General features: G+C 44.5%; 2 protein-coding genes and 1 long non-coding RNA gene across 10 annotated transcripts; 1 reads left to right on the forward strand and 2 right to left on the reverse strand.

The window, feature by feature from the left end:
- Positions 1–12,443: 12,443 nt before the first annotated feature.
- Positions 12,444–72,427, reverse strand: LOC118017896. Of its 8 annotated transcripts, none has more exons than XR_004681269.1 (11): positions 72,205–72,427; positions 49,275–49,812; positions 48,133–48,468; positions 47,824–48,020; positions 47,269–47,326; positions 46,796–46,948; positions 45,924–46,045; positions 42,137–42,387; positions 35,387–35,495; positions 32,404–33,943; positions 12,444–13,752 (listed from the first exon to the last, which is right to left on the reverse strand). It is a non-coding gene; the product is annotated as an uncharacterized LOC118017896 (long non-coding RNA). The 8 variants fall into 8 exon arrangements; XR_004681270.1 differs by lacking the exon at positions 12,444–13,752 and adding an exon at positions 24,431–24,993; XR_004681274.1 differs by lacking the exon at positions 12,444–13,752 and having other exon boundaries at positions 32,124–32,582; positions 33,631–33,943.
- Positions 72,428–96,974: 24,547 nt separating this feature from the next.
- SEC61B (SEC61 translocon subunit beta) lies at positions 96,975–103,567 on the reverse strand. Its single transcript, XM_035016216.1, has 4 exons — positions 103,457–103,567; positions 103,161–103,258; positions 100,489–100,590; positions 96,975–97,253 (listed from the first exon to the last, which is right to left on the reverse strand). The coding sequence occupies exons 1-4, from the start codon at positions 103,457–103,459 to the stop codon at positions 97,166–97,168; spliced, it is 291 nt and encodes a 96-aa protein (XP_034872107.1). The 5' UTR covers positions 103,460–103,567; the 3' UTR covers positions 96,975–97,165.
- A 304-nt stretch (positions 103,568–103,871) lies between these two features.
- ALG2 (ALG2 alpha-1,3/1,6-mannosyltransferase) lies at positions 103,872–109,295 on the forward strand. Its single transcript, XM_035016215.1, has 2 exons — positions 103,872–104,261; positions 106,844–109,295. Exons 1-2 carry the CDS (start codon positions 103,878–103,880, stop codon positions 107,744–107,746), a joined length of 1,287 nt encoding a protein of 428 aa, XP_034872106.1. The 5' UTR covers positions 103,872–103,877; the 3' UTR covers positions 107,747–109,295.
- Positions 109,296–144,179: the final 34,884 nt, after the last annotated feature.

Here is a 144,179-nt window from a genome sequence, read left to right on the forward strand (position 1 = left end):
GAGGTGAGACCTACTGCGCCCTCTAGAGGCCATCCTTTTTGTTTCTCTCCAGTTAGTCCAGTGCGCTCAATGACCAGACCCACCAGAGGCGTAATGTCCCCAGCTAGAGAGAAAATCATGAATTATCAGAAAAGCCCTAGTAGTATCTTGGCAGTGCTATATCTCTAATCCTTTCCACTATTCCCATGTCCCACTCGTTCCTTCATGAGCCCACTGAGATGGGAGTTCACACTCCCAAGGGCTTTACAAATGCCTCTTTCATGCTGCCCCGCATTCTCTACACTAGGATGAAAAGTTGTGTTCTCTCATATTCACAAGGCTAACAAGCTGAAGACTACATAATGGACATCCAAGAGCAACAAGCCGTGACTGCACAAGAAACACCGGCATTTGCCACCACGCTGTCAAGTTATTGTAGTGTAAACCCTCCCATTTTCATCAGTACCCCATTTGCCACAGAGAAAAAAAATTCTCAAATTCTCAAATATGTCAGAAGCTCCCTTTGCATCTTCTTTTTTTTAGTATGCTTTTTAAAAATCAAGTTTTTTATTTTAATTCCAGTATAGTTAACATACAATGTTATATTTGTTTCAGGTGTACAATATAGTGATTCAACAATTCTGTACATGACTCGGTGCTTATCATGATAAGCATACTCTTAATCCCCACCTCTATTTCCCCTATTTCCCCACACACCTCCCCTCTGGTAGACATCAGTTTGTTCCCTGTAGTTAAAAGTCTGTTTCTTGGTTTGTCTCTCTTTTTTTTTTTCCTTTGCTCATATGTTTTGTTTCTTAAATTCCACATATGAGTGAAATCATATGGTATTTGCCTTTCTCTGACTGACTTATTTCACTTAGCATAATACTCTCTAGCTCCACCCATGTTGTTGCAAATGGCAAGATTTCATTCTTTTTTATGGCTGAGTAATATTCCCTTGAGTATATATACACCACATCTTCTTTATCCATTCATCTATTGATGGACACTTGGGCTGCTTCCATAACTTGGTTACTGTAAATAATGCTACAATAAACATAGGAATGCACATGCACCTTCTTTCCTCTTATTCCGCTTGATCCCAGCAGTAGGCACCATGGGAGCTGAAGGAGCTGGGACGGAACCTGGGTCTCCTCTTCCATAGCTACAGATGGCATCTTCTACTGCAGCTACTTCCCCCCAGCGGGTCCATCCAATACTAGCTCTCTAATGTGTTCCACTTCTCTAATGTTCCAAAGGGTCAACAAGACAAATTGCTACACCAAGACTCACTTGCAGCATCTAGAAAATACAGACAAATCCCAAAGCCAAATGCCAACCACATATGCCAGTTTCCAGGAGATAAAGACCTGGAGTTAAGTGGAATTTAAAAACTCCTCCCTAGAGCCCACTTCTAGGGATTGAGGAGCATCTAAATGGCCACAATTAGCTCCATCTTATCTCCATTTCTGGGGCAGCCCTATTCTCCCTATGGGGGAAGGGTGTCACGTGCCATATGTATTTTTTTAAAAAAGATCCCAGGGTATTTTGGGAGGGGGAGGAAGTCATTTTCTTAATGGGACCAGAGAGTTACTTAAACTGCATCAAGTCTAGATATTAGGCTGAGGTGTAAATGTGAAGTCATATTGATCCTAAGATATGCTTGTGATTCCTACATTCTGTGGGTATGGGACTATTATTGTGTACTTACAGATACTATTGACTAAAGCGGCCTTACATCCAGATTCACTGAACAAAGTCCTAGTTTATGCCTGTTGTCCTGACTTCCTGTCTGCTTTAGCATTTATCCAGAATGTTTGTATGTTCTTTTTATTTTTGTGGGAGTTACTTCATTCTCTGGTGCACGTTGTATAAACCTGCCTGGTGAACTTGGTTATACAAAGTGGCTAAGCATATTTCTAGATGGAAGTTAGAACAGGTGAGATTCGGTGGCCTAAGTATCAGGTAACCATGAGGAAAATAGGCTGAGCTGCCCATTCATTGACTTTAAGTCTAAACATAAGAGAAGAGGCAAGAATTGGAGAAGAGACCTCATGAAGAGTCGAGCAAGACTTTTCTCTTTTTTTTTTATTAAAGGTTTTATTTGTTTATTTGCCAGAGAGAGTGCAGGAGAGAGAGCAAGAGTACAAGCAGGTAGAGGGGCAGGCAGAGGGAGAAGCAGGCTCCCTGCTGAGCAAGGAGCCCAATGTGGGACTCGATCCCAGAACCCTGGGATCATGACCTGAGCCAAAAGCAGATGCTTAACCATCTGAGCCACCCAGGCATCTCATGAGCAAGACTTTTCTGATACTCTCAATTTTTGTGGCCCAAGGCCACATCCCTGAGTCAAAAAATAGATCAGAATATGGGGATATGTTGGCTACAGATTCCAACTTCTAAGGAGGAAAGCTAAAGCACCTCCCACATACTCTACCCATAAGCAGGAGTTTTCTGACATGGGTGATAGGCAGTGCTCTGCTGGGGTGCGAAGATAATGACGGTAAAGGATTTTAAACACTTGCCAATTCCAGTCATCTAATATAACTGCTTAGGGCATCATGTTGAGAAAAATTTTAGGTTTGGCAAGAATGAGGGCCATCATTGATTTGGGATGTTGGCCATACTTCAGGAGCTGAGAGTATTTCTACTCATCTCAGTACTTTGCCATTTCTGTGCTAACAAGATGAGCTTTCAATAGGAGGAAGAAAGAATTTTAAAAATTCTTCTTTCCTCATGGCATACCCTAGTGGATCCATTTTCCTTTTTGGAATGATTATGTCTATTACTCTAGTTGGCTAAGAAGGACTCCCCTAGCTTATGAAACTGCTCTCTTCTACCATTACTCTCGTAAGGATGGGAGGGTGGGAGATTGAAGGTTATTGCACTGGATCTTAGGAAAACACTCTATTTCCCTTTATGTTTTTCTCTTGGGTGTGTCCTTCCTTGGTTCTGCTCATGGCAATAATAGCTCTCAGAATGAGCTAGGATGTTTTCTCAAGTAGGCCTTAGTCCATCCAGGAGCACAGAGTTGGTCCTTAGGATCCAGACCTGGTCTAGCCTTTCTCCCCAAGGTGGAAGACTCAGTACCATAGCTTTCTCTATAGTTATAAACAGTTTTCCCCTGACTAGCTTTGTCCATGTGTACATTGCCCATGGAGCTAGCAGAACTGGTGTCAGACAAGACAGGTGGCCAATCAAGGACTCATGGATTTGAAATCTCAGCAAAACCTTCTGCCATCTTATCACTACTACCAATAATACACATTTTCCTGGAGATGTAAGGATTAAAGATAATGTATATAAGTACCTACAACTCAACTAGCTCTTACATAGTTAGCTATTACCATTATTATTATAATAATGACTAATGTCACTTGAAGACCAAATTTTTCTTCATCTGATTTTATTTTTGGCCAAAGTAATATGCACTGTGGTGATCGGTAATTCTCTTGAGAAAATATCTGGACAACAGCAGGCAGTGAATATCTCTTCCAAAGACCCATTAGTAAGAAATTCAGCACAAATTCGATCCTATACCTTATTGTTCAAATAAATAGTTTCAAACATAATGGAAAGTTTTATGTCAGTCACCTTGCTTCCTAGGATTTGTACTTTGAGAGGTTTTCATTATTTCTTTCTTTAAAAATATTCTAGAGGTCCAGGGTAGCTTCCCCACAAAATACTTGCTCTTCAGTGGGCTGGATGTGAGATATTCACAGACTCCACATGTGGTATATTCAACCATCTGGGAAACCTTGAGGCCCTCCAGCAAGTTGTCTTCAAGATGGCTAGAAGCTGAGCAGGGGTTATGTGTCCTAGCTCCTTCTACGAAAGTAGTCATCTTGCCATTACAATAGGACAGTGTGGATGAGAGAGCTTTTGAGAAGGAAGGGGTTTACATGATTAAGAACAACTGTACATATGGGATTTGTAGATATGGGTCAGTTAGGTTTATAAGCTGCCTCTTGGTAAGAAAGTAAAAAGGCCATGTGATGACCATGGATGCTTTCAAGATATGCCAATAAAGATGTTGAAGACCCTATTCTCTATGGAAAACTTTGGTAGACAAGAAATCTGGGGGTGCTGGCGAGGTCCTGAACTCTATAAATAAGTGTTGGGTCAAAGATGTTAAAGGGTTTCTACTTTTATAAGAAGGGGAGGAACTCAAAAGTGGAAGGCCCAAAGTCATCGACGACGTCAGGAGATGGGGCCAATGAGGGATCAGGCAGCCAGGAAAGGAGTCTGCGGCTGTGTGGTGTGAGCCTAATGATGCACTCTGTGAATTAAAAGGATAATTTATGTGAACCAAAGGGTGTACAATGTCAATGTTCACCTTCTCAGAAATCATCAGTTTGAGAGATGATATGAAAATGGGATTTGGCTAGGAGAACCAGGTATACCCCAAATTCTGTCTAAATTCCCAATCTCTTTCTTCCTCATAAGGAGTCCAAAAGAGACATATATGCTCAGAAGTACCAAAATAAGACATTATTACCTAAGTCTTTATTACTAAAATCTGTTAGAGAATTCTAATAAGCCAAACTAGACCATGTAAAGGTATTCCTTTTCCTAATCAGGACAAGCCTTATGAATAGTTAATGTTTCACTGTATCCAGAGAACTATCCCAACCAGGGTAGATGTACCTGGGGTTGCTGGAATTTGTGTCAGGCTTGGCTGTCCCTGTCAGGATTCTTCCTACTCTAGGTTCGCCCAGCATCCTGCTCTGCCGTTGTTCACTAAGGGCAAGGGATGTTTTCAGGACAGACTAAAGACCACAGAGGAGAAGGTAGAGGGAGGAATATTTCAGCTGACTGAAGAGGAACTTTCTTTTTTTTTTTTTTTAAGATTTTATTTATTTATTTGACACAGAGAAAGAGATAGTGGGAGCAGGAACACAAGCAGGGCGAGTGGGAGAGGGAGAAGCAGTCTTCCCGCTCCAGCAGGGAGCCTGATGCAGGGCTCAATCCCAGGACCCTGGGATCATGACCTGAGCAGAAGGCAGATGCTTAATGACTGAACCACCCAGGCACCCCTGAAGAGGAACTTTCTAATGGTCAAGCTCTCCATGACAGGAAGTCTACCTCTGAAGCTTGTCAGCTCTCTGTCTCTGGAGGGGAACTAGCCAAGAACAGTCAACTTTTAGTGGAAATGCTGTAGAGGAGTTTACAGTCTCAAAAGAAGATAACTCTGTTAGGTCCCTTTCCATCTTTAGAATTATGGTTTTGAGTCACTTCACCACTCCAGGCTCCAATCTTTACAGATCTTTAAAATGACTCCTGAGGTCCTTTCCTGCTCTGTGATAATGATAGACCCTTAATAATGTTGCCACATATTTTGGTGCATTGTAAATGAAAAGAACAGAATGAATAAAAATATGACAAACAAAAGCTAAGGGAGTTCATCATCACTAGACCAGTCTTATAAGATGAACTAAAGGGAATTCTTCAAGGTAAAATGAAAGGACACTAACAATATATGAATGCCTTTTTTAATATTTGTTACCAGTAAAGGTAAATATATAAACAAAGTCAGAATTCTCTAATATTGTAATGGAGATACATAAATCACTTTCAAACTTTCAAACCACAATGTAAACATATTAAAAATAACTATAACTACAATAATTTGTTATTAGAGACACAATGTAAATAAGATGTAAATTGTAACACCAAGAACCTAAGATGTGAGGGAAACAGAGAAGTAACTGAAGTAACTGAAGACCAAGAGAAATAAAAGTATAGTTTTGTATGCAATCGAAGGTAAGTTGTTATTAACTCAAAACAGGATGTTACAACTATAAGATATTTTATGTAAGTCTCATGGTAACCACAAAGGAGAAATTTATAGTAGATACATTAAAGATTAAGAGAAAGAAATCAGAGGAAACCACCACAAAAAAATCCTCAAATCACAGAGGAAAACAGCAAGAGAGGAAGAAAGAAACTATAAAACAGTCAGAAAACAATGAAGAAAATGGCAGTAGGAAGTCCATACCTATCAATAATTATTTTAGCTTAAACGGACTTATTCTCCAATCAGAAGACACAGAATGGCTGAATGAATAAAAAACCAGATCCAACAATATGTTGCCTATAAGAAACTCACTTTAGCTTTAAGGACACACATAGGCTGAAAGTGAAGGAATAGAAAAGATATTCCAGCCAATGGCAACCAAAAGAGAGCAGGGGTGGCTATTGATACTCAATATCAAACAAAATAGACTTGAAGTCAGAAATGATCACAAGAGACCAAAAAAAGTCATTATATAATGACAAAGGGGTGAATTCATCAGGAAGGTAAAAGAATTTAAAAAGCACCTAAATATATAAAGCACATATTGACAGAACTGAAGATTTATAGCTGTAAACAACTGCATTAAGAAAAAAGAAAGATCTCAAATAAAAAGCCTAACTTTACACACCAAAGGAACTGGGAAAAAAAAAAATCAAACCCAAAGTTGGTAGAAGTAAGGAAATAATGCAGATTAGAACAAAAATAAGAGAAATAGAGAATAGAAAAGGTCAATGAAACTAAGAGTTTGTTTTTTGAAAAGACAAACAAAATCAACAAACCCTTAGCTATACTAACCAAGAAAAAGAAAGATGACTCAGATAAATAGAATTATAAATGACAGAGGAGATGATACAACAGATATCACAAAAATACAAAATATCGTAAGAGACCAGTATGAGCAATTATACATCAACAAATTAGATAATCTAGAAGAAATGTTTAAATTCCTAGAAACATACAACTTACCAAGACTGAATCATGAAGAAATAGAAAATCTGAACAGGTGATTATCAAGTAAAGAGACTGAATAAGTAAGCAAAACATTCTAACTAAAAAAAAAAAAAAAAAGCAGCCCAGGACCACACAGTTTCACTGGTGAATTCTACCAAACATTTAAAGAAGAATTAATGCCAATCCTCTTCAAACTCTTCCAAAATTGAAGAGGAGAGAACACTTTAAAACTCTTATTTCGAGGCCAGCATCACTCTGACATCAAAGCCATATAAGAGCTCTGCAAGAAAAGAACAGCAGACCAATATCCTGGATGAACACGATGCAAAAATTCTCAAAAAATTCTAGCAAACTGAATTCAACAGCACATTAAAAGAATCATGATCAAATAGAATTAATTCTTGGGATGCAAGGATAGTTCAACATACACACAACAATAAATGTGATACACCACATTAACAGAATAATGAATAAAATTCATATGATCATCTCAAAAGATGCATAAAAAGAATTTGACAAAATTCATCATCATTTTGTGATTAAAAACTTTCAACAAGTTAGGTCTAGAAGTAATGTACCTCAACATAACAAAAGCCATATATGAAAACATATGAAAAGCCATAGCTAACATCATACTCCAATTGTGAAAACTGAAAGCTTTTCTTCTAGGATCAGGAACAAGACAAGGGTGCCCATTGTCACCACATCTATTCAACATAGTACTAGAAGTTCTAGCCAGAGCAATTAAACAAAAGTAAATAAAAGGCATCCAAATCAGAAAGGAAGAAATAAAATCATCTGGTTGCAAATGACATGATCTTACATATAGGAAACCCTAAAGACTCCACCAAAAAATAGTTCAAGTTAATAAAAAAAATCAGTAAAGTTGCAGGACTCAAAAGCAATATACAAAAATCAGTTTCATTTCTATACACTAACAATGAACTATCTGAAAAAGAAATAAAGAAAACTATCCCATTTACAATAGCATCAAAAACAATAAAATACTTATGAATAAACTTAACCAAGAAAGTGAAAGATCTATACGCTGAAAACTGTAAGACAATTATGGGGAAAAAAAAGTCAAAAAGACACAAACAAATGGAAAGATATCCCACGCTCATGGATTGGGAGAATTAATATTGTTAAAATGTCTATACTACCCAAAGTGATCTATAGATTCAAAGCAAAGCCTATAAATATTTCAATGGCATTTTTCATAGAAACAGAAGAAACAATCCTAAAATTCATGTGGAACCACAGAAGACCCAAAATAGCCAAAATAATCTTGAGAAAGAAGAATAAAACCAGAGGCATCACACTTTCTGATTTTAATTTTATTACAAAGCTACAGTAATCAAAGTAGTATGGTACTGACATAAAAGCAGACACACACCAACGGGACAGAATCAGGAGCCCTGAAATAAACCCATGCAATATGGCTCACAATATTTGACAAGAGCACCAAAAATACACAATAGGGAAAGAATACTCTCTTCTGTGAATGCTATTGGTAAAATTGGATATTCACATGCAAAAGAATGAAATTGGACCCCTTTCTTACATCATTCACAAAAATTAACTCAAAATGGATTAAAGACTTAAATGTAAGACACCATGAAACTCTTAGAAAAAAAAACGAATGGGAAAAATTCCTTGACAATGGTCTTGGCAATGATTTTTTAAGATACAATCCCAAAAGCACAAACAAGAAAAGCAAGAGTAAACAAGTGAGACTACATGAAACTAAAAAGCTTCTGCACAGCACTGGAAAAATCAACAGAATGAAAGGGCAACCCCACAGAATGGGACAAAAGATTTGTAAACCCAATTTCTGATATATTTAATATCCAAAATATATAAGGAATTCATACAAGTCAATAGCAAAAAAAACAAATAATCCTGTTTTTTAATGGGCAAAGGAACTGAAGGGATATTTCTCCAAGAAGACATCCAAATGCCCAACAGGTACGTGAAAGATGCTCAATATCACTAACATCAGAGAAATGAAAATCAAAACCACAATGAGATATCACCTAAGACCTGTTAGAATGGCTATTATCAAAGAGAACAAGAGATAATAAGTGTAAGCAAGAATGGGGAGAACAGAGAACCCTTATACACTATTGGTGCTTATGTGAACTGGAACAGCCCCTATGGGAAACAGTATGGAGGTTCCTGTAGAAATTAAAAATAGAACTGTCATGAGCCAGTAATCCCACTTCTGGGAATATATATAAAATAAATAAAAACCACTATCTCAAAGAGATTATCTACACTCTCATGTTCATCACAGCATCATTTACAATAGCCAAGATGTGGAAACAACCTAAGTGTCTATGAGCAGATGAATGGATAAAGAAGATGTGAGATATACACATACACACACATATAGATAGAGATAGATAATGTACATATAGAGATTTTTAGGTCTATAGATGAACATATATACATATACATCTCTGTATGTATGTATATAGATAGATGTATATATGGTATATATAGATGTATGTGTATCTTTGTGGTATCTATGGTATCTATGTATATATCTGCACATATAATGGAATACTATTCAATCATCAAAAAAAGGAAATCCTACCATTTGTGACAACGTGGATGATACTTGAGGGCATTATGCTAAGTGAAATAAGTCAGACAGAGAAAGATAAATACTGTATGACCTCACTTATATGTGGAATCTAAAAAAGTTGAACTCATAGAATCAGAAAGTAGAATGGTAATTACCAGGGGCTGGGGGGTGGGGGAAATGGGGAGATATTGGTCAACAGGTACAAACTCTCAGTTATAAGATAAATAAGTTCTGAAGACCTAATGTACAGCGTGGTGTCTAGAGGTAACAACACTGTATTGCATACTTGAAATTTACTGAGAATTAAATTTGGGGAGTACTAAATGTTCTCACCACACACACACACACACACACACACACACAAATGGTAACTACCCAAGATGATGGATGTGTTAACTAACTTTATTGTGGTAATCATTTTACAACATATACATATATCAAATTTCTAAAAAGCATGACACATTTACTATTCAGCTGATATTCCACTTTAAGGAAAACCACTGAGTTTGCTGGTGAAAGGAAAGTATAGGAAAAAAGTGAAATGCCAGACCTGCATTGTAAGTATTGGAGATAAATATGAAGTCATTAATATTTTAAAAAATAAACATATGTGTATCTGCATATATCACTCATTCTGCCTAAAAAAATGTTTCATCAGTTCATGCCTTTCCCTTCAGAAATTGTGCCTTCACATAATATATAATCCAGTTTCCCAACCAGCTTTATGAGATGCCAAATATTTAATGACACCCCACCTAGAAACAATAAATACATTTGAGTCAGTCTTAGACTCCTGGGGAAAGAGATGCTGAAAATTTGATGAAAGGGATTAATAAATTATAACCAGGCTATTAAGATGTGAATCACTAAAGACTCCTGACACTCTTTTCCTTTCTCTAATTAGAATTAGAAAACAAACAGACTCACCTCCCTGTGCTCAGAATTCCACTCCCTCCTTTCTGAGGTCACTTGGTTGATCTAGTTCATGGACTTTCATTTAGACTTTAAGATGGCTTTAACCCAGGGACAGTAAGGCTCTCACAGTTGCGAGTCAATGCGCTGGTTCTCTAAACCAGATGCTGCGACCATATTGGTGAGACGCCAATCACACAGCTGGGAAGAGGGAAGACCCAATTTGTGGGCTGTGGGGTATCTTCCCAATCAAGGTGCTCCTGCTGATGGATTTCAGAGCCTGCTTCAAGCTGTCATAGATCCAAGCTTTCTGGAAGGAATCTTAGAGATTATCTCATCCCACTCTTTTTTTGTGTGAGCAGAAACTTAACAAAAGTTTGAAAGCTCTCTCTCAAAGGAGAGGGAGCAAGTTGCCCGAGGTCATGCAACCTTTGATGGAAACTTCACGCAAGAACCTGGTCTCTTGCCCCCTGGACAGTTGCTGTTCTTTCCACATCTATTTCTACACCTGCTGCGGGGGCCCAAATCCAACAGCTCTGTGCTTCCATATCTGATCACTAGACCAGCTGCTTATAATACCAGCATTAGAGGAGAGGTACAGGTGTCAGGTGTCAGAGGACAATCCCAGCACCCCACAGCCCCTGTGAAACATCCACGGCTCCACCCTCCGAATACCTGATGTGGAGCTCTGACATCATACTCAGTCGGTGTGGGTGCAGAAACTCTCTTACTCACCTTTGTATCGAGAGCCTGGAACAATGCCAGACAGAGGAGTTCTCAGGGGAAAAATGGTTTAAATTAATGAATCATGAGGGTTTATCTAATTTTAGAACTTTTTTCTCTCTCTTTCTCTCTCTCTCTTTTGAGTACACAATAACTCATTGCCAAGTGGTTAAAAAACGAATTTTCCTCCAATATTTTATGGATGCTGCTTCCAGATAATCTTTCAACAAACATTTAATCAGGTTTACTATGTAACTAGGGGCTAGGTAAAGAGAAATAAAACAGCTCCTGTCCTCAGGAGCTCACAGTCTATAAGGAAGACAGATGTCCAGATGGTTGTAATCTGGGTTGAAGGTACACCATGAGAGAGGTGTGTCATAGGAGGGACACGAAGACCAGAGGCAGGGGCAGAGGTGAGAGCCAAGCTGAGTGTTGAAGAATAAGTCAGTTGAAGAAATAACAAGAAAGGGAGTTTCAGACCGAAGGAATGTGTGCAAAACCATGGGATGAGATGGCATGGCCAAAGACAGAGAAAGAATGAAATTGGCAAATTTTAAGATGTTCTACAGTGAAATTTAAATCTGTCTTTCTCTGCTTATTTGCTCTTCTGTAAGAGGCCATTGTTGACTAGGGGAAGAAGTGTTGGATTTGGAACAGGAATAACTGAAAAATCATGATTGCATTTAAACTTACAGAGTGTTATACCGTGTGTGGCAGGCTCAGTTACACAGATAAGAATGATGGAGGAATTATTACAGATGGTGAAACTGATGCTCCATGAGTATCAATACTAGTGTGACTGTTTTGCTTCTCAGTCCTATTTGTGGAGACCCAGAGAAGCTTCCCTGCCATTTGTCACAGCTCAGTTTACTCTGCATCCCACAAAAGACTGTGACTCATGGAAGATAAGGACCTATTGAATTCATCTCAGTGTCCCCAGCACCCACTGGGCAAATAGCCTCCCAAGGGTAACTGTTCTGAATCCCAGAGAAGACTCAAGACTCTGCCACTTCCTGGGGCCAGGTACGGCCTGCATTAGAAGCTGGTGAAAAATAGGATCCTCGCCTTGCCGGCTCATCACAAAGGTCGAGTGAGGCAGGGTAGCCTTCTTGCTCATAGTAGGCACGCAATAACCACTGTCCTCCTGTGCATGGGAGAGGCGCAATATAGTCTCCACATATACTTTTCCTTCCATGCTTGCCTTTCTGATCCTCCGGAAAAGAAAAGGATGGTCAAAACCCTGCATACCCTAGAAATAAGTCAAGTAAACTAATATTGAAAAGTGTCTGTTGGATTGGAAACGGGGCCTTTTTTTTTTTTTTACCTTAGTAAGATCCATTTCACTCCAAAGATTGGACAACAAGTTGCAACACATTGAGATGTGAACTCGGTGCAGCTCATACTTCCCCTCTCTCCTCTCTGCTACTATGTCCACATCAAATCTCCAAACTCAAATATCAGTCAGTGGTTTCCAGGCAAGGATGCCAGGCAGAACTCCTATCTCCCAAGTCCCAACCACCACCAGGCCAGAAATAAGAATCACTTAAGAATGTTAATTGAATGCTATAATTACAGTCTATGCATAAATAGGCATTTTGCGCTGATGTTGTACACTGCCAAGAAAATATTTACTTGGCTAACTCAAGTCCACGACCAAGTCTATTTTTTTCACAACAGAAATAATACTTTAATTTGGCATCACCAGACACACCAGAGTGAATAATCTTGGCTATTTCCAACATAATCAAGATGTCTTTTATGCTTTTCCCTCTTATTAGTCATATGTCTTCTTTCTTTGCAGGATCTATATGTAAGTTATCTGTGGGTTCTTTTGCGTTCCTTTCTGACTTTTCTTGAGATCAGCTGTTTATTGGAGTTTCCTTTGGGGAAGGGCTCAGGGAAGTGAGCTGGGGAGGTCTGAAACTTTGGTTTGGGTTTCTTGTCTCAAAACCCCACTTCATCAAATCTATGGTTTTCTTTGCATTTGGATGCTTCTTTCCCTTCGGATTTTTGGCCCATGCCGTTCACAGCAAAGCCCTGTAAGTCATAGGCTCTCTGGCAAATAGCAAATGTGGTCTCCTCAGTCTCTTTCCCCCACACCTCACATCGGCCATTTGCCCCGCACCAGCACTCGGTCTCGGACAGTGGATTCGATGGAGCCTGTGATTTCTGCCTTCAGCACTGATTTTGCAGTCGGTCTCAGGGAAGCAGATGGTCCTCTACAGGGACATTCATTCCTATTAATCTGGTGACCCACCCAGCCCAGGCCTCGCCATTCTAATCAAAAGTTCCTTTCAGGCTGGGAACCCTCACATTTAGGAAGTCTTTTTCTTGGTCAAGCCCTGACGTGGTCACCAATCCTCTCTTATTTTCCTCTAGATTTCACAGTATTTGGTAGAAATGCTTCACAATTTGTGGCTTTTTCCTTGTTTTATATAAAATGACGGACTTTTTCTCCCCCTCCTTATTTTTTTTTCTCACTTATTTTCAGTGGGTGTCTAGGAAGGGAGGGGAATTAAGAATGCTAAAGGTGCTGCCACCTTTAACCAAAATATTCCTGAAGGTCTTTTTAAACCCAAATCCCGTCATTGAGTTCCTACCCTTCTGGATCATGCATCCTGCAAATTGCTTCAAAGACTGTTGTGGAGGAAGATGAGGAATGCATATGTAAATTTTAAAATGTCACTTTCTTCCACTTACCCCTCTCTAAACTTTGATGCCTGTTCATCTCTTTGGAAGCATCTTCATTTTTTACTTTCTTTTCTGTCATTTCTCTCAGCCAAACTGGAAACTCTTCAGTTCTCTGAAAGAGGTCAAAGAGATACTCTCCTCATTCCCTCTAGTCAGGAGAGCAAAATGGCCCTCTTCAGAGACCTAATTAGTTCTCTTCCTTCATGGCCAAGCCGTGTGGCCTGGATCTCTAAACAAACCTCCAGAGCGACACGGTTCCCCCCTCGAAACTCTTGCAACCGCTGCCATGGAAACCAGTCTTGATTGAAAGGGCTTCTGGGAGAACCGCTCTGGGGCACCCCCACACCACACCCCTTCTGAGCAGATCTGCTATATATTACAGAGGTGAACCCCAAGTCAGCCGAAGAGCCCCCTCACTCCTTCCACCCACATCCCCTGTGGGGCCGCTGAACAGCAGAAGCATGGCAGAAGCAGCCTGCTCACCAGAGTTCCCACCTGCTTCCTGCACCTGTTTCCCTGGAGTCCTGATCCAAGGGGAAAGAAAAGATGATTCAACCTTGCCTGTATGTTTATCGGGCTGGTAGAACATCATTCAATATGGAAAATCATGCAAGTAGAGTCCCAAAGAAATGGATCACTGGATTGACAATTCCCCTGGATTCATTGTGTTCATAGCTGGGAAATAAGGTACCCCAAAAAGATACTTTCAGGATCCTTCCAGAGCAATAGGAGCGAGGATGAAATCCTGACCTCTCACTGGTGTGAACAAAACAGCATTGTAGGAGCCTAGATCCAAGAGCAATAGCTTCTACTAAGACCGCCATTAAGTGTATTCAAGAATCTCTATTCACAGCAACAGTGAGGGGCACCATTTACACCTGGTCTCAATTAATCACACAAGGGATTACTAGAAAGATGGTGAGGATCCTGGAAGAAAATGGAAGGGACCATAGGAGTATTTTTAGAGTGATTATGCTGTTGATGATTACTTCTTAAGTCAAAATGTTTTAGTGTTTGGCTTTGAATAAATCTTCCAAGAAGGTGGAAATTGAGAGGTAAGGGCTGACCTTGAACTTATGTCTTAAAGCACTTTGAGGTTAGAAACCAGCCTCTCCAGAGGTGCTTCTGAGTATGAGAATGGAGCCTGTGTCCTTCCCAGGCCAACACACCCTCTTCCTATGGTCAGCGTTGGCATGGGAGTGGCAGCCACACAAATGGAAATACCCAAATGGATCACAGCCGTTCTGGTTTTGTCACCGTGACTGCGAATATGACCAAATAGAACTTCCCAACTCTATCAAAGATCGCAGGACTTTTGAACGAGAAAGATCTTACAGATTCTGACCTCTGCATTTCAAAAAGACAGTAGGTAAAGTGCTTTGCTCAGTTTACTTTTTTGAACTATGTAAGGATGAGCAGTCAGTATTACAACCAAGAAATTTCCTCCCTGATGTTTTCATAACCCTCTCTAATACTGAAAACACAAAGGGAAAAATAATACAGAAATGTAGCCCCAAGGTAGATGCCTGCAGTCTGAAGGGAGTGTTCTAAGAGACTCCAGCTTGAGTGAAGAAGGCACGGAGGACTGGGCACCAACGTGGGAAAGTGCCAGGGAAAAGCAGGGATGATCCACTCACTAGGGATGCAAGGAAGTTATTTATTCTGCACATTAAATCAGATCTGGTTCATGGCCCCTTCCACCAAAAGCAGAAAGTCCAAGATCTTATCCTCATGGCACCCTCCCCTCCCCTAGATTGTATGAAAACTCCAAGGACTTATACATTTAGATACTCTTGTTGAATAGGGAAGACCCCCCCCCCCCCGCCCCGCCGCCGGGCTCTCTTTCATGGACCCTGGAATTAATCTCCCACCATCTGTCCAGGTGCAACCATCCATGTAGTGTTCCCTACCATCCATCCATTCAGTGTCCCCCACCTCCATCCAGTGAGCCCCCATCCATCCAGTGTCCCCCACCATCTACCTACTGTCCCCCACCATCCACTCAGTGTCCCTCACCATCCATCCAGTGTTCCCCACCATCCATACCAGGTATCCTACCATCTGTCTAGCACTGCTATTTCCTGCAGATAAGTCTTACTTTTCTGTGTCCTGCAGGCCAAAATGGCCCTTCAAAAGGAGGTCATGATGGTTCAGACATCCACCCAGGTAGTGAAAGGTCGTGAAATCTGCACCCTCCTTCTGAGGAATCCACCAGGGGTCAGGCTACTTACCTCTTCAACACCACTAAACTTTGGGGATAGTCCACTCTTTTCTCCCATAGGTGTTTGTGACTTCATCAAAAAAGGCCCAGACCTCAGAAAAAGCCCAGCCCAGGTGAAACCATGTTATTTATGTAGGTGTTTAGGGGTTTTTTGGTTGTTGCTTTTTTTAACTGGGCATTTTACACAGTGCTTGGTATATGTCAGGCATTATTCATACGCTGTTCAAGTCTCACAATTCTTTGTAGTAGATAGAGATTCTAAGCAACTTACCCAAGGTCACTCCAGCTGGAGCTGAGAATCTGAGATTCTGATTCAAATAGGATTCCCCAATGTACAGATCTGAAATAGCACATTCTGGCTCACTGTTGCTAACTTTTGTGAACCCCAGAATCATAGAGCCGGAAAGGTGATCTTCATCAAGACCTCCTGCTAACATTTCAGTCCCCTCCAATAGAGCAGAGAAGTGGAAGCTCTCATCATTGGAAGGTCTTCTGCAGCACAGATAAAAATCTACCTTCCCTCAGTTTCTCACAAGTCTCCTGGCTGTAGCCTCCGGGGCCACACACAGCCAACCCAATCCCTTCTTCCTCTTGATAGCATTTCAGAGCTCCAACAGAAGCTCTCCTGTCTTCTTTCTTTTACAGCCTAGTCACCCCCAGATTCTTCAACTCTTTCATCTATGGCTGATTTCAACCCTTGCCTTTTATTTCTGGTGTGCAGCTGGGTCACGAGGGAGTTATGAAAGAAGTATCAACTATCGTTAGTGACATTACTGGGCATTTGTATTGATCCTCAACCTACTCTTTGGTAGACTCTACCAGGTGCCAGAAACATTTGAACACAACTCATAGGTGATTTAGGAAATCCTTGAAAAACCCACCTACTGGGTAACAAGATGTTTACCTGTAATTACCTCAGAGCAAAAGTTAAGCACTTTGGAATATTGAAGACATTTTAAAAGATTATTTTCAAAATTTGCAAGAGGGGAAAATACGAGAACATCTGTTCTTTAAAATCACTATAAAATATTCATGTACAAATAACTTAAAAATACAGAGTAGCAAATCTATTTGGAGTTATTTGGGTATGTGAGTTCAGAAAGTCTCTGCTGGGAAGAGAGAATTTTCCCTAAGAGTTCCTTCCTAAATCTTTTTATCTTACAATTTTCTTTATAATACTACACCTTTCCTCAGGGATTATTGCCATGATATTTAAATAGGGTTTTTTTTTTTTATAATAAGGGTTTTTAAAAATAGATCTTTCTTGGCAAGTGAGAGAAGTTCTTTTGGAACTGTTCTAGTCTCTGAGATAAACATTATGTAAAGGAGTGTTTATGCCGTGAACCCAGAGATTCACCTGAAGCACCATAATGCTGTCTACAGAGCAGCTTGACATCTATGAAATTCGTTCTAGCATCGAATGTAGGAAGGCCCTCGGGAGGCCCCTGGTTCTTGGACATTTTTCATCATTTCTAATGCCTGTGTTACTCTCCATTTAAGGACTCTTGTTAGAGTTTGCTAATCTTGACATAATCTTGGTGACTTTTTGGTAAGGTCAGAACAGAATTCTCTTAGATACTAACGGCTCTCCAGCCCTTTTTTATGTGCAATTCTATTTGACAGTGTTTCTGGATTTTACTGAAAGTCGAACTATGGAGCTGACTCGCTTTATAAAATTTGTGATGCCCAAATAAGATTGCCAGATTTAGAAAAAAAATGCTCAGTTAAATGTAAATTTCATATAAGCAACAAATTTTTTTGTTAAAATACTATAATTTATTGTAGAAAATTTAATAAACATTGAGAAATTAAAAGAATAAATTTGAAATGATTTGTAATCCCATTATCAAGTGATAACTGTTGTTAGAACTTTAATGTATATTATTCCAGTCTTGTTATTATGTATATAGGCATGTTTTTATAAAAATAAAATCACGTTGCATGTAATCTGCTAGTTTACATAACAATATATCATGAATATATTATGTCCGTAAGTGTTAAGAACACGGTTTAAAAGGAATACACTTAAGCAACAAATTTTTAGTAAGTATGTCCCAAACACTATATTTCACCTGGCATCCCTATGCCCAAACTCAGTGTCAAAGGGCCTATGTTAATTTTCTCTAATGAACTGTAGAAATATTTCCATTGTGTGACAGAATAAAAACTGCATCTATTTTTTTAATCTTTATTAAAGACATAACAAATCCTTTCTTGAAAAAAAAAAGCGGGGAGCATGTGCCAATTGAGGCATATGGCTAGTCTCACCCAATGTATGTGCTTTGCACGGAGTTAGAATCTGGGCCTCTACTCATTTGTTAAGAGCTGATAATTGGGGGAAACTACAAATGAGCTGAAAACAAAACAAAACAAAAAAGATGAAGTGGAAGGAAATGCTCTCAGCAGCCGAAGGATGGCGAAGAGGTCAGAGATTTTGTGTCTTACCACCATTTCCCCCACATCTAGCACTGTGTCCAATACACAACAAATACTTGCATAATAACATATAGATGAATGAATGAATGTCATGCTCAAAGGCTCTTTCTCAAGCCACTGCTACAAGATACCCGGAGACCTCTCAGATCTCAGAATTGTATTAGTCTCTAAAATAAAAGACTAAGCTTTAAAATGTGTGGCTGTGTGAGTGAATGAATTTTGACAAGAAACAAGTTTATCTTCCCTAAATGAGACTCTGCTTCTTACCTGAGATGAAATAGATAAAATAGACTGAAGTTTGAATGAGAAGCCATATAACTGTTTCCAGTAGAAGGAACACTACTTATGATGAAATAGTTTCAGAACCAATGACCACCACTGCCACCACCGTGACCATAATTCCCCATTGAAGAAGGACACTCCATGCTGAAATGTTGATGTGCACGGTAGAAGGCCAGGGATCAGTGATTCTTAATGGAACAAATGGAACAAAGTGGAGGGGGATAGGATGGGATGAGATGGAATGGGACAGACAGGATAGAACTGGGACACCTGTATTGAATAATGATAAAAATGTCAAATGCCAAGATTTTATTTATGTTCAGACGACATCTTAAAGGCATTGTGTGTCTTCCTTCTCCCGAACAGAAGAATTTTCTAAGAAAGGGTGACCGGTATTTTTGAGTAATCTACTAAAGTACTGATCAGAAATTTTGCTTCAAGTAACTGGGCATCAGGGTGGATGCTATGTAAGTAGCTAAATGGAGATTCATGTAACTTTCTTGTGCAAAGCCTGTGAAGCCAAAGATGTTTTAAGTTTTAATCACTTCAGCTGAGCATGCACCAAAGTTGGTCTCTCTCCTACTATTCTATGGTCCTTGAATTTGTGATCACTCAGAGAATTTGACCTATACCTCATCAATTTCATGAGCGAAAACACTAGCCAGAAAAATGCAAGTAACCAATATACATCTCTTTCTGCAAGAGGGAGATTATTTCCATATAAAAGAACTATAATCCTTTTTTCCATGATTCAGATAGATAAAGGTTTTATTTTTATCATATAAATGCACATTTTCATAGACTTTTATTGTTGTTTTGTTTATCCCAATTCATTTTGCAACTTCATCAAAAAAATTCAATGTGGATATTTTGTTTTCCGAAGTTGATTGAAGCAAATATGGACAGTGAATGGTCTCCAATTCTATATATTAAATTCTAAGGATGCATTTTCTGTGCTGTGCTGGGCAGAAAACAGCTATTATGGAAAGTCATTTAAAGAAGCAAACAAGCTTTTGTAATCTGTTCTTCAGCAATACACGTATAGTTGCCTTCATAAAATGAGCCTCTGCTTTTACTGGATTTGAAATTTTATTTGAAAATGAGAAATACAAATTTTTACTTAAAGGAGTATGCTGAACAGGTCAATCTGATCAACATAAAGAACTGAATTGTATTTGCTTGGGAATGTATTACCATCCATCCTTATCCAAAAATGTGCATGAGGTAATATAACCCAAAACACATGTGCAAGTGTAATTAAAAATACTGAGAAGGCACAACCTTGTAGATATTTGAAGTCAACTGATATGTTCTCCTGAGGTTTTGGGTTGTGTTGGTTTTGAGTTTTTTGTTTGTTTGTTTGTTTATTTTGCTAGAACACACAGCTTTTTCAACCATACCCCACACATTGTGGTGTCAGCACCTGTTATGGACTGAATGTTTGTGTCCCACGAAAATTCATATGTTAAAACCCTAACCTCTAACGTGATGGTATTTGGAGGTGTGGTCTAGGAGGTAATTAGGTCATGAGAGTGGAGGCTCATGAATGGGATTACTACCATAATAAAAGAGACCCCCTTCTGCTATGTGAGAAGACAGCCATCTACGAAGCAGGAAACTGGTCCTCACAAGACACCAAATCTGCCAGAATGTTGATCTTGGACTTCCCAGCTTCCGGAACTATGAGAAATAAATATCTGTTGTTTAAGCCACCCAGTCAATGGTACTTTTGTTATAGCAGCCTGAACAGAGTAATATAGTACCCATCTATTCTTTGTCTGTACCTGAACATACTCAGGATTATAAATGGTGCACTTAAAGTGTGAACCCAAAATCTGGCCACAAAGCAACAAAACATCAGTAGATCATTTTCCTTGTTCTGGACACCATACTCCTCACTGTCACCTTTTTATGTTGCCTTGTTGACATTCCAAAATAGCTATTTAAAAGATATATTTTATATTTTATTTTATCATTGCTTATTATAGAATGAAAATGAAAGTTAACATGCCAACACATTTTAAAGCACTTTAATGTGCTTTGCTTTTCCCCACATCCTTGTACATCAGATTTGTCCGTTTCAACCGGGGGGCCATTGCCTTGAGGAGAATAAGGATTGTTAAAGCTGGAAGGCGAACAGAAAAGATGTTAGTTTAACCTTTAACTTCCAAATTAGGATCTAACAACTGTGAGAATCAGGAATATCATTTTCAAAAACAAAGTTTTGGGTGGAGAAGAAAAATGTATGGGTTCAAAAGAGCCAAAACTTAGAGGGCTCAGTTTTTTGTTGTTGTCGTTGTTGTTTTTAGAGGTTTTAGTTTTTAGTGTCCACCATGAGCAGGTAGAATGCAGGATGTGAGTAAGAATAGGAAGTAACACGGCCTTTCGGGCAGCTCTGAGTCCCCCACTGGAGCTCAGGGAAACATGGTCCTTTCCTCCAATGGACATGCAGGCATGAAGAACTGGAAGGGGCAGTGAACTGCTTCCTCCAGTCTTCTTTGCCTGAACACACCACCTTCACATCTACTCTACTGTAGTGGACCCGTGGGGCTCAAAATACCTACAGGGCCATTTTCTCCCAGAGTCCCTGACAACAACTGGAGCACCCTTCCCCACCCCACTGTTCTGGGGTTACAGACTTATCTAGGCTCTCTGTCAGCCCTGATCTGTAATTAAATAATATTAATTAACTAATTTAAGTATGTGTACATTTTTTAAATGCACAAAGCACAAGCGTACAGTTGGATGGATTTTCACATCTACACAGGTCAGGAAATGGACCATGACTAGCACCCCAGAACCCCTCCTTGGGCCCCTCCTAATCATTAATGCCTCTTTCCCAAAGGTAACCACTATTCTGTTTTCTATCACCATAGATTAGTTTTGCCTGTTTTTGAACTTTATACAATATGCATTCTTTTGCATCTGGTTTCTTTCACTCAATATTATGCATGTTTTATTCATCTCTGTTGTCACCCATAGCTATAGTTTATTCATTTTCATTGTTGAAGAGTGTTCCAGTGAATCAATGTCACAAATTCTCTATTTTGTTGTTGTTGTTCAACTGATGATGGATATTTGAATGGTTTACGGGTTTTGACTACTACAATGTTGCTGTGAACATTCCTGATCGTGTTTTCCGATGCCCACATGAACACATTTTTGTTGGATTTTTTTTTTTTTTTTAAGATTTTATTTATTTGACAGAGAGAGACATAGCGAGAGAGGGAACACAAGCAGGGGGAGTGGGAGAGGGAGAAGCAGGCTTCCCGCAGAGCAGAGAGCCCGATGCGGGGCTCGATCCCAGGACCCTGGGATCATGACCTGAGCCAAAGGCAGACACTTAATGACTGAGCCACCCAGGTGCCCCAGATTTTTGTTGGATTTATACCTAAGAGGGAAACTGCCACTGGGTCACAAGCTATGTGTATATTCAGCTTTAGTAATTGCTGATAAGCAGTTTTCCAAAGTGGTTGTATTTGCTTGAACCCTAAGAAATTATAGTTTTTGCAGGTCAAAGCTGAATATTAATAATTTCAATGGCTCGACCTCCAATTTACACCTTTACCAGCTGTGTGTGAGAGTTCCATTTGCTCCACATCCTCTCCATCATGTGATATTATCACCCTTTTAGGTTTAGCCATTCTAGTGAGTGTGCAGTGTTAGCGCTCTTTAATTTTAATTTCCACTTTCATGATAACTAATGATCCTGAGCCTTTTTTCATATTCTTACGGGCCATTTGCTTATCTTCTTTTTTGAAGTTCTGTTCAAGGTTTCTTGCTTTTTTTTTTTTTTTTTTTTTTTTTGGTTTCTTGCATTTTTAAAACATTGAATTGTCTCTTTTTCTGATTGCCTATGCATGTTGCTTTTATATTCTGGACACAAGTTTCTTGTCAATATATGTATTGCAAATGACTTCTCCCATTTGGTGGTTTGCTTTTCACTTTCTTAATAGTATATTTGATGAACAGAAGTTCTTAGTTTTCATATCGTCCAATTTTCTAATGTTTTCCTTTTTGTTTAGTGCTGCTTCCACCCTAATATTTAAGAACTCTTGGGGCACCTGGGTGGCTCAGTCAGTTAAGTGGCTGCCTTCGGCTCAGGTCATGATCCCAGGGTCCTGGGATCGAGCCCCGCATCGGGCTCCCTGCTCAGCAGGGAGTCTGCTTCTCCCTCTGCCTCTCCCTCCACTCGTGCTCTCTCTCTCACGCTCTCTCTCTCTCACAAATAAGTAAAATCTTTTTTTTTTTAAAAAAGAACTCTTTGTCTACTCCAAAGTCATTAATATAATCTTCTATGTCATAGTTCTAGAAGCTTTATAATTTTAACTGTCACATTTGTAGCTATAATCCACTTGGAGGTGATTTTTGCATAAGGTGTGAAGTGGGTGAAAAGATTCAAATTTCTTCCATATGAATATCCTGTTGACCCAGAGCCATTTATTGAAGTAAGTTTTTTATTATTGTACCCAGTGTCCTCTTTGTCATCAATCAGATAACTGGACAAGTGTTGGTCAGTATCTTGATTTTCTGTTCTATACTACTGGATTGTTTATATATCTTTTACCAATATTACACTCTTGTAATTACTATAGCTTTAGCTGGAAATGTAAATCTTCCAATTTCATTCTTCAAGATTGCCTTAGGTATTCTTAGGTATTTTCTGTGCTCTGTGTCATCATACAAATTTTGGAAGCAGCTTGTTAATTTCCACACACACACACACAAGCACACACACACACATCTGCTGACATTTTGATTAGGCTTATAATAATCTATAAACTAATTTGGGGGGAAGTGATAATATTGAGTCTCCTAATCCATGAATGTGGGATAGGCTTCCACGAGCCTCATTCTTCTGGTGAAGCAGCAAATGCTTCAAGAGAAAAAGCAACGCAGAATGGCAGGCTCATCTCAATGAGTCTTCTTTCAAGGATCTTGACACTCTAAATCCTGGTTTCTGGGTAGCTCATCAACAACTTTAAGCAGATTATCTTCCCCTAGTTTTTCTTGGACAGGGATTGCTCTGATGCAAGCTTATCCATCAAAGTGGAAGCGAGCATAAGATGGAGAGTAAAAGTGGCCCAAAGCAGGAGTCAGCTATCCAACAAAGTTGAGTTCAAATCCAGGTTTTGATACTTAACTGTATTTGGGATCCTAACAAGCCTGAGTTTCCTTTAAAAACATCAGATTAAAGGGCACCTGGGTGGCTCAGTTGGTTAAGCGACTGCCTTCAGCTCAGGTCATGATCCTGGAGTCCCGGGATCGAGTCCCGCATCGGGCTCCCTGCTCGGCAGGGAGTCTGCTTCTCCCTCTGACCTTCCTCCCTCTCATGCTCTCTGTCTCTCCTCATTCTCTCTCTCTCAAATAAATAAATAAAATCTTTAAAAATAAATAAATAAATAATAAAAACATCAGATTAAAGACAGAGACAGGAGATGATGGGGTGTCTTCAGGGAACGGCTCTTCTTCCGGAAGAAGGATACAGGAAGAGGGGCGCCTGGGTGGCTCAGTCGGTTGAGTGTCTGACTCTTGATTTCGGCTCAGGTCATGATCTCACGGTTGTGCAATTGAGCCCCATATCTGGCTCTGTGCTCAGCATGGGGTCTGCTGGAGATTCTCTCCCTCCCTCTGCCCCCCATCCTCTCAAATAAATAAATAAAATCTTAAAAAAAAAATAAGGGCGCCTGGGTGGCTCAGATGGTTAAACGTCTGCCTTCGGCTCAGGTCATGATCCCAGGGTCCTGGGATCGAGTCCCGCATCGGGCTCCCTGCTCCACGGGGAGCCTGCTTCTCCCTCTGCCTCTCTCTCTCTCTGTCTCTCATGAATAAATAAATAAAATCTTAAAAAAAATAAAATAAAATAAAAGAAGGATGCAGGAAGAGAAGACTGAACATGTAGGGAGAGGACCGTGTGTTACTGGCAGTTACTGTATGTGTTCACCATGCACCAAACACTGCCATCACACACGGTGGTCCTCACGTCACAGATGAATCAACTAAGGATTAAAGAGTAACTTCTCCCAGTTCTCACAACTAGCAGCCATCAGTGATGGAGCCTGGAGTTCAATCCAAGCAGCCTGATTCAGGGCATCTGCTCTTAGCCAGAGACGAGCACTGAGCCTCAGAGTTTAAACTTTCTTCTGCATTCACTGGAGAGCTTTCAGATTTCAGATGGAAAGGTGAATAAATCTCTCAACATAGATTTTAGGTGAATCTCTCAATATAGATTTTATATTGAGATTCCTATGTCATTGTCTTGTAGTCTTTAAAACAAAAGAAAACAAACAAAAAAATAAAATGCCTGCAATTTATTAAGTCATGTATCTAAAGAGACCACCACCCAACTTGATGTAAATGTTATCCTATTTCTTGGTTTTATATTTCTGTCTTGAATTCCTGGATTCAGAATTCCTACAAAACAAAAGTATCTCTTAGGAAATGGGTACATGTAAAAAGCAAAACAGAAAAAGAAATGGATACCTGTGCTGTATTATATCTGGTCTCTCTGTATCTGGGTTCCTTTCTGACCTATTTCCACATGTTCGAGATTGCTGTTCTTATCAGCTATATTGTTTTTGCGTTTATTATTACTACTTTTTAATTGCTTTAAAAAAAATCTCTCAATAGTACAATCTTGTCAATACTTCTATGCATGTCTTCTGCTGGCATGGGGGATTTTAGATGCTATTGATATTTTTAATAAATTATTTCAATTTCTCTGGTTGTGAAAATAGTATGCATTTTTTAGCTTATTTTTATGTGAACATCATCTTTTTTGAGATTAATTCTTAATCTATTATTAGCTTTTTCTTTTTCCTTGTTGTCATCTTATCCCATTTGTTCTTTTCATTAAAACCTCATCGTTGTCTGCCTTTTGGCAGAGACATTCTAGCTTTGCATATTCTAAGTAGGTGATATTATCTAGTGTTGTTTCTTACATACTTAAATACCGCATAAATGTATCACCTCTAAGCAACTGGGCCAGTATTGTTGTCTTCTTATTTTTTAGATTCCTACTGTCTTAATGTCTTAGTTCAGGCTACTATAAGAAATTACCACAGACCCGGGTGGCTTAAACAACATTTACTTCTCACAGTTGTGGAGGCTGGGAAGTCCGAGATCAAGGTGCCAGCAGATCTGGTATCTGGTGAGGACCCACTTCCTAGTTTGCCGATGGCTGTCTTCTCATTATATCCTCACCTGGCAGAGAGCAGAGAGGGAAGCAAGCCATGTCCCGTCTCTTCTTATAAGGGCACTATTCCCATTCATGAGGGTGGAAACTCTCCCAATACTATCACATTGGGGGTTAGGGTTTCAACATAGGCACGGGGCCGGGGGTGGACACAAACATTCAGTCCATAACACACTTTGGCTTGATGTTGAAATTGTCTCTGGACTTACAAAGATGATTTGATGAGATGCTACTTCATTGGCCGGCATCTTGAGATATTTACCAGGCCTGTGAATTTAATGGCTTGGTTGCCTGTTGGGTCTTTTATTAAAGTGATTTTTTTAATCAGTTGATAGTGAGGATTCTCAACATGATTTCATGCATCCTAAAATTATAGCAATAATAAATTTGAGTATTTGTTATATGCCTGACCCTGTACTAAATGGTCTGCATTCATCATCTCCTTTAATCCTCCTCAAATAACTATCACCAACCCCTTTATCATATGACAACCCCAACCCAGACGCTAAGGGACAGAGTGTGATTCAAACTCAGGTCTTTCTAACTCCAAAGTCTATGTGCTCTGCTCTATTTAATGTTAGCACCATGTGACCCAGCCTGCTTTTCAATAATGCTGACAATTTGACTGAACTCACCCTCTCTGATCTTTGACTTCATTAGTGGCTTTCTGTGTATTCGCTCTTGCCGTATAAAACCTTTCGGCATTTCTTTCAAGCATATAAAATAAAAAAACCTAGTGGAAATTTTATGGCAAGAATTGGGATAAAAATTCAGAGTTTCAGGTCACATCACCATTCAAATTATATTTGAAAGTCCACACCATGTGTTGACTTCCTCGGGCTTAAAATCATTTCTGAAATTTTTCTGATTAGGAACTTGCATTTCCTTTCAATGTTTCCCTGTGCTATTTGGCATGTAGGCATCCAGAGATTCGGTTAACTGTAGAAAGAAAGTTTTTCATCACTGTTTTATGGAACCTTGTGTGGCACCTCCTGGAAGCAAAAGAGAACAGGACAAGCCCCTGGCGTAGCGCATGTGCCGAAGCCCCTGGACTTGCACCAGCAGGGAGCGCACGCAGGAGCCCCGCGGAGAGGAGCCACTGCTGGAGGACTGCATGGAGGAAGTCTCCCAGGCAGAGGCCACACCGCCTCTGCGCCCATCCCTTGGCTGCCCCTCTAGCCCAGGGCAGCCCCCGGCCAGCCCAAGCCTGGACTCCTGCACAGAGAAGCCTCTTCCGGCCCCTCTTTGTAGCACAGGCTCCTTCCATCATCTCTGAATCCCATCCTTGTAGTAGGTCTTCCTCCCAGCCCGTCAATGTGATTCTGAATTTCTGTAATCCAGTATTTCAGACAGGACTCCCACTTTTGTTTCAACTTCAAAACTGTAAAACACATTTTCAACATTTTCACAGGGATTTTACTTAGAACCTTCAATAGGTCCGAAGATGGAGCTTAGAAGCATAGAAAAATCCTCCCTACAGGTTTATCCTGAGTAATTAACAGGTTATGGATTCATTTATGCTTTAAAAAAAAAAAAAAAAAAAAAAAACCTCCACAAGAATACACTGCTTTCCTATGTCAGAGTCCCTCAGGTATCTCTCCTTTGGGGGCCTCTTAAGGTGACCGTGAAGCAGTATTTAGGCATTTTTGGGTCTTCTTGGCATGAGACCATCTACTAGCCAAACTATTGCTCATATTTTAATACCCCCCTTCTTCTGGCGCTTAGCATAGCTAGAAATGGCCTTTGTATTTTTTTTCCTCGTTTTTTGCAAATCTCAGATTAAGTAGGGTTTTATCCTTCACAACTCATCCTCCTAAGTCTCTGTCATTTCTTATTTTCAGCTCTGTTTCAGAGCTTCTGCTTCCATCTGTGTCCCAAAGCTTTTTATACTGTGTGTTCATCAGAGAGACCCCAGGGCAGTTATATTGATTTCTTTAGATGTAATAAGAAGAGTTCAGGCAAAAAAGTCACTATCTACTGATCTTTGGCCTTTGTTTCTTGTGTCTCTCCCCCCTCACCCCCGCCCCCCGCCCCACCAACTCTGCTGGACCACTGTTACCACCATCACTCCCAGTACTCCTGACTCTTCCAGCTGAAGGGTAAAACATTTCTCTTTCCCCTTAAGGGAAGAGAGACGCTAGCCTTCTCTCAACTCCTTCAACCCCCCAGGCTCCTTCCTACCTCAGGTCCTTTGCATGTTCTGCCTCTGCCTGGAACATTTTACCTGCCATCTCCACACACTCATTTCCTGCAGTGCAGCCTGGTTCCCCCTCTGGCTCCTCTCTTCTCCTATCCTTCAGGTCTCTGCTTCCATACCACTTCCTCAGACAGGCTTTTCTAACTAGAACTCCACTTCTCAGGTGGAAATTACATGTTCTATGGCATTCTCAAGCATATCACCCTGTTCTTCTCCCTCAGACCATCTATCACATTTCCAATTATATGCATAGTTGTGTTTGTTTCTCTCATACCCTGCTCTCCACTTTGCCTCTGAGCCCCATGAAGGCAGGAGCATGTTTGTCATTGTAACTACACACCCAGCCCAAGGCATGAAAAAGCACACGATCAATATTTAACTGGATGAGTGAATGAACCACCAAATGCTGAATATTTTAGGAACATTTTCCTAGAAGGCAGGAGAAAACAACAAATTTGAAACTGCAGTACTAGAAGAGTTTAGAGAATTCTCTATCATAATTTTATAGACCATTTGAGCCCAACCAGCTTCCCTGCGTTGTCACTTGGAAGAAACTAGTGCTGGGGGAACCCACCATCCCCGTTTGCTCATGGCCATCTTGGCTTGAGCATGCAAAGTCCTACATCTCTAGAAACTTTCTGGTCCCAGCCAACCCAGGATGGTAGATGACCCTACCTAGGACAGTCCTTGTCTTAACCCCACCTGGAATAAGAGAATAACAAGTTTTTCTGAGCTCTGAACGTTTTCTTTCAGCACCAAGATTGATCAATTTTTGTGGACATTCTGGATGTGTGAAAATCTCTTTAAATGTGACGACATATTTTGGCTAGAAACCAGCCCTGGGGCTGGGTTCTTATTTGGGTTGGTGTATTACCAGGAACCATACATTTGCTTTCTCCGGGAATGGCTGTTGCTAACTATGGCATATTTTGATTATATTGAGCTGTACAGGATGACATTTTTCTTCTTCCATATGTTGTTAAGATCTTTTCTTTCCACACGGACTTCAGGAATTTTTGGCCACTAATTATCTGGGGTTTCTTTTTCCAGCTGTTCTTGAGTTGTTTCTACCATAGTTCTTTGGGAACCGTATTACAAGAATTTTTCTTTGTTTTCTTTCTATTTCCTCTTTCACTTCCTTCAAGTTTACCTATACCTTGGGGAACATCCCTCCTCTGCCAATCCTCAAGGCTCTCTCTTGTGTTAAAAAGCCCTGCTATGGAATTTCTTGGTGCTGGCTGTCTTTACCCTCTTTTCTGTGAACCTAATTTTTCTTCCTGTTGGCTGGTAATAATTTCCAGTTTGCTGGTTATTGTTTCTAATGTCCTTTTTACAATTCCTTGAAGCTTGTGATTATAAAAAAGGGTTGATCCAAAATCTTCCTGTTTCTAAATTTCTGAGACACACTTTGTGAACCATTTCTTTTCTCTATCCTTCCTGTCCGCTTCCATTTTATTCCATCTTATCACAGTAATTACTAATAATACCATCTGGAGGTGTCTTCTTTCATTTAGTCACCCTTTTTTTCTTTCCTGAATTAATTTATTAACTAGTCTACTATTTTCTTTCTTTAAGGGTTTGCCTGCCTTGTAACTTAGCGGCCCTCATGACTCCTCCTCTGCTTTGAATTTTAACAGCGTTCTATTTTTGGAAAGGAAAAAAAAACCGACAAATGTGAATGCAGAGGCTTGTAATTCATTCTAACCCTATCATTCCACTTTTGCCATAGTGAGCTGATTATTGAGGCTGAATCCATGGCAATACCACCATCCAGTAGTTGCTATGTTCTCTGGATTTTAGACATGGGAGTTCAGGAACATCCTCACCTTTGTGAATCCAGACCAATAAAGTGATATGACATGTTATGATATGATGATATGATATGATAGATTGATTATGATATGATATGATATGATATGATATGATATGATATGATATGATACTGAGTCTATCCAGGACTTGGAAGAAGAAAATTCTATGGGTAATTATCTGAAAATCATTAAATAAGAGCTACATGTGATAAGGTGTAAAACAGAAGCACTTGGCTCCCAGAAGGACTGTCTCCAGCTCACAAATAATCAAATCAATTTGGAAATCTTAATAACCAAAATAACCTGCAGGCACAACAGACTCAGAGGTTTGGTGAGTCCACATGATTCCTCCATAAAACATGCCAAACACTATTTTCATTGACTTCAAGACACAGATACACACTCAGGAAACCTTTGATAATGTAAACATATTGGAAGGACACTGCAAGAACAACTCTCAGCCTCCCTCCCTCCCCCACCCCCTAGTCCCTCTCCCCTACAGTGTCTGCTTTCTTTGGGTCTCTCCTGTTCAGTTTTCCTAAGCAGGCACCATCCGAGGGGGCTGGATGATCAGCCTCCAAGTAGGAGTTTCTCTGTCAGGCAGCCTTCAGCTCCAGCTGGTCCAATCAAAACAGCAGAACTTGTTCTGCTCAAAGCATAAAGCTTTGTAAGCCATAAAAAATTGCGAAGAGGGGGCGCCTGGGTGGTTCAGTTGTTAAGCGTCTGCCTTCGGCTCAGGTCATGATCCCGGGGTCCTGAGATTGAGCCCTGCATCGGACTCCCTGCTCAGCGGGAAGCCTGCCTCTCCCTCTCCCTCTCCCACTCCCCCTGCTTGTGTTCCCTCTCTCACTGTGTCTCTCTCTGTCAAATAAATAAATAAAATCTTTTAAAAAAAAAATTGAGAAGAGGCTATTTTCTCGGAAGGGAACTACATAATTGGAAGCTGTGTAAGGAAAAATAAGAGTATGGACAGCTGATAAAACAAACCAGCAGACTGGAAGTTCTGACCAAGTTAGTGAGAAAGGAGGTAGAAGAGGCCGCCCGAGCTTTTCCGACGACACTTAACTGCTGTCTTTTGCCTCTGTGCCTTTTGCTTTGATGCATGAAGTTGACTTGGAGAGTCAATATTTGACTATGTTTCCTGTACGAAAATGGCTATTTCATTGGCTTTGATTTAATATCGATTACTTGAAATACCATTGGCTTTTTTTGCCCTCTTTTTGTACCCAAATCTTACTTATACTCCAAAGCCCAGTCCCAAGCCTAATAATGCCAGTCCATCGCGAACCTCCCTCAAGACCCCAGCTAACGATGCCCCCCTCTCAACTGTCTGCATGCTCATTTACCACGACCCTCATCACTGCCCACACCGTATTGTGAGTCTTCCCCTACATGGCCACTCTCAACTCCTAACCATGAACCTCATTTTCGGACCCTGTCCCCATTTCCCCAGTATCTGCCAGCACCTCCTCTCGAACTAAGTAGGACCTTACAGCAGGCAGAATAACAATTCATAGGTTACCTCACTTGGCAAAAGAGAATTGAGGTTTCAGATACAATTCAGGTTCCAATCAGCTGGCCTGGAGATAGGGAGATTATCCTGGTGTGCCCAGTCTAATCACTTGAGTGCTTAAGAGTAGAAGGAGAGGCTTAAGAGTAGAAAGAGAGGCAGAAGAGAGGGTGGGAGTGATGTAATGTGACTCAACCTGCCATAGTTGGCTTTGAAAATGGAGGAAGGGGCTACGAGCCGAGAAATGCAGGCAGCCCCTCGACACTGGAAAAGGCAAGGAAACAGATTCTCCCCTGGAGAGTCCAGAAGGACACAGCTCTGCCAACACCTTGATCTTAGCCCAGTGAGACCCATGTCTGACCCTTGACCTACAGCACCATAAAACAATACACAGGTGTTGTTTTAAGCCACTCAGTTTGTAGTGATTTCTTACCCAGGCCATAGAAAACAAATAAGAAGCTCAACAAATATTTGTTTAATTAACCAATTACAGTCATTTTTTAATCATTTTTTTTATTTCTAAACCAGAATTAAATCAACTCAAATTGCACAGGATCTCACATTTAGAAGACTTTCCTTTATTTATGGAGATGAGGAGAAATATAAATCTTCTTTCTTTTCACTAAAACACACATTCAGGGGCATCTGGGTGGCCCAGTTGGTTAAGCGACTGCCTTCTGCTCAAGTCACGATCTCAGGGTCCTGGGATCGAGCCCTGCATCAGGATCCCTGCTCAGCAGGGATCCTGCTTCTCCCTCTGCCCTCTGCCCCTGCTCATGCTCACTCTCTCTCTCTCTCTCTCTTTCTGTGTCAAATAAACAAATAAAATCTTTAATTAAAAAAGAAATAAAATAAAAATAAAACACACATTCAAAACAATATATATTTTTTAAATGTTTAAGCAAGGAGGAAGGTCATTTATGACCTCACCAAGATGCAACTGCTTTCATTCTCTCTTCCTTTCCATCCCCGGTCACAGGCACATGATTTTACACTGAAATCACGGCAGTAGAGCAGAGATAAGATTGCATATTCTTCTACATTTGGTATTTTATAATAAATCTATCTCACAGTTTGATGTGGTCCTCATAATTGTGATTATAATCATTACCTTGTATTCCATTAAGTTGGAGTGCCAAAATTTCCTTCCATTCCTATTAGGTCGAGCATTGGGTTTTTTCAGATCTTTTTTCCTTACACTCAGAGAAAATACTGGAATTCGTTTTTGTCTTCCTTTAGCCTTCGCTTCTGTTGAGTTATCTGCACAGCCGACTTTGCCAGTGGAGACAACTAAAAGAAAGGGTCTCAGTGGTAGAGATGTCTCTCGATGGGTATCTCTAGGGAGATTCCAGGAAGGCCGTCAGAAGTTGACCAGCTTCCCAACTATTCTTGTCAGAATTTGGGGCTTCTCACAGTTGTGTGTATTGTGACTGCTTCGCTCGCTAGTCAGGGTTAGCATCCATTTGTTATTTCATTCGTTATATTTTTATTGAGCAAAATACACTTATGGCCTTTGTTCACTTGCCTGTAGTAAGAACTTGATTATTTTCTTGTAAATAACACTTTAGAAAATGTGATTCTTAACTTTCTGTCAAAAGTACCTGCCTGTGTTTGGTCATCTGGTTTGCTTTTTAATTTTCTCTGTGGAGGGTTGGATTTGTTTGTTTGTACAATTTTTTAGGTAAACCAAACCAAACCAAAACCCCAACAACGACAAAATGAAACAGCTTCTATGTTATCTGAACCCTATGAAGCAGGCTAAGCAATTCAAAATAAATGGAAACATTTAAAGTGGAGTATTATATGAATAACCTGTTATGCTGGCTTTCAATTTGAATCTGATAACTTATTATACAATTTATAACATTAATAGTGATTTGTTATTTTTGGCAAAATTTCTGTAGCTTATTTAATTTTGTCTCCCAACAAAGCTATAATTTGAAAATGAGCAAAAACCTTAAAATTAAATCAATTCAGGAAAAACCAACCTCTACTTCTGTCTTAAACATTTTTTTCTGATTATGAAAATAGTGTATGTTTATTTTACAAAAATTAAAAATGACAGAAAGGAATTTAAAAAATAAATATATTTCAACTTTGATCTCTCATCATCCAGAAATAACTCCTGCTACACTTAGGTGCCTTCTCTTTCAGTCTTTTTTGCCAAATGTGTGTGTGGCTGTATAAAATTTTAAATTCTTGATTAGACCCTTTTGCACCATATTATTCCATGACCTAATTTTTTTTTTCCTGGTGAGCATTTTCCTGTATCATTAAATAATTCTGAACCAACCATATAATTGACTAACATGATCTCCGTGGGCTAATTTGGCTCTACCTTAAAAGCCGTCCGAAGTCCTGAAGGAAGTCTTCGCATTCCCGAGTGGAAGGAGGAGTCCAGCTTTTCTGGCCCCTGTCTCAAGATCCAGTTCGTGGGGGCTCCCAGGAGCGGCGGACAAGAGAAACAGTCACCTTGTGTGTAAGAACCAGTGCCCTCCTTGTGGCCTCTCCAGATCGCACATCCCCATCCACGTCCTACAAGTCCTGGCACACTGTGTTCCAAGGTGCTACTTATTTTTAGAAGATGTTTTCCTCTTGTTTCTGCAGCTGTTTCTAATCACGAGCTTTGGGCACGCCATCCCAAAGAAACCCTGGCAGAGACAAAGGTGTAAAGAAGGAAAGGACAAGGCGCTTGTCAGAACCATCTTTCCCACCGTATTTTGAAAGGGGACTCACCCCCGGAGAACTGCACATTTATTACTGCATTGTGACAAAAGAGGAGAGGATGCACGGACAGACAGACAGAGGAGGCTGGAGTCCCCATGCTGCCCCTGAGCTGCCATCTGGGTGACCTGAGGGAAACGCTTTAACTGGACTTTGATCTCCTCCTCTGTTTAATAACAAATACACCACTAACTGACGAGGGTTAGATGATTAGGGAAAACTGCCTTGTAAATTGTAAGGACTATTTCTGGACCTTCATTAGACAGAGAGAAGGAACTTCTGGGGCATCCTTCTTTGGCCTCTGCTTTTAATTAATTATTTATGCTTTCACAAGATACCAACAAGACGAACCAACCTGTATACCTAAAACTCTATGAGGAGATTCGATAATTCAGAAGGAATCAGGGTCTTGAGTAAAATTATGCTCAGAGCTATAATAAATCCCCAAATTTCAGTGGCCTAACACAGTAAACGTCGTGTGGCTCATGTGAACATCCAACACAGGTGTTGCTGGTTGGCGAGCAGTCTTCCGGGGCCCTGGGCCCCTTCTACATTGTGGCTCTGTCCTCGCCCTCTGGGGCTTCCAAATGCCCTGCCTGCAGCCAGCAGATGAGGAAAATGGAAGGAGGGAGAAGGCACACACCTACCTCTCAACTGCCGCAGCCAGAAAGTGGTACCCATCATTCCAGTCCTATCCCATTGGCAAGAATCCGTGTCATAGCACACTTTGTTGGGGAAGAAGCTGGGAAATACAGTCTAGGTCTGGTGAGCAGCTAGCCAGCCTGCCACATGTATTAGTATAATTAATGGGAGAAAACCTATGCCAAGAATAGATGCTAAGAGTGATCATTATGGGCGCCTTGGTGGCTCAGTTGGTTGAGCGACTGCCTTCAGCTCAGGTCATGATCCTGGAGTCCCCGGATCGAGTCCCGCATTGGGCTCCCTGCTCAGCAAGGAGCCTGCTTCTCCCTCTAACCCTCCCCCCTCTCATGTACTCTCTCTCTCTCTCATTCTCGCTCTCTCAAATAAATAAATAAATCTTAAAAAAAAAAAAAGAGTGATCATTACATAGAGTTCTGGGCTGAAAGTGAATGGCATGGTTCTCTTTGGGGTCCCTTGTAGTCTTGTTCACAGCACACTCTTACGCTCTTGTAAGTGTATGGTCTTGTTCACAGGGGCCTTCAGAGGAAGACTACATTTGTTTATACATTTATTCATTGATTCTTCATTCATTCAAAAAAGGACTGGTCAAGCTCATACTGTGAGCAAGTGACCTATACCATGAAAAGCAACACACCGGAGGCCTGGGATTCTCCCATCGTTGTGTGAGCTGCAAGCGAAGAGCTGCTATACCCAATTTTAACACTAACCCGAATGAAGATGCTGACGTCAGGCTGCTGACTCAGATCTGGCCTCTGCCTCTGATGGTATGCGGCCTTGGACAAGTTACCTAGCCTCTCTGGGCTTCTCCTTTCTTATCTGTAAGAAGAGGACGAATGAGGTCGTGCCTGGAACACAGCAATTGTCCCACCCGTGTTAGCTCTATGACCACCATCACCCCCTTTCTGCCATCCACACCATGCTGCCCACCTCTCATAACCCCTGCTCCAATGTGCAGTTTGAGGAATGGGCAAAGAATTTGTTATTCAAATAAATAACTTTTCCTGAATGCACTAGCTATGAAATCTGCCAGTGAGGATGTGAGAAGTGTGATTATTTCGATGATGGGAAATTGGAAAGAGAATGTTCTAAATCATGGCTTGCCAATCCTTTTCATACAAATATAATATTAATAGGTATCATTATTAAATACCCACTTCTGTGAAAAATGCTAAACTGGGTCTTCATATATTCCTTTTCATTTAATCCCCACAGTAACCCCGTGAAATAGGTGTTATTATCACTCTACAGAATGAACAGCAATAACAACGAATATGAAGATCAGAGGGCTCTTTCCAAAAAAAAAAAAAAAAGTAGTTGTTTGTGTGCCCCACACAACTCATTGTTCAAATTCATGTACATGGATCCAAGAATGCCCATCATGGGATTGTGTACAGTAGCAAAAAACTAAAAAGCTAACTCACTATTAATAGGGAGGGGAATAGGTAAGTAAATTATGGTAGAATATCCATTGCTCAGAAAGCAGAGTGCATTAGAGATATGGCAACAGGAAGATCTCCAAAATATATTACTTAGTGGAAAAAGCAAGCAGCAAAATGATACGTGATTAATACCCACACAAGTGTAAATGCATCAAGAGGGGAGAAGAGTGTATACCACACTTCCTCCAGGGGTGGGGAGGAGTGGGGAAAGGTGAGCTCCACTCTTCTTATATATCACATCTGTCATTTGGTTCTTCTACCAAAATAAAAAAAATTGAATTATTATATCATTTGAGTAATGTCTGGAAACATGCATTAGGCATCATCACTATTACTGTGTGGTGGGAGGATGGGACAAAAGGGAAGAGGGGCAATGAATTGCTGATTCTCATCTCTCGGGGTTTAGGGTCCCTGACCTTGAAATTCAGACTATTCGTACCCCACAAAGGGGTACAAATAGTGTGGAGAGGGCTCAGATGGAAGGTGCCCATCTTTTGGTCACTGTGTATCCCCCCTGGTGCTGGGTGGCTCTGCTTCCGTGTCACTGGTCAATGGACAATCCCTTGCATGGTCAGCTCCCGATCTGAGCCATCTCGGACACCATCATTCATCACTCTCGCAAGGGACTTCAAGATGCCTTCCTATCATTATGACATTGGCTTGCATATCCTCTTTATATATAACTCAGGGATTTTGAATAAGCAAGGACTAAGGTGTCTGGTCCGGCTTTCTCAGGGCAGGCTCCTTCCTCAGATACTTTGACTGCCTGGCTTACCACCCCCACCTGCAGCCCCAGTCGCACAAGCACAGATGGAAAAAAAATTTAATTTATACCACAACCTCAATACATGGCAGCTCATAAATCAGCCCTTAAATAATCACGAGCCTGTGGGAATCAATACTTAAGACCCCAAAATAAAATTCAGAATTGCAATGTCACTGTAACCGTTATTAAAATAATTAGCAGGCATAATATTTTGCAGTTATCAAGTACTTCCAATTTATTATTCAAAGTATCTTTACACTAACTGTGAGTTGTACAAGACAGGGTTTTTTTTTTCCCATTTCATGAGTTAGGAAACTGAGGCCCAGAAAGGCAATGTGATTGCCCAAAATCTTATCGCTAATTAAGAGACAGCAAAGACTGCATATAGGTTTTCTGACTCTAAAATATGTGCTCTTTCTACGTCAGTCCAGCTCATTCCAAAATAATCAGTACTACCTCATTTATTCAGGATCGAACCTGGTAAATTTAATGCTCAGGAGCATTGTCCTTGCCCCAGAAATGGAGGGAAACCGAGGCCCCTACACCAGCCCCCAGAGCAGCTCTCTTGGGCTCCTAGCCCTGGGGTTCATCTTTTATTCCAGAGGCCCTCGCCTCAGTAGGTCATTCCCCATCTGACTCATTGGGCTTCTCTGCCCCTGGCCGACCAGAAATAGAGAATCTGAGCGGTGGGAGTGGGGGCAGGAGGGACCTTTGAGACACAAGCTGTGCTATCCTCATTGTTGTTACTCAAACATGAAGCTTTGTTCTCCGATGCAAATTTTGAGACGTTGGTGCCAATCTGTTCCGAACAAAAGAATTTTCGTCTGAAAAAAACAAAATTTGAGATGGGAAGTCTGGCTTTTCCTAGTTGCTCTTTTGAGCATCTGCCTCTCCCCGCACCACCTCCCCCCCAAACGTTGGATCTCTCCCAAAGGTAGACGCGAACTTTGAGGAAAACTTCTTGGGCTGCTTACCAGTTGTAGAAGTCAAGGAGCGTACAGAGCGTCATTTGTCAATGTGACTAAAATAAAAATCCTTACAGAGCTTGGCAAGTTGAACCGGCTGACCCTAAAGGCCCTCCCCCAACACCTCAAAGATGGTAGGGTCCTTGGTCTCAATGGATATTTATCAAGCCCTTACCCTCTACTTCTTCTAAATGGAGTTGTCCATTGGCTTTATTGTCACAATATTATATTAATGGCACTGTCCTTTTTTAAGATTTATTTATTTATTTTACAGAGAGTGAGAGAGAGGATGGGGGAAGGGGCAGAGGGAGAGAGATTCCCAAGCAGACTCTGTGCTAAACACGGAGCCCTACACGGGACCAGATCTCACAACCCTGAGAGCATGACCCAAGCTGAAACCAAGAGTCAGTCGCTTAACTGACTGAGTCAGCCAGGCGTCCCAATGACACTATTTTAAATATAAATTTATTTAGCAAATAATTATTTAACTGAAGTGTGCTTTTCCCATGTCCTCTTCTAATACTCAGCCATAGACCAAAAAAAAAGTATAAATGGACCAAATTCTTATTCTGCTAAACTATACTGAATGTCATCAGCATACAGATGCATGTTGATATACAGATTTTCTAATCACTCCAATAGCTATATAATATTTCATTCATGGTTATATCTCAATTTGCTTAATATTTTATTGTTGGACATTGGATTTGTTCATACTTTTATCTGAATTACAAATAATGCTTCGATGAGCATCTTGGTGCATAAGCTCCTTTATCTACTATTGAATGATTTTCTTTAAAACTCTAGGAATGAAAGTGCTGCATTGCAGGACCAAAGATGGGCATCTTTGTTGTTCTTCTTAGGTCTGACAAACAAAGTTAATCAACTAACCTGAATATTGGACATTGACTTCAATTTTGCTACTACTAATCACAACTATATTAGTGGGTTATTTTTATATTTTAATATTTTCTTTGTCAATCCTTTGTTCAATTTTATCTGCCTTAAAACAGCCTCATTTATCTTTCTCACAATCACAGAGAAGGAGGCATTTAAAACATTTAGAAGAAATATATATATATATATATATCTCATATTTAAGTTCAGATGAAAACAACATATCACCTACCAGCTCATATGATAAATATCAAATAAAGAAGTCAGCCTATATGTGCCACTTTCAGTAATGGATTTTTCTCCTTGCATCAGAGGAATGAGTTTTTGTATCCAAATGCCTCCCTCACTGATTTCATAGGCCTGAAGGAAGGAAGTATGGCTATTGAAACAAAAAATTTCCAAGCCCCATTGAATCAGAATCTCCAGAAGGGCCTGGGAATCTGCTTTGCATGGGTTGGAGTTGGGTTGAATTTTAAATAAGCCTCCCAAGTGATACTTGTCATCAGGGGAGTTTGAAAGCACCAGCGTTAGACCTTGGGTCATGGGTGATGGCCACAGGGAGTCAAGATTTCTGCTCACCTGAGAGAATTCATGAACAATCAGACCCACCTAGTGATGGGAAGGCTGCCTGGAGTCACCTCCTGTCCCTGGAGGTGTCTGCAGTCCACACAACCAGAGCCAGCTCCCCCGGAGGCTCTGGAGTGCATCACAGAAGCTCTGGTCCCCTTGGACCCGGGAGCCCCCTCCCGCCAGAGCTCTAGGGCTCCTACAGGGTGCCTCACAGGAGCAGTAGGATGCGGGGTCTTTAAGCAACCTTTCCAACCTAGCACTGCTTGATTCTGCAATTTTGAATAGTAAAAGAAATAGTTCACAAATGCAGCTTCAATATTTTCCTATCCATCTTTCCAAGAAGACATAATACAGACTTTATTTGAAATGGAACTGGAAAGTAAAGGCTAGTTGAGACTCACTATAATCAGGATATTCCAGGTCTCTCCACCACCTTCCCCTCTGTGACACCCTTTATGACACCCCAGTAAGTGGCCCTCGAGCCTCCGGTGAGGACTCGGTGACTGAGCGCTCCCTGACTTCATGACAACCCTTTCACAGGATCATGAAAATCATTCTTCACCAACACTTTATACTGAACTGGGGGAAACTGAGTCACTGGCATACCTGGGGTTAAAGCCCTGGCCTCTTGACTTTTATCTAAGTCCCTTTCTGTGAGTTCACCATGCTCTATCTGCTTGGGGAGTAAGGGAGCTCAAATCTGAGAACTTGTCCTCTAAAGGACTAACCTGCAAGTGCTTTGGTTAGCCCAGGTATGTGCATAGATTCCAACTTTCTTGGAAACTTCTTACTGAACCGTCATTCATTACACTAAATGTTCAGCAAAATGTGAAGACCTGTGAAACATGGGGGTCGGGGGGCGATGAAAAGCAAGGAGACAGGCCACAGCTATCCTCTATCACTTTGTTCTTCAGAGCTGGGTGTCGATCAGCAGCATCCCCTAGAGATGCAGCATCTCCCCCACCGCCAACCGCCCCCCCGACCCCACCCCAGCCCTAATGAATCACAACCTGCACGAACAAGCTCCCAGGTGATTTCTAGGCAAAGCACGTTAACATCTGAGAAGCACTGCTCTGGAGCACTCACAGAGATAAAGAACATTATTTAAAAATTTTTACAATAAAAGTAATAAAAACCCATTGTAGAAAATTTGGAACACGTCCCCCCCACCCCACTCCCATTGTTTAGGGAGGAAGATGGGGGCAGAAGGCAGCTTGCATGGGAATATAATCAGGCTCTTGCACGTGATGATGGCAAAGCCCCTCCCAGCTCTTTGTGTAATTAAGGGGGCAGCCATCCTAAATCCAAAACGACTGGCGTGGGGTAAGGTGGGCAGCAAAATGGTGAGAGAAGTGGAGAGATTTGCTAAGACAACCTTGACTAATGACATGCAGCACTCCTGACTCTGTGGGCAGGACCAGTTTTGTAAACTAGGGGGCAGGTAGGAAAACGTGTCCCTTCTTCCTTGTGCCTTGCATCTGGACTGAGTCTCAGGGTCCTCTGGGAGCTATCCAGACCAGACGGCTGAGATGGTGCGAGCCCCGCTGAGGAAGGGAAGTGACCCTGAAGGGGTGGACAGTCCCCCTGCCCGGGGTTCCCAAGACTCTGGAGATTCCAAAGGAGTTGCTAAGAGATGAGGGGGCTTTTCAAGACAAGAACAAGGAAGAACAAGTCAGGAAATGAGATCTGTTTACCTGCCCTTGAATGTGGGAAAAGCAGATGCCGAGCAGAAGGGGATTCACCCCACGTTCGGCCTCTCCCACCCCCCTCCATCCTCCAGAGCTGAGAAGGTTTTCAGTCATAAGCCAGGCTCCATTCTGCACCCAGCGTTCATAGTACTTCACTCCATTGACAGCGGAACATCAAAATTCTCTCACATGGTTAAAAATTCTTGGAAAACACCATTTTAAAGACAGTATCATTACCACATTTTTAAAGAAGTATTTCCCATTTTGGACTGCTCTATTATTTCTATTTTCACCATTATATGTGGTGCTGCAATAAATCATCTTTATTTATGTGCCCAATTATTTCTTGTTTTATTTACTTAAACTTTTTCCTCATTAAAGTGAACCATACATATAGAAAAATGCATAAATCAAAAGTGTACAGTTTAATGACTTTTCACAAAGTGACTACCCCATAGAACCACCACCCACATCAAGACATAGAAGATTACCAGAACCCCCGCTCCTCTTATACCCCACATCCCATCACAACACCTCCCCCGCATAACATTATCCTAACCCTCAACACCAAGAGATTGAATTTATATAAATGCAAATATTTGTATAATACCGTATTTATATACTGTGTTTATATAGTATATAAAACATTATATATTTATATATTTGCTTATTTCTGTTGTATAAATATAAATGTATATTATATTTGTATGTTTACTTATATATATTTTTTAAGATTTTATTTATTTATTTATTTGACAGAGAGAGACATAGCAAGAGCAGAAACACAAGCAGGGGGAGTGGGAGAGGGAGAAGCAGTCCTCCCACGGATCAGGGAGCCCGATGTGGGGCTCAATCCCAGGACCATGGGATCATGAACCGAGCCGAAGGCAGACGCTTAATGACGGAGCCACCCAGGCACCCCTGTTTACGTATATTTTTGTACTCATACATCTTATGCATATTTATATCTTAGATATATATTTATATATCATCTACATATAAATTTATATTTGAACATATATAAAATTCGCTGTCTTGAATTTTATATTGAATTTTATATTTTATATATAATACATATAATTTTATATCAAAATAAATTTTATATAAAATTCAAATATAAAATTGTACAGACCTTGAATCTGGTTCCTTTTTGCCTAGCATTATGTTTGTGAGATTCATGCATGTTTCTGCTCGTTGCAATCCTTCATTCGTTTCCATTGCTACATATTATTCCATTCAGTGAATATCCACAACTTTTCTTTTGTATCCTGTTCAGCGTTTCTAGTCCTTAGCAGGAGCAGCAGACTGTTTCAAGCTCCTCCATCAGAGCCAGAAGCCAAAGTCCACTTTGTTCTTTTTGTTAACTTCTAAGAAGTAGAATTCCTGGACAAAAAGAGACAAACATTTTTTTAGGCCACTGCAGACCACATACTGCTAATTACTTTCCATAAGAGCTGTGACCATTGACACTCAAGGAAAAACACCCAATTCTTCTGAGGGGTGGGTGTCAGGAGGCCTCCTAAGGAGAGTAACAATTCGTAAAACCTAATACTATTTCCTAGTATAAGTATAACTAATACATAAATTATAAATGTTAAAATGCTGGTATCACGTTTTATAAATCCCTGTGTGCTAGTTTATCTTTTCATTCTCACAGTCTCTGAGAGGTAAATGTTATTAGTGTTCCATTTTAAAGACGAGGGAACTGTGGCTCAGAAAAATTAAAGCCAAGGGCTGAGTCACATGGTTAATGAATAGCAGAGCATGGGTTCAGGCCCAGTTTCTCTGCCTCCACGGATAGTCATAACCCTCCTGATCTAAACCAGGCTGTATCTTGCCTAAGTCGCTAAAGAAGTACATTCCAGACACACAAGACAAAACTGGATGCCATGGAGAGGGGCATGTCACCCCCTGGTATGGAAATGAGCATCTTTGAAAGACCAGTTCAAATGTCACCCTCTTCCAATTGGGACCCTCCCCCATTCACCCAAGTGGAGCCACACCCTGTCCCAGGAAGGAGTTTTTGCCAGCAGATTCCTGGAATACCATTGCTGGGATCATTTGGACCAGGGATTGCGAAGTAGGAAGCACACATTAGCAACACTCTTCCCTCCCATGCCAATAGCAGACATAACTAATCAATCACCATCCAGCCACTGTCTCCCACGCTGAGCCCACCTCCATCTCACCTGCCACCCTGGCCTTGTCTCTGTTCCTTGGATGTGCCCACTTCCATCCTGCCTGTGCCCTGAACATTTGCTGCAACCAGATCTCCCCGTGACTGGACCTCTTTTGTCATTCAGGTCTCGGCTCAAAGATTACTTTTTTTTTTTAAGATTTTATTTATTTATTTGACAGAGAGAGACAGCGAGAGAGGGAACACAAGCAGGAGGAGTGGGAGAGGGAGAAGCAGGCTTCCCGCGGAGCAGGGAGCCCGATGCGGGGCTCGATCCAGGACCCTGGGATCATGACCGAGCCAAAGGCAGACACTTAACGACTGAGCCACCCAGGCGCCCCAAAGATTACTTTTTCACAGAGGTTTTTGCTGACCCCTCCCATCCCCAATCTAACATAGCATCACTTTCTCTGATTTGTCTTGCGTAATATCATCATTTTTAAAATTTAACTTATTTGTCTGTTTTTGTAGCTGTTATTGTTGCTCTTTCCTGAAAACTGAAGCCTCTTCTGATGTGTTCACTTATCCCTCGTGACTAGAAGAGTCCCCAGTACTTAGTAGTCGCTCAACTAATAGTTGCTGAATGAGTCAGTTAATCAAATGCATTTTTCTGCTGAGTCCAGGTATGGCATTAAAACCCTTCCCATCACAGCATTATGGCCACTTGCTACCAGTAATCAGAATTTGAGACAAAGGATGAAAATTTTTTCTAGGCCTAACTCCTCTAATTCCCCATTTTATAGATGGGGAAACTGAGACCCAAAACAAGAGATCCGGCTTTCCCAAAGCCACAGAATGAGCGAGGGGCAGAGCTGGGACTGATACCAGCTCCTCTCACCTCCCCATCCTACCCACCCACCGCCACCCCTACTCCACTTCCACATAGCCATGCCAGAAAAAGCTATCGTAAACTGTCAGCCACAAAGCAGAAGAGCAGACCCATTGTGCTCCAGGAGCTTGCCTATGAATTACGCACCTAATTACCAGCTGCCTTTTTTTTTTTTTTTACCATTCTGCGGGTAAAAGTCTGATCACATATAAGATTCTCCCTGTGTTTCCGTGGATACAAAGTGATCCTAATTTCAAACTCCTTTGCAAATGGCAAATGAGTGAACTTAATTTTAATAAAAACAAGGAAAATCATACGTGTGAGCTTAATAAAATCTAATTTAGGCAATTTGGAGCTCATAAAATAAAGCCTTTATGTAAAAACTAGCAATTAGCTTCATGAAACAATATGATAAAACCTTGGCCTTGGGGAGGGTTGGGGGCCAGAGGACTCCAGGGATAAGGAAATGTGGCAATATTGTAGGAAGGCTAAAGAGGCAGGGGTGCATGGTTCTTGGTGTCAGAGAATTTGGGTTCAAGTCCCCAAGGTACCACTTAGTTCTATGACCTTAAGCAAGTCACTCTCCCTCTCTAGACCTCAGTGTCCTTGTTTTTTAAATGAGGCTAATAAAACCTATTTTACTTCGTAGGATGGCTGTACAGACAAATAGAAAATGAATAGGCAAGAGCTTTGTAAAAGTGTCCAACAATTAACGTTCTATCATCTCACTCATCTGCATTCTTCCTGGCAAGGAGAGGCAGGGACCGCATAAGCCAAGTCACGGGCTATGGCGTGGAGTGGAGCCGGAGGCCAAGTGCGAGACCCTCCACATTCACCTTGCACTAAGGTATCAAGGACCCAGAGCAGCCTGCAAGACACAGCGCCCACAGGTGGTTCACAGGAACCAGAAGCAAATCCACAAGTCAGACTGAGCCTGAGGACGTCCTGGGTCACTGCGCAGGCAAATCTGCTCCACCGACAGACGGATCCCCTTCACATACACATCTTTGCAGACAAGCTGTGTCATTCTCATTTTACAGGTGAAAAAATGAACCTCTGGGAGGTGCTGGGGGTAAACTCAGGTTCCAAAACCAGGTGACCCTGTCAAGACTCAAGCCAGGTGAACTGATCCGATTCACCGTGCCCCTCCCCCTTCTGCTCATCTCCACCTCCCGCAGCTACAAAAGCAACTGACCGTGAGACTGAGAACCTGGTCTCTGTTTTTGTCTCTTCTTCCCCAAGGGCCCTGGCAGCTTCTATCAGAGCCGCTGGGACCCACGTGCCCAAAGAGCATGGTCTTCATCACAGAAGCTCTAGCAAGCCAGGGCTTTTCCCGGTCTCTCTCCCAAGCAACCACTACTCCAGGCAGAAAGCAATTTCTTCCTAGTGCCTTCCCAGAAGCAAAGTGGGTAATTAATTGCACTGAATAACACATTAAATGTACTAATAATTGGGTAGTCACAGCAAAATGATTACTTTGAAGAAATATTACCAATTCCCTGTTGTTCTTAAGATTTCTCCTTATTTATCATTACCATTTTAATCAATAATAGTCACAATACTAATAAATCCATCTTAATTTTAATTGTGTTCAATTGAATATACCAGTACTTGAGTATTCTGAGCATACTTCATTATTTATATTAATTTAAGATCACTTAAAGGCAAATTACGTAGTTTGTACTTTCAGGGAGGGAGGTAATTATGACAAAGTTTCTCCAGATTCAGCATTTTCAAGCACAGAGTCCTGTGAGGTGTCAGGCACCTGCCCTTTTCTGTTAGGTGAAGGGGTCACAGATGGAGAAGATGAAGCAAGACTCTCAAAGACCCCACCTGAATTAGCATATCCTGGCCTTTTTAAAAAGGCTCAGGTCTCTGAAAGTATGATTAATAGCTCAGCGGCTTTGTCTTTACCTATGCCGCCCCCTCATTAACGCGGCATCCATCCGTTCATTCAGCAGCACCAAGACGGCATGCTCGGGACCAGGAGTCAGGGAGACGAATGAATGAGACGAGGTAGAAAGCATCCAGAGGCCCTGAAAGAGATTCAGATAAAGAGTGGCAGTAGTCAACAGGCAGAAGAGGTCAATGACGTGCAACTGAAGGACTCAGGGATACTTCTAGACGCAGAGGCACTTTCCTAGGTCTTGAGGGTTGGGTAAGAGTTGGCAGGGAGCCAGCCAGGAGGCTCCCAACAGACTAAGGGTTTCCAAGGGTAATGGCAGAGGTGATATTAGTGAAGGACCGGAAGGAAGAACATGGCAAGTGTAAAGTTGACCCTCAGGTATGGCTTTGATTGAACGATTGCGGGTGAGTGATGCCTCAATGAGGGAGGAGGGAAACTAGGAAGAAGAAGCCAGGTTTAGGAAGTAAGAAAATGGGTTTTCTTAGGGACACACTGAGTTTGAGGGGCCGTGGAGCAGCCAAGGAGGAGACACCTAGCAGATTGAGGGGAGAAGCTGGCTGAAGCCCAGAGCGGTGGTCAGCACTGGAGAAGGAGGTCTGGGAACCTCAGGAAGTCAGTCCCATGGGAGAGATGGATGACAGTCAGAGTCCTTGCCTCTGTGGGCTTCAATGTCACGGGTATGAACATGGTCATGTCCGTGAGTCCCTCGGACGGCGCAGCCTAGGAAGCTCCTTCTCCCCTCCTCTGCCCAGGGCCTGGCATACAAGGCATATCTTTTAAATCAGGTCATATTGAATTGAAACTACACAACAGCTATGTGGTCCCTGGCCGCATTTTGTCAGGGCGTCCGAATGCCTGAGGGAGTAGGTACGGGAGAGACCTGCCCAGAGCAGTGGTTCTGGGAGCTGAAGGTGTCGGCAGTCGTGCGCGGGTCTCTGTCTCCAAGCTGCTCGGCATAGCTGGGATGTTGAGTTCCTGCACCTGCAGTGATTTGCTGGGGTGACTACAACGGATGCTAATGATTTCTAGAAACCTACAAGTTGTAGGAGGAGAGGAATTTAATGTGAAAGAGGCTCCACCTCCTGGCAATATTCAAAACCAACATTTCTTCAGCACTTTACAGTTTATAAGCTTATGTCGGCTTTTAAAGTCTCATTTAGCTCGATATCTTGATCTGGAGGGTGCTTACCTGAGGTACCTGCAAATGTAAAGACAATACTCAGGCGTATAGTTAAGATTCGCACACCTCATTGTATGGCAGTAAAACCCTCTAAATAACCTCTCATTTCATCCTTGTAACCATCCTACGATGTCGGCGTCCTTCTTAGCCGCAAGTGAGGCTGGGCGACTCACCCTAGGTGCAGAGCTGGGGTACTCTCCGGCACAAATCCCCCAGGTCCGATCTGGATGCCTAGGATGATAATGACATTAGTAGGGCTTAGAAGGACTGAGGAGGGGGCCATTGTGGTGTCAAAAGGCCCATGGAGATCTTTAGGGCTGAGATCTACTGTCTCCATTCAGCCTACCCCTTCCCTGGGACCTAGGTTTGGCCTGGGAAGACATTTTTTGGGGGGTGCCCATTTCTCTTGGACAGAAGCTCAGGACAGGCAAAGTCCCAGGAGCCTCTGCATCTCAGGAGTCCTCCAAGTTGTTCCCCACTGAGCTCTCAAAGCTTTGGGAATTTGTACAAAATAAATAGTACGAAAGAGATTGCCAACTGGTTATTTACCATGGCTTACTGTTCATTCAAAAACGAGCAAATATCAGAATCTATCAGGTCCTTGGGCCTCTGGGAGGGAATAGGGCTGGCTACTCCTTTCCCTGCCCAGTGTGGAAAACAGACCCTTAAAGAAAAAAAAAAAAGAAAGAAAGAAAGCAATAGAATGTGAGAAGTAGAAGAATACGCACAGTGCTGTGGAAATCTTGAGCATAAAGTAACCAATTCTGCCAGGAGGAGTCCAAAACATGGGGCTTGAGCTGGGCTTCTAAGTATAGTAAAAACCTTGGTGAATGGAGAAGGATGCGCACTCCAGGCATAGCATACGAAAATCCGCCGAGGTGAAAGGGTATCAGATGAAGTCAAGGAGAGAGGATGTGGGAAGAGGCTGGAGAGGTAGGAAGGAGGTCAACCAAAAAGGGCCCAGGAACCTGGTTCCTTTCTCTCTATCAGCAAGGATCCCTTCAGGGTACCCCCATGCCCCTCAGGGGGAGAAGTACCTGTGGTTTCAGTGGACCTTTAAAAATGTTTGCAATGCGGGTGTGGCAAGCCTCTGTTCTTGTCCTCCTGCCAACAGCCAAGCCATGAGTTGGCACACCCTGACGGGGAGCTATGTAGTGTGCCATTTGTGTGGTTTATGATGCTGCCGTTGACACTTGGGAACTGTTCCCTCTGGAGTTTGAGAAAATTAGTCCCCTCCATTTATCTCCAAGTTTCCAGCCTCAAGATGAGATTGAATCTCTGTCAGGTATCAGCTTTCAATGTGATAAATGGGCTCTTGGTTTCTGTCTTCATGTCTGCAAGGGCCAGATTCCCAACTGGGGTGACTGATCCACCTGGGGAAATAGCATTTGAAAGACATGAAGGACAAAGACCCACCCGCAGCTCCCCAGGGATCAGGTTGCAGACAGGGCTCTGACAACAAGAAAAAAAAAAAAAATCTGACATCTTTTTGCTCAAGCTAGATGCTCTTGAAACAATATTCTCCCAGCTCTCTAGACCAGGGATTTATTAAGCTATCAGCAGCTGACTCTGAAGTAAACCACATTCGTGGCTTTATATTCTCACTGGTCCTTCCACCTTCCCCCAACCCAGCCAGCCTCCCCCCACCCCTTAATCTGAGGCGCTCCACGTAGGCCACAAACAGGTCGAGTCCTATGGTTTGAAAACCAGAGCTCCAGTCTCTTCTCTGCCAAGTTTTTAGGGCAAGACTCCCCAAGGAGCCTGCTTTCCCACCTGCAAAATGGGTGTGCAAGCAGCTGCCCTAAGGGTTGACTGATTTACTCGTGTATTATTCATCTGATCCACTGTCTGCCTCTACTTCAGACGCTGCACCAGGGTCTATAAACCGCCCCTTCACTCTGGAGGTCCAAGGGGAGAACCAACTCCCTGTGGCTGTGTCATGTGCACCCCCGCGCGTCTTAATCAACGTTGGTCTGGTGGTCTGACGCCCAAAGGGCTCCCGACAGGAAACCACCCCCACGTTTAGGTGCACAGGCTTTGGAGTTCCATCTGGGTCACTTACAACCTGTCCTTCCAGCGCAGTATCCCTAAGTTCCCCAGCCTTGGTGTTCTCATCTATAAAACGGGACCAAGAGCTCTCTCCGCAGAGGGCTCTGAAGGAGTAACTGGAATAACGCACCTAAAGTCGTTACCAGAACTGGCTGGCACGTAGTAAGTGCTCAACAATGTCACGATGAGGGTCGTCATCGGGATCATATCTGAGAGCAGAAGAGCCCGGCAGCCCGAACCACTGGGCTCGCGGGGAAGGGCACGGAGAAGAGTGAGCGAGCCGCGCGCGGGCCCCACGTAGTGCCACGGATTTCTCTGTTTATCCCTCGAGGCTTCCTTTCAGCGTCTTCTTCCCCGACAGCTGCTCTGTCAACAGTCCATATGCCACCTCCGCTATGGAGCAGCTTTCGAGAAGGGGCTGCCAACCCTGCAGGAGAACTTTGACGAGGAGTTCAGGGGCGCGCGCGGGATCCATCTCTCCGCCCCCCGCGGGCCTCTGGTTCCTTCCTGCTCCTGCAGCCTCCCCCGAGCCCCTCCGGGGAGCGTGAGTGGGCCCGGGAGGGAGCCGCAGGCAGCCGGGGCTCGCTTCCCAGCACGGTGTGCACGTGGCGAGGAGGCCAGCTGGAGGAACAGGAGGGGACAGATGCCACGGGGGCCCAGATTTGTTCCTGCAGGAAGAATGCAAGGAGCTAATTGTCTCATTACCGGGGATCCGTCTCTCCGTGGCCCTGCCACGCCTCGTGGGAAGAACTCCCGGGTTTGTGAGTGTCAAATAGCAGGTGGGCAGCTCTGGGACGGAACCGGGAGGCGGTCCTTATCCGCCTGTACTGCAGCCTGAGCTCTACTCTGGGCCCCCAGGCCTCGGAAATACTGCTTCAGAAAATTCCACCGAGGCCCCACATCCTTTCAGCTTACTGGACTATTGGAGAGAAGGCCACCTTGGTGCCCCTCTCTTCCCCCAAAACCCTCAACATGAGCACTCGCGCGCACACGCGCGCGCGCGCATTCCTTACACTCTGTCACCAGTCATTTACACTGGTTTCCAATTCATTCTTTAACACGTGGAAGGATGTGGGTCCTGGCCTGGCTCTTCTCTGCGCTGGTTCTCAGCCCTTCCTGCTGCCTGCCCTTGGCCGTGCTCCCCGTCCCTCCGCCATCCCCCCCACCCCGCCCCGTGCCTGCCCTTCTGTGGCTGACCCAGTGTGGTCAGCACCATCCCTCGGGGGCCAGTTCAAGATCTACCTCTTCCTTAGCCTTTTAGGATATGTATTTCCTGCGCCGCTAGCTTTAATTTCAGACTGCCTGGTATTAGAAGATAGTGCCTCTCCTTAGTTCCAGAATTCCCCTCACACTCTCCCATCACCTCCTCCTAGGTGAGGCCGAGTGAGGCAGGCACAATGGCACAGCGCCATGGAACGGAAGACGGGAGGAATAGTTACAGCCCACTCCCACATGCTGCCTCCCCTGGGGAGCCCTTGAAACGCAGCAGGACTAGACCCTACTTGTCTGGCCAGCACTTGCAGACAAAATTCTGGAGTCCTGGCAGTGGACCATCACCGCTCCCAGGCTCCTAGCTCCCATTCAGAGAATTCTGGCCTCATAATCTCACATCGAAGGTACGGGTGAGTTTATCAGTAGGGACTGCATTTAAGAGAAAGTCAGTTAGTGTGTGTTGAACCAAAGAGAAGGGGCTTACTTTTTCCCACTTAACAATGCTTCATGGCCATGCTAGAGCTGCAAGATGGCGGCTCCCTCCCAGCCTCACATTCGCATTCCCGAGGGAAAGAAAAAAGAAAGGAAGCCACAAGATGGAAGGAACAGCACCCACATCAGGAAAGCAAAACCTTTCTGCGATATACCCAACAGCCTTCCACTTACATTTCAGCAGCCAGAATGTGTCACATGTCTACCCTCGGCTGCAAGGGAGACTGAGAAGTGAAGTTGTGCAGCTGGGCAATGTGCCACCCCAAACAATATCAGGATTCTGTTACTAAGAAGAAAAAGTAAAAGGACATGGATGTGTGACAGTGATTTAAGATGTGACTCCCTCACTAGAGAATAGGCTCCGGGAGGTCAGGGAGCACGTGTGTTTATGCCCACAACTGTGTCCCCAGAATCGAGCCTAGTGCCTGGCACACCGTGGTTGCTCCATCAATGGGCAGAATGAATGAATGAATGAAATGACTGCTAAAGTCATTGTTTTTAGAGCCTTTTTAAGATCTAGATGGGCTCAAATGTCAGGCACTAGAACTCCTGTCAATCTTTCCACACAGGTGGTATTTGCCAGACTTCAAAGGCCTCTTCCTCCTCCAGCTGCTGGTGACGTCCCCCTGTGTCCTCGGTGTTACTGGGATGATCTCTAATGCACGTTCTCAGATCACAATCAATCAAATCTGCAGCAGCTCATTCTGGGTTACCTGGGATATAGACTCTATATTTTAGTTCATAAACTAATAGCTGATTATGAAGCACGGGATAAAAAATATCCAACATCGGTACAGATCATCTGTAATTACAAAGACAAGATTGGGTGTGTCTGTGCATAACAATTGACTGGAATTCAGGTTTTTAATGCAAATATTTATTGCTGGATACATAACACTTTGAGGAAAAGGTAGTTTTATGCCTCTTAATAGAAAAGACACCTGCATAGATTAAAAAAAAAAAAAAACAGCTTCATAAAATGCTACAAATTTGATAAATGAATAGAAGCATAAAATTTACCTAGAAGTGCTTTAAGATGAACAAGTTTTAAAATAGCTAAAATGGGTTTTTTTAATGACAAAAAAAAAAGACTAGGGCACCAAATCAGAGATAGAAATCCTTTTTAAAAAGATCACATCTTGGATGAATTGTTTTTAGGGGGGGGAAATGGCATTAGTTTAATTAACTAGAACCTCCAGGAATGGGTTGTGTGGGCTCTGGGAAGGTTTAGGACAGCCCCACCCCAAAGACGGCAGGGGTTTTGGTGGCCTCTTCTTTTCCCAGTAGACTGCAATGTCTCAGGTCAGGGTCAGAGGTGGGGGCTAATGACGCCAGCAATGTTTGCTAACTATACACACTAATAGCACTTCATTTCAATGCATTTGGGATTTCACTGATTCCTCAGACTCTAGCTCCTTTGAGAAAAGAAAAGTGCAGCCTTATTAACCTAACTCAGGAGGCTCAGCTTCTTCATCTGCACAATAACTAAAAGTAACCATCCTATCTGCCTTCTCAGTGCGGTTGTGAGAATCACAGAAGAAGAAAAATGTGAAACCATGGTGGAGTTGGTCACATGCTATATCAGTGCGGGGGATGGGGGGGGGAGGTTCAAGGTCAGTAATGATTCATGGGGAGCATCTTAATGGGATCACATCCCCAGCACTGGAACATCTATCTACCTATTAGTCATCAGTGGTGTGCAGGTTTACAATGATTCAGGCTCACAGAAGGAAAGGACTGTTGTCACACTAACAGAAGCCACATGGGGGCCAGGAGTCTGGAAATCTGAGCTCTCGTTCTGCATCGGACACTCTTGCCCCATGACTGAGCCAGTTACTTCCATCCTGTAAGCCTCAGTCTTCACATCTGAAAAATGGAACTAACTGATCTCTGGGCACACTTCGAGCTCTAACCTAGTAATTCTGATAGGACAGAATCCAGAATCCCAGCATGGCATAGGGATGGAATTGGGAATGGTTCAGATGTATGTCCACCGTGAGACCCTCTGGGAACCTTTCCAGGTGCCCCTGACCTGCAGGTGTCAGTCTCTCTGAGGTGATTATCTCTAGCCTCTCAAGGGTACTCCTCTGACTCAGAACCTTCCACGGTCCCCGGGAACAGTTAAGCTAAAGGTCTCAGGAGAGGACAGAAATGCCACCTCTACTTCAAGCTGTGTGGGAAGGTTGCTGCCCACCGAGGGTGTGACTGAGGGATATCGAGGCGACATTCCTAGGCTTCACCAAAGCAGTTCCAAGAGTCTGCAAACAGGTGTTGGATTGTTAAGAGAAATAATTTCTGTGGCTCCCCATTCTGACCACATTAGTCATTCAAGTGCTGAGGAACAATATAAATTCCTGTCATCCCAGTTTATGTGGCCACTAAGATTTATTCCAAGGGACAGGTCATTAAGGTTTCTTCTCTTTTTTTCCCCTCGGATTCACTGAGAACTCATATTTCTGCTCCATGTTATGGACTGCTAACAGTTATGTTTTTGGTCAGGGAGTCAGCAATAAATCTGAATTTAATAAACTGACAAAAGATCACTATCCCAGAGACAGTCTGAGCCCCTATTCTTCGTCTCCTTGTATAAAAACGCTTTTGTATTGAGACATCTTCCACATAAAAGTCACATTTGCCATCTAACTGTTCGCCTTCCCCAGGAGATGACTTGCCGTACCGAGGCTGACCAAATAATTATGGATTGTTCGTGTCGGAAGGCCTGGTCGCAACTGTGCGGGGTGGAGAAAGATCTGAACTCCAGGATCTGCCCATTCCTGAGGGTGAGACCTTGGCATGTCATCAAGTCTGAGCCTCGGTTTCTCCATCCATAGAATGGAAAGTGTAATCTTCATCCTATCTACTTCCCAGGGGTGCTGGGAAGGTTCGAGTTAAGTAAGGGCGGGATGAAGCTCTATGCGGTTGGAGAGGATTGTGACCGCTTTGTTTGTTTTCAATTTTCAGCATTTTAGAGTTCACTTTCCGTGGAAAAACTGAGCTAGCAGCAAACGGACATCGACCCCTAGAGCACCAACTCCCTTTTCTGGTGTTCCTTCAGTTAAACCACATCGCTCCCCCAAGGCTCACCCCCTTGCTCTTGGAGCAAGGTTTAGGGGGGCAGTTCCCTGGAGTTTTCTGGGAGGTTTCAACTCACTACATACAGCTTGGTCACAGGGAGGTTTTAAGAACTTTCTGCCTAGGACTAGAGTTAGCACCAACCTGTCTTTGTCCACCCTCCATGGAAGCTGATGTTCTGGCTAAACTCTACAGAGCATTCTGGGTGTCTGGGAGGCATCCCCTAAGATCCTAGCACTCCTTCCAGAAGGCAGCAAAACTATTGTAGGAGCAGAAGGTCAAATCTTTTTCCTACTCGGGCTTTCAAACGCACCCTCAGAACTTAACTCTGCTCCCGCAGCTGTGGACCAGAAAAAGAGCTTTTAGAAGATTAGCATGCAAAAAATGCATCAAGCTGTCTGTAAACTGCTGTCTTCAAACCCTCTATAAACTCCTGTCTGGATTTGTAAATAACAACTATATAAGGATTTTCCCAGTAAACACTGCAGGCAGAAATGTATAGACATTTCCGAGAGCTTGTTTCTGACTAGTTGAGCAGAGCTTATTAAAGTTATATTGTGTGCTTTGTCACTCTTTTTACTGTTGTGTAACCTCAGCCATAACAATTCTTATTTACCAGCTTCTCTCTGCATGTCTCTGCAGTCTCCAACCAAAACTTGATGCAGATGGTGGAAAAATTCATCCTATTGACTAAAATTAGAAAATTCTAAAACTGGAACTGTTTTAAAAAGTAACATGTGCTACTCTGAGCAATAGTGAGTCTCTCACCACTGGAGGTATGTAAGCAGAGACTGGAAAAATATCTGCTTCATGATCCAAAGAGGAATTCCAGAAATTGGGTGGGCAATCAGGTGAGACAACCTACTAGTTCCTGCAAATCAGAAATTCTGGGAATCAAGGACGTCCATTCCCCTAAAGCTCTTCTAAAGTCCTAGTCGAGTCTGTGCCAGGCTGTATGCTGGGAGCGATGAAGTAAACCCAGTCCCAGTAACCCTCAGCGGGATACCAGCTTCATGAGAAGACAGACAAGCCAGCAGCTAACCCAAATGCAAGGCAAAATGATACAGTGTTGGCAAGAGGTGACCAAGAGCCAGCTGTGAGATTGCAGTGGTGGCTGAGAGGGAAAACCACGTGGGACTGGAGAAAGCTCCCCCTAGCTGCTTCCTTGGGTTGGAGGCCTCCGGCTGCAAGAAAATTGTCTAGATATAATAACGTCTTTTATTGAGCACTTACTTAGTGCCAGGCACTTAACAACTTGTCATTTGACCTCTATAATAGTCCATTGAGGTAGGTACTATTGTTTTCCCCCATTTTATTTATTTATTTTTTAAGTAGGCTCCACACCCAGCGTGAAGCCCAATGCAGGGCTTGAACTCATGACCCTGAGATCAAGACCTGAGCTGAGAGCAAGAGCCAGATGCTTAACTGACTGAGCCACACAGGTGCCCCATTCCCCCATTTTTATGTAGAGGAAATCAAGGGTAGAGAGGTTAAGTGATGTGCCCAAGGTCACAAACCCTAGTAAGACGTCAGGCCCCGATGTGAAGCTAGACTATCTACGTCCAGCCATTGCTCGGCTAGTCTGTTCCTTAGGCTAGTTCCTATCACTCCCCAGGACTCAGTGTCCCTATAAGAACAATGAAGGGCCAATGTCTATTCAAATTTTTTTTTTAAGATTTTTTATTTATTTATTTGAGAGAGAGAGAATGAGAGACAGAGAGCAGGAGAGGGAGGAGGGTCAGAGGGAGAAGCAGACTCCCTGCCGAGCAGGGAGCCCGATGCGGGACTCGATCCCGGGACTCCAGGATCATGACCTGAGCCGAAGGCAGTCGCTTAACCGACTGAGCCACCCAGGCGCCCTTATGTCTATTCAAATTTAAAACACATATGCCCTTTGACCAGCAGTAATAAAATACGTCCAAGGATGTTTTGTGCAGCAGTGTTTGTAGCAGGAAGAAAACTGAAAATAAGTAGTCATTAAAAAGAATGAATGAGGGGCCCCTGGGTGGCTCAGTCATTAAGCGCCTGCCTTCAGCTCAGGTCATGATCCCAGGGTCCTGGGATCGAGCCCCGCATTGAGCTCCCTGCTCGGCGGGAAGCCTGCTTCTCTCTCTCCCACTCCCCCTGCTTGTGTTCCCTCTCTCGCTTGTCTCTCTCTGTCAAAAAATAAATAAAATCTTAAAAAGAAAAACAGAATGAATGAATGATTTCTCCCCAGCATAGCACAGCCAAGTTACTTCTCTTGGCTAAGCATTTCATTAAAGTTTAAAGAAAAGAAAAAAAAAAAAAATGACTTCTGTATCTATTGACCTGAAGGGTTGACCCAATGTATTATTAAGTGGAAAAAAAAAAAAAAAGAATTTGTAGAGAAAGGTTTTTAATAAGAATCCAGTTTTATAAAAATTAAACAACAAAAAATCTGTATTTGGGTATACATCATTGTATAGGATTATATGAGCATAGAGAAATGTATGGAAGGATACACATGGGGTCATTTGCACTGGTCACCTCAAAGAAGAGGAGGATGCGATGTGAGAGAGAGGAGATGGGGGAAGAAGAAAAGTCTATAGAGAAGTGGAAACTGCCAATGGAATGATCCTAAATATACTTGTCTGATGGTGTGTATGTGTATTTGTGCTTATAGTTTTTCCCTTTCAATGGATTAAGTGTAACAGATTTGTCTGTTTTAAAGTAATCAGCTCTTAGTTTTTGGTTCCTAATTTGCTGATCCTTACTTCCAACTTCATTATTTACCTCCAGCTCTTGTGTTTAGTTTAATACTTTCTGTGTCATTTTAAGACAGCACAATGTTGCATTTTTCTCTATCTGAAAATGTTTACTTTTGTATCCACAATTATTTCAAATATTGTATTTATTACTGTTTCAAATAGAAACACACTGGAAAGAATATCTTTGAGTAGTTATTTCAGAGGAAGTATGTGTAAGGTGTACTTTCTGAGACCTTTTAACATTTTCAGTTGCTTCATGCATGAACATCCTGACTGAGTTTAATTCTTGGGTCACAGTATTTTTCTTTCAAGCTCTATATGAACAAGCTCATTGTCATCCAGGAAAGGGTTTCCCAAAGTATGTTTGAAGTAGCACGGATCTTACATCATATTTTTTAGAAAGTGAGTCCAGTGGTCAAAATGTTTGGGAAGTGCTTTATGCATGGTGCCAAAAATTCTAGTATTTGAGCATTTGGCATGAACACAGAAAGTCTGAGAACCACTGACCTAGGACATTACATCTGGGAAATCCTCACTCTGGGGAGCACATCACACCTACACCACCAGTCTCTTTTCATCTGTGTCATTCTATAAGTGTTTTTTCCCCAGTTTAGTTCATTGACCTCAACTAATTTTGGCACAGCCTCAAGGACATCATCAACTTCAATGACGATCTTCAACGCTTTAAAAAGTAGCACTTTTGATTGAAATGTATCTCTAACCATATATCACGCATAAGGAAATAGATATACTCAATCCTCATCCTGTGTGGATTCATCACAACTAAAAACAAAGTGAGTTATGATTGGCTTTTCTGTAAAACTTGAAGTTTGATATCTTCAACAAATACCTTATTTGACCATTAACTATAGAACTGAATAGGGAAAAAAATACCCCAGTATTTCATCTCCAAATAGTTTTTGGCAGTATTCCAAATAGAAGATTGAGGAGAGTATCTCCACTGGATGAATATATTTAATATCATTCTTTGTGATTAAATAAGCTACTTCATATCACAATTTCACTTTTGTACATTCCCGGTCCAATATTATGTGTTGCAGGAAAATCCAGTTTGCAGGAAAATCCACTGTCTTTTTAATTATATCAGTATGATTTTACTTTAATGTTACTCAATTTGAGAGACTCTCAAGGCATACTTGTTCTCCATTTCTAAACTACTGGTACTATAAGGAAGCTGGACTTCTCTTTTGCAATATGTAAAAATCCATATGTATTAGTTATCTAATGCTGCATAACAAAGAATCTCAGTTCTGATTCTCTTATTCTTATACATCTTTTGATCTTTTTGGCTTGGTGGCCTTAAGGACTTTTTCTATGTCTAAAGCCTAACAAGTTATACTAGAATATGTAACAGAGTTGATGTTTATGAGTAAATTTTCCCAGGTACCCAGTGGGCCCTTTCAATATGTAGGTCCTGATCTTTTATCTCTATAAAGTCTTCTGGAATTATCCTCTTCAGTGAGGATTATACATATAATTATTATCCAATTATATGTATGTTGTTTCTACTTTGCCTGTCTACCATTTCACCTGCTTTTTCTTTAACGCTTTTTGATTCTTATTTTATCTCACTTTTTTTTTAACATACACTGTATTACTAGTTTCAGAGATAGAATTTAGTGATTCATCAGTTGCATACAACACCCAGTGCTCATTACTTCAAGTGCCCTCCTTAAAGCCCATTACCCAGTTACCTCAAATTTATCTTGGTTTAATTCTCTTTTTTTTCATGAAGATAGAAGCATTTTTATTTTTTTAATTTAAATTCAATTAGCCAACATATTAGTTTTTGATGTAGTGTTCAACGATTCATTAGTTGTGTGTAATACCCAGTGCTTGTCACCTCATTCTCTTGATCATTTCTCTGTCTTTCTTCAATTTCCCTAATTAAAACTTCATTTTATTCCATTCTTTCTTAGGTACCTTGTAAAAGGACACTTAATCTTGATTTCTGGTATGATTTTGTCTTTTCTTTACATTTCTTTCTTGAATTCAACCAATTCTCTTAGATTCCTAATTCAAGGGTTCCCTTTTGTGCCCATGTATCAATGCATAATATTTTTAAATATGGCTTTTATTCTTTGAGGTTGGGGAAAAATTTTGTGTCTTCCAGTTTTGGGGTTCTCTTTTATTTGCAAGACTCTAAAATTTCTCCTTTGCTTATTTTCACCATCACCACCAAATTTCCAAAAAACATCTCTCCCTAACCTTTCACATTCTTTTCACTTAAAAGCAATACCGTTTCAAAAACTGCTCCCTTAAATAGCATACACTTTTACATTCCTTTCTTATAGCATATCTTCTGACACACCAGGACTCTTAGGGTAGACTCTGCCTCTCTCTCAGTATCTACCCTCTTCACCCTTCCATATAGCATTTTCCCCTACTGTCCTTGTTCTTTGTGAATCCCAGTGGGCAAAGCATGAAAGTTAATTTGCTGCAAGTTGGTGTTTCTTTAATCTAAATGTGGGTAAATTTGAAATGTGTGCATTCTCTTTTTTCTAGTTACGCTGAAGACATGGATGTTGTATGGTTTTATTTATCCTTCTTGTTCTGTGTTGTTTTTGAGATATTCACATTTTTTGGCCATCATCTTGGCTACCCTTAGTGCTAATTTAGAACGCTTTAATTTAGAACACCATATCTTTTGTGTGACCCTATCAACCATGAAGATTTCATCGAGCTTTACTCCCTGGAGTTTTCACTAAGTCTCTGTTAGCTCTTTTGTGTTTTCCAGACAAAACTATGTGACGATATTGAATATGCTTTTTCAAACTGCAAGCTCTTCAACCCACAGATTCTAATATTGCCCTCCCCCACCCCAGGAGACATCCTCCACAGAGTTATGGATCTGAACTTAAGGTCCTCAGGTATGATGGTGAACAAATAAAGCATCCACTGGGACTTTGTCCCTACATTGTCTCCAGTCTCCTTGTTTGTGTCTCAAACAAATAGCTCTTGTCTTTTGACACCCTAGCCCAGAGCAGCCCTAAAGCAACCTTCCTACTTGAGAGGTATAATTTATCATCTGACGGGGTCTGGTGCAAATTATTACTCACCGGCTTTAAATGAGACAGAGGGGACTGATGAGGGCCAGTAGGGGATAATGAGAAGACAAAGCATTGGAAAGCAGAAGGCTGGGTCCTAGCCCCAGCTCTGCCACTGGCTCACTGTTAACCTGGAGTAAATCCCTGTCCTGCTCTCTAAACCTCAGCTTTCCCATCTGAACTGGATACTGCCTGGGGACCTTAGCAGCTCCAAGGACCTCAGGCGTCTCCTAAAAGGGACTTTGGTTAGAAGTTGGCCTCATGGCCTCTAAGAGCTCTATAGGCTTCATGGAGTCATGGCTATACAAGCAGGAGAAAGAGTAGTCCAAGTGAATGGAGGACTGAACCCTCACCCTACACTTTAGGGAGAGAAGATGAATGAACACTCACAGTCACCTAGCATCTAGCCCCTACCATATCATTCAGGCCAAGTGACCAACCAGTCTCTGCTTGCATACCACCAACAATAGTGAGCTCACTCCCTTTAAAAAGTAACCCCTTTCACTTTATATCTTTAATGTAGTAGAGATGGAAAGAAGCAGGTACTTTAAGAGATATTCACAGAAAAAAAAGTGACAAGAGGGAGATATCAAGGATGAAGCCTCGTTTTCTGACATGTGAGAACACATGGATTAGTGGTGCATTCACTTAGATAGGAACAGATTAGGAGTGGGTAGAGGAAGATCATAAGTTCAGTCTTGGACACACAACTTTGAGGAACCATTAAGACATCCAAGCCAAGGCAAGTGGCCAGTTGTATATTCAGATCCAGAGCTCAAAGCAGACATTCAGACTGGGGATGAATAAGTCAGAGTTGCTTTTCTGAAGATTGATAAATGTGGTCACTGAGGAAGATAGTATGAAATGAAAAGGAGGCAAAGGGCCTCAAATGAGTAGTTGAGGGCTACCAACATTGAAAATGTGGGGAGTTGAAGAATAGCTCACTAGTCTGAGAGGTGAGGGAAGAACCAGGAGAGTGCCACTTCAGAAATCACAGGAGGCTTTCAGGAAATGTGAAGTTGTCAGTATGTCAAGTGCTCTGAGGAGTCAAGTAAGGACTGAAAATGTCCACTGGATGCAATGCAGTGGAGATGCTTGGTGACTTTATTAAGGATGGTTTTGGTAAATCGATGGGGCCAGAAGTTAGAGTGGAAGGGTTGAGGGCCAAGTGGGAAGTGAGGAAATGGGGCAGCAAGTGTAGACAACTCTGTGGAGGCATTTAGCTGTAAAAAGAGAGGAAAGAGATGGGCAGTACAGGTGTGGGATGTGGAGCATTTGATGCTTTCTTAAATAGGAAAGGGTTTATCCTGGCTACACATCAAGGGGATGATCCAGTTGAGACAGAATCATTGAATATAAGGAGACAAAAGGAGGTTACCGACAGTTCCTTTGAAGGCAGGAGGAGATGGGCTCAAAAGAGCAGAAAGAAGGGTTATTTCATCACTGTTTCAAAATTCCTGGTACTGAGTTTCTACCAAGGCTGTACAAGTAAATAACTGGTTTTTTTGCTTTGTTTTTTTGAAGTACCAGGTCAATTTTATAAAATTATAAGTTTACAATACTGTTTTACATATATATTGTCTTTTGCTCTCTTCACATCTCAAAATTATTCAATTACTATGAAACATGTTTAAAAATGTAACCAGTGTCTACAAACATTATGACACCTGAAGAAAAGTATTATTTATTCAGGAAAATCGAATTTAAGTAGTTTAGAGAAAGAAAATCCAGAAAACTGTGTTTTAGCATAGTTTTCTAGAATATTCTTTCTCTTCTGAGTAACTGAAGGAAATCCAAATGGAAAATAAGCCCAACATTTGTGTGATGATGTGCCATATTTTTCCTCAAAGCAGAATCACTGAGCTAACAGTGAAGCAGACTGCTATGGTCCTCAGTCATCACCCACATGGCCACCCCAACCATCTGACTCCTTACAAAGTCCCTGACTAGTGCTTTTTTATCCCTCATTCACTGGCAGTTTAAGCTCATATAAACTCAGAGCCATTCTCATTCCAACTCAAAAAGGGGAAAGGTCTCTCCATGAGGATCATCACTCAGAAGAGTTATTCCCCTTTCAAGGTCAAGCATCACAAAGCCGCTGAAGATCTCACATTTACCTATTACCATGGACTGCAAGTTATTTCTCCACAACCCATTCATTTACAAATTCCTTCTCTATTCACATTTGCTGAAACCTTGAGGCAACTCACAGAGAAAAAGGCCACAGGGACAAGTGGATAATGAAAATGAATATAGCCCTTCACCATTAAGTCTTAGATTCATATAATCTAAGAGAATTCTAAGGTGCAATGGGTTAGTGGGATGGAGCAGGAAAGCCTCTCACCAATGGGAGTTCCCTTATCAGCTTCTCTAACAACAGCACTGTGGCCTCTATTTGAACCTCTCAAGTGACAGGAGGATTCTACACCATGAAACTGACACAAGAGAAAGCAGGACACTCTCTTTGAGTTTCTAACATGTTCTCCTTAGGAAGATAGGCCTGACTCCAACGAACCCAGGATACCACAAAAAAAGCAGATTTCCTCTTCACACAAGGCAGAAGACCTTGAGAGAAAAGGCCGTCCAAATAGATCTCACAGACTCATGCTCAGCTGGTCTCTCTCCTTTCTTCTGATACAGAGGGTCCTCCCACCTAACCCACTTATGATCCACTATCATTGTTGGAAAAGTCCTCTTGGTACACAGACCCTGGTCTTCTGGGAGCTTTTACAGGTTTTTCCTCCTTCTCTTATGGAGAAATGGTGGCCATTCCATTCTTTCCCTAGGAAGAAACCTTCAGAATTTGATAATAGGGTCATGTCTTACCTTAAACCCACTTAATAAGTCAAAGTTAAGTCCACCCAGCAGAATGGTGAGAGGAAGAAGGCTCAGGCAAAAGCCCTGCCCTGACAGCAGGGCATGATGGGAACTGGGGCTGCTGCTCAGCTTTGCCAACAATGCCAGCTCAGCCTCCATCAGCATGGCCTCCACCCACCCAAGTGGAGGCACACAGGATTGCAGGGTTCATAGTCTCATTTACATAAAGGGGATCAGACGTCACCTAAAGTCCTGCTACCTGCTTCTTAAAGTAATGATTATGCACATTATAGGGTTTTTTAAATTATTATGCACATCTTTCCATATCTGTACATATAGATCGACCTCGCTCATTTTGTAAGCTGAGTAGTATTCCATTAAGTGGATGCATATAATTTATTTACATTATCTGCTCTTATTAAACATCTGAGATATTTCCAAGTCCTTCCAAAACTACAGTGACAATGCCCACGTATACATTTGTGGGCACTTCCGTTAGCGTTCTCTGCAATATGTGAATCCCTTTTCCTTCACTTTTTTACTACAATAAGCAATTAGCACCTTTTTGCACACATCTCTGTGCACAGTATTCCCAAGGATATATCTTTTGAAGTTAAACTTGCTATACCAGCAAGGATGAACATTTTAAAAATTTACCTCCAAATTGCCCTCCTAAAGGCCTTACTGATTTATATAATCTCAGCGGTGAGAACATAAGAATGAGTGCTTCCCTCGTACCAACTACAGCTTTGGTGATTTCTAACTTTTAATTTTCGTCAGGTTGTTGGGTGGGAAAGGTACTTTGATTTTTAAGAATTGCATTTCCCTGGTCATGGGTGAGATTGAGCATCTTTTTATACCTTTGTTGGTCATTTTTATTTCTGCCTTGGTGGTGTGCCTGTTCACAGCCTTTGCTGGTTTCTCTTTTGAGTTATCTTTTTTCATATTGATTTGGAGGAGCGCTTTACATAATTAATACTTTATTAATATCCTATCTGTTTTATACACTACAGACTTTCATGGTCTGTCACTTATCTTTCAACGTTTCTTATCTTTGCCCATTTTTCTGTTGACTTTGTCATATTTTCCACTGATTCATAAGGACTTTCTCTATCTTAAGGATATCTATCTTTGTCACCAATCTTGCAAATATGTTTGTGTTCACCATTTTGTTTTGGGCTTTGTTGAGTCAGAAAAGATTTTATGTTTATTTAGACACAGACATATGCCTGTACATATCATAAAACTTTAGAAAGTTTTTCCCCACCCTGTGATAAGATATTCACCAATATCTTCTTCAGGTTTCCCTAGCCATGACTCTTTAATGCATCTGGAATTTATTTGTTGTTGCAGTATGCTGTAGGAATCTCGTTTTTTGTTTCCAAAATAGTTGGTTACATTTCTCAATATCTTTCATCAAATTAGTCATCCTTTCCTCTCTGGTTTGTAATCCCAACTTACTCATATACTTTTTATTTGGACTTAAAAGAGATTGAAATGATTAATATCAGCAATCTTGACTTCATTTACAAGAGAGAGAAGAAATCATTATTTGTTTTGGCTAGGAAAGCAGAGTGTGGTGTGGGATAAAATCGGGGGCAGGCAGTTAGGAGAGTCATGGAATTTGCTGTGAAAAAGGAAAGTTTGAGGAGGGAATGGCAAGAGAAAACTACTGAGTCACAGCAGGAACGTGTTATCACAGAAGTGAAGGCCGCAGGGAAAGAGTATTGGGGAGAGTCTTAAAAAGCAGATGATGCAAGCAGGATTGAGTTGGTGGCACTGGGCTCCCAGCTGAAGGGAAAAGGGTCACAGTCGGTCCCCTGGCCATAGAGCCAAAGTGGCTGTCACAAAGCCTGGAGGACAGTGTACGTGGAAGTCATGGTTTACTATTTAATTAACAAATGTGAAGAACTGGTGTTGAGGCCATATTAAATAGCTTTAAAGTAATACATGTTCATTATTAAAAAGAGAGAAAACAGAGAAAAATAGAATAATGCCAGCTACCTTTTATGGAGCACCTAATATGGTCCAGCACTTAATAGTGGCTTTACATATATTTTATTTTATTTTATAAAGTAGAAAATGAAAACTCCTGTAATCCCACCACCCGAGATTAACTACTATTAACACTCTGCTGTGTTTCCTTCCCGTCTTGTTCCTCTGGTAGGTTCTGTAACAGTCGCTAACATTTATTGATCCCTTACTCCCATGCCCAGACTAATAAAATATTTTGGACTTTAAAAAAAAAAAGTACTTTTGTAAGCCTTGTAACAATCCTAAGAGATAGGGGCCATCATTGTTTTAATTTTACAGATAAGGGAATTGGGACCAAAGAGGTTAAGTGCCCATTCTGTATACTCAGTTTTGTAGATGACTTTTTATCATTTAAGCTGGTATCAGGAGGGTTTTCCCACATCAGTAACTCTCCCGAAGAAGAGATCATTTGCTGCCCAATATCCCCACTCATGGGTGTGTCATTTATTTAACCATTTCAGTATTTCTGTTCAATTGCTAGCAATTTTTTTAATAGAATAAATACTGCTGTTATGAACACCCTTGCACTTAAAACTTTGTGCATATCTAAACACTCCAATTCTTTTAAAAAACGACAGTGGAATTACTGAGTCAACCTTTTTTCAGGCCTCTTCTCCATATTGTCAAATTGCCTTCCAGAAAGGTTCTATCATTTTACACTCCACCAGCAATAAACAAAAGCACCCGTTTTATGCCCTTGCTAGCACTATTATTGATTTTAAATCCTAACCAATTCCTTTTTTAAAAAAATAAAAATAAAAAAATAATAAATCCTAACCAATTTAAATGGACAAACAATTATGTCATCATTTTAGTTCATTTTTATTATGAGGGAGAAACAAAAGAGCCTGTGGTTCTTCCAAAATTCTTAATTAAGCCTCTCTCATATGCCAAGCACTCTTCTGGAGGCTAATGATGGGGCAGTGAACAAGACCAACCAAACCGCTGCCTTCCTGGGACTCTCAACCTAAAATCAAAGATACTGACCAAGTAAATTCCAGTTGTAAGTTCTCTATAAGCATTTAGTGTCTATCAGTCCCTTTTAAAATAAAGCACTAAGGACTCATTTAATCCTCACAACAACCCTTTTGGGTAGGTACTATTATTACCCCCGTTTTACAGATGAGGAATCTGAGTCACCGAAGGTCAAGTAAGCTGTGCAAGGGCAGACAGGGAGGTAACAAAGGCGAGAATCAGACCCACGTAGGCTGGGTCCCGAGCTTTAACCACTGCACCACACTACCTCCCCTCTGCCCGAGGTGTGCTGAGGGGGTGCTGAGTCACTGAAGGGGTGGAAAGAAGATCTAGGAAAATAGGAAAACTAAAAGAAAATGTGTTTGAACAAACAGGAAGAGGATCAGACATAGGATTTCATTTGGTCCAGAAATGTTATCAGGGAGTGCTGAACTGTATCTTTCTCCTTTTGTCAGGGGAGTAGGTAAGGAGGGCACGCAGCAAAAAGGAGCAGATCATACATGCATACGTTGGATAATAAACCTGGAACAGTCCAAAGACAGAGGAAAGGAATGGTGTAAATTCCTTTGCTATGAGGCAGCCGAGGGAGGAAGGGAGCGTCCTCTGGCTTCCTAGCCCTCAAAGAATGGGAACTACAGAGGGTTCAATCCTAGTAGCATTCAAAACTCAGCAGATGGGGCGGCGGGCGGGGGGGAGGGCGGGGCATGGAAACTTGGACTTCTCCCGGGCTTCGGGCCAGGAGATCTCCCAGTTTGGCCTGAGGCTACTGCCTTCTCCCGCCCGACCTGCAGTTTTGCCGGAGACCGCGGGGCACGTTCCCGTGGGCTGCAGCGCCACCTAGCAGATGTGCCGGTGAAACGGCACCAGGACCCCAGGGGCCATCCCGGAGTCCGTCAAAGACCGCGTATGTGTGCCCAGTGCGGAGGTCACCGCGAACAAACAAGTCGTTGTCCTTGAGAAGTTCACCGTCCATCTGGGGAGACAATCACAGGTTCTAGAGCAGAGACTCATGCAAGGGTCTAGGGAGCCCGGAGGAACAGGGAGGAGCGGGGCTGACCTTCGCTGGGGTTCCGGAAAGACCACGCAGAGGAAGCCGTATTCAAACCAGCTCTCAACAACCAGAAGATGTGTTATTATTAGTCAAGCAGTAGAAGATGAAAGAAACTTCCAGGCAAGGACACCGGAGGTTCAAAGGCCCAGGAGTGTGAGAGGTTAGTGCATTCAGGGAAGGTTGGGAAGTTCAAATCACAAGCCAATAGCAACCCGACAGAGTATCAAGTTTAATTTCCTTGTTTTGCCGACGCCATTCCTGACATTCGGGCAAGGAGGGGACTTCATGCAGATTCACGCCACACTGGAACCCTTATCTCCTGACGCTCTGTCCCAGGCTTTTCCTCTGAACCACAGAACAAGGCCAGCAGCCAGCTCTCTAGAAAAGGTCACTATTGCCTGCCAGGACCCACTAGGAAGGCTGTGCCCATGGAAGTTAGACCTTGTACTCAAGAAGACGTGCTTGGGTTCGAAGCCCACGTCCATCTGTAGCTATGGGACTTTTATCAGGACACTTAGTCTTTCTGAGTCTCCCTTTCCTTATCTGTCAGGTGGGAATCATAGTAGCCCTTACCTCATATGGCTGTTGCCAGGTAGAGAGAGTTAATCTCATGGGCACAATGCCCAGTATATGCTAAATGCTCAGTCATCAGAGAGTAAAGATCATGATTGTAATATTGTCACTTTTTATTGCAATATTACTAGTGTTTTTCTTACTTGAAAGTATCCATTATTATTAACTGATTGTTTACGATTTATTATTTCTGCTGTTTTAGTATTGAATGCTTCCTGAAGGCACTGGAGCTATTCTATCTGGGTAAGAACAAACACAGAAGCCACAGTCCTATTTTAAAATTTGAAGGGCTGAGCTGGAACAGAAGGAGTGGAGGTGGTCTGAGGGGCCCCAGGGGGCTGGACCAACAACAGTTGAGAGCTGCAGGATGGAAGATTTTACTTCCACGTAAAGAAAAACTTCCTTACCCTCCGGGTGGCCTTGGGAGGAAGGTATGCACTTGTTACTGGAAATGTTCCCTCCAAGACCAGATGACCATTTGTCGGGCCCTCACCCCACCTTGTGCAGGTCAGGAAATCATCTAGTCCATTTCACTTTCTGATCCCTTAAACATCTAATTTAGCTCTGCTTTCTAGAGGAATATGATTTGGTAGGTCATCTGGGAAGACAGATGTCTATGTTTATAAATTTCAAAGTCATGAAATTTGAGCAATGCTCAAAGAAGTCAGAATCCAAAATGCATAACCCTGTTTTTCAGAGTAATTCATTAGATTTCAGCTGGAAATGTGAGGAAGAGGCTGAGATGTCCATGCCAGACTGGAGACAAGGGGAATGGGACGAGGAACAGAGAGCCACTCAGCCTTATTCACCAGGTGCTGCTTGGAGAATGTGTCTTCATCCCGAGAAGATGGGAAGGGCTTTCACCATCCTGATAGCCACACAGGGTGTAGAGGTATCATCTTAGAATCATTAAATAACAGAACACACTGAATGCTCACTGTTCAAACATTTATGTAGAGTCTGCTATGTGCAAAGCACTTGGAATATTAAAATAAATTTAGGGACGCCTGGGCGGCTCAGTCGGTTAAATGTCTGCATTTGGCTCAGGTCATGATCCCGGGGTCCCGGTATGGAGTCCCGTATCAGGCTCCCTGCTCGGCGGGGAGCCTGCCTCTCCCTCTGCCTGCCATTCCCCCTGCTTGTGCTCTCTGTGTCTCTCTCCTTCTCTCTCTCTCTGACAAATAAATAAATAAAATCTTTTAAAGTAAATCTAAAACCAGAGTCTATGTGAAGCTAGGAGGTATATACTCTAGGAAAGTAATAAGACCTAGGCACAAAATGACTAATCCAAAGTCAAAAGGCCTAATGTTATAATCAACATGTGAGGTTGCATGACTCTCTATAAGAGGCATTGGAGGAAGGTTTTGTGGAGGAAGTGATAGGTGGCCTGGGCCTTTAATAACACATAGGATTTGGACCCCAAATGATAGAAGGGAAGAACTTCTCAGGGAAGACAGGCAGTGTGGGCAGAGCATCAGGGGACTGAAGTATGGGCTCGGGGTGGGAGAGTAGAGCCCCACTGTGGTCAGAGCATAGGGGGTGTGAAGGGGTGGTACAGGATGTAAGATCAGAGAAGTCATCCTTCCGCAATCCCACTCCCAGGTATATACCCAAGAAAATTGAAAATATGCCTCCATATAAAAACCTGTATACCAATAGCAGCATTACTCATAATAGCCAAAAAGTGGAAACAACCCAAATGTCCATCAACTGAAGAATGGATAAATAAAATGTAGTATATCTACCTATACAATATTATTTAGCATTGGCAAGAAAAAGGAATGAAGTGCTGATAAATGTTACAACATGGATGAACCATGGAAACACGTGCTAAATGAAAGAAGTCAGACACAAAAAAACCACATATGATATGATTCCATTTATATGAAAGGCCCAAAACAGGCAAATCTACAGAGACAGAAAGACTGATGGTTGCCCAGGGCTGGAGGGGCTAAATGATGGCATGTTTTGAAGGTTACAGTTCAAATTTTCTGGCTCTTCCCAGTGTTAGAGAAGTCCTCTACTCACAGCTCCCTCCAGGACTCTCCAGCCAAACTCGCTCTCCGGGTGAGCCTGGGAGCAATTTTGAGTGCCCCCAGACATCCCAACTGAATGTTCCCCCATCCCCACAGATGTCCAAGACCGACTCATTGTGCCTTCACCAAGGGCAGCACCCTCCCCAGACTTTCCTGCCTCTTATTAGTACCAAATATGGCAGGAAAATACTTTGATAAGTTAACAAGCACATCTTCACTCTCAGTTTTCTTTTTTTAAATGCACTCCCTTCTCCCATTAAAGCAAAATCAAGAGGCTAAGACATTCAGGACTTATTGCCTCCAAGGAAAGCTGGCATAGCTGAAATGTAAAGAGAAAGCAAAGAATCAGATTCTTGGCTTTTGGAGTGGGCTTTGGAAAGTCATAGCAAAAACAGTCCTGGAAGCCAAGAATGTGGTTTGGAAGAGCCAAGCTTTTTAAGATCAAATAAGGCTCTGAGTTCTAGAGGCGTGGTTTGCGGCATGAGAAGCAGAGTCGAAGGAATGGGGACTTTAATTCCAGCTATCTGTGGCTTTTCCTTCCCTCTTTCAACATATCCTCCTCACACGGGCTCAGCCATTCCCACGTCTTCGCTCCTTCTCTCCTGCCCTGCTCCAGGCTGAGCCCCCGCCCCCTGCACTCCAGGCCTGGGCTCCACCTTGTGCTCCCCCTTTCCCATCCTACACAGCCGACCACAGTGATCTTTCTGGAATCCTACCTCAGACCCCCGCAATGTTTCCTCGTTGCCCACTGGAAACGCTTTTTGAATACTTGCTAGATGCTAGACGTTGTGCTAGATAGGGTCAGCCAACTCTGACCCCTGGGCCAAATCAGGGCTGCCACCTGTTTTTGTGAATAAAGTTTTATTGGAGTACAGCCTCACTCTCATTTACATATCGTCTATGGAAGCTTTCAAGCTATGAGGGCAGAGTCAAGTAGCTGTGACAGAGGCAGGGTGGCCCCAAAAGTCTCAAATATTTAGTACCGGGCCCTTTACAGAAAACAACTTTACGGACCCATGTGCTCCACGCTGAGCTTATCCCAGTGAGCAAAACAGACATAGTCATCTGCTGCCTATAGACCAAGGCCCGCCACTTCCTGCCCTTTCTTCCATTGCCCTCTATTCATGAGTCCTCTGAGAGTACACTGGTTCCTAGGCTTTCGGAATTCTTCATCAGTAAAAATAATTTTCTTAATGACAGAGGATTGACATAGGTTTTCAGGTGAGTATGTTTTCAAAAACCAACTACTGGGGCACCTGGGTGGCTCATTCAGTTCAGCACCTGCATTCAGCTCAGGTCATGATCCCGGAGTCCTGGGATCCTGGGATCAAGTCCTTCATTGGGCAGGCTTCCTGCTCAGTGAGGAGCCTGCTTCTCCCTCTCCCTCTGCTACTCCCCCTGCTTGCTCTCTCTCTCTCTCGCTCTCGCTCTCTCTCTCTCTTTCAAACAAATAAAAATAAATATTTAAAAAGTCGTTTAAAAATAAATAAATAATAAAATAAAATAAATAAAAACCAACTACCATCTAAAATCGCTAACATTTCATAAGGAGAAAAACATTTTAACATTGAAAGGTAGCAAGGATATCGTTTAAAATGAAGAAAAATTCCTCAAGCCACATGAGTTTTAAAAATTCATTCTTTTGGCTCTATTTTCCCCATTTTGTTGGTGAACATTCTTCACAAACCATCACAGGTTTGTGATAGGGTGCCGAGGAACCTTTGATCGAGTCGAGGCAAACTAGTTTAATTCGAATTGCTCAAATCTGTTATGACTCGCCCCACGCAATTTTGCTTCCTCCCGCTCTCCTGCTCACTGTGCAGGGCTGAGCTCATAAGCGGCCGACATGTAGGGTCCCCTCTGTCCATGAGCTATGGGCCCAGCTGCTCAGACAAGCATCCAGTCCATTGGCAGCACGGATGAGAGAGATGGCTGTGGGTATCTGTCAGCCACAGAGCAGGGTGACAGGACAGCCAGGAGGGCCACCTGGAGTGTGGCCCTGCCCTGGCACATGCAGATGAACCCATTTGACACAGTCATGCTGACAGCTCCATGGCAAAGACGCCCGGCCGAATGCTTGAGGGATGAGCCCTGGCTTCCTGGTAAGTCTCTCACATGACCTGGGATGCCGTGAGGGCCCAGGCGGCTGCCGCCAGCTCCCAGTCAGCAGGTGGTGGCAGCCAACACAGAGAGCTCGCCTTACTGGCCAGCAGCCCCAGAATACCAGGTAGTCACTGCCCACATGAATCTTCTGGAATCCCCTTAAACAATCTCGAGGTCCGTGGAAAAATAAATTACGGCTCCTCCAGGAAGATCATCCCAGCAGGGCCTGATGCCAAGGGCACTTGTCCGCCTGACATTCGTTCAGGGACAAACATCCTCCTAAAGCCCATGTTTACCCAGCATCTCCCCACCGGAGTGTGTGTGTGTGTGTATGCTAGAGAGAGACCACTCGTGAAAATCCTCCACCATGGGTGCACTATGAACACTAAGCATCCTACCTTTTTTGCAAACAGAGTGGGGACAGCGGTTTTCTAACTGGCCTCCACACTAGAGGTTAGAGGTTTCATTGTCCTGAGCTGTTCTCCAGCCAAAATGTTTCATTTCCCAGACATTCCCATTTAATCCATTTGTGAGACAAAGGGGGGAAATACAAGGTTAAATTTCCAAATGGAAATTAGAGACCCTGAGACAAAACTGGAAAGAAACACCTCACACTATAAAGAAGGAAACTGGGGCCGGAAGGGACTGAGAACGGCTCAAGACCCACCGGTAGAACTGGAACTACAAAGAAGACTTTCTTGGTCAGTCCAAGTCTCTTCAACTGTACACTGAAATGTCCAGCGTGTCAGTCCCCATAATCCAGAATGAAGGGAGTTTTCCTTCTCGAACATGAGAGAATAGGTACCAGCTCGGACATAGGACATGGTGAGGGAAGGTAAGTCTGTGGTTAAGAGGGAGAATGTCCACTGCAGCAGATAATTACAAAGCATACACTTACCCTTCGTAGTCACCTTTCCATTAGAGGCTGAAAGAACAGCATCCCCAAATTTTAAGTGAAGACCACAAAATTTGCTCTCTTAATACCTTCATATTCACCCCAGCCGGGGAAGCCGGGTCCTGAAGAAGGACAGGAACCAAGTGAAGGTCAACACACAGTCAGGTGGAGGGTCGGATTAGAGGCTTGGCCTCAGAGGGTCCATCCAGCTCTCTCCTTGGCAGTGGTTCAGATCATCAGCAATCCCTGTCCTGAGGCTACCAGCCAGTCTTGAACTTGGGACTTCATCTCAGCTTTCCCTGCAGAGAGTCAGCTGTTCTTTTAGGCCAGTCGGTGCCAGGCTGATATTGCATTCCTCTCCTTGGCCCTAGGGCCAGGGACATGCTTTCCTGCAGCCTGATGCCATCCCCCACTGTGTGATTTCTGTGTGGTGGCCCAGGGGACAGCTGGTTCGGGGGCTGGCAGGCTGAGGCTCTGAGTCAGGCCTGGCTGACTTCGTGAGGATCACCTGCCTGCCAAGAGGGTTTGAATTTTACTGCCCTCTGGCCATGCCATGACTTGAGGACATGGGTTGGGCTGTCCGGGGCAGGTGGGGCAATAACCCTGAAGGGAATCCAAGCAGCACCCCTTCCCTGAGGGTGTCTTCAGGGCATTCAGCAGGGAGGCACCAGTCTCAGGTCCCACCCTCATGCCAGGGGAACTGACAGTCTTGACCTCAGAACACCTAGTTCCAGACCTGTCTCCAGCACGCCATCTTGTGGGGCCTGCCTAGGGAACCAGCAGACCTCTCAGCAAAGGGTGGAGTGGACGGGGATGCCCTTCCCTGGAGAAAGAGTCAAGAGCAACAGAAAGTGACACCCTGCCCATGGCCCAGATCCCCGGCTTCTGTGGGCCAAAGGACCTCAAAGATCTTCTAGTAGTTCAAGGCCTTCATGGTCCAGGAAAGAAAGTAGAGGCCCAGAGAGGGGAAGAAGCTTTCCTTGGTCACACAGCCATTTAGAGTCAGGACCGAAATGCAGTCCTGCTGTCCTGTCCAGTTCTCAGCCCACAAATGCTTTCAGAGCATGGAAGTGACAGAGTTCACCCAGGCCCCCCGAAGCGTGATGGAGAAACATCTCTAGGAGCCACCAGTTGCCTTCACAGGACAAGTACCATGTGCAACTGCAGTCCTTGCACTTTCTGGCATCAGGCATTGCACAGAGCACTCATGGGCATTGCCTTTTAAAACATATTCAGCAATCTTATAAGGTAAGGGCAAATATTATCAACATGTACAAGAAAATAAACCTGAAGGCCCTCATCAGACCCTCTCTAGTTATACCTTGTCCCTGTTTTCCCCTCACTGTCAAGGCCACTGTCAATGGACCAGTAAAGCTCACCATCTCTAGAGGACCCCTGGAACAGGGAAGGGAACCATAAACAGAATTCCAGGTTACCAAAATCCCAAGGACCACACTTTGGACTCTGTTAAACATCATCCAAAACCCCTCTTCAACCACCAAAGAGGAACAGTCTAGGAATGTCCAGCACTCTCCCCAAGGCAGCTCATCCTGCAACCAGCACAGGGCCAGGTGGGCTCACCTGAAACGGAACCTCCTCGGGAGCCCATGCTGGGAAGAAGCTTGGCCCACAGTAACCCTGGCCCCTCTACTTTTGTTTCATTACATACATCAGGGCTCTGTTTCCTCCTCCTCCTTCTCCTCCTCCTGCTCTCCACCCAACAGCCAGATACCCATCCACTTGAGGAAACTACAGCTAGAGCCCTCCAAAGTCTTTCTCCCTGCCAGCCCAGTGATGCCCTGTTATGGGTGTGCCTTTCCAGTCACTAAGTCCCAGCTGATAGACTACCGGGAGCATGTCTGAAGGAGGTGGCCCAGAGAGAAAGGGACTGAACTTCAGGTTCCTGCAAAAGCCATGGAGGAGCTTGAAGGCATGGGTGCCATTCAGCCTGAGGAAGAAAAAACTTAGGGGATCATAATCATTGTCACCATATCCCTGGAAGGGTGTTAGGAGCAGAGAGAGTAGATTCACTCTGCAGGACTCCAGGGGACAGAGTGACAGGGTAGTCGCAAAGAGCAGACTTTAGTTCAAAATAAGAAAAAGCTCCTGGCTATCCCAAGATGGCATGGGGTACTTCAGATCAAATGACAAGTACATCATACTTTGAGTCAAAGAAGTCCAAATTGGAGCCCCAGCTCCTACCTGAGCAAGGTACTCAGTATTCATCATTTCTAAAATGGATCTAGTGAGGTGTATCTCATAGACTTGCTTGGAACTTCTTATAACACATCCAAAGGCAAACTAGAATTTTCCCAAGAGATGAGAGGCTCAGCCCTCATGTGAGCCAGGCTTAGCCTCATCCACAGAGGCTGTGATCCCAGCCGAGGCAGCCATGAGGAGTGGAGCCTACCAGGGCAGTGGGTACAGGGAAAGGAACCCTGGTCAGGAGCCAGACTAACCTGGGTTCAAGTCCCAGCTCTGCCCCATGCCAGCTCGACCTCTAGCAAGACATTCAATCTGTATGAGTCTCTGATTCCCAGTTTTCTGACCTAAAATGGTTGTTAAACTCTTCCCTACCTCCCCTGTAGGGTGGTGGTATGGATCAACTGAGAGAGAAGAGCAAGTACCTTATACAAGTTACTTATACAAGAAGCAATGATGTGTTGAGAACCTCTGACATGAATTATTTTTATCCCAGGAAGAACACTGGTGACACAATTACATTCAATTACAAATGTCCACTCAGCAAACACTCACTGGGCACCTCTGGTGCCAGATTCTGAAGATGCAAACATAAAACAAGACTCTGTGTCCTCCAAGACAAACTAACTTGGAGGACAGACATGGAAATGATTTACTAAAGCAGAATGTGATACCTAGAGGTATATACTAGTTATAGGGAACACAGAGGCGACAGTTACTCTGCCTGGACTGCGGGAGGCAGCGCCGAGGGTGCTGGAGGAGGTTAAATGCTGGAGCATTTAAATGGAGTCTTTAAGAATGAGGAGGAACATTTATGTACCTAATAACAGACTACCAAAATATATAAAGCAAAAATGAACAGACTTGAATGAAGAAATAGACAGTTCTACAATAATGCAGTAGTTGGAGACTTCAATTCTCCACTCTCAATAATGGGTGGAACAATCAGACAGAAGATTAGAAGATAAGTAAGGAATTAGAGGGCTTGAACAACAGGCATAACACAGAACACTACCCAACAACAACAGCATACACATTCTCAAGTATACATAGGACCTTCCTCTGGGCGGGCCACAAATTAAGTCAAAATAGCCAAAAGGTAGAATCAACCCAAGTGTCCATCAATGGATGAATGGATAAACAAAATCTCATATAGATAGATAGATAGATAGATAGATAGATAGATAGATACCATGGGATACTATTCAGCCTTAAAAAGGAGGGAAATTCTGACACATACTACAGCATGGATGAAACCTGAAGACATTATGCTAAGTGAAATGTCAGTCTCAAAAGCACAATTACTATATGATTCCACCCCTATAAGGTGCCTACAGTGGGCAAATTCATAAAGACAGAAATAGAATGGTGGCTATCAGGGGCTGTGGCAGGGGAGGGGATGGGAACCATTGTTTAATGAGGACAGAGTTTCAGCTTTTTAAGATGAAGAGTTCTGGAGATGGATGGTAGTGATGGCTGCACAACAACATGAATGTGCTTAATGCCACTGAATTGTACACTAAAAAATGGCTAAAATGGTAAATTTTAGGTTATGTATATTTTACCACAATTTTTTAAAGTAAGTCATTTTTAAAAATAAAAGAATGAGGAGGGAGTGTTCCAAGTAGTCCAGGTTGGGGAGAAAAGTCTAGACAGAAGAAACAGTTTGTACAAAAGCAGAGAGGTCTGAAAGGCATCCCTACGTGTAAGACTCACAGAGGCAAGGGCAGCCACGTGGCTGGAGAAGTTCTCAGAATGCCCCGCTGGGGAGTCTGCATGCCACTCTGTGGGCTCTAGGGAAGACATGCTCACCAGCTATAGCTTAGAGCAATCAAACTGAGCACTGCGTGGGGAGGGCGGACAGGACCTGGGAGATGTGTGAAGAGTAACCTCGAGCCAGACATTCAAAGGGAAACTGCTTTCTAGACAGCCCCAGCTCCCCAGCCCTGTGGGCATCATCTGTGGTTACCATCCCAGTGCTGCGGCGACAGTGACTCAAGCCATTTGCCTCATGAGGCCACTGACTGAAGGCAGGAGGGATTCCCCTGAAAAATGAAACCAGGAGTAGACATGTTGGCAGGGGGTGTGCAAGAAGCTCCTTGCTACTATGTCACTCTTCCTGCACCATGCAGTCCGTCTGGGTGATGCCTGAGCAATGATAGGGGGCTTGTCTCCCTGCAGGCCCACACTGTGGCGTCTGCCAACTCACAGGGAGGCGAGTTCAGCAGCTCAAATGTGAATATGGGCCTGAGGAGTGGGAGGGGGCCTCTGTGAAGCCTTTGAATCAAGTAAATGTGGGAAAACCCAACTCTGCAACTTATACTTAGTGATCTTGGGCAGCCCCATGTCTCTGTATGGGTCTCAGTTTGCCCATCTATGAAATGAAGGAGTCAGACCCATAACTCCATCGTTAGGCCCCCAACATGGCGAAGGGCAGGGCATTACTGGACACGTTTCAGTAATTAGGTAATCCAGCATGCACACACATAGGCCAAAGCATGGGGAAAAATAGATTAGCCCATGTGAGAGATACACATCGCCACCACTCACCTTCTATGGTCTGGCCCTGAGTCACATGTCAACCAAGTCCCTGAGCAGGCAACCTCTCCCCAGTGACAACTCTGAGAGCCCGTCAAAGGAAGCTCTTATCTTCAGTGGGGAGCCAGTTGTCTTGGCCACATAGGTGTTTCAGACACAAAGCTCCTCTCAAATGCTCAACATCCTACACAGGTGTGGGTCTTTTCTTATACATGGCTATTCCTCTGTTTGGCAAACTTATACTCTGTACCCGCCCCTACCCCAGACTTGGAACACGTGATTGAGTGCACTTTTCCTTGAACATGGCTCTCATGTGGTGGTGTGTTCAGCCCCAGTTTTGGCTTCTTCATGTACGTGACCTTAGCCTCCGCCTCCTCCACCTCTGTGTCTGCCCCGGCATCTCCCTCAGCCCTGCCATTTCACAAATGAACTTGCTTTTCAATACAGACTACTGTTTTCACTACTTTTAAAGACTTGTGCCATCCACCTCAGAAGGTAGAGCTCTAAGAAGCACAGATCAGAAGCAGAAAACTTAGCTCTGGAGAGTAAGTGTCTGCACAGAGAGGCTGCATTTTGAGTTCTTTGAGATAACAAAAGAAGAGGGAGCCCTTGCACTTTGAAACTCTCCTGGCCCCTCAGAAATCTCCCTAAACAGACCAAAAAAACCCACATCTCATTTAAATATAGAAAACAAAAAAGAATATGGAGACTTTTGCTTCCAGCCAAGAGGAGAATGGGACTGATTTACCCTCCTGCCTGAAATAAGAAAAAGAAAGAAAGGGAGGGAGGGAGGGAAGGAGGAAGAAAGAAAAGAAAAGAAAAGAACAGAAAAGAAAAGAAAAGATAAAGCAGTGGTTTTCAGAACACAGGTGGTCACACAGCAGAGGGCAAACATGCCTGAGACCAGAAGCACATGAGGGGAGCCCTCTGGTTGCTCCAACTTAGTATCATATGACTGTCCTCTGGCTGTGGCACAGGAAGGGAACTGAGGCAGAACGTGGCAGACTCCCTGAGTTGAACGGATGGAGCTGAGAGTCCAGGGGGACCAAAGCAGCAAGAACTTATAATGCAGAAAACCAAGAGACAAGGTTACTAGGAGACAGAACCTCAGAATCTTCATAGGGCCCTGTGCGCACCCATCAATAATAAATTCATGAGGAGAAACTACCTGAGCTGGAAGAAGGAATCACCCGACATGATAAGGGACAATAAAGCCTGAGGCCCACATAGGCCTGGGAGCAGTGCCCAGAGCCAGCAGTCAGACTGAAAAACTCATCATTCACAGGGCATGGGGCAAAGCACTCAGGAAGGTCCTCCCTCAGCAGCAGGGAGCAAGCAGCCCTAGACTGCTCTGCTCCAGACCTGCCTGGCAGATCGTAACAGCGAGAACCAAAGGAACTCCAGTTTCCCAAGTACCTAACTGTGTCCAGAATAATACTCATGATTTGTAAAATATCTAACATCAACAAGGTAGAATGTACAATGTCTGATATCTAATCAAAGCTTACCAGGCATGCAAAAAATCAGGAAAACATGGTCAATAATGAAGCCAATCGATCAATCAATCGATCAAAACCAACTCAGACCTAACACAGATGTTAGAATCAGCAGAGAAGGACCTTATAGGTATTATAATTGTACTACCAGTGTTCAAAGAATATGAATGTACAGCTCACTTATTTTTTAAAATATTTTTCGGAACTTTTTATTTTGGAGTAATTTTAGATTTGCAGAAAAGTTGCCATGTACATATCCATCAAAATCAGCTGCCAGTCTATCTTCCCTCAAACCCAAGCTAATGAAGCAGCTTGTATCTGGAACATTGCCAGTCTTCAGGAAGAGAAAAAAAAAAGAAAGAGTATGGTAAATCACATGCTGGCTCTTAAAGATTCTGCCTGGAGGTGATATACATCACTTCCATTAGTTAGCTAAAGCATGTCACATGGCCAATGCTGAAGTCAGTGGTCAGGGGAAGTATAACCTTCCCCCAGAGAGGGGCAGCTAATATTTGGGAATAATAATCAAGCTTAGGAATTGACAAACTTTTTCTATAAAGGGTCAGAGAGTAACTATTTTAAGCTTTGCAGACCATACAGTCTCTGTCCCAAGTATTCACCTCTACACCTGTAGCAAGAAAGTAGCCATAGACAATATGTAAATGAATGAGCATGGCTGTGTTCCAATAAAACTTTATGCAGTGGCTGCATTAGGCTCAACCAAAGTTGGTCAGCACCTGACCTAAACTACCACATTTGCCGATACTAACTTGAGAGGAAATGGAAAACCCTATTCGTTTTATAACAAAGTAAGAACTTGAATGAATGGTTTTTAAATTTTCCCACAAAGAAACTATAGGTTGCAGATGGTTTTCCAGGGGGATCCTCTAAACTTTCGTGGCAACTGTTAGATGTACAAAGTATGAAATAACAAAATCCATGAGTTTGGATTATGGCAGAGAAAGCACAGACGACAAAGATCGAGCGGGACCCATGTGCCTTCTGGTTGAAAAGCAAAATGTACACCCTGGTACCAGATGTTTACTTCCCCAACTCTGCCTGGTCTCCCTGCCTCCTGATCAACTCATTTTCCTCTTGATCATTCAGAGTCATCGTGCTATTTTCACTTGTTCCCGCTCCAATGACTATCACCGCTGCACCCCCAATTTAAACAGAAAACTGCTGATGGACCTCCTCTTCAGAGGAGAAGGCGACCACGGCATTCATATTGACCTAGACCGAGAAATGGAAAGTCACTGGCTTTGTGACTTTCCTGCCATGTGACCTCAAGAATCTCACATTCTTCACTCTCCAGTTACCTCCTTGGTACAATAGGGATTCAAATTATTTCCCCACTTCAGTGCGAGGCGATTAGGACCTAATCATTTGCCATGTGAGAACGTGCTTGTAAACGGCCATGTCAGCAGATACTTAGGTCATCACAGAATAAACAGAACATCTTGAGAAAGGGCTGGGGAGGGGCGATCTGGTCTGCCAGGCCAAGGTCTAAATCATTATTTTTTTAACTTGAATAATGCAGTGAACTTGGTTTTAATTTTACTTATTTGAGAGCGAGAGCACACGTGAGAGAGAGCATGACTGGAGAGGGGATGGGCAGAGGGAGAGGGAGAAGCAGGCTCCCCATTGAGCATGGAGCCTGATGTGGGGCTTGATCCCAGGACCCTGGGATCATGACCTGAGCCGAAGGCAGACGCTTAACAAACTGAGCCACCCAGGCGCCCCTGAACCCTTTTTTTTTTTAAATCTCAGGCTCCCACTCTGGAAAACAGTATGGAGGTTCCTCAGAAAGTTGAAAATAGAACTACCATATGATCCAGCAATTGCACTACTGGGTATTTACCCCAAAGATACAAAAGTAGGGATCCGAAAGGGTACATGCACCCCAATGTTTATAGCAGCAATATCCACAATAGCCAAACTGTGGAAAGAGCCAAGATGTCCATCGACAGATGAATGGATAAAGAAGAGGTGGTATATATATATACAATGGAATATTATGCAGCCATCAAAAGGAATGAGATCTTGCCATTTGCAACAATGTGGATGGAACTGGAGGGTATTATGTTGAGCGAAATAAGTCAAACAGAGAAAGACATGTATCATATGACCTCACTGATATGAGGAATTCTTAATCGCAGGAAACAAACTGAGGGTTGCTGGAGTGGGGGGTGGGGTGGGAGGGATGGGGTGACTGGGTGATAGACACTGGGGAGGGTATGGGCTCTGGTAAGCACTGTGAATTGTGCAAGACTATTGAATCTCAGATCTGTACCTCTGAAACAAATAATGCAATATATGTTAAGAAAAAAAAAAGAAGAAGAAGGTAGCAGGAGGGGAAGAATGAAGGGGGGGATATCGGAGGGGTAGACAAACCATGAGAGACGATGGACTCTGAGAAACAAACTGAGGGTTCTAGAGGGGAGGGGGGTGGGAGGATGGGTTAGCCTGGTGATGGGTATTGAGGAGGGCACGTTCTGCATGGAGCACTGGGTGTTATGCACAAACAATGAATCATGGAACACTACATCTAAAACTAATGATGTAATGTATGGAGATTAACATAAGAATTAAAAAAAAAAATCTCCGGCTGCAAGCACTGACTTCAGTGACTCTTATGTTTCTGATGCTTGAGGAAACATGAAACTAGGTTTTGATTTCTTGTGTTTCCTATATAATTTATAGTGAGAGCATCGTTTAAAGAAGCATGTGGCTAATGGCATGGAGGTGCAGTGATCCAGGTGGAGCGAAGACCTGAGGAAGAGAGAGGAAGTAAAGGAGCCGCCTTTTGAAAAAGATCCTCCAACTTTGTCCTGTGTCTTCTCTCTCACAGGGGGAATATAACTAGCTGTATTCAGATCAGCACAAGTGTTGTGGGCTACCTTGTGCCCTTCCCCCATATCCGTATCTCAAAGTCCTAACCCCCGGTACCACCGTGAGAGAGAATGGGACTGTATTTGGAAACGGGGCCTTTAAAGAGGGGACTAAGGTAAAATGAGGCCATTAGTGTGGGCTCTAACGCAGTGTGACTGGGGTCTTTATAGGAGAGCATCACAGAGAGGGGGACAGTGAGGAGATGGAGCGACGACCTGGTGAGGACAGAAGGCAGCCATCTGCAAGCCAAGGAGAGAAGCTGCTGGAGAAACCAAACCTGCCAACACCTTGATCTTGGATGTCCAGCCTCCAGAGCTGTGAAAAGACCCTCCTGTGGTTAAGCCCCCAGTCTATGGTATTCCATTATAGCAGCCTGAGCCGACGAATACGATGACATAAAGTTCATGATTCCCCTTAAAAGCCTTTGTGCTTGCTTCTTCAGAAGAATACTGTCAGGCAGAAGCTATTGTTGTAAATAGTTATGATTTGCATATGTGGCTATTTATGGTTAACCTTCCCTGGACACAGAGTGGGGGATGGGGGGACTGGCAGCAGGGGTGGGGGGCATTTTGCTTTTCTCTCCAGTGATGACTGTCTGGTGGCTACCAGGCCTGAGTGCCCATGCAGGGCCAAACTGTCTGATCGCATCGACCCAATACTCCACAGCCACTAAAATGAGCAAACCATGGCCACCCGGCACAATGGGGCTGATCTCACAAACAGAACGAGAGAAAATGCAAGTCACAGAAGAAGACGTGTGGGATGATCTCATTCATACAGAATTCACAAACAGGTGACTCAACTCTGCCATCCTGGGACAGATACTTAGGTCATAAAACCAAAAAGAAAAGCAAGAAAATGACTTTCCCAAAAGTGAGCTGAGTGATGATCTGAAATGGGGAGGGAAGTGGAGTTGTCAGGGCGGGACACAGAGTGCGAGCAAGGCCCCATTTCTGGGCCTGCATGGTGCTTTCATAGTGGTTTGCTTTCTAACTGTTCATTAAAAAATGTACAAATTTTAAAAACTTTTTGTATAAATGACATTACCAAAAAAAAACCAGAAGGAAAGCTGAAGCAAATAGGACTAAACATTAACTTTTCTCAATCCTGGCAGGTCTCTGTTATTTATTAATTATACTTCTTTATAAGTTGGGTTTGGGTGTATTTTTTTTCATATTGTCATGCTGAGTGAAAGAAGCCAAAGAGCACATACATTATATACATTTGCATGAAGTTTAAGAAAATGCAAAGTCCTCTCTAGTGACAGAAAGTAGCCCAGCAATTGCTGGTGGGGAGGCAGGTGGCCGGGCTGGGGCATGAGGGGAGGAGATGAGGAAAGTTTTGGGGGTGATGGGTATGCGATGCTGATCATAGCAATGCTTTCACGGGTGGATACTTATGTCAAAATGTATCAAATGACACACTTTAAATATGGACGGTTTAGTGTATGTCAATTATACATCAAGAAAGCAGTTTTTAAAATATCCTTTCTTGTGCCTTTTCATATGTTTCACATAGTTTTCAACATACATATCTTGCTCTGAAATGAGGGAGACTGGAACAAAGGACTGGGATGCTCCCAGACCATTATACGTGCCTCTGGGTCACTCACCAGTGTCGGTCCTGTCAATGTATTTTTGTTCTGCCTTGGACGTTAAAAGGCCCTCTTCCCTCTTCTCTTTCTCTACCACTGCCTTTCTCCTTCCCGTTTGGCTCCTTTTCTCTTTGGCTCTCACTCTTGCTGTCTCAGAAAACCCCTTTCTTGGGGCACCCGGGTGGCTCAGTCAGTTGAGCCTCCGGCTCTTGGTTTCAGCTCAGGTCCTGATCTCAGGGTCCTGGGATCAAGCCCCACGTCACGCTCCACACTGAGTGTGGAGTCTGCTTGGGATTCTCTCTCCCTCAGCCCCTCCCCCTGCCCCTCCCCCTGCTCTCACTCTCTAAAATAAATAAATAAATAAACAAACAAACAAACAAACAAATAAATAAATAAATAAAATCTTAAAAAAAAGGAAAGAAAACCCCTTTCTTCAGCTGAGCAGGCAGCTTTAGGAGACATGGTGACACTCAGACAATCCTTGGCGGCACAAGAGGAAACCAAAGGCAACCGTAACCTCTTCTGTTCTAAGCAAGGTGGTCATTTTCATACTGGGGTGGGAGGAGGGATAAAGAAATAAATAAATCTCCCCCCCAGCCCTTCCACTTTCAGAGACTTTTAGTGGAGACAGCAGATGAAAGATCCAATCATTGCTTGTGCTCCACTCCCTCCCTTCAGCCATGTGATGGCCTCTTAGTTTTAATGCAGTGAGTCATGGGCTATGCAAAGGGAGGCCCAGAACAGAGTTGGGGGTTCTGGCAGCCATTGCTGGTTTGCCTACCCAAAGTTTATTCCTCTCTTCTTACTTACACAGGGCCCTGATTTTGTTGGAGGTAGCAATGTGCCTGGCTGAAAAGTTAGATCTCCCAGCCTCCCCTCCAGTTACAAGTGGCCATATGACCACCTTCTGGTCAATGGTATAAAGGAAGAAACTAGGTAAGATTTCTGGAAATGCTTCCTGAAAATGGGGCTACGTAGGCAGGTTCCTTGTTGGTCTTCCATCTTTTTCTGCCTGGAACATGGATGTAATGACCGGTGCTGCAGCAGTCATTTTGTAGTCCTGAGGTGATCTTGATTGACGACCTTTGGCTAGTGCTAAGGATAGTAAAACAGAAAGACAAGAGGTTAGGACATTGATGAGATTATGGCACCAGTCTTAGGATGCCTATCTCCAAAGTCCTTTCAAAAGGGAGAAAAATGTAAACCATATTTAAGACATTGTTTTACAGGTCGTGGTTGAAGCAAAACATAATTCCTAAATGATAGAGAATTGATGAGCTAAGTAATTCTGTGTTTTGAAGTGAGAGACAAGGAACTTCTGGGGTGAACCCTACGGAAGGGTGTTCTAACAAAGACGGGAAAACAAGCAACATGATCATGCAAACCTCTCCGTTTTCTCGAGTCTTCTATAAAGTCTGCAACACATGTGTAGATGCCTTGTGTGCCAGTGAGGGGAAATCCGGGAAAGGACGTTGTGGTGCCTCATCAATGCGCCTGAGGCAGGGGCAGCACCTGGGTGATAACAAGCTGATCCACCAGCTGGATTAAATCAAAATAAACAGAATCTCTTGGAGCTGGAGGATGAGGAGCCGCTAGCATCATTAAGGAAGCTCGTCCCCCTGCACCTGGACTGAGTTCTAAACCAACACCATTCACATCCCGTATGACAGATACTGCGGTTAGCGCGAGGGTTACCGGGAAAGTTACCGGGAAAAGTAACTCCATTTTACACACGAGGGAACTGAGGACCAGAGAGGTAAAGTGACAGCTGGCTTGAAGGCCAGCTGTTCTAATTCAGGGCTTGCCTATTTTTTATCCACCCCCCACCCCCCACCCAGCTATGGCTGAGATTCAAGAGACACAGAGAGAGAGGTACAAGAATGGCCACGAAGCCCCAGTTGGATCCCGAGAATCCTGGTGGTCAATGCTGACAAACATTGCAGCCCGATGCCCTTATCGTAAACATATTTATGTGTGCGTGTGCCCTCCCTCCCGTGTGGGTGTGTACGTGAGAGCCGGACACATGTACGTATAGTGAGGGATTCCTACTATGGTAGAAAGAGCACTACATTAGAATGTTTAAAATCTAGGCTGGAATCCCAGCCCTGGGCTGACTACCAGTGGGCTCGTGGGCAAATCCTTCAACCTCTCTGGGCCTCAACGTTTCCACCTGTAACAGGAAGGATTGGCCAAATTAAGTTCTAAGGCCCAATCCAAACCTTCTAGAAGCCTATATAAAATATGTCATTAAAATATGATTAAATCAATTAAGCACGAGATGAGAATAAATTCAGCTTTATGTAAACAGAGAAATGTGAATCCACTACTGCACAAACCGTAAGTCTTGGGAGAACAGTATGGATCTACAAGTAAATGAGCCACGAATGAGCAGTCGCTCCTTCCTATACTGCCCTACCCTTAAATCATTCCCTTGCCGTCTTGGTGCACGTGACAGCACATTTCTAACTCCTCACACCTAGGTATATGGGTACATTAGAAAATCTGCCTTAAGCTGTGAAAATCATTTCCTCTAAATATAAATTAAATAGGCACAATGGGGATTTAAAATACACTCTGGTAATGTCCCAATAGCACAAGAGTGTATGACACGAAGCTGGCAACATCAGATGTGGAAGAATTTTATTAGACAAATCGGGTAGCTTATATTTAACACCCCAGCAACTTCTCTTCATAAATGCAGCCAAGCGGCCCCAGAGTAATAGGGGCCCCTCGTGAGCTCTATGCTCTTTATTCTGACATTTAACGAGCATGAATAACCAGGAATAGATGGTATCATTTATGAGTGCTTGTGAACCCAAGAAAAGGGTGATTTCATAGATTCCTTGGGGATCTTTAAGGCCTTGTCTATACAATGTACCTGAATAAGCTGGGCTCCTCCTCAGCCCCAACCTCATCTTCAGCTGCACTAGAATCCCAGGAACCAGGTAAGGAGAGAGTCTGGAGTCTGGAACCCTTACCTAAGAATATGTCATTGAGTTATTTACTAAATTATCCTCCAGACAATCATTTGGTCCTGTTCTCTGGCAGCCTACGTTACTGTTGAATAGGGAAAGGCATTTTGTTCCCTGTAATTGGAAAATTTAAGCACATCAGACCTGTAGATGGAGCCCCTACTTGGCATCTATAGAACGGCCCAAAGAAGACAGGGATTCCCAAAGAGCAGTGAGCTCCCCATCGCAGGAGGTATCCAAGCAGAGTCAGAGACTGAACAGAAGACTTCAGATTCAAATTGGAGAATGGAATTGGAATTGGAATTGGAATTTTCTTTTCAGTACTAAAAGTTGGGGGGGGAATTCTACAACCTCTAGGACCGAATGTTACTCACTGTGAATATGACTACTTATTATGGAAGGCTTATTACGTACCAGGCGCTGTGCTGAATGCTTGACTTGCATTCTTTCATTCAATCCTGACATAATGGAAAAGGAGGCCTATATCCCTTTCACACGGTATGATGTCTGAATATCTGCAGACGAGGGAACGGAGGCCCACGGTAGCCGAGCACTGAGATCACACAGCTCCTAGGTGCCAGGCTTGGGTGGGTCTCAGACCCCAACTGGGCAGGAGGGCCAGCAACTGGATCATACAGGAAGCTGGCCGCAGCCCCACCTGGAATCATCCCTCCTTCTCTGGCAACTGTTTTTCAAGGTTTGCACACAAAGACAGAGGAGATTCAGGGGTGACAGAGCTGGCAAAAACAGAATTTGAGGGCTGGGGGGTGTCTCTTCAAGATCAAAGGCCCACTGTACTGAGAAGAGGAGGGAACAGTGGGAGTGCGGGACACGGGGGTTTATGTGTCCTGAGAGCGACACTCCAGGGAAGGGAAATTCTAGCCCAAGGTGTTTCTGTTCCCTTGAGCTACAGCCTTAGTTCCTCTGAGAGACCCCGGCTGGGCAGGGTACTTGAGGCCAGAGCCAAACCCCTGCTGCCCTTCCTCACCGTCCCACACCCCTCTTGACAGAGAGCCTTCAGTTCTCAAGGCTGGGCTGCCTCTGCCAGAGCCCCCAGACCTGTTCACAGCCTGAGCCCTTGAGGAGCCTGGGGCTTTCTGGCTACTCTCAGATCCTGAGATTAGAGTCAGTAGAAGGTGGAAGAAAAAGTTAAGAGACTTCGCTTTCTCTTTCTCTCTCTCAAAAGGCAGCCCCCAGCAGTGTTTGTTCTCAGAGAGGCCCTGAGAAGAAGGATGGTCACTTCCCTTTCTCTGGGAGATAATTGAAGAGAAGTAAGAAAGTACCTGTGTTTGACGGTGAAATGATGACAATTAATCTCTGAGCAGAGGGCCTCGCCGTTAAATTCTTTGGAGAAACAACTCTGGGAGTTTAATGACAATCAAGAGAATGAAATTGAATTAAGAGGAGTAGTAATTAAATCAGGAGAGAAGTTTTTGCAAAGGGGATGATAAAGGAAATTAAAACCAGTAATGCTGAAAAATGTGATGGGCCGAGCAGCGGGGCGGGGGCCGTGGTGGAGAAGGGGAAGGGGCAGAGGCAGCCCAGCAGGTTGGGAGGGCCAGTGTTTGGCGCCAGAGAAAGGAATTTGGAAATTGTCCTCCTTGAGAGGCCAGGTGTGTGGCTCGTCCGATTTGGGGCAAACTATGCCCACCTCCTAAAGGGGACAAGCTCTCCTGTAAGAAAATAGAAGTCTCCAGTCAGTAGAAAACAGCAGCAGACTCAAAGTAAGGTGACCAACGGTCTGCGTTGGCCCTGGACCATCCCAGTTTTCGTACTCAAAGTGCCATGTCCCAGGAAATGCCTCAGTGGAAGGCAAACCAGGATGGTTGGTCACCCTAACCCAGAAGCAAACAGCCCGGGGTTCCCAGTTCTGCTAGGTGGTCAGCGGCTCCATGACTTTGGGTGAGTCACGCCATCTCTGTGGACCTCGGTTTTCTCATCTGTAAAATGAGTTGTCATGGGTCCCTCAAAAGACTAAAGAAGTTGCTATCTGCCAAGATGTCTAGAGTAGTGGGCATGAAGGAAAAGCTTGACAAATGGGAGTTGAACTGGAGATATTAGCAAACACAATCCAACAGCTCATTAAAAAATAATACATCATGACAGTTTCAAGGGTCCCCAAGACCACCCACATGTTTGTGGAGTTTCTAGGAAGACTCGCAGGATTCAGCATATAGTTGTACTCACAGCTAGGGTCTATTACAGGGAAAGGATACACAATAGGTTCATCAGAGAAAAAAGACATGGGCATAGTCTAAAGAAACCCAGGGCAGGCTTCCTATACTCTGTCCCTCCTTCGAGGGGCACGTCAAGCATGTTCTTTTCTCTAGCAGCGAAGGATGCAGTAATGTGTGCAATGCTCCTGTCCAGGAGGCCCATTAAAGGCTCAGTGCCAAGGACTTTATTGGTAGTGGTGTGATAGGCATCTTCTGCTTGGCAACTACTGAAACTCGAGACTCCAGAAGGAAAACTAGTGTACAGGATAAATCATGTTGTCAATCAGCCTTACAAGTCGGGAAACGGCTCGAATGCCAAGTTTCCAGACCACCAGTCAACGGCCAACCTTGCAAACAGATCTTTCTAAAAATAGCAGTGTCTAGCCCGCTATGCTGACTCTTTTCATCCCAATGACCAAGTGGAGCTCATTCCAGGAATGCAAGGAGAACATACATAAGTGAAAACTTGAATCTAGATCCTGAGCTGTTGCGTGTATCACCAAATCCTGGCTGGGGGTGCCAGGCGTCCGCTGGTCCAGGCATTATTGCTGGTGTGGGAATGCCATCCACTCTGCTAAACAAGCTCTGCTCACTACCAAATTCCTTGCCAAGAATTTATCACCAACCAAGATCTCCTGCTTGGTCTCTTGAGTCAGAACACTGGGTTTTTCTCAGTTCATCACGAGATGAACAAGTCTCTAGATGGACCAAGCTAGATGGAAATAGCGCTCACCTTGTGCATAAACAGAGGCCAGGTTTATCCAGTGCTGGTGACCCAAAAGGTTTGTGTTTCAGATTTGGGGCATCACCTTCCTCAAGATTAGGATACCAGAGTGGTTAATCAGAGCCCGCGGATTTCTTTGCTCCCCAAGGAGGTGTTAGAGAAATAAGGCATTCCGGCTAGTCATTGGGAAGGGATTTCAGAGTTTAGAGAGGTTCCCTAGCTGCTGCAGATGCGAAGAGACTAGGAAGATAGGAAGGCGGGGGTGTTTAAAAGCATTGCTGAGTCACAGATCAGCTTCCCCTTTCATACACTTTGTTTTGCTAGCCCTGTCAGCCCTGCCCTACAAAGAGGCACAGTTAGGGTAGCTGTAGGGTCTCAGTTCTGGAGGCTAGAAGCGCAAAATCAGGGGGCTGGCAGGTTTGGTTCTTCTTGAGGGCCATGAGGGAAAGAGCTGGTCCAGGCCTGTCTTTGGCTTGTTGATGGATGTTGATGGATGTCTTCAAGTTCGCATGACATTCTTCCCATATGGCTGTATGTCCAGATCTCCCCCGCCACCTCCCTTTTTTTTTTTTTTTTTTTCAAATGTCCCCTTCTTAAAAGAACTAAGTCATATGGGATTAGGGACCATGCTAATAGCCTCTATTTAACTTGACTCCCTCTCCCATGACCCTATCTCCATATAAGGTCACATCCTGAGATACTAGGAGTTAGGATTTCAACATAGAAATTTGGGGCAACACAATTCAACCCACAACAACTTGGAAAAGTTTAGGTGAAAATCAGAATTATTTTTTAATAACTTTCATTGGACGATTGTGTTTCTTTGCACACAAGAGCCCAGGAATCTGAGTTGTGTAGAACAGAAGAGAGCAAGGGGACGGTGGCAGGGGAGGAGGGTCATGAGGAAGAGGAGAAAGATGAAAAGGAGAAGGGGGAGAGGTAGGGGAAGGGGGAAAAGAAAGAGGAGGAGCAGTGAGCTGGGTCAGACTACCAAGCCTGTACCAGGGCCAGAGATTGGCGAGAATACCTCACCACTCATCTAAATTTAATTTGGATTTACTACAAAGGCCACCAACAAGCAGGGCAAAGGATGCATGGGGCATTAACCACAATGTTTCGGGGCTCCCTGGTGTGTGTCTCAGAGGTGTACCCCCGCTGTAGATTCCGCAGCTCTCCCACAGGGAGGCTCCCTGCCGATGACACCTCAGGGGCGGACCAGGGGGATGCCACACCAGTATCTGATGGCCCCCCCAGCCAAGATCACCACACACCTGCCCCTTCATTTTGTCCTGCCTCCTGGAGCCGACTGCAGGTTCCAGCACAAAAGGAGGTCTGACAAGGGGTGGTTTTGTACATTCGGGCAGCACGTCTACAAGAAGAGGTGCCACTATGAGATGGAGGGAACTGAAGGGCGAATGGGGACTCTGGGCCCTGCAGGGCCTTCCCAGCTCCGCAGCCAGCTCACCATGCACGCCGCCAGGCTGCAAATACACAAAATGCAAAACCCACAAGGCAGGGTGAATTTCCCAGCACAGGGCAGGGACTGCAAAGCAAAGGGTACCCTGGTTGAAGCTTCAAAGAAGAGAAAGGGTGACAAAAATAACACTCTTGTGCCAGTGACAGGCCTGCAAGAAACAGCAGGCCCAGCGACCCTGAGCCCATGCTCTGACCCTTGCTTTGGAGAGCCGGCCCTCCCCGGCTGCTGCCAGCCAGATCTGCCATGGGGCAGAAGCAGACCCTTTCCAGGCGATTCTGAAACACACACACACACGCCAACAGGTGAGAACCACGATTTCAATTCTACAGCCCAAACCAACGCAGATGGGTTCTAGAAGGAGCTGCAAGTACAGGATTTATTATCTACACTGCCTAGGACCAGAGCCAATGGGAAGAAAGACAAGCGTGTTTGCAGGACCAATTTCACCCTTTTCCCTGTAATTCGAGTTCTTCCCTTCATGTCCTCATGTGCTTTCTGAGATACAAGCTTCTAGACCTTTCCCCAAAATGAAGCAGTCTAGACTGTGTATGACTGTGTCTCTGCTTCCTGTTCAGTTACTTTGCATGTTTCACGTTATTGCCATGTCTCTAGCAGGGGAAGGGTCCGAGTTGCCAGGAATGATATTTAAGCAGTTTAGCCTCCACCTTCACCCTGCTCGGTCAGCCCCACGCTGTGCTCGGCTCGGCCAACACGTGTGGGCCCAAGAATGCAGACGCTGTACTTCGGCTGCCTGCTTCTCCCAATTTTGTCTCCCCATGAAGTCTTATGAACCTGTTGACCTTCTCCTAAATTTACTAACATAATTCATTTTATTTTGACTAGCTAACCTTGCTGGCTTTACTCCTCCCCCCTTGATTCACATACCACTAATCAAAGCCCACCACTCGGTTTACCTAGTTCCACAGCCTAGCCCTTAGAGAGGTCACTGACTTATGCACAGGCCCACTAATAGGGTCACAGCGCAGTTCTGCGGAGCCCCGGCGGGAAGCAGGAAGCCTCGTTCCAGCCTCTGCTCTGTTATGCGCTCGCTGGACTTGTTGGGGCAAGCCCCTGGTCTCCGGGCCCCGGGCTCCTCCACGGCACAACGGGAGGACGCAGGAAATTCTCAGCGGCCCCAGCCAGGGCATGCCCTGGTTTTCTTCCACTGGACAAGTGACGAGCCAGTATGGAATTCCTGGGAGGCAGTGACAGTTTCGCGATCCCGGGCATGATTGCCCACACACCGCGAGCAAACTAGTTCTTCAACTATGATTCCAACTACTGATTTCACCAAGTTGAGGGGGCTTTGATGGGGCTCCCTGTCTGATTTCTCCATAATCAGAGTCCGTAGGCCCAGGTGGGCCAGGGATCTGAATGCTCAGCTCTCTTAAATTGAGAGTGACCTCACCAGGTCATTTCAAAAACCCCAATGGAAGGGCATGGCACACAGTGATCAGTAAATGTTTGTTGAATGAATAAACACTATGCTTTCTCCACAAACACAAAAGTTCCATATGATGAACAAAGGTCAGAAGGGCAGTTCCTAAGAAACCAATTTTCTGCAGAAACAAAAACCTCAAACTGAAGCTATATAATGCCTGAAGTATACCAAATCATAGCGCGGCATGGTCTTAGAATTGTGTTATTTTTTAAAAGCTGTATTGTGGAAGCTCTGTTGTGATACCTTTCTGTCACCCTCACCTCAAATACTTAATAATCCTGTCTATCGGACTCTAGTGGGAAACTCCCAGACCTGGAGTTACTAGCTGAGCAGTTGGACCTTCCGTTTACTACTATGTAAAATAGGGCAAATAGTAAATTCACTTGCTTGTTGATTAAATAAGAAACCTCTATCTCTGAAATTATTGAAAATAAGCACTTGTTGGGCGCCTGGATGGCTCAGTCGGTTAAGCATCTTCCTTCGGCTCAGGTCAAGGGAGCCCCATGTCAGGCTCCCTGCTTAGCAGAAAGCCTGCTTCTCCCTCTGCCTCTGCCCTGCTCCTGATCTCTCTCTCTCAAATAAATAAATAAAATCTTTAAAAAAAAAAAAAAAAAGCACTTGTTAACCATTAGCTAATTAACAAGGCACTCAAATCTTTTCTCTCATTTAATCCTTTTTGGTGTGAATCATCATACCTGATATGGTTTTGGAATATAGGTGAGGTTCAGTGGAGTGATGTCTGGAGCCGAGGACTAAGAATTCTTGAGACATCTTTGGTGCAAACCCGTGGTTTATTAAAGCACAAGGACAGGATCCTTGGGCAGAAAAAGCTGCTGCCCCAGGGCTGTGAGGGGTAGCTGATTATACACTATAGGGTTGGGGGAGGTAAAGAAAAGGGAGGTTTTTCTAAAGGACTTTCATATGTTAAAGAAGACTCACAGGATACTAGAGCCTTGCCATTGTCAAGTTAAGGTTGTTTTTCCCACTAGCAAGGCAGTAAGTGAAGATAGTTGGTAACTTCTTGGAGGAACATTACACTCTACCCACTTCAAGTACCTGTCGATGGGCTTCTGGTTATAAAAGACATTTAAATGTACCTACATTTCCTTCTGGAAGCTAGGTTATTGATGATAGGAGTGCTTTGTTCTTATAGATTGCTAAGACATTTGTAAGCTGAGGGAGACTCATGTCTCGCAGGATTGTGATCTCTGTAAATGTAACTATTTGTTTTTCCTTTCCTTCGCTTTAGGGCAGCCAGGAGTGCCTGAGGAATGTCACACAGATCCATCTGGGGGTAGTTGTGGGGTGTCAGCTTCTGCTTTGTCCTCAGCTTGCGTTCTGTTCCCTCGATACCCATGGGCACTGCCATGAAAGTCAAAGGAGAGGAGAGCAGAGGAAGGAAGGGAGTCAACCGCGATCTCACAACTAGTAAACCTGCAGGGCCAGCAGGTACACTTCCACGTCCGGAAGATGGGGTAGTAAGTACACTAACTTTGGACGTCCGAGTAGTAGCCCCAGAATCCAACAGACTTCGTCCTGGCCTGAACCGTCCTCCTGCAGCGTTTGAAGTGAGGGGTGAGGTAGTGCTTTGTGGGAACCAAGAGCAGGACACCGTGCGCATAGAAACTCCACATACTGTACAGGGTTTTCTGTTGAATAAGGCCACCTTTGTAGACATTTTCCTCCATTTTAACTTGATGCCAACATCTGTAAATTTCAGAATGTCTTTTTCAATTCTTTCTATGAGGACATCAGCACCTGGGAAAAAAAACCGGAGTCTAGACAGATGTGAAAACAAAAGCTCTGGCACATTCCCCCTCTCCCAAGAACAGATCTCTCACCCAGCTTTACTGGAATGCGTTCGGGCTACTATCGGACCCAGGGAGCCTCGTCTTTCCGTCCCTCACTAGTCTCAGGGACTCTTGGGCCCTTTCCCCAATGACTTAAAAGGGTCAGGCCACACTGATGAGGGAACAGAAGGCAAGCTGAGGACAAAGCAGAAGCTGACACCCCACAACACGCCTCCCCCCCCCCCCCCCCCCATGGGATATATGTGACTTTCCTCAGGCACTCCTGGCTGCCCTAAAGGGAAAACAAATAGTTAACTTATAGAGCCCACAATCCTACAAGACATGAGTCTCCCTCAGTTTACAAATGTCTTAGCAATCTACAAGAACAAAGCATTCCTATCATCAATAACCTAGCTTCCAGAAGGAAATGCAGATATGCTTCAATTTCTTTATAACCAGAAGCCCATCGACAGATACTTGAAGTGGGCAGAGAGTAATGTTCCTCCAGGAAGTTCCCAACTATCTTAATGTTAATGCCTTACTAGAGGGGTAAACCACCTTAACTTGACATTGGCAAGGCCTCCAGTATCTTGTAGGTCCTCTTTAGCATATGAAAGTTCTTTGGAAACCTCCCTTTTCCTTATCTCCCCCAACCCCATAGTATATAATCAGCCACCCCTCACAACCCTGGGGTAGCAGCTCCTTCTGCCCACAGGTCCTGTCCCCAGGCTTTAATAAACCACCATTTTGCACCAAAGACGTCTGCTTTCTTAGTCGGGGGCTCCAGACTCCACCCCACTGAACCTCCCCTATATTCCAAAACCCCATCAACACTGCAGTTATAATGTAATTCATCTTCCCAGTTCTAATCACTTAGCCCTTCTGCTTAGCATGTGCTGGCTCGGATCCACTCGGAAGTGGCTAGAATGATAGTCCATAGTGAAGGGGGTTTGAGAATTCTCTGGGCCAAGGCAGACTTAATGCAAGTAAAGATCAAATTTGTTAGGATTTCAGAATTATTATGAATGGCTTACAGTCCCCTAGGGCTCAAGAAATAAACACTCTAGAAATCTCTATTTTAAAAGAAAGGAAGACAAAAGGTGGTATATACATACAATGGGACATCATTCAGCCTTAACAAGGCTGACCAAGGGAATTCTGACACGCGCTTACAACAGGGATGAATCTTGAGGACATTATGCTAAGTGGGGTAAGTCAGTCACAAAAGGGCAAAATACTGTATGCTTACAACAGGGATGAATCTTGAGGACATTATGCTAAGTGGGGTAAGTCAGTCACAAAAGGGCAAAATACTGTATGATTCCACTCGTGTGAGGTACTGAGTCAAATTCAGAGACAGAACGTTGAACGGTGGTTGCCAGGGCCTGAGGGGAGAGGGAAAGGAGAGTGGAGTTTTTCTTTGGTGGGCTTAGAGTTTCGGTTTTGCAAGATGAAAGAGTTCTCGCGAGGGCTGCTGGTGATGGTTGCACAACAGGCCACGTGCTCAATACCCCTGACCTACACACTTATAAATAGCTAAGGTTGGGTGCCTGGGTGGCTCAGTTGGTTGGGCGACTGCCTTCGGCTCAGGTCATGATCCTGGAGTCCCTGGATCCAGTCCCACATCAGGCTCCCTGCTCAGTGGGGAGTCTGCTTCTCCCTCTGACCCTCCCCCCTCTCATGCGCACTCTCTCTCTCATTCTCTCAAATAAATAAAATCTTTTTTTAAAAAAGTGGCTAAGATGGTACATTTTATGGTAATATCTGTTTTACCCCAGTTCTTAAAACTGAAAAAGAAAAGAGAAAGGAACAGCTTGAACACTGAGATTCTCAGCTACGGTATTAGCATTATATCATCGGGGCCAAAAGCAGCTACGGAACATAATAGATGTTGTACATTTTTATGCCCAACCACCAAATTCCTTTCTGCTGAATGAAGCATCTCCCTGCTCTGCCACAGAAAACTAGCATTTTCTCATAAATCGCTAGCTCCAAAAACCCCATGACTTTCGGCCATAGTCCACTGGAGACCACTGCGAGGCAGATGGGGCTAACAGGCGGCATCTTGCAGTGAAGAGAACATAGCCCCAAGACCCAATAGCTCATCCAAGTGGCTTCAGCATCTCCCTCAGAGAAAAAGACACCCCTCTGGACAGAGGAACAGATTTCGTTTGCAAATTAAATACCTAATTTTTAGCTGCTACTGGAACCATCAACCTGAGTATCAGAAAGAAAAAAAAATCCCATTAAATCTTTAATTTCTTCCAAGTGAAACTTTTTCCCCTGAATTTCAAAATGAAGACAGCTGCTGCATTTTCATGCGATGAGCAGCGCCCAGGATCCAAGGGAACCAGTTTTTCCGTCATTTTTTCCCCAATAATCTGCCACTTGGTTGGATTTACAAGAGCATGTTCACCCATATACTGCATTAGGCATTAGGCAATCTGTTTAAAAGACACATACTTTTCATCATTTAAACCTGGTTCCCCAGACCTAAAATTACTTTGCAGCCAGGACTCAAGAAATACACTTACGAAGCTGCTTAACTCTACGAAGTTTTCCTTAAATAGACTTGAGAAAAAGGTTTTTAAAATTATCTATTTTTTAACTAATACATCTCTTCATTTTGTGATTCTGCTCAACAACTAGGGCATTTCATATGGAACTCTGAGTCTTTAGAAATCCTGGTTTAGAGTTCTGGGCTCCTGGAGTATGTGCTCTGAGCTCCTCTGGGTGTTTCCTAGGGTCGACGAGAAATTGAATGCTTATACCCAGAAAGGCAACGTAAGCTAAGTGAAACTTCAAAGTTTTTTATTTTGGGTTGGAATTATATCAACTCAGTTTAGAAATGCTGGTATCTCACTCTGATTATTAAGGTCCCTTAATTATTGTCCCTGATTATTACAAATTAAAATTTTCAAAATGAAAACAAAATTTTTTTGATAAATCCAATTTACTAAATAAATTCTTTCAAAAGAGTTTTAGCAACTAGTGAGAAATCAATGGAAATCTCTGGTCTACACTCACAGAATTAAGAACTGAGAGAGACAAGAGGCAAAAATATTATCTACAGTTTCAGAGACAAAGAACAGAATGAACAAACATTTTATCCAAGATATCTGGCTTAGGATCCCTATGTCTCTTTCCCTGGGTAGCAGCTGCCTCTGAGCACAGATCTTCCTGACAGAGTCACAGGCACACTCATTAATAATCACGGAACACACAACATAACAATCATCAGGGCAGAAATACCTGGAAGAAAACAAGCCACAGCCAATTATGGTGTCTTGGATTTGAGCGACTACCTGGTCACATAAGAAACTGTTCATCCGACAAAGACGACAACCTCCCCCTAATGTTTTCTCCATACTCACTTGTAAAGGCAGAGAGACTAAGGGACCTAGTAGGCAAGTATCAGCAATGAGACTTGGTATAATGAATTAAAAAGTTTATTAGCCATAGAAAAAAATTGATTCCTTAAATCAATTCTTGTTAAGTTCCCTGTAAAACAATAAGCTTACAGAATATTTCTTTCTCACAAACAGAAAGTCACTATGCTTTTGGTCCAAGATATGTTTTTTTCCTTCTTCTTCAGATGACAGACAGATGGGTGTAGCCGAATCTATGAACGAGTGTACTTGCCCCAAATGTGCAACATAAATACAGAAGCGATGAACAGAAGACTCATAACCAATACTGGAACAGGGCCACTGGAAGTAAGAAGAGAAGGCATGCTTACTTTTAGTAATAATACATATTATAGCTGTAATACTGAAGATTGCCGAGGGGATAAAGCAGGGGGGAGTACCTAAGATTCACCCAAGAATACCATTTACAACATTTAATTATATTCCCCAAATTATTATTATGGATATATTGAGGGTGTGGGGACGGCACTGTGATTGCTTAGGAGGAATCCTTATCTTTTAGTAAAACGTATTACAATATATACAAATAAAATGATTTGATGTCTTGGAGACACTAGTCGAATTTCATATATTTGATATTTTCCATAATAAAAAATAAGAAAAATTTCCCAAACTCTTTAAGTGCAAATAACCCAATTACCAAACTATTATTTCAAATTAATATTTATTAAAAGACAACCTTCATTGTCTAACTAGAATGTACTAGGCATACAAAGATACATATCACATTGTTAAGTTACAAAGTGTTTCCACTTATCAACAAACTCCTGACCCAGGACAAACAAATATTAATCTCATTTTATAACAAGGAAAACTGAGGCTCAGAGATTATTACTTGCCTAAGAACACACAGACAGAACAGAAAGGGGAGATGTGAACTCCAGTTTTCTGATTCGATGCATATTGCTTGTCCCTCTCTTTTTTTTTTTATGTTAATCACCATACATTACATCATTAGTTTTTGACGTAGTGTTCCATGATTCATTGTTTGCATATAACACCCATAGCTCCATGCAGAACGTGCCCTCTTTAATACCCATCACCAGCCTAACCCTTCCCCTCAGCCCCCTCCCCTCTAGAATCCTCAGTTTGTTTCTCAGAGTCCATCATCTCATGGTTCCTCTCCCCCTCCGATTTCCCCCCCTTCATTCCTCCCCTCCTGCTATCTTTTTTTTTTTTTTTTTAACATATAATGTATTATTTGTTTCAGAGGTACAGGTCTGTGACTCAACAGTCTTGCACAATTCACAGCACTCACCATAGCACATACCCTCCCCAATGTCTTTAAGATTTTTTTTATGTATTTGAGAGAGAGAGAGAGAGTGAACAAGCGGGGAGGAGGGGCAGAAGGAGACGGAGAAGCAGATTTCCCACTGAGCAGGGTACTTGTCTCTCTCTTTTAAAGTTCCCATCTAGTTCCATGTAGGAGTTTATTAAAGGAAGGAAATAAGTTTTACTTATCAGCCCTTCCCTAAATCAAATGCTTCTCAGGTTGAGAATTAGTATATGGGCTTCTTAAAGGGAGAACCCCTTGATCTCACACAACCTGTGAATGCTGACTCTGATGAAATGTTATGGGCCCCTCCTTTGTGACTCTTCCTGCCAACACCGGTTTTGGAGAATTCAAGATGTCACTTCACTTCCCAGATACAAATGGGAAGTGGACAACGGAAAAGACCCCAGAAATCTTTACAGCGAGGGCAGCGGAGTAAGAGTCCACTAGTGGCCAACAGACAACACAGAGATCAAAGTCCTTGCTACACTCGTCTGTTCTTTCAAGATCTGTACAATTACGGGAGTAAACAAATTTAAAAATACATGAAGGGAATCTTCCCCGAGTTACACTTAAGCACACCCCCTACTCTGGTGCGACATCAAAGCAACATGAGACACAGAGCATGAATCTGAGAGCGCAGCTCCCAGAGAGCTGGAATTTGGGAATCAACTCTGTCACCCAGGAGCTGTGACTGAGGCCCTGTCACTTACCTTCTCTGAGCCTCATTTTCCTCATCTGTAAAATGGGGATAATCCCAGTGCCTCTCCCATAGGGTTGCTGAGGTACTAAATAAGTTAATACGAACACAATATAGTAAGCTTCCACGAAATGCTATTATCAGCCTGAAAAAAAAAAATTCTCAACTCCTAAGAAGAACCAGCAACAACCTCCAAGATGTGGATCTGTGGATACAAATTCCCAACTGTGTCTTTTCATCAAAAACATCTGTCTCTTAGTGATGATAAACTATGGTTTATGACACTTCAAGGAACAGGTTCTATCCTGGGAGGACTCAAGCAGTAAGGAGCAGCAAGCAAGCCTGGCTGTTCGACAGCTAGCGCAGGCCAGACACCCCCAGGAGAACAGGTCTGAGCCCCTTCTTGAGAAGGCTATAAAGTAAGGCCCCTGGAGACCCTGAAGAGCAAGGGGTGTCAAAATTTCTCTCTGAAATACTCACAAAGATTACCTTGAAACAAAGACCAAAACGTTTTTCATGCCGCCAACTCACATACCCCAACGCCAGGAATGGTTTCCTAAGCTCATCCTTGCCTTAACAAGTCTTCAAGAGAATAGTAAAAAATCACTCGATAAAACCAAATCTCAAGAATTCTAGGGAAGCCTTCGTCAACTACATTTGCGATCCAAGTCAAGCTACGAGTTAATTTAATTAATCCAAATAAATCTAACTTTGTCTCTTTCTACCAGACAAGTAGTATGGAAAGAGCATGGGATTGAACCAGTCAGAAGACACAGCTCCAGCCCCTGCTGGCCGCCTTCCACATGTAACTGCCTCTGTGAACAGAGGTGCTCCGCGAACGGGAGTGCGTCATTATTCCAATTCCTTAGGCACCGGGTTTAAGCAGGGTAAGTAGGGGTGTTCTGGAGCCTCACACGAAGAGACCTGTGGGACCAGCTCTGCCACACGGTACCAGAAACCATGGAAAGTAAGGCGAGCAAGGCCTGGAGACCCTGGATGCCCATTTCCCATCACTTAATGAGCACTCCCTGACCGAAGAACTTAGACAGTGGTTATGTTCACCCTCCAGAGTCACCCACCACCCACCAAAGGCAAAGGGGGCCAAAGAACTTTTGGTAACACAGCCTAATACAGACACTCCCATTAGGCTGTCATAATATCAGCTAGTGCCTCCAAGAGAGCTTTGAAAAATCACCCAACTCCAGTACAAGTGGTTACTCCTCTTTCTCAGTGTGGGACAAGAACACCAAATGAAGAGCAAGTTCATCTAATTAAGCAGTTTTCCCTCCAGTTCTCTCTGTTCCCATCATTTATTCTGACACAGCTACATGAAGATTTTTTCCTTGCTCTCCCTCAATCCATGGAGATGTTATTCTAGGCTCGAAACTAAAGGCTGATACACAGACAAACCAAACCAAGCCCACCTGGCACGAATGAAGCTGTCGTGTACCATACATGTCATCAGGGCAAACACCACTGGTGGAGGGACTGCACTGCCCCACGGTAGTGTGACACTCAACAACGTCTGTTTCCCCAACACTTACACCTTGAGCCCAGGGGAGTCTTCCGTGTAGAATCGCCACATGCCCCCCGTGCCTGCTGAGGTCGTGCGCCCCGCGCTCCTTGTTCCACAGCTCGCGTTTTTTCTGGAAGAAATATTACAAAAAGCTTTTTCTCGGAAGCCCCTTACCATAGCATTATAACATATGCTACCACTACACTGTTAAAAAAACAAAAATAAAAACAAAACAAACCGCACCCCCCCCCCCCCGGAAAAATACTTTCTTTGCCAGATCCCCCAAATTCTTGCTTTTACTCCACTGATCATGATAACCACTAAGGACTGAGTACCTGCCATATGCTAATGAATACAACCACCCCAGAAAGTAGTCACCATTTCCAATGTATAAATGAAGAAAATGGGCTCATAAAAGGTTAAGTAAAGTGCCTAGGACCACAGAGCCAGCAGGCAGCCAAGCTCGGCAGTGAACCCAGTTGACTCTGGAGCCCATCCACTTGCCCACACATATGGGCGTCTCATTTGAACAAGGAATTTCAGTTTCCCTTCACATGTATTTTTGTGAAGTCAAGTAACAAACCCTTGCTTAAAAAGCCCTGAATCCATACAATTGATTTTAAAATGACTACTTCAAAATGTTTTTCAGTTTCTGTATATACTACAAAAGAGACAAAAACAATTAAGCTTCGTTGTAATCCAGGTCCTAAAATGGAGTGTACGTTTTATAAAAAATTATTTTGTGATCTGTTTTCACGATTTTGATATACTGGCCATAGATCTTGGGCAGAGGTAGGATGCCATGTCCCTCACAGGGGCTCCAGGTCTGTGCGATGAGCAGCCCAGGCCCCTGGAAGTAGCCCGATAGTACTTGTGCCATCCACCAGGGCACGCAGGGAGAAACTAGAAGTGAAAACCCTGTTGCCATCATCTCTTCCAACTGCCCTTCCAACTCTGGTCCTAATCCTCACCTCCCCCTGCCGTGGCCTTTACCCCAAACTCTAGTGCAGACGCATTGATTACTGGCTACATAGTGGCCCAGGAACTCCCAAGTCCATACGTACGGCTGTTTCTATGAGATAACTGATAGCAAATAGTAAACCGTAATTGTACAGGGATTTACACAGCAATTCATACACTTAGAAGAGCCTTCACACACAAGGATATACATATTTAAGCTGTGAGGTAGGTACCTGAAATTTTCATCCTTGTTCATAAAAAGGAACTTGAGCTAGATGGTAAACCCAGTGTGGACATGGTAAGTCATCAGCTGAGCCAGGACTAGGACCCATGCACTTTCCACTATTCCCACAGCCTCCCAACTGCAGTGCTTGGTCTCAAAGTCCCCTAGAATTACAGGAGCCCCAAAGAAATCAGTCTAGGCTCTTTAAGATTTCTTATACCTACTAGCACATGGGGCAATGCAGAGGATTTGATAATCAGGGCACCTGGAAATACCAAATGTACTCAAAATATCTCCCATTCCTCCACTGGAAAGCCAGGTAGAAGTTAACAGAGCCCATTTAATCTCTTAAATTTCTATTAGGGGTCTATTTTACCATTTCTTTCTGGCCACAGTGTAACTGCCTCCCTCTTCCTATACCCTATAGTTCCTTCAAAAATCCCGAGACTACAGAGTGGCTTGATTCCTTCATTTATTCTGTCAGGTCTTATATCAGGATACAGATGTTGGGCCATTTCTGTCAAAATCTAATGAAGGAGATAAATATGGAAACATGAATGCTATTATAACCCCATGAACAAAATGCTGCGGGAGCCAAAGAGAAGACTCACAGCTACTGCTGCTTTCTAAGTCAGGGAAGGCCTCAAGAACCCCTGAGCTTAGTCTTGCAGAATAAACAGAAGCGGGGGGAGGGGTCGTCTAGTGAGTTCAACAGTAATAAGTTCACTGCTGCTGGATCACCAGAGAGGAGGAGAGGCAGCTGGGCTGAAATAACACCAAGACCACTGGCATCCACCCTTCTTCTTCTTCTTTTAAAGTTCAGCAACAAGAAATTGAGATAGAAACTAAGAAGATGTGTGACAGAATCAGAGGGGAGGGCAGGCTGGAGTGGGAACGACCTGGAGAGAAGCCTTAGGTAGGAAATGCAAATGTCTAGGTGGGAGAAGTTGGGGTAAACTGGAACGGTGGACATGAAAACGGAAACAACTGATGAGAAGCTTTTTGTGTGCCATTCGGTCTTGCAAATGACTGAACAGAGACAGAGCATAAGAAAAATCCACGACCACCCTTAAATTTTCGCCTTGGGGAAATGAATATATAGTCGTAGTGCCGGATGGAAGTAAGGGAGATAAAACTGGGGCAGAAGCTAGGATGAAAGGAGACTGAGTTTTGCATCGGACAAGTCATGTCGGACTCAGTGTGAGGGGACCTGCAGATCAAAATGTGACTGCAAAGCTTAGGTCCAGACACACCTGTTTAATGACATCAGTTTTCTCAAAGCTGTCTCTGATCCCACTCCAGTTTGTTAACTTTCCTTTTTCAAGAGAGGTGCCCCAAACTGCGCAATTCGAAGAAAACGTTGCCTCCCTCTCGAGACACACAAGACCTACGGCCACGTCGCCTGAGGTTCAGTTTGCCCTTGTGACTCTTTTTATCCCGGGGTCTCCTTCCCCGACCAGCGAATTCTTGGGCACCATCTCTCCAAGCGCACAGCCAGAGGGTCGCGGGGTCCTTACCTCTGCCGGACCGTGGATCCAGCCGCCCGCGCGGCCACTGCTTTGCTGGGGGAGCGCCCCGACGAGCCCACATTAGTGCCACTGGGGGTCGGACCAGGCTAGAGAGAGAGACAAGCGGACAGGCGAGTGAGCGCCCCCGGCACGCCCCCAGGCCCCAGGCCCTGACGGCCCAGACCAGCACCTGCAGTGGAGCCTGGGGAAAGCAAGACAGCCACAAGAGGAGGGCCAGGCGGAAGGCCAGTGTCAGGGCCAAGAGGAGAGGCGGAACCGATAAGGGAAGGCTGGGGCCGCCGTACCATGCTGAAGACTGGAAGGCGCTGCACACTGAAACTGACGGCCACGAAGCAGACGGTGGAGTCCTCAAAGGACCGGCGGCTGGAGAGGCTGGCTCAGGCCCCGCCCCCAGGCCCCTGCAGGGTCCTCGCCGGCTCCAGGGACGCCTGAGTTGTCCCACCATATGCCTGTACAAATGTTGTTACAGGCGATTTGGCCAGCCGCCGTGTGGGAAGTACAGACCTTCCGCCTCCTTTCTTTGAATCGCAGCGTCTTTCATAGAGTCCGATCCCTACCAAAGGGAGGCTATAGCTGCGGTCAGACGGGAAATTTCTTCTGGCAGACACTGGGCGCCTGAAGATTTGCGCTGATGTGGCCTAACTGACGCAAGCGCCGCGAGGCGTGGTCGGCCCCGCAGAGGACCGCTGGGAGCCGGGACGGAGCATGCGCGGAAGCCCGGTAGGGCGCGGGCCGCTGACCATGGCGAAGAAGCGGGGCCAAGACGAAGACCCTGGTCCCAGCCCGTCGGTGCTGTTCCTGCACCCGGACCTGGGCGTGGGCGGCGCCGAGCGGCTAGTGCTGGACGCGGCATTGGCGCTGCAGGCGCGCGGATGTAGCGTCAAGATCTGGACGGCGCACTACGATCCCGGCCACAGCTTCGCGGACAGCCGCGAGCTGCAGGTGCGCTGCGCGGGGGACTGGCTCCCGCGCAGCCTGGGCTGGGGCGGCCGCGGCGCCGCGGTCTGCGCCTACGTGCGCATGATCTTCCTGGCTCTCTACGTGCTGTTCCTCGGGGACGTGGAGTTCGACGTGGTCGTGTGCGACCAGGTGAGGCGGCCGCGAGTGCGGCCACGCCCGACCCTCGCCTCGCCTCCTTTTCCCGCTAGGGAGGGCGCACTGCATGGCCTCTGGTGAGCTCTCCCGGCCTGCGGTTCGGAGAGATCGGAACTGATCTGGAGAGAAGAGAACTGGGAGTGAGACTGGTTCTCGAACTTTAGTGTGGACCCATTAAAGTTGCACGGTGTTAAGGACCCCACCCTCAGAAGCTTTCATCCTGGAGTCCTGAGGTGGGGCCCAGAAATCTGCATTTTCGCTGGATCTTCGGGCAATTCTGAAGTAGATGGGTCTTGGGGCTGCTCTGAGAAACGCAAGCATTAGAAGTCAACCCTAAGTCACCTTTTCCTTCTGAGTAACTTGTAGGTCTTCCCCTCTTTGCATTAATTATGTTGACTCTACTTCCAGGCCACATGCATCCCACTGTCTTAGTTTTTGCAGACAGGCCACTTCGTTCGTCCGCGGTGTCGTGTTAAAAACACCGAGTGAAACATGTCATACCCTGTTAAAGCTTAACATGGCTTCCTGTTAGTCTTGGGAGAAGTTAGAGTTCTTTACCTCAGTAAATAATGTCCGCCTGCATCTGGGCTCTAGCTGTTTTGGACTCTACGCTTTTTCTTCCCCAAAAGTAATTTATCTTAAAAAGTAACATTTACTCAACAAAAATTCAAATAGTATAAAAGAGTGTAATGTAGGGACGCCTGGGTGGCTCAGTTGGTTAAGTGACTGCCTTCGGCTCAGGTCATGATCCTGGAGTCCCGGGATCGAGTCCCGCATCGGGCTCCCTGCTCGGCAGGGAGTCTGCTTCTCCCTCTGACCCTCCCCCCTCTCATGCTCTCTATCTCATTCTCTCTCAAATAAATAAATAAAATCTTAAAAAAAAAAAAAGTGTAATGTAAAGTCCCATCCCAGTTCCACTCCCTAAAGATAGCCACTGTTAGCAGTTTCTCCTGTATCTTTCCAGAAGTTGCCTGTAGCTGCACTAGCATATGCGTCTGTTCTCAGATGCATCTTATTTGTAATGATGAGGACTATGACACACTTACTATTTGATAACTTGCTCTTTTTTCCACCAGAATTCCTGTTTGGGACATCCTTATATATCAGTATTAGAGATTCACTTCATGGGTCTCGATGATTGCTGGAAAATCTGCTTTTGTTTAAAAGTACCATAATTTGTACATTCTCCTGTTAAAGGACACTCATTGTAACCAGTTTTTTGCAAATAGTATTGTAATGGACATCCTCGTACCTTTTCTCTACTTCTGTCAGCATGTCCTTTGAGTAAATTCCTAGAAATCATGCCCGAGAGTTTAAATGTCAATAGCTATTGCCAAATTTGCCTTTCAAAGAGGTTGTGTCATTTTGCTCTCCCCCAGGGTATGATAGATCCTGTTAATTCCATGCTCTTGTGCACAATGGATGCTATAAACCGTCTTAATCTTTGCCAAACCGATTGGTGGAAAGGGTTTCACATTTGTATTTGTGTGCTTCTTTATTATTCCTGAGTTAGTTTGATCCTCTTTGCTTGTACAGAAGCTGTTTCTTTTTAAGAAATGTGGACATTTCCAAACATCCTGCATTTGTAGCTAGTCGTTAAGTATGAGACTATGAGGCGGCTGAGACTAGTGAATAGAAAAAAACTTGAGCTTGGAAATAGGAGACCTGAGTTTCGTTTCAGATCTGCTACTTTCTAACTAAGAAGTTTCTGATAAATCTGGCAGGATTCTTCAAGTGGTGAGCTAGAGATTAAGTAATTTGTAAAGATTACCCAACAGGAACGTCTCTAGTAATGCCGGCATGTAGTTCATGCTTAGTAACAATTATGGTTAACATTTATTGAGCGCATGCTATGCGCTAAATTCTGAAGCATTTTACACATACTAGTACATTTAATAATCACAAAACAATCCAGGAGTTTTTTGAACTACAGTTGTCACCATGTTACAGAAGAGAAAACTGAGGCACAGAGGGAAGTGAGATTACTTGCTCATGGTCACACAGCCCGCAGTCTTCATTCCAGAGCCTGCACTGCAGTTCCTTAGCAGGAGAAACAGGCTAGAGCTGCCCTGCCCAGTAGGGTAGCCTCTAGGCACCTGTGACTATTAAGCCCTTGAAATGTGGCTAGTCTGAACAGAGATGCGGTGTAAGTGTAAATTACACATCTGATTTTAAAGATTTAATGTAGAAAAATAGAATGTAAAGTGTCTCATTAACTTTTTTGATACTGATTACATTTTGAAATGATAATATTTTAGATAAATATTTTTTAAATTTCACCCTTAAAAAATGTTGTCATGTGTTTACCAGATTTTTATTTCCATTGGACCATGCTGTTCTAGAGGAAACCATTGGACTTGTCGCTTTAAATATTTAGCACACAGCCCACAGATGTGTACAAGCCTTCCATACACCAGGCATTGTATTGGGTGAGAGTCCAGGGGAACACAAAGCAGAATCAGGCGTTGCCCGTGACGAGCCCACAGACCGGCAGGCAGGGTGGGTGGGCATGCTTTTGACTTGGTTGGAGCTGAGTTGACCAGTCTGTATCTGCTGTTGATTTTTGCTTCGGCTAGGTGTCTGCCTGCATCCCAGTGCTCAAGCTGGCCAGACGGCCCAAGAAGATCCTGTTTTATTGTCACTTCCCAGATCTGCTGCTCACCAGGAGAGATTCTTTTCTGAAACGCTTATACAGGGCCCCGATGGACTGGATAGAGGAATACACTACAGGCATGGCGGACTGCATCTTAGTCAACAGCCGGTTTACAGCTGCCGTTTTTAAGGAAACATTCAAGTCCCTGTCTCACATAGACCCCGATGTCCTCTACCCATCTCTGAATGTCACCAGCTTTGACTCTGCTGTTCCTGAAAACCTCGATGACCTCGTCCCTAAGGGGAAGAAATTCCTGTTCCTCTCCATCAACAGATACGAAAGGAAGAAAAACCTGACTTTGGCACTGGACGCCCTAGGAAAACTGCGTGGAAGGTTGACATCCCAGGACTGGGACAAGGTTCATCTAATCATGGCAGGTGGTTATGATGAAAGAGTCCTGGAGAATGTGGAACACTATCAGGAATTGAAGGAAATGGTCCAGCAGTCCGACCTTGGACAGTGTGTGACCTTCCTGCGCTCTTTCTCAGACACACAGAAAATCGCACTCCTCCAAGGCTGTACCTGTGTGCTTTACACACCAAGCAATGAACACTTTGGCATCGTCCCTTTGGAGGCCATGTACATGCAGTGCCCGGTCATTGCCGTGAATTCGGGTGGGCCCTTGGAGTCCGTCATCCACAGCGTCACAGGGTTTCTGTGTGAGCCTGACCCAGTGCACTTCTCAGAAGCAATGGAAAAGTTCATCCACGAACCTTCCTTAAAAGCCACAATGGGACTGGCTGGGAGAGCCAGGGTGAAGGAAAAGTTTTCCTCTGCAGCTTTTACAGAACAGCTCTACCAGTGTATCACCAAACTGCTGGTATAATCCTACTTTTTAAGGGCCTGTATGCTGTATTCATTAGTATCATTTTTTGTAGATTGTAGCCTCACTTTTGAAACCGAGAAAGAAACCTAGAGTCCATTGCAGAAGCGATTAAAAGAAAAATAAACTTGAATCTTGAACCTGAGCCACTTTCCTATGCACAGCACCTTTCCATCTACTTTTTCAGAAAAATGAAATATCTTTTATGCTATAATTATTCCACGTGTTCATCAAAAAACTTCAGTTATATTTTCTCTAGGTTATAGTTGCTTTGCCTTACTTGGCACACTATAGTTGGAGCGTATCATCATTAAAGTCAATTAATTTGGGTTCATAGCATAATGAGAACAGGGTCACCATAGTACCCAAAATCAATGCACCTAAGCATTTACTATCCTCTGTTTGGAAATTTTTGTTAGTCATACCTTTGCCTGGATCCATAGCAAAAATGTTCTGTACTTTTTTACAAAGATGATTTATTATATTTTTGCACACTGAGATGTGACAATAAAATATGGTTATCATAGGAAAAGAAAGGATACTAGATTCAGGCCTCTGTGATCTGTTTAGTATTGTTAGGACTGTGGATAGCCAAGCCTGAAGTCTGAAACTAGAGTAAACCAGATGGTGAAGTAAGGGTACATCGTCACTCATGGGTGTGCCTCTTACGTATGTTTGCTTTCTTCGTGTCATCTGAGTCATCGGCTTTGTTAATGTTGGTGTTTGGCTAAGTAAGCTCCTACTAGTGTAAGACACAATTGCTGTGTGTCCTTCAAGCCCTGCCTCAGATGCCATGGCTGTGGAGCTTTCCTCGACCCTCCTCTCTCCTCCTTCCTCCCAGCCTGCATGTGGTCTTCCTCTTCGTGGACCCTAGCCCTTTTGTGCCACCGACCAGTCTTACAGTTCCTTACTTACCTGTTGGCCTAAGTACAAATAAACGTAAAGCACTTTTCAACATATCTCTACAGCTAAATTCTTTTTTTTTTTACCATTTTTTTAAATTCTAGCCCTACATGGGACTTGAACTCACGACCCCAAGATCAAGAGTCCCATGCTCTACCAACTGATGGAGTCAGGTGCCCCAAAAGCTAAATTCATTTTTTAAAAAAAGAGCAATGATCACTAGCCAAAGGCTCCACATTCATCAATTCTAAGAGTATAGAACTGAGAGCTTAACAGCCTGTGTGACCTTGGACAAATTACTTCATTTCTGTGCCTCAGCTTCATCTGATATAATATTCTACATTCTTCATAAAGTAGTTATGGCAGATTACATAATATATGTAAAGTACTTAAAACAGTACTTGGCTCATGGTATGGGCTATATAAATGTTAGCTATTTTGTAATTTGGGGATATTGAAAACCTGTAGAAATTCCATGTGGGTTCACGCTGCACTACTGTTTTGTTCTTTGGGTTTTTTTTTAACAGAACGAAACTTCAGGTTGTAATATATCATATTAGTGTGTATCACAGAAGTATTTTATGAAACGAAATGACTACCGAAAAGGAGTTCTCTAAAACGAGAGTCAAATATATTGTCTTGTATGGAATGAAAAGTTGAGTTTGTTTTTCTTTGTCATCGTGAAAGCCTACAGTCCAATAAAGTAGGTCATCCCCATGTCGTGGGTTTTGTATTTTGTGGTTTGGTGCATGTGTTTCCCCAGGGAACTGTAGCCTTTGCAGAAAGGCCTGGTGGCTCTGAGCCCTGGGTTTAGGACAGACTCGGATCCGTAACTGGTGCCTACCCATTCAGAGCACTAAAACTTTTGCCTATTTGACCATTTTTATGCAGATCCTTCCAAAATGGACACCAGGGGCTCATGGGCCTTACGTTTAACTTCCCTTCATTGTCTTAAGTCCCAGCAGGTGACACTAAGACCACAGATCTGGGGTGGGGGGTGGGAGAGGGCAGAATGCAGGACTCTACATGCCATGAGCTTCCAGCCTCTGATGGATTAACTCCTGGTTCCTAGACCTGGGATGGAGCTTTGCCCATAGGAGGTGTTCGCAGCTTCCAAAACTAAGCTGAAATTAGGGAGAACAGAAGCATGGCACACTGAAGTAAATTGTCTGGGACCCTATCAGTAGTAATTCTTCTAGCAATTACTGTGTGCTGGGCATGATCCGACGTACACAGCAGACAACTCATTTATCCTGAGTTCTAGGAGGTGTATGCATTCTCACCTTTATAGAGGGGTGTGGTTAAGCAGCTTGCCTGTGTCACTCAGCCTGGAGGGTGGGCCGTCTCGAGGCTCTCCAGGTCCAAGTCCAGCCACTCCAGCACTCAGTTTGCCTTCGCCCTAACCGAACTCCTTCTGTGGCATTTCTTCCGTGAAACCCTCCACAGCACCGCAGGTGGGCCTGTGGAGGTCCTCAGGGTGAGAAAGGTGTTGCTGGTCATTTCCCCCCTTGGGCTTCAGAGCAATCTTGTAAGACGGGTGTGTTATCCCCCCTTTCTTCTCCACAGGGAAGCTCAGGGGGATGAAGGCCTTGCTCAAGGGCACACAGCTGAAAAGCGAGCCGGCCAGATCCAACAGCAGCTACCCGACCCATCCGGGACGGCTCGCACCAGGATCTCTGAGCCCGCTGCCCGTCGGTAACGTAAATACGGCAGCCTCCAGTCTGCGGAGCTCTTTCCAGGCTGTGTCCTTTGCTCTTCCCAGGATCGTTGCAGGTAGTTCTCGTAGCTGAGGTCACAGGGGGCAGCTGAGGCTTACAGCTGGGAAGCCCCGGAGCTGTAACTCAACCACGGCCAGCCGAGGCTGGGTCACGGTTCCGTCCGTCGTACAGCAGATGCCTCTGCGGGGCACGCTTCGCCACCTCTAACCTGCCGGTCCCCAGCTGCACCTGCGCCGCCTTGCCCGACCCTCTAACTTCAGGGAGATGAGGCGCCCGAGCGAACACCTGGACGCGCTGCTCTCCGCTCACCGCCTGCCATCCGTTGGCCTCCCGCAGTATCGCCCACGATCCCTGACCTCCTTTCTTTGCATTCCCGACTCCCAGCAGCCAGTCCGCTCCGAGGTCACCCAGCCTACTTTGCTTACACAAAACAGAGGGCCCCCCCCAAAGCCAGCTGGACCCGCGTGAGGTCATGCAGGGGCATTGCAGCTCTCCTCAACTTCCTAGGGAAGCCCCTCACATCCCCTGCACTTTTATCAAAACCCCTCATCTCCTGCCCCTTCCTTTGAACCCCTTATTTCTTCATCCCTCACCACAGTGCCGCCAGCCCGTGAGGGTGCCGCCATCCGGTCGCCAGGGCCATGCCTGCGAGCCGGGGCTGGGGAGCTTTCCGAATGACAGACTCGGCTTCCAGCCTGGCCTCCCATCACACAGCAACCCTCGGGAGGGAGGCGTGGGACGGCTTTTACCCTCCTGACTCCTGAGCCTGGGCTGCTGGTGCCAGCACTCCGTCCCCATCCTCGTCCTCGTCCCCGTCCCCGTCCTCGTCCTCGTCCTCATCCTCATCAGGAGGATCAGAGGCTTGAGTGGGGCTCACGATGAGGCCGAACTGTCCTTGTGACCCAGAGATGTGAACACAAGCAAAGGCTGAAATGTCTTGTAGGAAGCACTATCACTACGCCAGCCCCTGATGTCATTTCAGACAAATATAGAAGAGTCTGGCGGGGGGGTGGGGGGGGAGGTTGGGGTTTCCGGGGTGAGGGGAAGGGGCACGGGTGTAGCATAGATGTGACTTGCCTTTGTGACCTGCCACTCACCCAAGAAGTTGGCAGGCACAATTAAAACAGACTGCTAAGGGGCACCTGGGGGGCTCCGCCTGTTAATCATCTGCCTTCGGCTCAGGTCATGATCCCGGGGTCCTGGGATGGAGCCCCACATCAGGCTCCTTGCTCAGTGAGGAGTCTGCTTCTCCCTCACCCTCTGCCTCTCCCCCTGCTCTCTCTCTTTCTCAAAATGAATGAATAAAATCCTCAAAAAAAAAATAGTCAAAAGCTGAAAACAATCCAAGTGTCCATCAACAGGTGAGTAATAGATAAACAAAATTGTGGTTTTATACCACGGAATACTTTTCAGTAATAAAAAGGAATGAACTACTGATAAACACAATGACATGGATGAATCTCAAAGCCTGTTGAGTGAAAGAAGTCAGACACAAAAGAATTCATACTGTATGATTCCATTAATGTGAAACATCAGAGAAAAAAATCCTATCTACAGTGACAGAAAGCAGGTCATGGTTTGCTTACAGCCCAGGGCAAGGCAGAGACCGGCTAGGTAAAGGCCCAAAGGAACTTTGGGATGCTGGATATGTTCTATATATTTATTATGGTTATAAGGATGTATGAATTTGTCAAAACTAATAAAATACACACTTAAATCGAATGTATGTTATTGTATGTAAATCATACCCCCTAAAGTTTTTTTAAAGCACGTGTGCTATAGTTTCATTTTTATAGGAAATAAAAGATGTTATAAGTGAAGAAATGTGAGAATATATGTGCATATGTAATGTAAAAGTTTCTAATCGAATATACACCAAGGTGGTAACTTTGGTTGTCCCCAGGTGAGTGTGACTATCAAAATGCATTAAATTTTTCTTCTGTTTGCTTTTATTTTCTGACATTCCATAAGTTGACTTTCTCATAAGAAAATAAAAGAAAACTGAACATAAAAGTATAAAATAATCTTAATGGTCAGTTATGTTTTCACAACATATTTTTAGACATTTGTGTTTTCGACTGTGGCCCTCTTGGGGATGGATAGTTTGTTCTAACTCATCCCTTATTATTATGTATTAAGATTGCTCCAACTTTTTGCTACTATGAGCGGCCTAGAGGAAAACTGACTTGAATTTCTAAAAGCAAATATTTAAACTTTTAAAGAGGAAATTTAGAAAACAAAAGCATCCAAAAAATAGACATATGAGGAGGTTGCCAAACTGCCTAGCAATACACCAAAAGAAAAAAAACTAGTAATTCTCAAAAAAAAAATCACTACCTGGTGATGTTTATTTTCAACCCCGATCACCAGGTTGACCAGCTTGCTTTCAGCCAAATTTTATGCCTCTGTTGACTTGTGGAACCTAGAAACCTAACTTAACACTTCAATTCAATAGAGCAATTCAATACCCTGTGTCAGGATGTATGTTCCACTATTTAACGTTCTTAACAATTAGCTAGGACTCTTTCCCTTGCAAGTGACTCTTTCCCAATGCTAGCTTAGGCAGAAAAGGGAATTTTTAGGAAGCTACAGGGATATATCATGTCATTCCAAGAAAAGTTGCACACCTAAAGGAGGAGAAGTGCAGGGAGGTAGCTAGGCTTGAGGTTCAACAGAACCAGAAATTCAAATGTCACCACAACACCATTTCTTTATAGGAGACTTCATTGTCATTCACTGTAGACTAGTTTCTTCCTCATGGCTGGAAACATGGTCACCAGTAGGAGCCGAAACCTCCATCTTACTGTCTGTGTCACCGAAGAGGATCAGGTCCTGTTTTTCAGACTTTGGAGAGACACCAGTGAAGGACTGAGATAGACCCTTCTCTTAAATTAATGCAGCAAGTCAGGGGCAAGGTTGTACAGTTTGCCAGATGCAGGTTGGCTCCCATCAACTGTGGCCAGGATCCAGGATCCCACAGCAGCAGGACTCATGGAGCCGAGAGAAGGGAGCCCAAGGCGAACCAAGGAAGGAGGTGGAGGTCGGTGAGTCAGGAAGACAAAGTAAGTGTCCTCTCCAAAGTAAGTAATTTAATGGGGATCCCTTAAATTATTCCACGCACGGGGGCCTGGCAAACAAGCCATCCCTTCCCATGTCCCTTTTGCTAATTGCATCCACCTCTATGATAAACCTTGCTAATGTCTATTTAGGACCTATCTTGAGCCAGTGATTGGAATAAAGAAATGAAATTGTTAATGTTTTAATACTCTCTAACCTGTAGAATTCTGCGTTGTTCGATATTAATATTCCCAGATCCAGCTTTCTTTGTGTTCATGTTTGAGTAACCACATTTACCCGTATTTTAACTTGGAACACTTTTTTGTTTGTTTAATAAGTAGAGAAACCCGGGCACCTGGGTGGCTCAGTCAGTTGGGCGTCTGCCTTCCACTCAGCTCATGAGCTCAGGGTCCTGAGATCGAGCCCCACGTCAGGATCCCTGCTCAGCGAGTAGTTTGCTTCTCCCTCTCCCTCTGCCTCTCCCCACCTGCTCGTGCTCTCTCTCTCAAAAATAAATAAATAAAATATTTTTTAAAAATAAGCAGAGAAACCTTGGTTTTAGGGGTTTTTTTCCCCTTGCATCTAGGAGTGTTGGCTTTTAATGCGTTAGGAAAGATTACTGGAGTGCTCTCACTATACCTTTATATAGATACAGATAGATATCTTTTTCTACCTACCTTTTTTTTCTTAAAAAAAAATCACTTTCTTTCTCTTTTGCCTTCCTCATTCTTTTGATCTGCATTGTTATCTGCTATTATCCCATTATTTTAATAGAAATAATTTCTTTCAAATATCTTAATCTTCTGATGTCAGTTTGACAAGATATTTGCTACAATTGCTCAGACTTATTTCAATGCAATCAACTGGTCTCACTGCTTCCTACAAGTTCTTATCTGCCATCCTTGCGTTTCCTCCATATGGAACACATCTTTGAATGACTTATTTTTCAGGGAGAATATATGCATTTGAGTAATTAAGTCCCATGGCCTGCACATATAAATAGCTTGATTGTATATAAAACTCTCAAATCCCATGTTTTTCTTTCAAAGCTTTGCAAATGTTGTATTATATTCCTAGGCAGCTTTTCCTTATAGTATGTTCTGAGGAAAGTAAGCTGCAAAAGATGCTTCAGGGGAAAATATTCCATGATCATGTAAGTATGGGAAATGTTCCATACACGGCAAATTGTGCCAGACAAGGCAGCGTAGTAAAGGCCAGGAGACATCCTGACATAATGAAGATGGTTTACTTTATTTTCAGTGTATCCCAGCTATTTGACCACAGTAATATTGAGGGAAAGCAAATGACCAATAATATGGGAATAGTTAACATTTGTTGAGTGCATACTATGAGCCAGGCACTGTCCTAGGACTTAGTCTATGTATATCAGCTCATTGGATTCTCACAGCAGCTCTATGTGGTTGGTAGAATTTTTCAACCCATTTCAACAGATGAGAAAACTGAGGCAAAATGAGCTTAAACAAATAAGCTAGAACATGGTGAATTCAAACCCAACCAGTCAGCTCTACATTACAGCCTTAAGAGTCATCAGGTAAGGGCACGATAAAGGCAACTTCTCTACCTTGTCCAGTCTGAAACACATAAAAAAACATCTCATCGCCCCAAAAAGAAAAGGGAACTTTCCACCAACCAGTCTCTAACAGAATTTGGCTACATTACCGCAGAGGTACTTTGGAGGGTAACCTGATTATCATCAGCGCAAGTGCTCAAACTCTGCCATTGGCCACCGTCCAGGACCCATCGTTGAATACTCATCACCTCATCAATTCAGCCTCCTCGACTGACGGGCAGAACAACATCCAAATATTCATTGCACATCTGTGCCGGGCAGATTATACATTAGCAATTCAAATCTGGCCGGCGCACCGGCCATTCCTGCAAATGCGTCTGTTTGGGTGAGATGCCTTGTTGTCTGGGACGGATAATAAGGCAACTCGGTCTAATCTTGAAGAACAATCAACCCATCTTGCGAAGGTGACTGGCTGTGTGTGTTTCGCCCTGGCAGGGTTGGAACAATGGCCCCCTAATGCACTCGACTCAGCTGGCAATGAAGTCCCATCCTGATTAGTAGCCGTGGCTGGTGTCAATCACCACGGGATGCACCATTGTCCTCTGGTCCCCAACACAGTTTATTTACAGGAAAACAAAGGCTTTGGGGGGCTATGGCTCCTTCCCAGAGATTGCAAAATAGATTGAGCTGTCAAGCACACAAAGTAGATGAAGATTAATGAGTTGTGTGGACAATAAATGTGAAGAGATGACCATGAATATGCTAATGGGCATTATCCAGATACACTGTAATTGCTACCAAAATTAAAAGGTGGCATGAAGAAGATGGGTCACGAGGTGACAGGGAGATAATCTTGGACGCTTGAGACACTCACCCCAGATAAGACCCTCTACAGGTTTCCTTTCCCCGATTAAACCATCCCAGAGCATCATTGTTCGCAAGCGGTCTGAATAGATTCCTTTTAAACGGGGACATAAGGGGTGGGGTAAGGGGTGAAGCTGTAAAAGTTACTTTAGGGAAAGGTGTAATTAGAATAAGGAAGGTGCTGATCAAAGGCGAGAAGCGATCAGCTGTCAGGCTCGCTCCTCATCTCCCAGGGACAGAATGAGGGACACCACTTCAAACTTGGGAGCCCCCCTTCCCCAGGCCAGAGCCACAGGGATTATTACAACTATAAGAATGCTATTTAGATCAACTTTCAGGGAGGAGTGGGTGAAGTTTCAAAGTATTTCAACAGTCTGATGATTTTTTTGAAAATAAACATGATAGAGAAATTTGAAGAACATAACGTTTAAAAGCAAGTGAAATCTTGTTTCCATGAATGATTTGATTTTGGAAAATCCTTATCCTGTAGAACTGTGTCATGACTGATTCCCACCCAAGCCTACAGCATAGTCCACAGTCTTCCATGTGGCCGGATGCTGTTCTCTGTCCCTGTTCACCCCTTTCTGCCTTTCCATCCTCACATCTGTGGATGGCGGTTAAGTTCAAAAAATAACATACTGAAGCAATGCTCTGAGAGGCCATGAACGCTAGGAAGAGAACATTTTTCTTGTTTCATAGTTTCTATCCTCTGGGGGACCTGGGACCTTGAACCTCCTCCCCGGGAGGTCTATGGAACATCACCCCTTGGCTGTTAAGAACTGCCCTTTGCTCCTTCAGGATAGACACCAAGTACGCATTCCCTGGTCTACTCCAGGGAAAGGGCTAGCAGGAGGAAAGCAGGTTTCAAGAAGTGGGCAGAGGGGAGAAAAGAGGAGGCGAGGTCAGGAGAAAGAAGAGGTCCCAGGGACTATCTCCAGCTGATTCCGTATGGGCTGAAATCTGCCTCACAGGAGAAAAAAAGGGATTTTGCACAAATCTATGAAACAACCTCACGGAAGGGGTGGAGAAGGAGGCGCTGAATGAAGCCACTTTGGAAATTCGTGGTGTCTGTAAAACTAAGGCAAAAGGAATGACACGGAAGCCTTTCACTCTAGTTGACAAAGTGGTTTCCCGTGGGGGTGAAGGTCAATTCTGAAGCTCCTCTGTGTGTCACTGGGATCGGACAGTTACGTAAACGGATGGCAGGTGGTGGGAGCAGGTTTCTCATTGTTGGCGTGGGGGTTCATGGGTGAGTCTGATGAGGGCGGCAAGGGATCGGAGTTGGAGATAACAGTATAAACTCCTGTTTCACTTAATATAGACACAGACAGTCACACAGAAAAATATGTATAGGGCCACCTGGGTGGCTCAGTCGGAGGAGAGTCAGACTCCTGATTTCTGCTAGAGTCATGAGCTCAGGGTCGTGGGATCAAGCCCCACCTCGGGCTCCACGCCCAGCATGGAGTCTGCTTGAGAGTCTCTCCCTCTGCCCCTCCCCCGGCTCTCTCTCTCTCAAATAAATAAATAAAATCTTTTTAAAAAAATGTTAAGGGGCGCCTGTGTGGCTCAGTCGTTAAGCGTCTGCCTTCGGCTCAGGTCATAATCCCGGGGTCCTAGGATCGAGCCCCGCATCGGGCTCCCTGCTCCGCGGGAAGCCTGCTTCTCCCTCTCCCACTCCCCCTGCTTGTGTTTCCTCTCTCGCTGTGTCTCCCTCTGTCAAATAAATAAAATCTTCTAAAAAAAAATTTTTTTTTAAATAAAGAAATACGTAGAGATGTGCATATACACACAGGTTAGTGTACATGCATGCATTTCCTTGTCCTCTCAGTGGAGAGGCCTCAGAGAATGGCCAGAACACTTTGGTAGCAACAAGCACACCTAGCCCCGGAGCCATGAAGTCTAATACCATCCTCCAATAAAAGGAACCAAAGCTCCTTAGAGAAATGGCCGATCCCAGGATGGCACAGAAAATACACAAGCTGAGCCTAGAGCATCTTGTAATGCCAAAAAGGAAGAAAGTGCTAAAAAAAAAAAAAAATTTTTTTAAACTCACATTGATGGGGGGCTATGTCACTGGGACATAGGAGCAACAAAATAAATAAAATAGTACTGAATTATAACCCAAAATATAAAATAAATATCCATGAGTCCATAATGATCTGAATAAATGACAAACACACAAATAAACAGGGGGGGGCAGGAAACAAATTTTTCATGCAGAAGATACCCCCCCTCAAGGAGGTGAATCATAACTCCCTATTTGTTAATTTGGGGGCTATGCATGGTTACTTCCTTCCAAAGGCTACACTATGGAAAGAGGGAACAAGAGTAACTTGATAGTGAAGAAATCTGACAAACACAACTTGGGCCAGCCGACCATGCTCAACAGCAACAGTGATCAGTCATGTTGATGGGGGATGTAGCCTTGATATGCTATGATGAGAAGGGCAATTTACCTCTGTGGTCTTCCTCCCCCGAGCACAGAACCCCAGTTTAATCGTGAGAAAAATATCGGAAAGTTCCAATAGAAAGACGTGCTACAAAACCTCTGATGAGTACTCCTCAAAACTAATCATCAAAAACAGGGCAAGTGTGGGGCACCTGGGTGGCTCAGTTGGTTAAGCGACTGCCTTCGGCTCAGGTCATGATCCTGGAGTCCCGGGATCGAGTCCCGCATCGGGCTCCCTGCTCGGCAGGGAGTCTGCTTCTCCCTCTGACCCTGCTCTCTCTCATTCTCTCTCTCAAATAAATAAATAAAATCTTAAAAAAAAAAAACAGGGCAAGTGTAAGGAACTGTCACAGCCAAGAGTAGCCTAAGGAGACATGACGACTAAATGTAATGTATTGTGGGCGGGGTCCTGGGACAGAAAATAGACATGGAGTAAAATGGGTAAAAACAAAGAAATCTGAATAATGTTTGGACTTTAGTTAATTATAACATATCAGCATTGGTTTATTAACTGTGGCAATGGTACCACACTAATATAAGAAGTTAATAGCAGAGATAACTAGCTGTGAAATGTACAAGAACACTCTGCAACATCTTTGCAATATTTCTGTGTGTCTAAAATTATTCTAAGAGAAAAAGTATATTTGGGGAAAAAAAAGGAAGTTTGCAACATCATTTGTGCTTAGTCATAAGCTAATAGCAAGACTATTTCTTTTAGTAATGGACTGTGTTTGCATGGTCTTCCAGAGGTCGTGCAGGAAGCAGCCTGGGGTCTTAGGTACAAGTGACAGAAATCTACTCTGAGTAATTGACGCAGACGAGGACTTTGCTGTAGGACGCTGAGGAGCCCACAGAGTATATGAGAGGGCCTCCGAGGCCAGGCAGCTGGGACAGAGTTGGAAACCACGTTCAGAACTGGCCCAGTGGAGACCCCACCGCTGCTGCCATGGACCACCCCCCCCCCCAGGAGTTTATGCTGCATAGTTTACACTGTCGGCCCTCAGATGCGACAACATTCAGGTGCAGCCCCCAGATCTGCCACCTCAGGGAAACTGTTCAGCTGCTGTTGCTGCCAATACCCTGCTAGAAGGACTTTCTGCAGGATCCCCCCTCTGCTTCAGCAGTTCACAGTTCAAATCAGGGGCATGAGCCTGATTTGGCCAAGCCCTGCTTGCTGCAAAGGAGATGCAGAAGTGAGTATTTGAATTTTCAGTTTCTGCAGTGGAAGGCTGTGAGGAGAAGACCTCAGGAAGAAACTGAGGGCTGAGCTGGGTTTTTCTCCACGGTGCGGTAAATTGGGATTTCCTTTCACTGGGTCTATTCGCCAGGCTAAGGGAACTCAGTTAAGATGGGGAAATGGTCACTAGTGAGGAGAAGTAAGTATCTAGGATATGGATGATCCAGATGGCCAACTACATTGTGCTAAACCCAACTTAGATGGGAGCAAAATATTTGTTTCTAGTCAAATCACTGAACAGGCATTATGGACTGCATTGCATTACCCCAAAATCCACACGCTGAAGCCCTAAGCTATAATTATATTTGGAGACAGGACCTTTAAGGAGGTAACTGAGGTTAACTGAGGGTATAACAGTCAGGCCCTAATCCAATAAGGACCGTGTCCTTATCAGAAGAGAAAAAGACACAACGGCTCTCTTTCTCTCTCTCTCTGTGTGCACAGAGGAAAGGCCATGTGAGGACACAACAAGAAGGCAGATGTCTATAAGCCAAAAAGAAAAGTCTCACCAGAAACCAACCCTGATGGCGGCACCTTGACCATGGACTTTCAGCCACCAGAACTTTGGGAGAATAGATGGCTATTGTTAGAGCTCCCATCTTTGGTATTTTGTTATGATAGCCTGAGCTAAGGCAACGGGTTTTCAGGGGGAGTTATCCTAGAGCTGTTTTCTTGAATCTCTTGTCATGGTTTCTGTGGAATGCTGTGAGGAGAATCCCCATGGTACAGAAATCGCCTCCACTGAGCAGGGTCCACTTCCTGCTTAGGTGTCAGAGTTGTTTACTCCAGGGGTCCCTGCGCACGGCAGAAGGGGCAAGGGCAAGGGGCAGAGCTCTAGCTTTGTGGTTAGACAACTCAGATCCAGACTCTCTGCTCTGCCACTTTCCAGGTGGTGACACTGGGCAAGGGATGTCTCTGAGCCTTCGCTCTGGGATGAGAGCCGAAGCTCTTCCTGGTACCGTTGGAAAGGGGAGTCCAAAGAGGCCAGCTTTTCTTACAAAACATGGTATTTGTTGTCACATAAAGGCAAGCCCTGTGAAACCTGTCACTTCCTTTCAAACAGGACTCTCTAATGCCAGCAAATGCCATGGGAAGAACACAGTGCCATTGGCTACATTGAGCAAAGGTCATTTCCATTCCAGGCAATTAAAACAAGGCATCAGTGCAGATTACAACAAAACAGCTTTTAAAAAAGAGGGAGAGATGGGCGCCTGGGTGGCTCAGTTGGTTAAGCGACTGCCTTCGGCTCAGGTCATGATCCTGGAGTCCCTGGATCGAGTCCCGCATCGGGCTCCCTGCTCGGCAGGGAGTCTGCTTCGTCCTCTGACCTTTCCCCCTCTCATGTGTTCTCTCTCTCTCATTCTCTCTCTCTCAAATAAATAAATAAAAAATCTTTAAAAAAAAAAAAGAGGGAGAGAGACATTTGAATATAGACTTAATATTAGACATTATAGGCTTTTTATTGATTTCCTTAGTAATGACAGTATATGGTGATAGGTGATACAGGACTGTGTTCTTATCCTTAGGAGATTTATGCTGAAGTGTATAGGGATAAGGAGTCACCATGTCTGGAAATTACTTTCAAATGGTTTTGCAAAACAATTTTAAAAGAAATAGAAAGCGAGATAGAGCAAATACGGGAAAATGTTAAAGTAGATAATGAGCTCATAGAAATTGGTGACCTTGATTGATCCATGTTTCTTCATCCACTCACCATCCACTCATCACTCCCTGCCCAAATCCTTTCTCCAGTTTACCGGGCACATGGTAGGCACTCAATACGTTTGGTGAATTCATATTAAAAATAAAATTTGCTTTACCTGCTAACATTTGCATAGCTAAGCAAAGACACGGTTTCAAGCCATTTGCAAAGAAATACCCACAACTAATGACTTTCATAAGTAAACATAATCTCCTTAAAATCACAATTGAACATTGATTTTTCTGCCCAGAGTCTAGTGTCAAGCAAGAGCCCACTTGTCCTTTGTCCCAAGATGCTCCCACTGGACCTCGCATTCTCGGGAGACCCGGCTTCCGGCACCCCACACACTTCTCCCAGTGCTGTGTGCCCCCACTAGGGTCCCTTCCACAGCAAGGTTTTGGGAGCAAACCATGTGGGCAAAAGCAGTTCGATGGAAAATAGCGCATGTGTGGTACATTTTTTAAAAAATGATTTAAACAAACTGGCACTGGAAAACATTTATTTGCAACCAGCTTCTAAAAATTAAAGTAATGGAAACATTACCCAAGAGGCAATGAACTCTAGTTTCTTGTTTGAGAATGAATCAGACATTTAAAAAAACTCTAAACATTTTCAGATTCTTCCGTTGTTTCAGTTCACCTTCCATTGCTTTTTCTCTTATTCCAAAGGAAATTTTGTCCATGATAGAAACATCGGAAATCAAGGACAAGAAAAATAAAGTCATCCTCACCCTGAGATGACTGTCACATTGCTGTAGGTCCTTTTGTGTAATAATAATAATGATAATGATAATAATAATAGATATTACCACTTAGTGGGTGCTTACTATGTAGTGGGAATATTTCAGTCCCCACCACAAGAATAGGAGATGTACAGATTGAAAAATTGAGGCTGAGAGAGGGTAAGTCCCTTGCCCAGGATCACACAGCTGAGAAGCGTGGGACCAGGGTTGGACCTGCAGATCTGTTCACCTCCAGAGGTCAGACTTGTGACCATAGCTATACACTCTGTCCCATAAATCTCTGTCATTTCTTTACAAAAACAAGATTCTATCAGACAATCTTCTACTGTTGGATCATTACATTGTTTCCAGCTGTGTTCGTTTGTTTTATTTTGTTTTGTTTCAAGATTTTACTTACTTATTTTAGAGAGAGAGATCGAGGGGAGGAGCAGAGGGAGAGGGACAACAGACTCCTCACTGAGTGTGGAACCCAGTGCAGGGCTGGATCTCATGACCCTGAGATCATGACCTGAACCAAAATCAAGAGTCAGATGCTCAACCGAGCCACCCAGGTGCCCCTTGTGTTCGTTACCTCTTGCTGCTGTAAACAATTAGCCCACATGTAGTGGCTTAAAACAACATATATTTATCGTGCACTGTTATGTCCTCATACCATAGGGCACCCTGTGCTGGGGTCTTCCCCGGGGTGGCTGGTCCCGTCTGGTCTGGGCATGTCAGGCAGATAACGGAAGACCTTCTGGAGCCTGAGATCCCAAGGGCCTGCCCTTGATGTGAGCACCCCTGTGCTAATCTCTAATTTATATAAACCAAATAGCTCTCCCAGACATTCCTCACCCTCCACCAGACGTGTGGGAACGCCTGGATCTCTATCCTAGAACTGGGTAGGAAGCCTGGGGCACTATCTCTGCCCGCCTCTGGGCGGCGCTGCTTCGCCACCCCGGTGCCCCATCAGACATGGCACCACACCGAAGGTGGACTGCTCTAAGAGGCTTAGAGCACCAGCCCCAATTTGTTCTAATTCACCCCAAACTTAGCAGGTGGTTTCCTCCACATGCACTGCCTCTCGGTGGAACGGTGTATTAGTCAGCTGTTGCCACGCTCGTGCCGTGTAAGGAACCACTTCAAAACTCAGTGGCATCCAACGATGGGCATCGACTTTTTTCACTCACCTGTCTGTGCTTTGGCTGAGGGCAGCTGGGCTTGGCTCCAGGTTCGAGCTGAATTCACATTTGCTCCACAGGACTCCATATTCCCCTTGGAACAGCAGCTGTCAGAGGCACAGTCTTCCTGTGGAAAATCAAAGAGACACTAGAGAACAGGAAAACACATCGCCTCTTAAGGCCTTGGTTCTGCTGTTCACATCCCATTGGTTTAATCAAGCCCCTTGGCCAAGTCCAACACCAGTGAGGCAGGGAAATCCGTCCTGTCATTCTGTCTTCGGCAAGGTCACAAGACGGGGAGAGAGCGATGTTCAGGGTTTAGGAGAAACTGGAAGAAAGGAGAAACTACCTCTTCCCAGGAGCCTTTAAGAAGGCTTCAGAGACAAGACGACCTTCATGTTGTTCTTAAAAAATAGCAGTTTTTTACCAAATGGCTCACAGAGGAGGGATATTCTGGGTAAGAGTTTCAGGTTAAGGGACCAAGATGTGGAGAGCACATACCGAGTCCCGAAAGCCTGGTGTAATGGGAAGGGAGCCTGGAGAGTGGGGCAGAGTCAAATCACAGAGGATTTTATGAGCCAGGCTAGGGATTCTGAGGGTTGGACTTTGTTCTAGAAGCCATGAGGAGTCTGTGATGGTTTTTTATTTTATTTTATTTTATTATGCTTATCAAATTCAACACCCAAAGAACAAATAATCCAATCAAGAAATGGGCAGAAGACGTGGTGGGTTTTAAACAAAGAAGAGGCCTGACCAGCCTTGCACAAGGGCAAACAAGGAGGGGAGGTTCCTGTGGGTCTTCTCCCTCCTAAAGCAGCACTCTTCCCAGGAGGACCCCCTACTTCCAGTCACCCAAAGCCCCAAATGCTGGTGTGGCTTCCTCTGCCCTCCCACCCCCACATTAAGCAGCACCACCAGGACCTAACCCTAATGGTGAAAGACAGCTGAGGAGGGTCTTTCGATGATCCTAGGAACAGGGACTGCCCTGTTTCACATGATCTTCTTACAAAACTTGGATGCTGTAGACCACTGATATAAATTCCTAGTCTCTATAATATTTATTTTAGTTGGTGACTAGGAATGTTTGAATAGCATACAAATTTACGGTCAGAAAATATTAGCTCCTAAACACTGCAACCCTGCACCCCAAATCACCTCTTTAAATTCAAATTGTTTTCCCATTCCATCATTTGCAATCAGAGTTTTCATCTTGGACAGATTTTTACAGGTCAGCCCTACACCAGGGATTTATTTGTGCCCATAAACAAAACCCCGATATTAATCGCAAACTATTTCTGATTCTCAGTTAACATTCTTAAACATCTTGTGTCCCGGGGGACTCTTTGTCCCGTCATATGAAGATGATATTTCAAGATTTATATTTCCCCAAAGAAGCAAGTAGATCATAAAACCTAATGTATTCCGTGGTTCGGAATGATAATTTCACAAAGAGGTGAGGGAATATTTCACTGCAGATGATTACAACATCCATGTAAGTTGTTAATATACTACTCACTACTTCCCTTTAAATATTCATCCAGCTCCTTTTTATGGACTAGCTCCTATGCTCCCCCATGTGGGCTGTGGGTGGGTCAGGCACTGAGGACAGGGACGAGTGAGGACAAAGCTTCGGACAGTTTCCTGACCTGGGGTAGGAGGGTTGTGGATGGAGATAGAAGGGAAGAAGCTGCCAGAGAGACAATGACCAGTTGTGAACAGCATGCTGGTGACCGAGAAGGGAGAAAGTTTTGGCAAGGAGAAGGGGCTGGGGTTGGGGGCTAACATCAGGGTCCAGGACACATTGTATGTGGCCACGGGGTGTCTGTCCCTAGAGACTTGGCCAGGCTGGGCAGAGGTGCATGTCTGTTTAATGGAATCAGAATCAGGAAGTCTTAGCACCGATATGGACTCTGTGTGTATTTATTGAGATAGGGTGAGGAGGAGGAGACAATGGTTAGAGATCACCTAGTCCAACCTGCGCATTCCACAGAAGAGAAAATCAAGGCCCAAAGAAAGAGAGGGGTGTCCCCAGGATCCAGGTGCATCAGAAACTCTTCTTCACCTCCTCCCTCCAACTCCCACAGCTGTGATCTTTCCCTCTCAGAACCGCTCAGAAGACTGCAGGCTGGGAGACGCCCCAAGAGATCCCATCTCCTGACCACTGGACAGATGGAGAGACACACCTGAGGTCACACCACGAGGCCGTGTCAGAACCGGGGCCAGAGTTCCCACCCTGTGATCTACCACCTACCCTCTCCCGGCTGCCCTTGAGCTCTCAGATGCAGGGACATGGCTCTGCGCCCCTGACCACAAAGCAGCCACCTGCCCTGACACCCCGAGCACACGGCAGGCTCCCCGCCCCCCACCCACTGCACCACAGGCGGGATCCTGGCACAGACACCAGCAGGAGCAGCTGTGACGAAAACCTCTTGTCCTCACGCATCATGGCCTTTAGAGCCCCTTCAGTTCCCTCCTGTCGTGTAAGCCATCCCATTTTACAGACCAGACCACTGAGGCTGGGGAGTGTCAGAGCGTGTGAACCAGTCCTCTGGACCTCCCCGATCAAGTGTCCGGCTTCCTAAAGCGCTGTCCCTAAACTAGACTGCTCCCTGGGATTGGAATACGCCGCTTTGAAGGTGTTTAAAGCTCGGGGAGTTGGGCGGGGGATCGGGAGGAATCCCCACCAACTTTCCTTAACAAAGTCATCTTCCACAGCCTCCCAGATCAGCCTCCCAGAGGTGGTACCAGGCGGGTGCCCGCGTCCCCGCGGGAATATCCGATGTGTGGACGACTGTTGCCCTCTGGTGGCTGAAGGACAAAGTGCTTCATCACCCACTGGGAGAACAAAGACTCCGTCTCCAGGCCTCCGCCACTGGCCACGGGAGAGTGGCGGGGACAGGTTTTTATCCTGGGGGCCCTGGCCTTTGGTGCCATGGCTCCACTGACGGAGGAGATGGACATCAGCTCAGGAAACCGCTCCCGAGGCCGGGCTGAGGGACTGAGTCTGGGGACTGAGGCGAAGATGCAGCTTGACTGTTGCTTTGGCAGGCGCTCGTCTGGGGGTGCTCTGGGGCTCGCCAGGTGTGGGTCCCCCTCAGAACCCACCCCGCCTGCCTCTCAGCTGCCACTGAAACCCGACCTCAAGGCCCAGCTCTCGCCCCCTGCAGGAAGCCTAGTTTGTTGTACCCTTCCCCCCCACCAACCCCACCGGACTCTGCCCCAGCGGGTGACAGCTGGTGACACCTCCGCTTCGCCTCTGCCACGGGTCAGGGTGAGTGGGGACTGTGGCTGATGTCCGCTCAACTTTAGATTTCTGAAGGCAGGGGCCGGTCTTGTTCGGCTCCCAGAATGACGCCAGGCCCAGCCTGGGGTGAGTGAGCACGTTTGCTGAATGAGCCCAGCCCCGCTTTGCTATGGGTTTGAGGATGAGGCCACAGAAAGAACTTCTGGGGAGGACTGAACAAGCCACCCGCCGTGCATGTGTCCCCACTTCTCCAAGGAGCCCTCAGGGCCGCACCTGTTTGGCAGGTGTCCTCCGGGCCAGCCCCAGGGGAGCGGGTCAGCAGGACCTGGGATGGATTCTGGGGGGTTAGCTCTATGCCTCTGTCTTGTCTTCTATACAATAGGAGCAACTCATGCCGGTTGCCGGTTACCAAACGTTAAGGGAGACAATAGATGAAAACCCATGCACACCATGGTCAGTCTTGTCAATACCCGCCGGGTTCTGGGCCCCGGGGAGGCCCGTCCCAGCTGCTCGCTCACTCCGTCCCGGCTGCAACTACGCAGGGTGGTGGGCCCGAGCCTGGGCGTGGGAACCAGGCTGCCTGAGTCTGAGTCCTTGCTCTGACACTCACCAGCTCTGGCACCTTAGGGGTGTTATCCAATTCCTCTGTGCCTCCGCCAGCCCATCCAGAAAGGGGTGATGATACCAGCACTCCCATCACAGCGTTATTTGGAACATCCAATGAATGAACACCTATAAAGGGGCAAGAACAGGGGCTACCACTTAGGAATGGTTCAGAAAAGCGAGCTCTTCCCGCATCACTATGTACAAGTGCTTGTCGGGAGCCCAGCTCAGCCCGGAATGGTGTATCTCAAAGACGGAGCTGAGCTGCCTTTTACGTAAAAATTGATATTTCTAATGCACGCGCTTGGGATAAGCTTCTTCATCCTGTGGCCAGCATGCCATGGGTGCGAGAGGAAAAACATCGTATGCCTCAAAGACATTTGTGGCTCAACGTGTATTGAATTATTTAAGGAATTAAGAGGTTCTGTTTTCCTCCACAGAGATTTGCACTGCCCTGCATGGATCTGTAAGACGGCAATAACCTATAACCGAGACGCTGGCCGTGATGGCCACGCTCTGCCAGCACCGAGCAGAGACCCGTGGCTGAGAGAGTAGCCATCCATCTCCCGAGAGCCCTGAAGACCGTCGTGTTAACCCAGGACCATTTAATATTTTCATTAATGACTTGAAGGATGGAATCGAGACCCGGCTAATCAGATGTCCGCACAATACAAAGCTGGAAGGGATCTTAGCTACTTTGGAGGACAAGATTAAAATACGATCCAAGCTTGACGAATTGCAGAGATGGGCCTAAATCAATAAAGAGAACGGCAATAAAGACAAATGTGAGCTGCCACACTCAGAGCCGAGGAAATTATCCGGGTACCAAAGGGCGACGAGAGAAATGAGTTTTGAGGGGGCCGGGAGGAGCTACCTGGAGGTAAACTCATCAAGTCATAGCATTTGTACAGTGGAGAGGCTCAGCTCTGTCATCTAGTGGACCTCAAACATCAGTGAGTTTTAAGACTTACTGGGAGAGCTTGGAAAAATGCAGATGTCCAGGCCATGGGCCCAAGATTATGGCTCAGGAGGCCTGGAGTGGGGCGAAGATGATTCTGGTGCTGGCCGTCCCCGGGTGGCCAGAGCCTGACAGGGAAGCAGGCAGCCTCTGACCGCACCGCTGGTTCCCAAATGTTGACTCTAGAACACTTGTCCCATGGTGCTCTGCAAGAAGTGACTTCCATGAGCAAATCAGCTTGGAAATGCTCCCTTTTAGAAAGAAAAACAAAAAGTCACAAAGTAAGTGAGCATGTTTATGACTCCAAATTTTTCTGCAATTAAATAAACAGCTTAACTCAGTTTAATCCAGAGTCCCCCAAGCTTGTGACCAGGGAGCCATTTCTTCATGTGACATGGAGCAACAGCCTGTGGAACACACTTCAGAAAATGGGATTCCCACTCAAGACCCTCCCTCATCAAATTCTCCGGGATGTCTCAGTCCTTTTCACTGCCCTGTGCTGAAATGTATCCAGGGGTCTGGACCTTGCAATCATTTTGAATGCTGCTCTGTCAGATTTCCCTGGGTCCTCTAACATTTAAGGAGAGGGTGAACAAAAACTTGCTAGAGGCTTCTATTGCCTGTTAACAGTGCACCGGGTATCCCAGATTAAGAAAGGGAGGGAGGGAGCCTTTCCTACTTTGTTCATTGTCTTCCTTGAGCTTGTGTCAAAAACTGCTAGTTGCCTCCCCATGCCTATTCTCTTTGCTGTCTTAATCACAGAATCCCCATAGCGCTGAAGGGGGCCATGTGTCTCACTATAAAACCACACTTCTCAGCCTCCTTTGCAAATGAGGTGGTCAGTTAGATGCATGCAGAAGTCACCGGGGAGATTTCTGGGGAATTACTTTAAAAGGAATTTACATATTTGGAAGGCACCCTTTTGCCTCTTCCTCACTTCTTCTTCCTGCCTGGGACACAGATACAGTGGGAGGAGCACTGGCAGCCATCTTGGGCCATGAGGTGAACCCACAGATGGAAGCCACTCACTAAGTAAGGATGGTAGGGCAGAAAGCAGATCTTGATGGCACTGTGAAGCCAACAGAGCAACCCTGTCCTGCCTAAGAGAAAAAGATGCACCCTTCTTTGGTTTAAGCCATTAGTTTTCAGGTCTCTTGCTACCAGCAGTTAAATGCAATTTTGAATCCACAGAGAGCAGAACCATCAAAGCCTTTTTGTCACTTTTCACAAATCTCAGCCATGCTGGGCTGCCGTCCTGACCATGTCTCTACGGGTCCTTGCTGTACCTGTTTGTGCGTGTGCATGCGTGTGCGTGCGTGTGCGTGCGTGTTTTCTTATCCCATCTTTGGCGTGAGGTGATTATGTTGCTTGGCCCTGCAGTCTCTTGTGCAGCCATGCCTGTGTCTTTGGCTGCCTCTCCCTTTTCTCCTCTACTGGAATTAAGCACAGAATGGAAACAACTCAGAACGACATTTTTGAGAGCTTCACATCCTTCTGGACCAAACTTCCCTTTTGGAACCTCTGTCCCTGGAACACTTTTTTCTAAAGTTCTGTAAGCAGCATTCCTGTGTGAAACCAGTGAGCGGCTCCTGAGATCAGGGGGGCTGCATGGAAACTCCATCTCGAGCATTCCCTTATATCACCGACAGGACTTGCTGAAAAGGTAAGGAAAGTCATGCAATTGCAAGGAAAAACGAGAACTGAGCATACTATGTCCTCTCTCCCCCCGCTGCCTCCTAGAGCCAGAGGCCAGTGGAGCTTCTGAGCTGGGCTGCTCGGCTCTGTTAGCACCCCTCTTACCCCTCCACCCCTCCACCACCTGGAGCAGGCTGCGTTTGGCCATGTGGGCACCTGCCTAAAGAGAAAGGGAGATCCTCTGGAGTTCCCCTTTGCCTCTGGCCATGTGGCCTCAAAGGCAACAGAGAGGTCTTTGAACTTTTCCTGTCTTGTTCTTTGACTGGAAAGTCCATTTGCCAGGAGCTTTCTTCCAGGATCAGACCTGGTGAGGCTGTTGCACCTTCCAAGAGACTCACATGGGAGACCCCTGCGAGAAGGGACTCGCGTCCGGTGAATGCCTGATGGCTGACAGCTGCACACATCACCCATCGCCTGCACTCCTGCCTTGTTCTCCTCCTCTTCCTGATGCCCTGAACCAGCTTCACTAACTTCGCCGCAAGGCCTCCTCGCTGTTCGCATTGTGACCCCGAGGTGCATTCCAAACCCGCACAGAAAGTCTATTTTCTCCCAATAATACAGGCCACCTGCTCACCCCGGAAGACAGGCAGGGGCCTGGTGTCATGCATTCCACATTCCCAGTGCCTCCTGGTGATTGAGGAAGCGCACGGACACATGAATGAATGCTGAATAAACACCGAACACATTAAATACTTATAAACTTGTACCAACTGTGTTTCTGCCATCAGGAAGAAGTTGAAGGCAAATCTCACAAGGTTTTACTCAAGGATAACCAGACTCTTATCCCTGATACTCAACACCAAAGCGGACCCCACTCTTTCTGCACAGCCCCCCAGATGGTAGCCTCTCCCTATAAATAAAATTGTTCCCCCTAAAAATTCCGTGACATTCAAGAGGTACGCATCTCCTATGTCATGTTTTTCAACCTGCTCCCTGGATTGCATATCAGGTGCCCCGTGCTTGTCTTCGGCCTCCTTTGGCCAAATAAGCCAGTCAGGGCTCAATTCTCCAATTGACTGGATGGCTCAGGGAACAAACCCTCAAATCTGATTACAGGAAAATTCATTACTTGAAGTCTTCCCTCAGGGTTCAGAGCTCATAAAAGAAACCTCCAGTGGCCCTGGCTTAGGGGAAAAGAGGCCCCTGTGCGGTGAATCTACACATTGGCAATAATTAACCTGAACTAATTATGGTCAAGCCCCCAGTCAGTCTTCCCAGAGCAGGGCTGCCTCGAGACAAGCCCTTGATCTTGATATGAAAGAGCATGACCCAGATGGGATCCTCCAGCAGGCAAAGTTGGGGCACGTTGTAGGGTCACTCACCGGCAGGGGCGCAGTTAGAGCCCCAGCCAGGCGAATGCGCGAGGACGCCCTCCCGGGAATCTGCTGCCGGATCCATGGGATCTCAGAGCAAAGACGACCAAAAATAGCCACACATAAAGACAGACAGCAAACTAGAATCGATTTGCGCATTTTGCTTAATATGTTAACAGATGACATGGAAAATCAGGGAAAAAGGAATTTGGAAGAAATATTCTTTTCTTCCAAAAGAAAAAAATAGTCAATTGTAAGGAAAGATTGTTTGCCACAGAAATAGCCACCAGTCCGCATCATCACGTGGTCTTTTCAATGTTCAGCCTCACTCTAGAAATAAAACCATGAAAAAAAAATCATACACTGAGAGAATGTCTTGTCTTTTGAGATGGGCAATGTGGTTTCTGATGTTAATGCACATATCCACAAGGGGGGCAAATCGGGCACACCCCCCAACCCCCCCCACCCCCCGCTGGTGACAATAAATCGTGCAACTTTTAGAAGGCAATTTGTCGATAGATAACAGAAGTCTTAAAATATGCATGTCCTTTAATCTTGTCACTTAACAACTTTATCCTGGGGGCAGTGGTTTTCAGGCAGGGGCTGTTCTGTCACCCAGGGGACACTTGGCAATCTCCAGATATTGCTTGTCAGGATATTGGGGTGGGGGGGGCTACTGCATCTAGCGAGTAGAGGCCAAGGGTGCTGCCCAGCACCCTGCAATGCACAGCTCAGCCCCAACGATAAGAATTATTGGTCCGAATGTCAACAGCGTCACTGTTCAGAAACCCTGCTTTAGGGGAGAAACTCAGGTAAGTACACAGGAATATATATCCAAGGCTATTCAAGGCAACGTTGTATAAAAAGTTGAAAGATTAAAAACAGTGCACGTCAACGGGGACTCGCTCAATAAATCGTACTTGGCGCATACACTAGGCTACCAGAAAGCCACTAAAAAGTAAATAAATCTGTTTGTTAACATGGAAATACATTCATCATGTAGTGCTAAATGAGAATATCTGATTTCAAAATCACACGCCTGGTAGGATACTGCTTTTTGTACATCCAGGTACAGAAAACCATCTAAATGCTTGAGACCACCATGTCACGCTCGACAGTGGTTTTCTCTAGATGGAAACATGATAGGTGATTTCAATTGTTTCTTTTAGCCCATCAGTGTTTTCTATTTTTCTCCCAGCAGCACGGCCAAGGGGGCCTTGCAATGCAGCATTTGAGACGGAGGACTGGAGAGTCAGACGCTGACGGTCCCGGCTGGGTCCTCTCCAAGCCATGGGAAGACCCGACAGATCTGGCACCAGGAGCCCGCATTCCCCGGAGACGGGTTCACCCCCCTCACCCTCATAAAGTCACCTCAGGGCATGGTGGTATTTCCCTTTTCTCTTCCTGGAAACCACCCAAAGCAACAATTTTTACTAAACCTGGAGACATTTAAAATTCCAGAAGCAAAATTATTTGTAAGGGCTGCCCAAAGCAGGGAAATAAGGCAGGAGACTGAACAGGAAGAACATATGAGGAAGTGGAGAGAAAGCCACCAGATAGAATTCTGAAAACGAGAGACACCCCCACATGCAAAACCGGAGTGGCTTATTTATAGCAGTGGGAGAGGAGGGGTTACCGGCTAGCAAAAGGTCCTTTTTCTGGACATGGTTGGGTTTGAAGAAACGGAGCAGGTGAGCTAAATGAGAAGTCACCCAAACTAGGGAATTTGCAGGAAGCAGTTTCCCTCTGAAGCGGCTGAGGAGATGGCAAAAACAAACACCTCTCCCCCCAACAAAAGAAAAACCCGAATAAAAACCAGCTTCTTTCCCTCCATCGGCTGGGGAGCAATAAAGGCTAAACAAACTCATGTACCATACCCTTGCATTATTTTTTAAAACATCATTGTACTGGGGACATAGTGGTGAAGCAGTCACACATGCTTCCTGCCCCTGCAGAGCTCCCAATCTGGTGGGGGAGCCAGAAGTCAGTCACATAATTCCACAAATTCCAAAGCAATATGGGGCGGGGGGGTAGGAGCCTGGGTTTTGGAGGTAGACAAACCCAGGATCTAGCCCCTACTAAGCCACGAAACCTCTCGGAGACTGCTTACCTGCCCAACGGGGAGAAGTACAAGAGCACCTACCTCGTAGGATCGTTGTGGGGTCTAGCAACAGTAATGGGGACTTACTGAAAGGGAAGTGAGCGCAGTGTCCAGCACGTGGCAGGTGCTTAGTAGGTGCTTTGGCTACCACTGGCTCAATACCACTGACAGTATCCGCAGCGGGAGAGTATTATGAAGGGCAAACCGAAGTTGTCCTGAGAGCCTCATCCCAGAGCAGGGTGGGAGGAGGTCTCCTTTAGATGGCGGGTCAGGAAAGCCCAAGGAAACAGAACAGGAGTCTCTGGGAATTTACAAAAATCTGGGGGATGATTTGGATTCCGCCAATGTGTGGCACTGGTATTCTAGCTGAGCTTAGCTGGATCTCAGGAGCCAGGAGACCCCTGCTGACATCTGTGCCTATTATAAAGCAGAGGCCCCCCCCCCCACCCCATCCTGTCTCTCCTGTCAGCAGGTGCGAGCAGCCTGGCAGGAGCTAATGAAATGTTTACTGAAAAGATTAGCTTGTCAGTGGAGCCTGGACAGATGGCTATTGATCCTCTGCTCGTCTGTCATCCCTACCGCATCTGAGACTAGGTGTGGGAGCAGGTCCTCGCTGACCCAGAGCTCAGGGTGGGGGCTCAGGCCCCAGGTCCAGTGGCACACAGGAAAAAAGGTTTGCAATGTGAGAAGGTCTCTGAGATACAGGGCGTGGCCAGAGTGGCCTCTGAGTCCCTGGAAGCCCCCCTCCTCTGGGGTCATGGAAAAAGCACAGGAAATCGCAGACTGGTGTTCAAATCCTGCCTTGAAATTTTTTGTGACCTCAGGCTCCGTGAGACTCAATTATTCTCATCCGTAAAGTGGGAACAATAACACCTACCTCATGGAGGCGTTTCAAGGCCTAAATCAGGAAGTAGGTATCAAAATTCGAAGAACTAACATTGTTGAAGGGATGTGTGATCTTAAAAATGTGAGAAGTGAACCCACAATGAGAACTCTTGTCCTAGTCCCTGAATTCTTTTAACGTGAAACGCTATTTGGTGGTCTTGAGGAGTCTGGCTTGTAGGATGTTCTGAAGAATTTGACTTTTGACCTGAGGGCAATGCTGAGCTACTGAGGGGTGTGACTTGATAAACTATGGGTTTAGCAAGATCATTCTGGCAGTAGGGGAACAAGGCTGGAATTTGTCAGAGCTAAAGTAATGGCAGTAGGAATACAGAGGCCCCTTGGAGTTCAAAGGTATAGACCTTGATGATTAATTGACTGGCTGATTGGACTTGAGAGATGGGGGGATGGATGACTCCCATGTGCATGGTGACCCTTTCAGTGAGAAGGGGAGCCCCAGGAAGAAGCAGACAAGGGGAAGACAATGAGCTTATCTGGAACACTGTGAGCATGAGATGCCTGTTAAGACTCCCAAGTAAGATTGTATCCCAGGTGGTTGATCATGAGCCTATTGCTCAGGAGTCAGCTCTGGACTCCACAGGATTCTGGAGTCCTCAACGTCATCATCACCATCACTTGGTTGGTAATGGAGGCCACCAGAGTGCACAGGGCTCCCAGGAGGATGCCTCATGAGGAGAGAAGGGTCCTGGGGGGACAGGCAGAAGGAGATGCCTGTATATGGAAGAGCGGTTTTGTGGAAGCCAAGGGAGAGTGAGTTTCAGGAAGGAGGGAGGCAGTGATCAACAGTAGAGAATTATATAGAAAGATCCTATTTTTTTTAAACCCTAAAACGGGCCTTCTGAATTTAGGAACAAGGAGGTTATTTTGAACTTGGGAAAGCGTTTCTGTGGGGCAAGTGAGAGTGGGTGGCACTGAGGGTAGGCAGCGGCCCCATAGCCAGGGAAAGGAGGAGGGGGCTGGCCCTGCAGGGCACTGCCGGAGAGCTAAGACTAGGACCCGGTCCTGGCCAGTACTGCAATGTGGGGGAGGAATCCAGGATACAGAGAGAGGGGCCTTGAGACAGAGGAGAAAGGAATGAGATCCCCGAGGGCACGCAGACCCAGGGCCCAGGGAGGGGCCTCAGGACCCCTCTACAACTACAGGGCAGCCTTCAGTGAACAGGGAGGGCAGTTGAGCCCCAGCAGGGAGGAAGGAACGCTAAGCAGAACCCACACCCCTTCCCTGTGTCTATCCTCTTGGGGCAGGAGGTGAGGCCCTCTGATAAGGACATGGAGGGATGGGGTAGGGAGTGAAGGCAAGGCAGAGGCAGGACGAAGTGGGGCGCAGGAAAGGCCTGCCCGGCTGGTGGCGGCCCCCTGGGAAGGCCCCCAATGTGAGCCTGAAGAGCTGGGATGGAGCGAGGTGGACGATTCAGACAGGCGGGAACTGGGACCTGACGGCGGGGACTGCGGGGAGGAGGGTCTGCAAGGACCCCCCCACACACACCCCCAGATTGCCGGGCCGGGGGAGGCGGGCGCCATCCCACCCAAATGCGCACGCGGGGAGAGGCAGCGAGAACAGGCTGCGCGGGGACTCTGCCGCTGCGGTCCACCGAAGCTTCTCGCTCCGCATGGGCCGGAACGGTGACCCAGCCTGGTCCCCAGGCGCCCAGAGGGCGCGGCTCGGCACTTCAGCCCTCAGTTGCACCCGGCGGGTGGAGCGAGCGGCAGGGCAGGCGGGGAGCGGCCCGCTACCGACCCCGTGGCCCCCGGCAGCCCCCTGCCTTCTTCTCGGCCTCAGTTTCCCCACCCGGACAATAAGCAGAGCGTTTCCAGGAATCCCTTAGGCCCTGGCTCCGGGCGGACGTCCTGCCGCGGCAAGTTTCGCGGGGGCGCGGGTCACAGCCTGCGAGCGGGGCGGGCGAGGGGGGCGCGCGGAGCCCGGCCCCAAACACCTGCGCCCACGCCGCCCCCCGAGCCGAAGGCGCGGCGAGTCCTGTTAATTAATGGCTTCTTTCGAGGGTATTAAGTTAGGCTGGGAGGTGTGTGGCCTTTCTTCCTACTGCCCTTCCAATTAACCGGCACTTCGCTTGGTAAATGTTAATTTAGAGGACGGAGGAAGCCCGGCCGGCAACAATGCAGCCTCTAAGGCAGGTTAATTGCTGCTAAGTGTTGCGCCTGCAGCCCGAGCCCCCTCCTCCCCCCGTGATGAAGGGTTTCGGAGTCCAGGCTGAAACCCTGGAGGGTCAGCTGAGGCTTAACCCCTTGGTGACCACACGAGGGCGGAGAAAAACCCCAGGGGGTCCTCCTGGGTTTTTGAGCAAGGGTGTGTGCTCACGGTGCGCCCCTGGCCTGTGAGACGGGCAGCTGGGACCCCTTCCACGGGTTTGTCCTGGGAGTCAGGTATCCACCAAGAGAATGTTGGCAAAAATGCTTCAGGCCACCATAGCATCAGCCAGTACCCACCCCTAGCCCCTCACGTAATCACCATTTGTTTTTTGCTATGAGAAAGGTTAAGACTTACTCTCGTAGCAACTTACAAGTATGCAGTACGGCATTACTAGCTATAATCACCATGCTGTACGTTAGAGCCGCCAAACTTGTTAATCTTATAACCGGAAGTGTTAAGACCAGTATCTTCCTTTGACCAGTATCTTCCCATCCTCCCTCCCCGCCCCCAACTACCATTCTTGGCTTCTATGAATTTGGCTTTTTTAAATTCCACATATACATGATTTACATATGAAATACATATCATGTAGCATTTGTCTTTGTCTGGCTTATGTCACTTAGCATAATGTCCTCTCAAGTTGCATCCAAGTTGTTGAGAATGGCAGGATTTCCTCATTTCTCATGGCTGAATAATATAGCTCATTTATCTTATATACATGGATCATATGTCTATCTCACATCTTCTTTATCCATTCATCTGTTGAAGGACATTCAGGTTGTGTCCACATCTTGCTTATTGTGAATAATGCTGCAATGAATATGGGAGTGCAGATATCCCCTCGAGATGCTATTTTCATTTCCTTCTTTTTTATTTTTAAGATTTTATTTATTTATTTATTTAAGAGAGTGAGAGAGCACGAACAGAGGGAGAGGGAGAGGCAGGCTCCCGCCGATCAGGGAGCCCGATGCGGGGCTCCATCCCAGGACCCTGGGATCACGACCTGAGCCGAAGGCAGACGCTTAACCTACTGAGCCACCCAGGTGCCCCCATTTCCTTCTGATATATGCCCAGAAGTGGGATTCCTGGATCATATGGCTGTTCTAGTTTTAATTTTTTGAGGAAACTCCCTGCTGTTTTCCATAGTGGCTGCACCATTTGTGGATTCTTTCAATGGATTACCTATTCGAAAAATAAAATTTTAAAAGGGATATCCATTCGGCAAGAAGCTCCTACGCTCCTAAGCACCCTTGTGAGCGGAGGGTGTAGTTATGAGCCGGGCAGGGTTCAGACAGGCAGAGGGAGTGAGGAAAATCAGGAAGCCACAAATATGCCAGTTCTGTGGTGGCCAAGGTTGCAAGGAAGCAGCCCCTATAGATCATCTCTCTGTTCCGAGACTGATCCCATCCACCTCACCCCCCAACACACAAACCTTTTCTCCTCCCCACCAACCTAGGTGGATTCCTGGCCTCTTTTCAGAAAGGGTAGAAACAGAAAGTTCAGAGTAGATGCTGTCCCATTTCCAGTGCTTTCTCTCACAAGATCAATTTAGAGCACTGGAACCCAGCACAGGAGTGGCAGGGGTGGAGGGGAAGATGGACGGAGGGAAAAGACCTTTTGAGGAGGCCTTCGAGAGTCAGCTCATTCTTCCGCTGAATCATCTATACTCAGAGCTGCTGGAGGCGGCACCAGGGCTGGGATCACAGGCGGGCCCGCTGGGCGGCTGCTGCCACACCATCTTCTACCACGTAGACTCCAGAAAGAGGCAAGATGGGTGGAAATGAATTTACTGGAACTTCTCACAAAGATTATTCTGTGTGGTTACAAGATTTCAATAAATCTCTTTTTTTAGAGGGGAAGGAGGAATGAGTCATCTGAGTGACATGCTTGGGTAAGAAACTGTCTCAGAGTAGAGTGGGCTGGGTTTGGGTTTCACCAGGGGGGCCGTGGGCACATTTGTAGGCAGAGCTCATTTTGCCAGCTCAGAAGAGAAGCCGGGCTGGCGGCCGTCACCTACAATCCTCCTTCTCAAACAGGGCGCAGCCTCTTCAAAAAGTAGCGGTTTGGGGGACAACAGCGTGGCTCGGTTGAGTGTCTGACTCTTGGTTTTGGCTCAGATCATGATCTCAGGGTCCTGGGATCGAGCCCCACAGTGGGCTCCACGCTCAGCAGGGAGTCTGCTTGAGATCCTCTCTCTCTCTCTCTCTCTTGCTCTCTCTCAAATAAATAAATAAATCTTTTTTAAAAAGCAGCTGTTTGGTACAATATCATTTATGTAAAAATGGACAGGGGGCTATATATATGTATGTGTGTATGTATGTGTATATATGCATGCGTGTATGTATACATATGTTAGTCCATGCATGAAGTATCCTGGAAGGATCCAGCAGTGTGTTCACACTGGGTGCCTCCAAGGGGAATTGAGTAGCCCAGAGATTGTCTCAGTTAGGAGATGGGATAGGCTGCTGTAAAAAGTGACCCCAGGATACAAGGTTTAAACAGGATAGCATTTCATTTCTCTCCCACATACCAGGGCTGGTATAATGGCAATGAAGGGTCAGGGACTCCCAGGCTCCTTCCGTTTTGTTGTTCTGCCATCCCTACGGTGTTGCCCAGCTCTGCATAGACAAGGACGGCTCCCCACCACATCTGCATTCTGGCCAGCAGGAAAGGGGGAGTCAAGGAATCAGCAGGCACATCCATGTCCTTTAGAGGAGCCCCACAATGTTGAGCACGCTGCTCCACTCACCTACCATTGGGCAGAACTCAATCACTTGGCCACACCGAGGAAGTGTCCTCAGCTGAGCAGTCATGAGCCTGGCTAAAATTAGGGGCTTTATTTCTAACAGAAGAAGGAAAGAATAGACAGAAGGGGACAACTAGTGGTCTTTATTTGCACTAGGATGAAGAGGACATTTTCACTTTATATATCCATCTTATACCTTTCAAACCATGTGCATTAAGAAAAATTTTAAGTTGGAACAATATATTACATTGGAGGTCACAAATTGAGCACATGCATCCACCTCTCCACTATGCCATGGACTCATTAGAATAAAATATAAGGTATTTTTAAAAGAATTAAATCATATCAGTGCTAGAAAACAAGAGAGGGTGGCAGCAGATCAGAAAGTCTGAGAAAATGCAGGAAGCTGGAAGTAGATGGAAATGGATTAACTGAGAAAGAGCAAAAGGTAAACCATAGGCCCTAACTCCAGGACCAAGGACTTCCTTCTCAAGGGAGTTCCAGAGAAGCTCCCAACTCAGACCCAAGAACTCAAAAACAGAAATACAGGGCATCACCAGAATAACTGAGCAAAGGACTGCACGTAGTAGGGGCCCTCACCTTTCTCCCTTGCCCCTACCCCCATACCATAAGGAGAAACTGTGTTTCTTGGGTCCCTACAACTCAAAACTTACTCTCCAAAAACTGTGGATGATCTATCCTAAGGGATAGATCCTAATATGGGTGTCAAAACTCAACAGAGAAGTGGAATAGAGCTTAAAGACTCTGTAGACATTCACAAGGGACATTTATGTCAGGGGAGTAGGGTATTGCTCAGTCCAAAAGGAGAACATAGTGAAGTGCTCCAGTCCGTTACTGAAAACTCTTCTTACAGTGGCAAGTATGAACACCCACAGCTTGCAATCTAGAGGTAAGCCTGCTGACAACACAGCCCAACCACTCACAGCAGCCTATAGCCAGCCCTCCCCTTCAAAAAAGAAGCCGCCTGGGAAATGGGCCTTACCAGCTACTTAGGCAGATTAATCTAGTCCTTCATTTATGAAAGGGGATGGACAGCCACGGGTCACCAAATGTTTGAGGAAAAGCAATAGCAGGAAAGCTAAACAAAGAAAAATAAAAGGAGCCACCTTGGAAAAAACAAGACACAGTAGGGAATGTTCAAGAAGAAAACTCTAAGTATCTTTGGACAGATTTGAGAGTATGTTAAATCTCTAAAACAAGAGCTAGCTGCCATTAAAAAGGGAGCCATCAGGAGAACAAGAAATCATTTCTGTACATTTGAAAGGATTGTCAAAATTTAAAAATCCAACAAACAGAAGGAATAATATGGCCAAGACTTAAAACCAGACCAGTTATCAGGAAGTCAATGAAATCTACAACACAGGAAAAAACACAAAGCAGTGAAAAATGAAAGAAAAGTCCATAGACGGAGGAAAGATCCAGGAGGTTCATATCCATTCATTCAATAGGAGTGTAAGAAAGAACAACAAAACAACAAAGATTAAAAAAGAAAAGAAAAAGGAAGGGGGGAGGGGCGCCTGGGTGGCCCAGTGGTTAAGCGTCTGCCTTCAGCTCAGGTCATGATCCCAGGGTCCTGGGATCGAGCCCTGCATCGGGCTCCCTGCTCTGCGGGAAGCCTGCTTCTCTCTCTCCCACTCCCCCTGCTTGTGTTCCCTCTCTCGCTGTGTCTCTCTCTGTCAAATAAATAAATAAAATCGAAGAAGGAAGGGGGGGAGATCAAAGACATAACAGAAAATTTTTCTTAGCTAGGGGAAAACACAAATCTTCAGATTGAAAGAGCCCCCACCAAGTACCAAGCAGGATAAATAAAAACAAGATTCAGACTTAGATACTTACCAAAATTTCAGAACTCCAAGAACAATGATAAAATCTCAAAGTCTTCCAGAAAGAAAAAAAAATAGGTCAGCTACCAAGGAGTGCAAATTTGACTAACATCAGACTTCACCTCAAAAATACTTTTAAACCATACCTTTAAAATTCCAATCAACTATGAACTTGAGCCTAAATTATACTTTCAGCCAAATCAGCAGTTAGCTGTGCTGGGAAATCTTACGATGACAGCACTCAAATGCACAAATCACTCAAGGGGGTACTGCAGCAAAGCAAAAGGAATGCAAGAGTGCAAGGAACATGAGATTAAAACAAACTAATAAAGGACCGTGATAGCTGAGTAACAGTGAGGAAAGTAAAAATGAAATTAAAAGGCAGCTTTGACATAGGGACTATAATCAATAATACAGTAACAACTCTGTATGATGACAGTTGGTCACTAGACCTACCACGGTGATCAAGTCATCATGTATACAGATATCGAATTACTATGTTGTACACCTGCAACTCATAGGATATTGTATGTCAACTATAATTCAATTTAATTAACTTTAAAAATAAAGTGGGAAATTCCATTAAAAAAAAGAGACAGCTTTGAACCTTGACAATTTTGTGGTCGTCAAGTACGTGGGATTTTATTTCACTGTAGATCTGATTTCATTTTGTTCTGCTGTGATTAATATTTACATAACCACGGTATGGTAAATGCTATTTTTATTGGGTTTAAGTATTCAGAGGTTCAAGCCTGGAAGACTTGACTATGGTTCTGGAACAGAATGTAAATGTTATAAACCATGAAAGTAGGAAGAATGACGATGGTATGTATTGATGTGGAAGAATGCACACTCTGTGAGGAAGCAAATGTAAGTTGTAGAGTAATAGGAATAGTATGACCCCATTGATATATATACATATTGTTATAGATGTATTTTACATGCCCAGTAAAACACCTGGAAAACCATCATTCACTTTTACTTTCTACACTTCTGTATCTTTTTGAATTTTTAACAAGGAGGCATAGCTTTTGTGATTAAAAAATTTTAAATAGAAATATTAGTTTGAAGATTTACTTAATTATTAGCCTGCCTGAGGGACTTGGGGTTTTTGGTAAGGCCCAAACAAAAAACCCTGAGTAAAAAGAACTACATGTTGTGGAACCCACAATCTAAAGCGAGGCAGAAATGTTGGCTGTTCTAAATTTGTAAAAACGAAACAAAACAAAACTCTCTGCAGTCCAAAAACCAGTGAAAGATCAACACTGCCATCTGCTGAAGACTTCTTGGAGAATAGGCTGAGTTGGGAAGGCTTTCTGTTTTGTTTTATAAATAATATTTATTACCTCCTGAGACCGGCACAGACCTGAAATCTATCTTCTACCAGGAGCAATGGACTACTAGCAATATGAGTAAGAAATCAGGATCATACAGAGAGATGCCTGGGAAGCCATGGCAATGGTTCCAGAAATGGAGTTTTGTTCAGCCTAGCAAAGAGCTGGCCCAAGGGACAACATGGTCTCCAATTTCTGACACGGCTACCCTGGGGCAAAGGCTTGGTGTGTGGGACCAATGACGAGGAGAGATAGCATACTGGAAAGGACCTTTTCATAAGTATTCCTCTCTAAAAATAACTTACACTGTCCTGTGAAACCGTGAATGCATCCCTGGTCACTAAAAATGGTAGGGAGGTGGGGTAACCCTCCATCTTGAGGTTACAGAAAGAATGTCTGCATTTCTGAGAAGTTAGATTACATGGCCCTGGCATGCAGGCATTCGATAAATCCCTATTGGGTGCCTACTATATGTCAAGTACCGTGCCAGTCCCCTTACACCCAGAGACACAGATCCACAGACTGGTTTTTGGAATGACTCCAACAAAGCGAAGGCACCAAAGAGTCCAGAAGGAGTCAAACTAGATCTGGTGAGCCATCTACCAAACCCAACTCGTGTTTAGCGAGCACTGGATTTCCATATCACACTCATCCACATTTAGGACACATTCCTTAAAAACTTGGGCCCTAGGGGCGCCTGGGTGGCTCAGTTGGTTAAGCGTCTGCCTTCGGCTCAGGTCATGATCTCAGGGTCCTGGGATTGAGGACCGCATCAGGCTCCCTGCTCAGTAGGGAGTCTGCTTCTCCCTGTCCCTCTGCCTCTCTCCCTGTGCACACTCTCTTTCTCTCAAATAAATAAATATTAAAAAAAAAAACAAAACAACCTAGGCCCTACAATTTAACAAACCAAATTCTTGTTCCTTTTTTTTTTTTTAAGATTTTTTATTTATTTATTTGAGAGAGAGAGAATGAGAGACAGAGAGCATGAGAGGGAGGAGGGTCAGAGGGAGAAGCAGACTCCCTGCCGAGCAGGGAGCCTGATGCGGGACTCGATCCCGGGACTCCAGGATCATGACCTGAGCCGAAGGCAGTTGCTTAACCAACTGAGCCACCCAGGCGCCCAATTCTTGTTCATTTTTAAAGTGAAGTTTGAAAATACCGACATCCAAATAAGATTAAAGCAGACTTCATTCACTGATTAGTTTTAAAAAGAAACATAAGGAAAAACTGTATTAGGATCACAAAATATTAGAACTGGAAAGACTTCCCAAATCCTCTGGTTCACTACATTTATAAGCTGGGCTGAGTTCTGGGATGCTGTAAGTAAGCATTCTTAGTGTTTTTTAATCTGGAAGGACAGTACAAGAATAATAGGAAGACGTGAATGATATGTATAGAATTTGTTACATTGTCAATGTTCAGTAAGTATTTAAGTATAAAAAAATATTCTTTTACTTTAAATAATTTAAAGCAAAAATTCAAACTTCATCTTACTAAAGGGTTCTAAGAAACAGCCCACTGTCTTAGGAAAAAAAAAATCAAGTGAAAGAAGAATACAAAGAAAAGGACATGGGCGTAGCTGATGTAAGAAGTAAACAGAATAACAAGAGGGAAGCCAGGGATTGGTGGGGCCACGAGGAAGGATGAAGGATGGGAAGCTAGAGCCTGGAATTCCTGTATAAAGAGCTCGCAGACTCTCCATCTGGGAAGCCCCAGGGTGGAAGACTTTGCTTCTGGAAAGTAAATACCCAGCTCCATAGCTGCATTCTGTCGGATTAGCTCATATCCATCCAGGATTCCTGAAACTGGATGTTCATTCGACAAGCTCTTCTTGAGGCCTGCTGTGAGCCAAACCCTGTGCTGGGCCTCAGAGGGTCACAGTGAACCACCTGGTCCTTGTTGCGGGGAGGTTCATTTCTAGCTGCAGAGGCCAGCCTTGGAGCTATCCAAGGACAAGGCCTTCGAGGGAAGGTGCGTACACTGGGACATGGCTTCATAAAGAGAGTGTGGCAGGGAGTTCTGCAGAGAAGACAACCCTAACAAGTAGAACTGGGCCTCTGACAGGACACCCCAATCATGCCATGCCCCTCAGAAGCGAAGGGCCCAGTAGAGTTAGCCTCCAAATAATCACCAAACCGGTTTTGTTAGTGCTCAGGTGCTAGGAAAGGGAAAGGTGTGCTTCCT

Source organism: Mirounga leonina, unplaced genomic scaffold (assembly GCF_011800145.1).
Source record: "Mirounga leonina isolate KUSES-001 unplaced genomic scaffold, KU_Mleo_1.0 Mir_170, whole genome shotgun sequence".
Lineage (NCBI taxonomy): Eukaryota > Metazoa > Chordata > Mammalia > Carnivora > Phocidae > Mirounga > Mirounga leonina.

Excerpts from the sequence above, each read along its gene's own strand:
- SEC61B (XM_035016216.1), bottom strand. Across the intron at positions 100,591-103,160 it reads GGATCCACGGTCCGGCAGAG|AAAAAACGCGAGCTGTGGAA; the intron begins GTAAGGACCCCG and ends TATTTCTTCCAG. Across the intron at positions 97,254-100,488 it reads GACTCCCCTGGGCTCAAGGT|TGGCCCTGTTCCAGTATTGG; the intron begins GTAAGTGTTGGG and ends TCTTACTTCCAG.
- ALG2 (XM_035016215.1), top strand. The coding sequence starts at position 103,878 with ATGCGCGGAAGCCCGGTAGGGCGCGGGCCGCTGACCATGGCGAAGAAG. Across the intron at positions 104,262-106,843 it reads ACGTGGTCGTGTGCGACCAG|GTGTCTGCCTGCATCCCAGT; the intron begins GTGAGGCGGCCG and ends TGCTTCGGCTAG.